Source organism: Callithrix jacchus, chromosome 2, assembly GCF_049354715.1.
Source record: "Callithrix jacchus isolate 240 chromosome 2, calJac240_pri, whole genome shotgun sequence".
NCBI classification, from domain to species: domain Eukaryota; kingdom Metazoa; phylum Chordata; class Mammalia; order Primates; family Cebidae; genus Callithrix; species Callithrix jacchus.
The window spans coordinates 108,678,161-108,822,339 of record NC_133503.1 but is presented as its reverse complement, the minus strand read 5'-3'; the positions used below and the strand labels follow the sequence as shown (position 1 = coordinate 108,822,339).

Genomic DNA, 144,179 nt, shown 5'->3' with positions numbered 1-144,179 from the left:
AATAATTTTTATTTTAATTTTGTGGGTCAAATAAGAAGATAGTTTCTATTTCCAGAAAATTTAGCTCACATATCTATTCTTTATAAAGAGAAAAAAATAAGTCAGTTTTTTCATTACAAATTAAAATGCCTTTTACTCTCAACATAAAATTACTTATTCCTCTCCCTCTGTAAGAAAATGGGTTTTAAAACTGACACTATTAATTATTTTACTCTATTCAGTCACAACAAGTTTTGTGAGCAATATATCTAGAAGTTCCCAAAAGACATTTGTACAGCATCTAGGTATGAAGTTACTTTGTCAATATCCAGCACTACCTGATGAACATCCATCTTATAGGCATATTGCCTTCTCCAAGCTCCAAGATTTTAGTACTCACCTCACATAGACTAGCTGTATATTATCTTTGCCATTTCCAAAGTCTGGAACCACTGTAAATACCAGAAACAGAAGCAAGGACCAGGATACATAGGAAATTGTGGAGGTTGTTTTGGAAAATCATCTAAGACATAATTGGTTGTAGGCTAAAGTGATACAGTGGTTTTCATTTATCTTCTTTGTAGAAGTTCTTTGTCTATTCCTCTGTTTTAGAGCCTTAACTCTTAAAGCAGTAAGAATGTCTTGCCAAATAATGACCAAATGTTTTAGATCATTAGGTATAAGATATATCTTTATCTAACTTTCAATTATTTTTTCTAGCACTTCAGTTTAAAAAATTAATAATAATTATTATTAATTAATGTAGATAAGCACCTTAAAAATAGGAAACATATTTTACAATTAAGTAGAATAGATTCTATTCAGTTAAAAATAAGTATTTGTACTTTATTTGAAATAACAAAATGTTGAATTCAGGTGCATGTGACAGATGTCATTCAGAACTATTTTACACGTACTTTATGACATTAGAAATACAAGATACACATTTAAAGATGCTATTTATTCAGGCAGAAGTAGGAGTTTACAAACAGAGTAGAAAATCTATATATTTTAGTCTTTTTTTTTTTGTTTTGATGATATTTGAAATCTTGAAATTTTAATCCTGAATGATTAAAAGAGCCTTGAGAAAATATCACCAGGGATTGTGCTCACTAATAAGATGTGCATTGTAGGAAACTTCAAGGGTTGTCTTCTAGGTAGTGGTAGTACTGGCCATTTTCCAAATATTATAATAATTCCAAGTTTTGATAAATATGAATTTTGAGTGAATAAATATAACAATGAATTTTTAAAATGCATATTAAATATAAAATCCATAATTTTTATTTAATAGCTATTATTTTAACTATCTTGATAAAGAGTACCTGTAATAAAGAGGAGATATTTCTCCTTTTGTTTCCTCAAGTATTTTTTTCTGGTAATATTTGCTGAACAGAATCAGGTACTGTCGTTCACATATTTACTTATTCACCAAACACTTATTGGACACTGGCTGAAAGTAGTACGCTATTACAGGATAGACATTAACTCAAGATATGCTCTTCCTAATAAAAATCTTACAAAGTAGTTGAGTGGAGAGACAAATAAAGCAATAATAATGCATATGAAAATGTTTTATACTTTATTCAATGATACATTAAAATGTTACAGTTTATCTACAATGTTTTATGGAAGTAGCCAGGAGACAGAAGGACTCAGATAAGGGCTTATTCTAATTTGGAAGGATGGATTTGTATGAATTAGATAAAGAACATATAAGAAGTTCACTACAGATAGAAAGGCATTGCACACATGGATATATGTTTCAACATAATGCATGGCTACTTCAAAGGATAAATGTGGAGAACTAGTAAAGGATGAGGACAGTCAGGAAATAAATGTTCAAGGTCCTTCAGTGAAATGGTGATATTCATTTTAGATTAAGGCAAAGGAAGAAAATGATCAAGTTGGATTTTTGAAAAAACATCCTGGCTTGTGATGCCAGCAACTTAGGAATCTTAGGTAATTATCCTTATCTATTCTGTATAGAAAGACAACAGGTTGAATTTCCAAGCTAGTTCTAAATATTATATTCCCAAAACTAATGGGTTTAAGGTCTCTTAAAGAGAATTTGTATGCTGTGTGTATTTATTTAGTTCAAGAAAAAGAAAACTGTTTGCGTTAGAATTTTGAATTATCTCAAATTGTACATCTGTATTACAAATAGGTAATTTTTCATGTCATTACTTAAACTAAAAACACTTTTATATTTCGTTTGAAAGAGAAAACCAATCCTTTCAATGCAAAGTTGAGAACAATTTGGAAGCAGAGCTATTAATGAAATATTAAATATATATCTTTTGTGTAATACTAACAGACAAAAACAACCAAACAAAAATCATTGGCCCCAGTGTAAACATCTGGTGCACTATCACTAGGCCTAATAGTCTACTGAAATGCAAAGGAAATCTTAGCCTTAATCAATCTGTCAATTTTGTCTAAAATTAAATGAATTAACTTGTCTTAACACACATGTAAATATTATCAAATTTTTTAAATAATTACCTTTTTTCACATTTAAAACAAATTTTCAATATGTGAGCTGGATTATAATACCTAGCAGATACATGATCTCTGTAATAATTCTCAAACATAAAGAACTGGGCATAAAATATAGTAATTTCTCATATAATAAACAAATAGGTTTAACGTGAAACAAACTAACAGGGAGGGCTAGAGTAATACCATATAATTAGATACATCAAAATAGACTGAACCCATCTTGGGCCAATAGGTCTACTCCATGAGCAGGCAATGGCACTTCTACAATTAAAGGTATCAGCAGGCAGCTCCATGTGCCATTCATTGTATGTCTTGGTGGAAATTAAGGTGAGAAATGCACTGTTAATGAATAAAAATATCAGTTTGATAAATGTGATCTCCTTTAATTGAAATGTATGGGGACCAAACATTAAGATAATTTATTTAACAGCAAAAGCAATAATATTGCTATATTTTTCAAAAATAGTTTTTAAAAATATTTTTCTTTGATGTCCTAGTAATATTCAATCACTATAAAATCATTTATTTTAAAATATTCAAATAAAATCAAATTTTTCTGATAAATTTGTTTGAAATTATAATTTCTCAGTTCCCCAAATTGGGGTTATTACCATTTCTGAATCCAAATTATGAACTCTCTCTTAGGAATTTTGTGTAATCACATCAATATAGAAAATTTTGTAATGTGTTAAAAATAAAGTAGCACTGCCAGGCACTGAGATCTTTCAGCTCCTTGGTTCTACTGTCTATTTGATCTCAAGCCTAATCAATTAACCTCTATACCAGTGGTACTCTAATTGTAGTAAAAATCAACTAAAGTGTTCTTTTAAAATAAAGATGACCAGGTTTTAACTCAGAATAGTATAATTCAATAGGCCAAGATAAGGATATAAGAAAGATCAGTATATAAGTGAGATAATAATGGCCAAAATGAGTATATAAGTGAGATAATGATGGACTAATTTTTTTTGTATTATTTCATTAACTGCTTGTTTTGTTAGTGTTGTCATTTACCAACACTTCAACAGAAAAAGTCTGCAAAGAACAAAGGAAATATATTAAAACTACTACAATTGATATGCTCCATAGTCTTATGGATATAAGAATAAACATTAATGTGATGTGGTGAGAAGCTCTTTAGTTTAATTAGATCCCATTTGTCAATTTTGGCTTTTGCTGCCATTGCATTTGGTGTTATAGTTATGAAGACTTTGCCCATGCCTATGTCTGGAATGGTATCACCTAGGTTTTCTTCTAGGCTTTTTATGGTTTTAGGACTTATGCTTAAGTTTTTAATTCATCTTCAGTTAATTTTTGTATAAGGTATAAGAAAGGGGTGCAGTTTCCAGCTAAGCATTGGAGTCTATAATTACTTTGTCTGGTCCTAGATTTTTTTTTTTTTTTTTTTTTTTTTTTTTGTTACTAGGCTATTAATTGCTGTCTCAACTTCAGAAGTTGTTATTGGTCTATCTAGGGATTTAGGGATTCTATGTCTTCCCTGTTTAGTCTTCATAGGGTGTGTATACCCAGGAATTTATTCATTTTTTCTATATTTTCTAGTTTATTTGCACAGAGGTGTTTATAGCATTCTCTGATGGTAGTTTGTATTTCTGTGGGATCAGTGGTGATATCCCCTTTATCATTTTTTATTGTGTCTATTTAAATATTCTCTCTTTTCTTCTTTATTAGTCTGGTTAGTGATCTATCTATTTTGTTAATCTTTTCCAAAAGTCTAGCTTCTGAATTTGTTGATTTTTTGAAGGATTTTCAATGTCTCTATCTGTTTCAGTTCTGCTCTGATCTTATTTATTTCTTGTATTATGCTAGCTTTTGAATTTGTTTTCCCTTGCTTCTCTAGTTCTTTTAATTGTGATGTTGGGGTGTCAATTTAAGATCTTTCCTTCTCTCTCCTGTCAGCATTCAGTGCTATAAATTTCCCCTAAACACTGCATTAGCTGTGTCCCAGAGATTCTGGTATGTGTGTCTTTGTTCTCATTGGTTTCAAACAACTTATTTATTTCTGCTTTAATTTCGTTATTTACCCAGTAGTCATTCAGTAGCAGGTTGTTCAATTTACATGTAGTTGTGTGGTTTTGGTTGAATATCTTAATCCTGAGTTCTAATTTGACTACACTGTGGTCTGAGAGATGTTTAGTATGATTTCTGTTCTTTTGCATTTGCTGAGGACTGTTTTACTTCCAATTATGTGGTCAATTTTAGAATAAATGTGATGTGGTGTTGAAAATCACATATATTCTGTTGATTTGGTGTGGAAAGTTCTGTAGATGTCTATTAGGTTCGCTTGACCCAGAGCTCAGTTCAAGTCCTGAATATCCTTGTTAATTTTCTATCTCGTTGATGTGTCTAATATAGACAGTGGGGTGTTAAAGTCTCCCACTATTATTGTGTGGGAGTCTAAGCCTCTTTATAAATCCCTAACAACTTACTTTATGAATCTGAGTGCTCCTGTATTGGGTGCATATATATTTAGAATAGTTAGCTAGCTCGATCTCTACCCAAATGGCTGCCTAGTTTTGTGCTAGAAACCCAGAGCCCGGGTGTAGATACCCGAGGAAATCTCCTGGCATGCAGGTTGTGAAGACCCTGGGGAAAGTGTAGTATCTGTGCAGGAATTCACTGTCCCTCATGGCTTCCCTTGACTAGGGGAGGGAGTGTCTTGGCCCCTTGTGCTTCCTGGGTAAAGCGATGCCCCACCCTGCTTCGGCTCAGCCTCCATGGGCTGCACCCACTGTCTAACCAGTCCCAATGAGATGAGCCAGGTACCTCAACTGGAAATGCAGAAATCACCTGCCTTCTGCATTGATCTCACTGGATGCTGCAGATCGGAGCTGTTCCCATTCAGCCATCTTTCCAGCCACTATGTGTCTTCTTAGAAGTTTCAGGAACTAATCTTAAGACAGACAGAAGTCTGAAGACACAGTGCCAAATTTCAGAGGCCAATTGAAGACAGCTAATTAACCATCCAGTCATTGTTGAGTCAAAGTCAACTTGGGGTTCAGGTGGACTGGGAGCCAAGACAGCCACCAGAACGAGACTCAAAGGCATTGTCCTCAGTCTGAGATCCAGGCAGACTGGAACCCAAGATAGCCACTAGAACAAGACACACGGATTTGTACTCAGCTCAATTGTTACATATCTTCCTCATCAAGTTTTCCATTTTTAAACCCATACTTCCCTCCCCACCTCATGGAAATTCAAGCAGTTAGTTAGAATCTGATTACTTACCCATTTACTAGCTTTAGTTAATAAATTCACTTTCTTTCTAATAGACCTTGTTTTTGTTGATTGGACTCTCCAGACGGTGAGCATCTAGACCTGTGTTCAGTTACAAGACCAGTGTTTTAGTAAAAATTACCATAAATTTTTATGGGAGCAAATTTTTTCCAGATAAGTCAGTTAGCTTGGATGATATTATTACAAAGTGTGAGTTAAAAACTCTGATGTAGCTTGTATTCCTTTCTATTTAGAGAGTAGGTGATACAGTATTCACGACATAGATGATTATTTTGATTTGTTCTAAATTGTTCTGACACTATTTTCTCTAACCACCTCTACAAGCAGGCAACTCACTTCACACAGAACCAACCATTTGATGACATCATCTTTCCCTTGGGTATGGAGGATGAAGAGGAACTTTCAGTTTATTCCTGTACTTTTTACCCTACCTCTTTTTTCCAGGCTTTGTGTTATAGTCACACTTTTTATTTCCATCTCCTAAAAGTCCCAAGATATATTGTATCCATTTTGTTTATGAACTTTTGATAAATTATAGCCAACTAGCCTACAAACAAAGTAATGTATAAACACTTCAGTAAAGAAGACATGTTGAAGATGGCGCTGTGAGAACAACCCAGGATTGGAGCCCGCGTTGAATTCGCAAACGGTGAGTCAGTGCTGCATTTCCAGACTGATCTTTGTTGCCCACAGAACGGGGAAACTCCCAAGTATAAAAAGACACGGGACGCCAGGCAGTAGGTCTGCCTGGCGAAGCCGGCAGCCGGGGCGGCGGCGGCCGGCCCTACCCAGCAATCCCCACAGGGCGCGCTTGTCCGGGTGCCTTGTTGAACCGGCAACCTGAGACTTGAGAGGGCTGGACTTGAGACTGAACTAGACTTGCACAGTAGCCCAGCCCAGGGGATTGCAGAGACAGATCGCTTGGGATACCCAGTGGGACGAACAAAACTGCGATTTCAAACTATCCCGGGCAGACGGTCCGAGACGCTCTGTGGGGGAGGGGCGTCCACCACTACGGAGGCAACCTGCCCCAACTGATATACACGCCCACTGCCGAGGCAGCCAGCCGTTGCCGAGGCAACCCGTCCCTACTGAGATACACGCCCACTGCCGACGCAGCCTGCCGTTGCTGAGGCAACACGCTACAACGAAGAGACTCCGCCGCAGGGCGTGGCGGAGACCACAGCAGAGCCGGCAGGAACAGCGCGAATCACACAACAGCAGGGCGGAGCCTCGGCAGCCACACAGTGGCTAGTCTGCCTTTGAGCTGGGCAGGACACCTGATCGGACATCCAAAAATAAAGCCCAAACCCCTCAACACAGAGCATTTGAGAAAAAAAAAAAAAAAAGGTTGTTTAATGAGCTGTGTTGCAGCAGAATCAAACATAGCAGCCTAACAGCCCTGAATGAACAACAGAGTGCACAGCTCAGCAATTAAACCCCTATAAAGTACAAACTGTCTCCTCAAGCAGCTCCCTGACCACTCTATATCCAAAAGACTGTCATTAGGCAGGCATCATCCTGGGACAAAGAGAGCAGAAAAAGAAACTGGTAGCATCCCTCGCTGTGCCACGGCTACTAGAGGTGCACCCCAGACAAGCAGGGTCTGGAGCGGACCTCAACAGTCGTACAGCGAAGGGGCTAGACTGGTAGAAGGAAAACCAAGCAACAGAAATACTTCATCATCAACATTCTGGGTGTCCACTCAGAGACCCAAACGAAAAGTCAGCAACTACGCAGACGAGCAGCGGACAAATCCACAAAGATGGGAAGAAACCAGCGCAAAAAGGAGGAAAACACCCGAAACCAGAACACATTGCCTCCTAGAAAGGACCAAAACTCCTCACCAGCAAGGGAACAAAGCTGGACGGAGAATGACTGTGACGAAATGACGGAATTAGACTTCAGAAGATGGATAATGAGAAACTTTGGTGAGCTAAAAGATCATGTATTAAATCAATGCAAAGAAACTAAGAACCTTGAAAAAAGATTTGAAAAAAGATTCGAGGAAATGATAACAAGAATGGATACCTTAGAGAGGAATATGAATGAATTAAAGGAGCTGAAAAACACAATACGAGAACTTCGCGAAGCAAACGCAAGTTTCAATAGCCGAATTGACCAAGCAGAAGAAAGAATATCTGAAGTCGAAGACCAACTCAATGAAATAAAACGAGAAACCAAGATCAGAGAAAAAAGCGCAAAAAGGAATGAACAAAGTCTCCAAGAAATGTGGGACTATGTGAAAAGACCTAACCTACGTTTGATAGGTGTACCAGAAGGAAATGAAGAGAATGAATCCCAGCTGGAAAATACTCTTCAGGACATCATCCAGGAAAATTTCCCCCACCTAGCAAGACAAGCCAACACTCAATTGCAGGAAATACAGAGAACACCACAAAGATATTCCGCAAGAAGAGCAACCCCAAGGCACATAATCGTCATATTCAACAGGGTTGAAATAAAGGAGAGAATACTAAGGGCAGCCAGAGAGAAAGGTCGGGTCACCCACAAAGGGAAGCCCATCAGACTCACAGCAGATCTCTCGGCAGAAACACTACAAGCCAGAAGAGAGTGGGGGCCAATATTCAACATTCTTAAAGAAAAGAACTTTCAACCCAGAATTTCATATCCAGCCAAACTGAGCTTCAGAAGTGAAGGAAGAATAAAATCCTTTGCGAACAAGCAAGTACTCAGAGATTTTGTCACCACCAGGCCTGCTTTACAAGAGCTCCTAAAAGAGGCACTACACATAGAAAGGATCAATCAGTACCAGCCATTCCAAAATCACACTGAATGCTAAAGAGCTTCAACATAATGAAGAATCTACAACAACTAACAGGCAAAACAGCCACTTAGCATCAAAATGGCAGTATCAAATTCACACATAACAATATTAACCCTAAATGTAAATGGACTAAATGCACCAATCAAAAGACACAGACTGGAAAATTGGATAAAAATCCAAAACCCATCAGTGTGCTGTATCCAGGAAACCCATCTCACATGCAAGGATACACAAAGGCTCAAAATAAAGGGATGGAGGAAGATTTACCAAGCTAATGGAAAGCAAAAAAAAGCAGGAGTTGCAATTCTCATCTCTGATAAAATAGACTTTAAAGCAACAAAGATCAAAAGAGACAAAGAAGGCCATTACATAATGGTAAAAGGATCGATACAACAAGAAGAGCTAACGATCCTAAACATATATGGACCCAACATCGGAGCACCCAGATACATAAGGCAAGTTCTTAATGACTTACAGAAGGACTTAGACTCCCACACAATAATAGTGGGAGACTTTAACACTCCACTGTCAATACTAGACAGATCAACCAGACAGAAAATCAACAAGGATACCCAGGGCTTGAACTCAGACCTGGAGCAAGCAAACCTGGTGGACATTTACAGAACTCTCCACCCCAAATCCACAGAATACACATTCTTCTCAGCACCACATCACACCTACTCTAAAATTGACCACATATTTGGAAGTAAAGCACTGCTCAACAAATGCAAAACAACTGAAATCATAACAAACAGCCTCTCAGACCATAGTGCAATCAAGTTAGAACTCAGAATACAGAAACCGACCCAGAACCGCACAGCTTCATGGAAACTGAACAACTGGCTCTTGAATGTTGACTGGGTAAACAACGAAATGAAGGCAGAAATAAAGAAGTTCTTCGAAACCAATGAGAATGAAGACACAACGTGCCAGAACCTCTGGGACACATTTAAAGCAGTCTCTAGAGGAAAGTATATAGCAATAAGTGCCCATATGAGGAGAATGGAGAGATCCAAAATTGACACCCTATCGTCAAAATTGAAAGAGCTAGAGGAGCAAGATCAAAAAAACTCAAAACCCAGCAGAAGACAAGAAATTACTAAGATCAGAGCTGAGCTGAAGGAGATTGAGACACGAAAAACCCTTCAAAAAATCGATAAATCCAAGAGCTGGTTTTTTGAAAAGATCAACAAAATAGACAGACCACTAGCCAGATTGATTAAAAATAAAAGAGAGAACAACCAAATAGATGCAATAAAAAATGATAAAGGGGAAATCACCACAGATTCCACAGAAATTCAAACCATCATCAGAGAATATTACAAACAACTCTATGCACATAAACTAGTAAACCTGGAAGAAATGGATAAATTCCTGGACTCCTGTGTCCTCCCAAGCCTAAACCAGGAGGAAGCTGAAACTATGAATAGACCAATAACAAGGTCTGAAGTTGAGGCAGCAATTAAGAGCCTACCTCACAAAAAAAGCCCAGGTCCAGATGGGTTCACAGCCGAATTCTACCAGACACACAAGGAGGAGCTGGTACCATTCCTTCTAAAACTATTTCAAACAATCCAAAAAGAGGGAATCCTTCCCAAATCATTTTATGAGACCAACATCATCCTGATACCAAAACCCGGCAGAGACCCAACAAGAAAAGAAAACTTCAGGCCAATATCCATGATGAACATAGATGCAAAAATCTTCAATAAAATATTGGCAAGCCGATTGCAACAGCAAATCAAAAAACTTATTCATCATGATCAAGTAGGATTCATCCCAGGGATGCAAGGCTGGTTCAACATACGCAAGTCTATCAACGTAATTCACCACATAAACAGAACCAAAAACAAAAACCACATGATTATCTCAATTGACGCAGAGAAGGCATTTGACAAAATTCAACAGCCCTTTATGCTAAAAACCCTCAATAAACTCGGTATCGATGGAACGTATCTCAAAGTAATAAAAGCTATTTATGACAAACCAACAGCCAATATCATACTGAATGGGCAAAAACTGGAAGCATTCCCTTTGAAATCTGGTACTAGACAAGGATGCCCTCTCTCACCACTCCTATTCAATATAGTACTGGAAGTTCTAGCCAGAGCAATCAGGCAAGAAAAAGAAATAAAGGGTATTCAAATAGGAAAGGTGGAAGCCAAATTGTCTCTATTTGCAGACGACATGATAGTATACCTAGAAGACCCCATCGCCTCAGCCCAAAAACTCCTGAAACTGATAAACAACTTCAGCAAAGTCTCAGGATATAAAATCAATGTGCAAAAATCACAAGCATTCGTCTACACCAATAGCAGACTTAAAGAAAGCCAAATCAAGAGCGAACTGCCATTCGCAATTGCTACAAAAAGAATAAAATACCTTGGAATACAACTCACAAGGAACGTAAGGGACCTCTTCAAGGAGAACTACAAACCACTGCTCAATGAAATCAGAGAGGACACAAACAGATGGAGAAACATTCCATGTTCATGGTTAGGAAGAATTAATATCGTGAAAATGGCTATACTGCCCAAAGTAATTTACAGAATCAACGCTATCCCCATCAAGCTACCACTGACTTTCTTCACAGAACTGGAAAAAACCACCATGAACTTCATATGGAACCAAAAGAGAGCCCGCATAGCCAAGTCAATTCTAAGCAAAAAGAACACAGCGGGGGGCATCACACTACCAGATTTCAAACTATACTACAAGGCTACAGTAATCAAAACAGCATGGTACTGGTACCAAAACAGAGATATAGACCAATGGAACAAAACAGAGGCACCGGAGGCAACACAACATACATACAACTATACAATCTTTGATAAATCCGACAAAAACAAGCAATGGGGAAAGGATTCCATGTTTAACAAATGGTGTTGGGAAAACTGGCTAGCCATGTGCAGAAAGCAGAAACTGGACCCCTTCCTGACACCTTACACTAAAATTAACTCCAGATGGATTAAAGACTTAAACATAAGACCTGGCACCATAAAAACCCTAGAAGGAAATCTAGGCAAAACTATCCAGGACATAGGAGTAGGCAAGGACTTCATGAACAATACACCAAGAGCATTGGCAACAAAAGCCAAAATAGACAAATGGGACCTAATGAAACTCCACAGCTTCTGCACGGCAAAAGAAACAGTCACTAGAGTGGATCGGCAACCAACAGAATGGGAAAAAATTTTCGCAGTCTACCCATCTGACAAAGGGCTGATATCCAGAATTTACAAACAACTCAAGCAGATTTACAGGAAAAAAACAAACAAGCCCATTCAAAAGTGGGCAAAGGATATGAACAGATACTTTACGAAAGAAGACATATATGAGGCCAACAATCATATGAAAAAATGCTCATCGTCACTGGTCATCAGAGAGATGCAAATCAAAACCACATTGAGATACCATCTCACGCCAGTTAGAATGGCGATCATTAAAAAATCTGGAGACAACAGATGCTGGAGAGGATGTGGAGAAAAAGGAACACTTTTACACTGTTGGTGGGAGTGTAAATTAGTGCAACCATTGTGGAAGACAGTGTGGCGATTCCTCAAGGCCTTAGAAATAGAAATTCCATTTGACCCAGCAATCCCATTACTGGGTATATATCCAAAAGACTATAAATCGTTCTACTATAAGGACACATGTACACGAATGTTCATTGCAGCACTGTTTACAATAGCAAAGACCTGGAACCAACCCAAATGCCCATTGATGATAGACTGGATTGGAAAAATGTGGCACATATACACCATGGAATATTATGCAGCAATCAGAAATGATGAGTTCGTGTCGTTTGTAGGGACATGGATGAATCTGGAAAACATCATCCTCAGCAAACTGACACAAGAACAGAAAATGAAACACCGCATATTCTCACTCATAGGTGGGTGATGAAAATGAGAACACATGGACACAGGGAGGGGAGTACTAAACACTGGGGTCTATTGGGGGGAAAAGGGGAGGGCCAGTGGGAGGGGGAGGTGGGGAGGGATAGCCAGGGGAGAAATGCCAAATGTGGGTGAAGGGGAGAAGAAAACAAAGCACACTGCCATGTGTGTACCTACGCAACTGTCTTGCATGCCCTGCTCATGTACCCCAAAACCTATAATCCAATAAAAAATTAAAAAAAAAAAAAAAAAAAAAAAAAAAAAAGAAGACATGTTAATTGCAAAATAGCATGTGGTCAATATCATAAGGTGTTAGAGAAATGAAATTTAAAATGAAATTAGGTACTACTACATAATTAAGAGACTGTCTTAAAACTTTGAATCATACCAATTGTTGGCAAGGATTCAGAACAATTGGATTTCTCATATACTACTGATGGCAATCTAAAATTATACAACCACTTTGGAAACCTGTATGATAGTTTCTTAAAAAGTTAAACATACACCTACTATACAACCTACTCACTTCACACTTATGTATTTGATCCAAAGAAATAAAAGCATATGTCTACACAAAGATGTGCATATAAATGTCTGTAAAAGCTCTATTGTAATAACCACAAACTTAAAAAAACCCAGATGTCACACAACCGCAGGTGAATGGATAAGCAAACTGTGGTATGTCTACACAATGGGAAAATACTCAGCAATTTAGAGGAATTGTGTAGTGAGGCATGCAACAACACGAATTGTCTCAAAACAATTATACTGAGTGAACAAAAGCAGACATAAAATAGCATGTCCTCAGTGTTACTTATAGAAATGTTTAGAAAATGCACAAAAATATTTGAAGACAGAAGACAAGTGGTTGTCTGTGGATGGAACATATAACTATAGGAAGGAAGAAGAGTTCACAAAAGAAGTTAAGGAAACAGTGACATTTTGGGGAATGATTCATATCTACATTATCTTTATTGTAGTGGGTATATTATATAGGTTTATGTATATGTGCATATGAGTGTATGAGTAAATCTATCACCTGGCCAGAAATCTTTTTTGGGAAAAAGAGAGTGAAAAAGTGAATGAAATACATGAATAACATTAGAATGAGGAAAAAAGAAAAGAATTACTCTAGTTAGCAACCATCACTTACATCTAGTAGAGACTCATAAAGTGGGAAAGCTTTACATATATAAATTAAACATAATATAAATGTAATATATAAAAATTAAACATAATATATAAATCTTGCACTTAGTGAGGCATATAAGAGAAATAAATAGTGAAAGATACAGATAAAAGTAACTCATGTTAATTTATTTTAGATTGGCATTATGCTTTAAAACTTTTTGTCATAAGATACAATTTTCCTCAAAATATTGTCTCTTAAATTACAAAATTTATTAAAGTGCCATGTTTTCTAATATTCTTCGAAGTAATCTTTTAACTCTAGGCTCTTAACTTTTAAACTCAAAATAGCATTTGACTTTCTGACAATTGTTCTGAAAGCATCCATCCATTTGCCTTTAAACCTTTTGCTGTTATTATTAAACACATTGTATTTTTAAAGTTACATTTGCTCTTTGTTTCATTTCCATGGGATACCGAAAGATATATAAGAAGGTTAATGCCTGTTTTTATGAGGTGTTAAAAAAAAGCTTATGGTGTTTAAATTTAAATGAAATTTTAAAAGGCAGTGGAAAAGATAACTGGGTTTTTAACACAAAGATTGGAGGCAATAGAGAATGATAAAAGTAAAAGTCACGGGACATTTGTACTAGGCATTTGGGAATGGGTTAGGGATTAGGAATAAACTGCTTATTCAGAGAATATTTCAAAAGATTCTTAGCTTTCATGGTTACCATTAACATGCTGATAAGTAAGATACATGTGAAGAATTTGTGTGATAGAATGACATAATATATAACAGAGTAGATCAAGAGACTCAAATCTTTCTTTTAAAAAATACATTTTTTTATGATTTCTGTACATCTGGAAAAAACAGAGTTAGATGAATAATACTACAAACAACATTTACCTTAAAAATTAAATAATGAGCAGTTAAGAATTCCTGATTTTCAAATATTTATGAATTTAACACATAAACTTTCTTTAGACAATGATATTAAGTATATGCCATTTTTTTCTATTATTAAATAAACAATGTAAAGTTTTAAAAATATATGAACCCCCAAATTAGTATAAATTTTTAAAATTTTGAGTGAAATAAAATAAATATTGATTGGCTGGAACAACAAAGGCTATTTATTTGAACAAACATTTTGTTTCACAATAGAATGAACAATATAGCTGTTTCTGAAAATCTCTATTTGGTCTATCAATGGAAGACAGTTCACCAGCAGTGAGGGAGAGCAGAAGAATCAAGAACTCTGGTTTTAAAATCATATTCATGTGTGTTAAAAATCCCAACTACATAATCTATTGTCTGTGTGCTCATGGAAACATTCTTTAAAGTAGTGCTTATTTTCTTCATCCATGAAATGCGATAATAATAACAATTATATCATTTCAAGAGCAGCATTTATAGCATTTATAAAAAGCTTACTAGGTGTTAGACCCTTAAGTATTTCATGTGACTTATCACAGTTTATTCTCACAGCTGCCCTATATGAACAGATACAATTATCATCATTCTGATTTTATGGACAAGAAAATGGAGTCACAGAAAGGTGAAGTGATTCCCTAAGAGTCACACAGCTGGTGAGTGTGAGAAAGAGGCTGTGAGCTCAGGCAATCTGCTTTTCATATCTCGGCTTGGCACTTTTGTGAAGATTATATGAGATAATGCATGTTTCATTCTTCATATAATTTACTAAATATGCACTCAGAAAAGATAATATTAGAGGTGATTATGAAAAGAAAATCTTCCACATTAGATGTGCATCCATAAACACAAAATTAAGTTTTTCACTTTTCATTAACCAACTTTTAAGGAATTGATTCAAATATAATGACAGCAAAGTAAGATTGAATTTTGCATACAGTGTCTTTCTGATTGATTGAAGTAGTATATATATTTTATTTGTAATAAACTTTAGTCATTTGAGCTTTAAATATTTAAAATGTTTGCTTTGGAATCTTTATTTGTTAATGTGATTGTTATATAATATCTGTTTAGAAGAAAAATAACTCAGAAAACATTCTGAGGGTCATATATCATTTGTCTGAACCTATCAGACCAAGTAACTTGGTAATTGCCAAATATGTACTTTGCATTGTATCAGCGTTGTTGTCACTGTAACTTTAGGGAATGCTAATAAGCTTGAAGTGAAAAAATCAAAGTTTCACGGGAACAAGAAAACCATGATTTCCTACGCAAACTGTTTCTACTTCACTTTTTGAAAAATATTGAGGACAAACGTTGATCTCTGGGAAATATCTGAAGTCTTAGAATTAAATCCTGTCAAAAATGCAGTAAAAATGGCTAGTTCCCATAGAAGAATACTAATTACATAGTAGTAAAGGAGCAGATTTTGCTAAAACTATGATCACAGATTCTAGGTGGAATTGAAAAGTTTTTCACTGATATTTGTAGTTGTAGCTTACAATTCAATAATGAATATCTTGGAAACTATAGTCCATAAGATCAGAACAAGACCCAAATGCGAGACCTTTAAAAAGTCAGTATTATTGATTGAAGCAAAGATACATTTTAAAAGCTCTCAAAACCAAATCAGTAATATTGGAGTAATGCATCCAGCTTCTTATACAATTTCTAGTGCTGATGAGAGTATACATTTTAATAAACTATTGTATAAAGACTAGAAATTTCACAAATATTTCAAAAGATGTAGAGTAATAGCCTCTATCCATTCCCTATTGTTTCCTGCTACCTTCCTCTAAGCATCTCCACAGAGACCAGGTTCAAAGAGCATTTGAAAATGAAATGAAGCTGTGGACATCAGAACACAGCTGACAACTTTTTCTGAAAATAAGAAAAAAAAGAAACACTCAAAGACTTAGAAAATTGTGCTCTTTTTTTCACTGTTATACATAAATATCACAAAAGTAAATAGATAACATAGACATATAGCAAAATTTGAGTATTGAAAGACCAAGTAAACTTCACTTTTATTGATGGTTAAAAAATTATGATAAAACTAGTGATTGTGGTCATTAATTATAGACAAATTTTCACTTAAAAATTAGTAATTTACCATAAAATAAGAGCCAAATAATCCCATGCCAATAATTTAAAAATATATAATCTGTGGGTGTAGAGGAAGACCATTATTTTGATAGCAATAAGAAGCTAAAACACCATCAATTTTAAGAGGAAAAAATAATGGTCAGAGGCCTTTGTGATGTTGTTTTGATTTGTGGGTGGGTGTGTGTGTGTGTGTGTGTGTGTGTGTGTGTGTGTGTGTATTTGTTTTTAAATCTTCGGTAACTTGATATGAAAATGTGTGGGAGGACTCAAGATGGCGCTGTGAGAACAACCCAGGATTGAAGCTCTCGCTGGAAGCACGGAGAGGCCACTACAGGTGCACCCCAGGCAAGCAGGGCCTGAAGTCGACCTCAGCGGTCGTACAGAGAAGGGGCTAGACTGGTAGAAGGAAAACCAAGTAACAGAAATACTCCATCATCAACAATCTGGGTGTCCACTCAGAGATCCAATCAAAAAGTCAGTAACTACACAGACGACAGGTGGATAAATCCACAAAGATGGGAAGAAACCAGTGCAAAAAGGAGGAAAACACCCGAATCCAGAACACCTCGCCACCTAGAAAGGACTAAAACTCCTCACCAGCAAGGGAACAAAGCTGGACGGACAATGGCTGTGACGAAATGATGGAATTAGACTTCAGAAGGTGGATAATGAGAAACTTTTGTGAGCTAAAAGAACATGTTTTAAATCAATGTAAAGAAACTAAGAACCTTGAAAAAAGATTTGAAAAAAGATTTGAGGAAATGATAGCAAGAATGGATACCTTAGAGAGGAATATGAATGAATTAAAGGAGCTGAAAAACACAATACGAGAACTTCGCGAAACATACACAAGTTTCAATAGCCGAATTGACCAAGCAGAAGAAAGAATATCAGAAGTCGAGGATCAACTCAATAAAATAAAACAAGAAACCAAGATCAGAGAAAAAAAGCACAAAAAGGAATGAAGAAAGTCTCCAAGAAATGTGGGACTATGTGAAGAGACCTAACCTACGTTTGATAGGCGTACCAGAATGTGATGAAGAGAATGAATCCAAGCTGGAAAATACTATGCAGGACATTATCCAGGAAAATTTCCCCCACCTAGCAAGACAGGCCAACACTCAAATGCAGGAAATACAGAGAACACCACAGAGATATTCCGCAAGAAGAGCAACCCCAAAGCACATAATCGTCAGATTAAACAAGGTTGAAATAAAGGAGAAAATACTAGGGGCAGCCAGAGAGAAAGGTCGGGTCACCCACAAAGGGAAGCCCATCAGACTCACAGCAGATCTCTCGGCAGAAACTCTACAAGCCAGAAGAGAGTGGGGGCCAATATTCAACATCCTTAAAGAAAAGAACTTTCAACCCAGAATTTCATATCCAGCCAAACTGAGCTTCAGAAGTGAAGGAAAAATAAAATCCTTTGCCAACAAGCAAGCACTCAGAGATTTTGTCACCACCAGGCCTGCTTTACAAGAGCTCCTGAAAGAGGCACTACACATAGAAAGGAACAACCAGTACCAGCCATTCCAAAATCACACTAAATGCTAAAGAGCATCAACATAATGAAGAATCTACAATAACTAACGGGCAAAACAGCCAGCTAGCATCAAAATGGAAGTGTCAAACTCACACATAACAATATTAACCCTAAATGTAAATGGACTAAATGCACCAATCAAAAGACACAGACTGGCAAATTGGATAAAAATCCAAAACCCATCAGTGTGCTGTATCCAGGAAACCCATCTCACATGCAAGGATACACAAAGGCTCAAAATAAAGGGATGAAGGAAGATTTACCAAGCATATGGAGAGCAAAAGAAAGCAGGAGTTACAATCCTCATCTCTGATAAAATAGATTTTAAAGCAACAAAGATCAAAAGAGACAAAGAAGGCCATTACATAATGGTAAAAGGATCAATACAACAAGAAGAGCTAACGATCCTAAACATATATGGACCCAATACAGGAGCACCCAGATACATAAGGCAAGTCCTTAATGACTTACAAAGAGACTTAGACTCCCACACAATAATAGTGGGAGACTTTAACACTCCACTGTCAATATTAGACAGATCAACCAGACAGAAAATTAACAAGGACATCCAGGGCTTGAACTCAGACCTGGAGCAAGCAAACCTGATAGACATTTACGGAACTCTCCACCCCAAATCCACAGAATATACATTCTTCTCAGCACCACATCATACCTACTCTAAAATTGACCACATAATTGGAAGTAAAGCACTGCTCAGCAAATGCAAAACAACTGAAATCATAACAAACAGCCTCTCAGACCATAGTGCAATCAAGTTAGAACTCAGAATTCAGAAACCAACCCAGAACCACACAGCTTCATGGAAACTGAACAACTGGCTCCTGAATGTTGACTGGATAAACAATGAAATGAAGGCAGAAATAAAGAAGTTCTTCGAAACCAAGGAGAACGAAGACGCAACATGCCAGAATCTCTGGGACACATTTAAAGCAGTCTCTAGAGGAAAGTATATAGCAATAAGTGCCCATATGAGAAGAATGGAGAGATCCAAAACTGACACCCTATCGTCAATATTGAAAGAGCTAGAGGAGCAAGATCAAAAAAACTCAAAACCCAGCAGAAGACAAGAAATAACTAAGATCAGAGCTGAACTGAAGGAAATTGAGACACGAAAAACCCTCCAAAAAATCAATAAATCCAAGAGCTGGTTTTTTGAAAAGATCAACAAAATAGACAGTCCACTAGCCAGATTGATTAAAAAGAAAAGAGAGAACAACCAAATAGATGCAATAAAAAATGATAAAGGGGAAATCACCACAGATTCCACAGAAATTCAAACCATCATCAGAGAATATTACAAACAACTCTATGCACACAAACTAGTAAACCTGGAAGAAATGGATAAATTCCTGGACTCCTGCGTCCTCCCAAGCCTAAACCAGAAGGAAGCTGAAACTATGAATAGACCAATAACAAGGGCAGAAGTCGAGGCAACAATTAAGAGCCTACCACACAAAAAAAGCCCAGGTCCAGATGGGTTCACAGCTGAATTCTACCAGACACACAAAGAGGAGCTGGTACTATTTCTTCTGAAACTATTCCAAATAATCCAAAAAGAAGGAATCCTACTCAAATCATTCTACGAGACCAATATCATCCTGATACCAAAACCTGGCAGAGACCCAACAAGAAAAGAAAACTTCAGGCCAATATCCATGATGAACATAGATGCAAAAATCTTCAATAAAATATTGGCAAGCCGATTGCAACAGCAAATCAAAAAACTTATTCATCATGATCAAGTAGGATTCATCCCAGGGATGCAAGGCTGGTTCAACCTACGCAAGTCTATAAACGTAATTCACCACATAAACAGATCCAAAAACAAAAGCCACATGATTATCTCAATTGATGCAGAGAAGGCATTTGGCAAAATTCAACAGCCCTTTATGCTAAAAACCCTCAATAAACTCGGTATCGATGGAATGTATCTCAAAGTAATAAAAGCTATTTATGACAAACCAACAGCCAATATCATACTGAATGGACAAAAACTGGAAGCATTCCCTTTGAAATCTGGCACTAGACAAGGATGCCCTCTGTCACCACTCCTATTCAATATAGTACTGGAAGTTCTAGCCAGAGCAATCAGGCAAGAAAAAGAAATAAAGGGTATTCAAATAGGAAAGGTGGAAGCCAAATTGTCTCTATTTGCAGACGACATGATAATATACCTAGAAGACCCCATCGCCTCAGCCCAAAAACTCCTGAAACTGATAAGCAACTTCAGCAAAGTCTCAGGATATAAAATCAATGTGCAAAAATCACAAGCATTCGTCTACACCAACAACAGACTTAAAGAAAGCCAAATCAAGAGCGAACTGCCATTCGCAATTGCTACAAAAAGAATAAAATACCTTGGAATACAACTCACAAGGAACGTAAGAGACCTCTACAATGAGAACTACAAACCACTGCTCAACGAAATCAGAGAGGACACAAACAGATGGAGAAACATTCCATGTTCATGGTTAGGAAGAATTAATATCGTGAAAATGGCTATACTGCCCAAAGTAATTTACAGAATCAACGCTATCCCCATGAAGCTATCATTGACTTTCTTCACAGAACTGGAAAAAACCACCTTGAACTTCATATGGAACCAAAAGAGAGCTCGCATAGCCAAGTCAATTCTAAGCAAAAAGAGCACAGCGGGGGGCATCACACTACCGGATTTCAAACTATATTACAAGGCTACAGTAATCAAAACAGCATGGTACTGGTACCAAAACAGAGATATAGATCAATGGAACAGAACAGAGGCATCAGAGGCAATACAACATAGCTACAACCATACAATCTTTGATAAACCTGACAAAAACAAGCAATGGGGAAAGGACTCCCTGTTCAACAAATGGTGTTGGGAAAACTGGCTAGCCATGTGTAGAAAGCAGAAACTGGACCCCTTCCTGACACCTTACACTAAAATTAACTCCAGATGGATTAAAGACTTAAACATAAGACCCGGCACTATAAAAACCCTAGAAGGAAATCTAGGCAAAACCATCCAGGACATAGGAGTAGGCAAGGACTTCATGAACAAAACACCAAAAGCATTGGCAACAAAAGCCAAAATAGACAAATGGGACCTAATGAAACTCCACAGCTTCTGCACAGCAAAAGAAACAGTCTCTAGTGTGAATCGGCAACCAACAGAATGGGAAAAAATTTTTGCAGTTTACCCATCTGACAAAGGGCTGATATCCAGAATTTACAAAGAACTCAAACAGATTTACAGGAAAAAAACAAACAAGCCCATTCAAAAGTGGTCAAAGGATATGAACAGACACTTTATGAAAGAAGACATATATGAGGCCAACAATCATATGAAAAAATGCTCATCGTCACTGGTCATCAGAGAGATGCAAATCAAAACCACATTGAGATTCCATCTCACGCCAGTTAGAATGGCGATCATTAAAAAATCTGGAGACAACAGATGCTGGAGAAGATGTGGAGAAAAAGGAACACTTTTACACTGTTGGTGGGAGTGTAAATTAGTTCAACCATTGTGGAAGACGGTGTGGCGATTCCTCAAGGCCTTAGAAATAGAAATTCCATTTGACCCAGCAATCCCATTACTGGGTATATATCCAAAGGACTATAAATCGTTCTACTACAAGGACACATGCACACAAATGTTCATTGCAGCACTGTTTACAATAGCAAAGACCTGGAATCAACCCAAATGCCCATTGATGATAGACTGGATTGGGAAAATGTGGCACATATACACCATGGAATATTATGCAGCAATCAGAAATGATGAGTTCGTGTCGTTTATAGGGACATGGATGAATCTGGAGAACATCATTCTCAGCAAACTGACACAAGAACAGAAAATGAAACATCGCATATTCTCACTCATAGGCGGGTGATGAAAAATGAGAACACATGGACACAGAGAGGGGAGTACTAAACACTGGGGTCTATAGGGGGAAAAGGGGAGGGCCAGTGGGAGGGGGAGGTGGGGAGGGATTGCCAGGGGAGAAATACCAAATGTGGGTGAAGGGGAGAAAGGAAACAAAACACACTGCCCTGTGTGTACCTATGTAACTGTATTGCATGCTCTGCACATGTACCCCAAAACCTAAAATGCAATAAAAAAAAGAAAAGAAAAAAATATATATAAATAAATAATTAATTAAATAATTTAAAAAAAAAAGAAAAGAATATGTGTGACCGCTCTTTGACTTTAAATAGGAATTATGGTTTGAGAATAGGCCAAGGTAAGTTCTTCTCTATAATGGCATCTCCATGGAGGTGGCAGACTAAACTCATGTGGCCTTTATCTCAGCTGCAGAGAGCTGCCTGGGCACTAGAGCTGAGTTTTAGAGTTACTTTAGAGTACTTCTTTCACTTTGGCTACAATTACCATGATAGCTCTTAATCATGATTAATTAAGAGTAGAAAAAAATTTTCACTTGTAGAGGGAAAGCAGTAAACAAATCTTTGGCTAAAAACTTGAATAGAGAGAGCAAAAATGAGAAAGAAGGTGGTTTGGGACATGGCCCCAGGGATATTAAACTACTCTAACTTTTTTGAGTTGAGCTGGAATGGCTAGATAGAATAAGACTGAAAAAGAAAGCTTGGAAGTTTGTCCTGTGAAGCCATTAGAACCTCCTGGCAGATGACAAAATATATTTGGATACGGATGTCTCCAGGACGTTAGTGCCAAGGCTCCAGAGAACGCGCGACTGCATCAGCTTGAATGCCTGCTTCTGACTCCTCTGGACACCATCAGAGATCTTAGAACTCATCTCTTTAACATGGGATCCATGCCCAGGACCAGATCCCTGACTTCTCTATAAACTACCAGTGCTGTGACACTGCAGCAACCCTCAGCTAACAGAAGCATGAAAGGGCTCAAGCAGAACCAAACCCAGATTTGGTAAGTAGCATGGGGATTTTTCAAAAGTCTAACTAACTAGAATAGATAAAACCACCACAGGAATCTTACATTTCACCCTATTTTTAAGGCAACATATATCAGCTTAACAGTTTATATTTTAAAAGCACTTTCCATCTATATTATGTAGTCTTTAAAACAACCGTATAAACTCTGTATTGTAAAAAAGCTTATTTTGAAAATATGAATTTACAGCATCTCAAACAAGATGACAAAAATAGTGAGGGCCAGGGCAGGGACTCAAATCCTGACCCTGATTACATATTTTATGTTTCTTCCCTAGAAATATTGTGGTTTGACTGTAAAATGTAAGCAGAAATTTAAACAAATGCTGAGCCAGAAAAAGACCAAGAATTAAAAACTATCATGAAAACAAAACATAAACAATGTATTTTGTGACACAAAAGTAAATATTTCAATGTTTATTTTTAAATTTCTTTTACTATGTCTGTTCCCAATATCATTTTGTCTTCCAGTAACTCCTCTCCACCACGAATCTGGTAACCTCTCTGGTAGGATAATCTCACCTTAGGCTTTCATCCTTCCTTTCTTCCCTGTCCTGTATCCAATCCCCTATTGATCTCAAAGGATCTTTGTTTGCCTTATCAACTGCATTTTCCCCCATTTATTCCATCTTTTGATTCAATATATCTCCCAAACTGTCCTGTGTAAAAGGGTTATATACAGATATAGAACAGGAGTGCTTTATCTGGATGTTTTAGAATTGATGGCAGTCATGGGCTCACATATTTCCCAATGGAATTTTGGCATTAGGGAGCAAAGACCTAAGACTGCTAGCATAATTCCCTTCCATTACCTTTTAGAAACACTCAGAACCTCATCCCCATCCCAGCTCACTCATTTCCATTACCCAGTTATCAGTAAGGGTATCAATAGGAAGAAAAATCTTCCCAAATGAAAACAGATAATTTTCTAGTTCTAGCATTTTGACTCACTCTCTACCAAGAAGATGTACTTCAAAAAAAGAAAAAGGGCTTTAATTTTCCTGTGCTGAACTTTCCAGGCTTTACTGAAAAGAAATGACTGCTATTTGGTAAGCAGTGGTCCTACAAGCAAAGGCAAGGAATACATATAATAAAGCAACATCACTTTTTGTGGAAATGAACAGTGGGAATTTTAGCCATCAGCACAATTACTTACTGTTATAAATACTATGTATGGAAGGGAGGCCAAGATCAGCTAGTTTTCTGGGTGTACTAGAAACACTGAATTCCTTATATATCATGAAAAGAAAATTATTAGCCCAGGAAAATGGAGCTACTGGAATGAAATCAAGTGAGATCTAATGTTGAGAATGTGATTAGAGCACATGCGGTATTCACTAAGTTGATTCTTTATGTTTTAACCTCAGAAAGCATTTTAAAGTTCTTTGTTATTTTGACTGATGTGATGTTTCTACTTATGACAACATTCATTTTATAAACGTTGATGCTTATCTTTGGTTTCTGAAACACTACTGCTAAAAGTGTATTGGGTCACTATGTTAGAACATGATTCTTGTCATTTTTATTCAACTGGATCAAAATATTGATTTGAGAATGACAGGAATAGCTAACTTTATGAATCTAGACTTAACTGTGTCTGGTTCATTCACAAACAGGTTAGTACACTAATTTCTTCCATTTGCCAAAGTACCATTTAGTTGATATCGGGAGGTGTGAGGCAGCCAGGCAGAAGGGGCAGTCCTATAATTGTTTGATTCTGCTGCCCTATTCCTTTCTTGCTGAAAATCAAGTAGTAGAATAGGTCTCCTCTCATCTCCCTCTCTCCTACAGAACCCAAGCCACTTAAAGGAGATGGGCTATGTCTTATCTCTGGATGTGGCTTTGAATATAGAAGCCATCAGTTCTTGTTACACTCACTCCTCCCATCAACATGTAATAAATTACTAAAAAAATGTGTTCCTAAGTAGTATCTGCAAGTACTAATCCTGGTTTTTACTTAAGGCAAATTAACTGTGCAGTCCCCCCATTAATAAAAATAACAACAATAGCAAAAGAAAATTTATCACATACCAGCTACTCTTCTATGCATTTTAAACATATATTACATTCTTTAATTCTCACAATATTAGACATCATCCCCTTTTCATGAATAAGAACAACTGAGAAAACGATAATTTAAATAACTACCCTAAGCTTCTCAGGACTTTCCTATGGTCTTCAGGCTCTCTAGCTCCAGAAGCAGTGGTGTTCACTGTTGCGTTAAATGACCTTAAATATTGAGCTATTAAATGTGAGGGTATATTAAGAGAGTTCTTAGGAAAATTTCTATAATGTTCTAAAATATCAATTTTATTCTGTAGTTGGTATGAATATAGATTCCATGGGGTATAAATGACTAATAAACGAGATGAATACACACACTGAGATATTTAGATTTTTAAAAAGAAACGTACTAAGCCAAATTGGTCAGTGTTTAAGCAATGTAATTAAATGAAGACTATCTCAAGCAGAAACATTTTCCTAAAAGGTTGCATTCTCTCCGTTTCTCAAGATATTCATCATGGGAAGCAGCCAATGCTAAAGATAGATTTAGATCCTACTTAGTTTAAATGTGGTTTTACTTAAAAATGAAAATCTAGTCTTTCCATAGCCCTTTCTAAATTGGATATGCCTTCCAAAATTGTTTTTAAAATATGTAGAAAGAATCATTTTAGAAGATTTTTATTTAATGTAAAAGTAGTGAAACACTTGATGATATTACCACATTACCACATGTACGGGATATGCTCCTGCGTCATGAAATCCTTTTGTTCATGACACCAGGAAATACAAAATGCTACTACAGCACTAAGTATATCAATCACATTAGTCATCTAATGGGTAGGAGAGGACAATCTATGGAAGTGCTTTATGAATTTGTTACTTTATACTGCAGCCAGATTATGTCAGTTTTCATATCTATGCAATGATACAGAAAGGGGTTAAGAACCAGATGGTTAGGAGAATTTGTGAAGTTCTATGAAAAGTGAGAATCTTTTTTTTTCCCCAAGGGATACTAAAACAAATTTTATTTACTGATGAGAAGAGCAGCAATATGACATTGCAACAGACATGAAAATAAGAGAATGGAAGCCATTACTGTAACAATCTACTTCACTGAGTCCCTGAGTTCCAGAAACAGCACCTCTCTCCTAAACACAGCTTATGCTATTCCCAATCTCTGGATTGTTCACCATTTCACCATTTGTTTCTCTTTCTCCCTTGTCACCTGTTTACCTGACTCCTTGCATTTGATTGCTTCCGGTTTCCTAGTTTTCATTTACAGTCAAACTAGAAAACAAGAATCTCGACTAGGTTCATGTTAGTCAAAGGTATATGTTAAATTATGAATGAGTAATTAGATACATGAAATGAGGCCAATTTTTTTCTGATTATACAAACATATTAGTGAGATGAAAAAGTTCTACAACAAATGTAGATGAAATACAAATTGTATATAAACAGATAATTATATTTTTTATCTCGTAAAGTAATAGTTTTATTTTAGCTACTCAACTATATTAGTAAATTTTTGGTCTATTTATATTCAAAATTCTGTGACTTCTTAGCAGAGATAGCAGATTCCCAGGCTTTGGTCAAATAAAAAAAAAATTACATTGCTTTTTGCCAGAAGCTTACAATTTGCTAATTTTTATACTGTCCAACATACCTCTTGAATGTACTTATTTGTAGGTTAAATTGAGCTGCATGATTTAGAGGGTTAGAAGATGTATAAGAGTGTTTCTCATATATGAGTTAACTGAGGGGCTTTATAAAGAAATAAAACCAAAGTTAAATTACAAACTATTGAAATCAAAATTTTAAAAGCTTCATAGAGATGGAAAGGGTACGATATATTTCCTTCCCATTATGAGGATCACAGCTAACATTCTTAAAACAAAAGACAGGTTAACAAAAAAGTGTAATACATTTATCTGATGAAAGTTTTATATGACACAGGAGCCTTAAGAAATGAAGACCTAAAGACTCAAGGGAAGACTGTGCACTTCTATGCTTGGATTCAATAATGAGTGAACAGCCATAGAGACATGTGATTAGACAAAAAGGAATTATGTAATAGTAATAGATTGACTGGGGAAACCCAGCAAGGCCTTTCTGATCAGATTCTTCTTGGCCTCTGTGTGTGACATTCCTTCTTCCAAAGTATAAGGCTTGGCCCTTTCTGGAATGAGGGCATTGAGACCAGCTCTCAGACAAGGCTACTCAATTTCTTTATGGCAATATCTTACATAGAAAAGTGAAGGAAGGTGAAGTAATATTTCCGAGGTTCATGGCTGACTTTGGAGTAGAGGGGTTCTAGTTTCTATGATCCACGTTGGAGAAGAGGAATTCTAGATTCTATAACTTGGGAGAGAAAGAGGAGCATCGAGATAGGAAGCAGGAGAAGGTCAGAAAGCCTTTGCTTCTGAGTCTTCTCTCACATCATTTAGTTCAAAGTACTTAGCATACCCAAGTGCCAAATTTTAAGGTATCATTTTAGGAGCTCCAACAGCTTCAAAGTTAATAAAATTCGAGCTAACATCTTTAATGTAATATGAGTATTGCTTTGCTACAATGTACTGGAGTTTATGACACAGGCTGTTTTGAGTTTAAATAATAGTATACTATTATTTAATGCTAACATTGATTGTTCTGCACTTGTATCCCAGAACTTAAAATATAATAATAATAAAAAATTATGATTCAGGTACTGTTTTACATGATTTGGGTTTATAGAAGTTTTTAAACATATTACAACAATCCTATAAGGAAATGTTTGTTTACATATTTATAAAAACTGTAAGTTATGATAATTTATCAAAATCAGGCAGTTAGTAAGTGATGGAGTAAGTTTAAAAACTGGCAGTCTGACAACAAAATTCTCTTCAATAGTACATGACATTGTCTCTAAAATAAAATTTCCAATGCTATTCCTCTCCACAATTGAGTACTCAAAAGAATCATATAGGGAAATAATGTTATTGGGATTTAAAATATAAAATATGATATTTCTAACATGTCTACCTTTGAGGTTATGTAGCTAGAAACTGTGAAATTAAACTAAAAAGACATTAAAAAGAGAAAGGTATACAATTTTTATTTAATGTTAATATTTAAAATTTTCATGTGCAGGGAAGTAGTCACAGAATAGAAGTCAAGATCCAAAGAGGTGATTAAATTTGTATTACGTATATATAATCTTAGCAGAGCATGACAAATTGTGAAGATGTGATTATAAAAAAAAAGAAAAAGAAAAACATCCATGCTTCTACAGGCAGTAAACCGTGGAAGGCAAGAACATAGGGGTGGAAGGTAAGAGCGAACTAGTAAGATTTTGTTTATGCAGATTCATCTTAGGACTGTCTCCATGTGCATCAATAATTGTTGCTCCTTCCTTCCTGGTGTGAAAGAGGAAGGTAGCTTAATATGGCTTGAATCTGTGTCCCCATGCAAATCTCATGCTTAATTACAATCCCCAATGTTGGAGGTGGGGCACAGAGAAAAGTGATTAGATCATGGAGGCTCTTTCTCATGAATGGATCAGCATCATCCCCCTTTGTACTGTCTTCACCATAGTCAGTGATGTTCCTGAGATCTGGTCATTTAAACAGCTGTGGCACTTCCTCCCTTTCTCTCTTTCTCTTGCTCCTGCTCTTGCAGAAAGCCACCTGCTCCTGTCACAAGTAAAATCTTCCCGATGCCTTCCCAGAAGCTGATGCCACTATGCTTCCTGTACAGCCTGAAGAACCATAAGCCAGTTAAACACTTTTTCTTTATAAATTACCCAGTTTCAGATATTTCTTTATAGCAATGTGATAACGAACTAATATGTATCTTCACAAGGAAAAGTTATGATCTGCTGTTAGGCAGACAGGAGAAAATAGAGAGCTTTTTCTCAATTGCCTTTAGCTTAAATACTTCTTACGTCACAGCAGCATATTTTGGAGTGGCATATCTGATACCCTTCAAATGGAAAAAAAAAAGAGTTGCTTATCAGTAGTTAAAAATGTCAGAGTCATTCTTAGCCATGTAGAAACCTAATGAGTCCTAGTTTCTAAGAGTCGTTTTCTGCTCTTCTGAGTATATTACATGCTTGATGCAAAGAAGAAAAGAATAGGTTACTAGATATTATTATTATTTAGGATTATGATTATATGAGTAAGACAGGATAAAGAGGAAACCATCTAGACATAATAACATACAACTGAAACATTTAAGTGCAGAAAAATTTCGTACTGAAGAGGAGTAATAAAACCCACACCAGTCACAATTATAGTTCCAACATCTGGAAGAACAGTTGGTACAGAAAATATTCCAACCCATGAGCATTAGTCAGAGCTAGCTTCACATTGTAGTCAGAATGTGGCCCATGGCATGTGCATTTGTTAGAGGTGGCAAAAGTGGTGGTATGAAAGAGAGCTATTCCAAGTCCTTTGTGAGCGGTAGCAGTCATTTCCTGGACTGTCTCTCTTAGTGCATTAAGAAGTGAATGTAAAACAAAGGTAATAAATAGTTTTACCTATTTCTAGTTAACTGACTTGCAGGTTTAATCAGTACTCCCTAGACCAATGTCCACGGAACTATCTGCCCAACAGTGGGATTGCACACCTCCAACATCAGTGATTTTTTTCCTCCAAAACCTGTTTATGCAGTTTTTGTTATTACGGTTACTTTAATTAAGTTTAATGCTGTCAACATTGCAAACAAAGTTTTAGATTAAATGTGAGATGACTGAGAGGTTGGAGAAAATGATAAAATTAAAATTTGTTGCTCAGAGTCCTTTTAAATATAAATTCATATTCTAATGTATATAAATCCAAACTGAAAACATAGATGCCTTGTGACTACAGGTTACAAAAAAAAAAAAAAAGAAAAAAAAACTTGCTAGGCATGGTGGTGTGTCCTTATACTCCCAGCTACTTGGGAGGACCATTGCTTGAGTCCAGGTGCTCTGGAATATAGGGCACTATGCTGATCCAATGTTCACACTAAGTTTAGCATCAATATGGTGACTTCCTGGGAGTGGGGAACCACCAGGTTGCTAAAGGAGGAGTGAAACTGCCCAGGTCAGAAACAGAGCAGGTTAAAACTCCCATGCTGATCAGAAGTGGGATTGTGCCTATGAACAACCACCATACCATTGCACTTCAGCCTGGGCAGTTTAGGAATACCCCAACTCTAAATATAAATATATATTCGATCCTGAGTATAAATGATTCTCCTGTCCCACCCTACAGAGTAGCTGAGATTATAGGCACCCGCTACCATGCCCAGCTATTTTTTTTATATTTTTTAGTAGAGATGGGGTTTCACTATGTTGGCCAGGCTGCTCTCAAACTCCTCACCTCCTGGTCCGCCCATCTCAGCCTCCCAAAGTGCAGGGATTACAGGCATGAGCCACTGTGCTCAGCCAAATAATTTTTTTAAGTAAATAAATATTTTTAAAAGATTGAAATTAAAGCAGTCTTGGGCTGGCATGCATTGGTATTTTAGCAAATAAACATTGTATGTGTTAGGTTAAATATGTGTCTTACAACTATATGTATATATTGAATTTAAATGTATAATATTTATACATTATAAGATAATATTGGAAAGCATTAATAGGTTAATCATTTTGAGTTACTGTTGTGTCTGTCAACTTAATTTAGTGAAATAAATGCAGTAAATATACCTATCATGTGACTTGCATGTTTTAAATTTCAAGTAACAAATCACAGAATGCCCTTCTGCACCAGCTTACAATGTTCCTTTTTTTAGAAAAATTAATATTTACTTATTTATTTATTGAGACAGAGTTTCACTCCGTCACTCTGACTTGAGTGTAGTGGCACAATTTTGGCTCACTGCAAACTCTGCCTCCCGGGTTCAAGCGATTCTTGTGTCTTTCAAAACTCATAGTGTTTTCAGAAAGCTGATGGATTTGTGTTGGGCCTCATTCAAAGCTATCCTGGGCTACCTTGCTCACAGGCTGTAGGTTGAACAAGTTTGGTTACAGGCTACCACATTTATTTTCATTTATTTTTAGACCTAGAAAAGAAAGACATAGTGATTCTGTTAGATTAAACTGTCAGAATTTGCAAAACAGATTTCTAATAAGTCCACAAATTATCCTTTATCTTTTGAAATCAAAGAAAACAAGTATTTTTCTCAAAAAATTGAGATATTTGGTATTATTTGGTGTGAGAAGTGAAAATAATAATGCCAGGACACGGAGCTCAGTGTTAAACTTCTCTTTTTAACTTTTATTTTAGGTTCGGGGATATATATGCATGTTTGTTATACAGGTAAAGTCATGTTTTGGGGACTCGTTGTACAGATTATTTTATCACTAAGCCAAGACCCATGAGTTATTTTTTTTTTAATCTTCTATTTCCTTTCAGCCTCCACCCTCACATAGACCCCGGTGTCTGTTGTTTACATTTTTGTGTGACATAAAATAGTCTTTTTCAAATATACACAGATAACACTTCCAGATGAATTATTCTTTCAAACTGGAAGATATGTGCAGGCTTTGTCATCTGAGAGCACAGGTTCAAATTCTGTGCCTTGTCTCTCACTAGCAACTCATTCCAAAAAGATTACATAACCTCTCTAGTTCTCATCATATAAATGTAATTTGTACATCTTAAAGCTTTATACGCTGAAAGTGCAATAGTATATTTGAGAGTGCCTATTCTGGTATGCAACAGATATTAACAATTCAAGAACTTGTTTTGTTTTGTTTTTTCCTTTCTCAAACACTTTATCTTCATCCTTTTGTGTAAGATTGCATTACAAATTATAGTTTTTATTCTTCAAGGCTTACTTATGTTAGTTATTATTGCTGCCATGGATTTTTTCTTTTATCTCCAGTACCCATCCATCTCATTTAAAAAGCTCAGACTATAGTTTTAAAAGAAGTTATCTATTTCAGAATTTTCTTTCTCTGTCACATCAGTGGGGTACTAATATCCACATCAGAATACAAGAGGACCAAAAGACAAGACCAAACCTGGAAAATAAAATCTTCTACCTACCCAGGTTTCCAAGTGAGAATCTGATATTTTTATTATAACCTGCAAGGGATTGTTTAGAAACATTCCCCCTTTAATTCCTTTCAATAGTTACCAAAGATAAAAAAATTTAAGTATGTATATTTTAAATATATATATTTTATTATATATATATAAACAGATGTACACATATACTTGTAGCACATATAGAGATCAAATGTTTTTAAAGATTATTTTGCATGCTAGATGTTTTCAGTGTTATATTATTCTTATTATCATATTTTTCATTTGTTATGTTTAAAGTACAGAAAACTATTTTATTGTAATTTTTAAAAACTAAGAGACTTGGTAAAGAGCCACTATTTGGTCAGTTCCCAGGATTTGTTATTCTACATAAATTTTTAACACCTTCATCTACTAAACAATGTAGCTCTCTTATACTTTTTACTCAATTGAAGTTCTCCCCTAGTTTACAATTATAAACCAACAAAATAAAATGAAATTTTAATGAGTTGTGGTTACCAAAATGTCTATAAATACTAATGACCAAATATTGAAACTAAGTTTTTACTGAACATGATGAGTGTATCTCCTCTCAAAGTGATCCTATGGTGCTGAAGATAGCAAGAGGTAGCAAAGGAATTTAAAAAAATTAAACAGGTAATTGAGAACTGACTCTGTTTCCATAGATACTGTGATTCATTACTGGGTACATTTCACTGTTCTGCTTCCCTAAATGTGGCTAAATGTGGCACATATACACCATGGAATACTATGCAGCCATAAAAAAGGATGAGTTAACACCCTTTGCAGGGACATGAATGAAGCTGGAAGCCATCATTCTCAGCAAACTGATGCAAGAACAGAAAACCAAACCCCACATGTTCTCACTCATAAGTGAGTATTGAACAATGAGAACACATGGACACAGGGAGGGGAGCATTACATACTGGGTCCTGTCAGGGTGCAGGGGCTAGGGGAGGGATAGCAGGGGATAGGGGTATAGGGGTGGGACAGCATTAGGAGAAATACCTAATGTAGATAACAGGGTGATGGAGGCAGCAAACCATCATGGCACGTGTATATCTATGTAACAAACCTGCATGTTCTACACATGTACCCCAAACTTGAAATATAATTTAAAAAGGGGAAAAAAAAAGATTTGACTGACCCACTAGATTTCAGACTTGCCTGGGCCCTGCAGACCCTTTGTTTTGGACAATTTCTCCAATTTGGAATGGTTGTATTTTTCCAATGTCTGTATCAATATTGTATCCAGGAAATAATTAGCTTGCTTTTGATTTTGCAGCAAGATGTAGAGTTTGGACTTTGTCTCAGATGAGAGTTTAAACTTTGAAGTTTTCAGTTAATGCTGAAATGAATTAAAACTTTGGGGGACTGTTGGAAGTCATGATTCATTTTGAAATGTGAGGACATGATATTTGTCAGGGGCCAGGAGTGGAATGATATGGCTTGGCTCTGTGTTCCCACCCAAATTTCATTCTGAATTGTACTCCCATAATTTCTACATTTTGTGGGAAGGACCTGCTGGGAGATAACTGAATTAGGCGGGTGGTTTCCCATGATTCTTGTGGTAGTGAATAAGTCTCACCAGATCTAATTGTTTTATCAGGGATTTCTGCTTTTGCATCTTCCTCATTCTCTCTTCGCCTGCTGCCATCCATGTAAGACATGATTGTGAGACTTCCCCAGCCACATGGACCTGTAAGTCTAATTAAACCTCTTTCTTTTATAAAATGTCCAGTCTTGGATATGTGGACTAATATTACTTCCATCATATTTCTCCATAGATATAAGGGCATACTCTCATAGAATGGTTAACAATGAGAACACATGGACACAGGGAGGGGAGCATCACACACTGAGATCTGTGGGGGGTGGGAACTAGGGGAGGTACAGCAGGGGGTGGGGAGTTGGGGAGGGATAACATGGGGAGAAATGCCAGATATGGATGATAGGGAGGAAGGCAGCAAACCACATTGCCATGTATGTACCTATGCAACAATCTTGCATGTTCTTCACATGTACCCCAAAACCTAAAACGCAATTATATATATACACACAAATATACACACACACACACACACACACACACACACACACACACATATATATATATATATGAACTATATACGTTAGCATATCATGACCTGAATGAATGTAGGCAACATCACAAGACAGTTTAAACATTGTTTTTGTTTTTTGGTTTTTTTTGAGAAGGAGTTTCGCTCTTGTTACCTAGGCTGGAGTGCAATGGCGCGACCTCAGCTCACCGCAACCTCCGCCTCCTGGGTTCAGGCAATTCTCCTGCCTCAGCCTCCTGAGTAGCTGGGATTACAGGCACGCGCCACCATGCCCAGCTAATTTTTTGTATTTTTAGTAGAGACAGGGTTTCACCATGTTGACCAGGATGGTCTCGATCTCTTGATCTCCTGATTCACCCGCCTCAGCCTCCCAAAGTGCTGGGATTACAGGTGTGAGCCAGCGCGCCCAGCTAAACATTGTTTCAAATTAAAAGAACAACAACAAAATATAGTTATGATACCAGATAGGTACTTCTGGAAATAGAAGTAATTCTTCCAAATTTACTTTTAAATGTCCTTCTCCAGAATCCTCTTGCTAAGGCCAATTAAAATCCAGTGTCATAATATATAAAACAAACATACAAGTCCCTGCAAGGTGAAGAGAAGGCAGACCAGCAAGAAACTCTGGTAACATAGGTGTGCTTTTACTGGGTTTTCATTTAGGCTCATATGTCCTAGAGTTGGAGCCAAAGAAGGCTGGAATCCAGAAACACAACAGCAAACAAAATAATTTCTGAACAAATACTGATCTCACTTCCAAAGGAACTGATCACTCTTCCAAAGTTAACAACTTAGGAAGATAGAAATTGTCTATGTCTGTTTACACATGCTGTATAGAACTGCCTGAGACTGCATAATTTATAAAGGAAAGAGGTTTAATTGACTCACAGTTCAGTGTAGGGGCTGGGAAGGCCACAGCAAACTTATAATCATGGTGTGAGTTGAAGGGGAAGCAAGGCACCTTTTTTACAAGTGGTAAGAAGAAAAATGAATGCAGGAAGAACTACCAAACACTTATAAAACCATCAAGTCTCATGAGAACTCACTCACTATCATTAGAACAGCATGGAGGAAACCACTCGATTGATTCAATTACCTCCACCCGGTCTACCCCTTGACACATAGCGATCATGGGGATTACGAAGATTACAATTCCAGATGAGATTTTGGTTGGAGGACACAGCTGAACCATATCAGAAACCATTTAGAAAATTACCACTCTACTCCTGCCAAACACAAAAGAAAATTGTGGCCCAACCCACCCCCCATGCCAAAAAAGGATGAGCAGGTTTCCATGCCCACAAGGCTTCAATGAGACTTGTAATAACAGTAGCTGGTTGACGTCCAAGAAGGAAGCTTACATTTTCATCCACAGTGGATGAAACCCCTCCTCATGGTCTCAGTGGAAATCACCTGTGGAGCTGGAACTTCCACCCCTACCTGTGGTGAAAACAATAGTGTCAAAATCGGCTATATGGAAAGTCAAAATTTTCAAAATGTCCCTGTGGTTATGAGATAATTCCTTTTCTCTGTTGTGTTCACTAAAGCCACTTGGGAAGAAATAATGAAGGAGCACTATGTATCCTAGCCAAGAAAGTATCAGAAAGGCTTATTGTAGAGCCCGAACTCTCAACCTAGCTCAACTATGAAGAGCTCCCACCTTTATCAGGTGTAAATGGAGGCCTAGTGAGAAAGCTGGACTTCTATCCTCACCTGAAAATAATTAGACAATTCCCTCCATCACATCTAAGTGAGATTGTAGTGGGGTCAGAGAGAGCCAAGTAAAATAGAAGGTTTAAGTATAATCCAGTCTCAAAACACAATACCCATAATATCTAGGTTTTAATTTTTAGTAAATTACTCCTCCTAAAAAGAATCAGGAAAATCTCAAACTGAATGAGGAGAAAAAGGTAATCACATGTCAACACAGATATGAGAGATGTTAGAATTATTTAACAAAGATTTTACCACAGCCATTATCAAAATACTTCAACATACACTTACTAACACATTTTCAGAAATGAAAAAAGCAGCAAAGACGTAGAAGATATGAATAAGAAACAAAGACAATGTTTGAACTTAAAAATTCAATAACCAGAAAGCTCAACAGAAGGGCTTAGCAGCAGGGTAGAGAGAACAGGGAAAGAATCAATGAACTAGAAGATAGAACAACAAAAATCACCAATCTAAAACCCAGTAAGTACTGAAAAAATAAAATAAGCAGAGTTGCAGGCACTTTTGGGACTATAGCAAAAAAAAAAAAAAAAAAAAAAAAAAAGTCTACCATTCACATCGTTGGAATCTTAACAGAAGAAAATAAAAGGAGCAGAACAAAAATGTACTGAAAAATGGATGAAAACTTCCCAAATTTTGCAAAAGGACTAAACCTACAGATTTAAGAAGCTAAATGAACTCAAAACAAGATAATCCTAAAGAAGTTCATGGCAAGTTATATCATATTCAAACTTCTGAAAACTAAAGAAAAAAATTTATAGAGAGAATGGCACCTTGCCCATGAGAGCAAACAATTTGAAGGACTGAATTTCTTACCAGAAATGATGAAAGCCAAAAAAAGTGTCATAGTCTTTTAAGTCCTGAAAGGAAACAACAACAACAATCATGTATATCCACAATTCTACGTCTACCGACAATATTCCTCAGGATCAAAAGGGAAAATAAGATATTCTTAGATTAAGCAAAAGTACCTTTCCTTATGGATCATAGCAAAGATCCTTTTGCCATATAAACTAACTATATTCTTAGATTTTTTTAAAAAAATAGCTAAAGGAGAATGTCTCTAAACAGAAATAAAATTGTATAATGAGAGATTAGAGAGAACAGAAGAGCATATTAGGCAAAAAATGTGGATAAATATAATTGAGTTTTATTCTTTTTGAATTTTCTTAATTATATTTGACATTTGAAGTCACAATTATAATCCTGATATAATTCAAAATGTAAATGCAAGAAATATTTAAAACAGTTATAAGTGGAAAAGTAATTTTTCTAGATGTCACCAAAACATGTAAAATGATGTGGCTAGTAGAAAAACTATATAAACATAATACAATACCTAATTAACCATTAAGATAAGTTATTAAAAGAATATATTTTAAAACATTATAGATAGTACCTACCACCTCTACAACAGTATTTCAGGAGGAGTTTCAAAGACCCTGTATTCAGAAAAAAAAATCACAATTGGTGAATATTTTTAAAAAAAAATTAAAATCTTTAAAATTGCTTTGAGTGCATACAAAAAATAATCAATTTTTTTTTAGAAAATCTAAATTATATAAAGAAAAGCAATACCTGGGCACAGTGGCTCATGCCTTTAATCCCAGTGTTTTGGAGGTTGAAACAGAAGGATTGTTTGAAACCAGAAGTTTAAAAGCAGCCTGGGCAACATAACAAGATCCCATAAAACAAAACAAAACAAAAATCCAGAAATGGTGGTACATGCTTGTAGTTCCATCTACTTAGGAGACTGAGGTGGGAAGATTGCTTGAGCCTAGGATTTTGAAGCTACAGTGAGCTTTGATCATGCCATTGCACTTCAGCCAGGGCAGCAGAGTGAGACCCTATCTCCAAAAAATAAACATACAAAAAAAAAAAGCAAAAGTCTTTGATATGAGTGTAATTACTCAATCTTTTCTACCTCTCTAGCTCTACATAATAAACATTCTAGGCCACACAGGTAGAATGAAGAAGGCATGGTTTCCTCTTTCACGTGCTACTAAGTTTAGGCAATAGTTTCCTCCCAGGAAAGCTGGTCATTAGCATTTCTCATCTACCACCAGCCCCGTCACATACACCAGCTCGGTTTTGCAGAAGTTTCATTCTACGTAGGAGTAGCTAAGAGTAACAGGTCTCTATTCCTTCCTTTGAGTATCCTCTTATACACTGGAATATAGACCCTATGTGCAACAGGTCAAAAACACTGAGCCCCATTTGTATGGTCCTCAATTGTTCAAAGGTGAAACTCGTAAGTAGAAGAGACAAGATGAGAAGACCAGTTGTCACCACGATGCTCAGTGCCCTATTCTGAAAGCAAAAGTGTTATAGTAAGAATATACTGTCTACCTAAGACCAATAAGAGGAAAACAATATTTACTCTTGCCACTTTTAAAAAACATTGTCCTAGAACCAAAATAAAACAAAAAACAGACAGTTATTACAAATCAAAATAGCCCACAGAGGGCTCAAGGGCCCATTAAAAAATCTGCAGCAACACAGTGGAGAAAAAAAAATGGAGAATATCCACATAGAAAGAATCTCTAGTGATACTGACATACCTAAGACACCAGATGATGGCTAAGTGCAAAGAAGAAAGAGGCAAGCTATTGGTATCAGCCATGTGATTTGAGTCAACATGCTCCCCAGCAACCTGCTACACAGAGGACACTGGCATCTCCTGTCACTGAGGTAACACAAAAACTAATCCTGCCAGGAAATCCCAGAGAGAAAAACATGACTGCACACCCCTGTTCCCCACAGAAAAGTATCTACTAGGGAAAGGAGCCACTATCTAGCCAGACTCTGCATGTACCCCAAGCCTTAAACATGGCTGTTCTTTGAGTCTCCAAAGTACAGATCCAGGCTCAGTGGTAACACCAGATGGGTCCACATCTCAGTTTCAGAGCCAATAGCAGAGCAAGCTAGTTTTCACTCTGGACCCTGGAGCCAAGCACTTGCTGTGGACACCAGCTCTACTGCTAGGGAGAGTTGGAACCTGCCCAATCCCAGAGTCACTCTACTCTGTGCTGTCATGCTTGGTTCCTCAGATAATTCACAAGAATCTGCACCTTGAATACTGTTATCAAAATGGCAGCAGGGGTGACTTTATCATGAGCACCAGTTCCCCAAATCTCAGAGCTACAGTCCCTTTGTGTGTTCCCATGCTTCAGGCCTTAACTCCATGGTCACTCCCTAAGCACCATCCATGAAATCCCAGTGCCACAACCACTGCAACAAGCCTACAAGCCATAACCAGTGCCAAGAAAGATTTCTTCAACAATTTTTCTGGTTGGAGATAGAGATATTGGGAAGATCTTTGCCAACAAAGAATCAATGACCATTACCACCACTGTAGGTATCCACAGCATTGAATGCTGAAGATCCATATAATCTTCATCAACATGGATCTCACCTTACAAAGCTACACAGATAATACAAAGCTGGCACTATCACTGGAATCATTATGCCCCAATAAGTAAGCAACGTTGCACTCCTTAAAGTCTTTTCACAATGAAACTAGCCAATAAAGTTGGCAAGAGGCGACTACTCTGAATGCACAAACATTAATGTAAAACAACAAGAAACATTTAAAAAGAGGACACATAGTACCACCAAAAATACAGAGTAATCTGTATTAACAGCAAAGCAATGGAGACATATAAATTACCTGTCAAAGAATTCAAAATACGTGTTTTAAGGAAGCTCAGTGAAATTGAAGAAAATACAGAGAATTTCATTGAATTCTCCTTTCAATGCATGAAAAAGGAGAAATATATCAGAGATATTGGAAATTAAAAAAAATTCTTCAGTTGAAAAATATTACGAATGAAATGGAAAATAAAATAGAGGACATCAACAGCAGAATTGATTAATCATTCAGCTTGAAGACAGGTTATTTGAAAATACATAGGAGAGACAAAAGAAATAAGAATAAAAAGGAATGAAGGAAGCTCAGAGAATTAACAACATAGTATCAAAAGAGCGAATATTTGAGCTACAGAAAGTAAAAAAAGAGAAAAGAGAGACAATGGAATAGCAAGTTTAGTTAAAGAAGTTAATAGCAGAATCCTTTTCAAATCTGAGAAAACATAAATGTCCACATACATGAAGGTTAAAGGTGTCTAACCAAATTCAATCCAAACACTACTACATTGCCATAATCAAACTGTCAAAAAGTAAAATACAAAGTGAGGATCATGAAGGCAGCAATAAAATAAAAGACATCATATATAAGGGAATTTCAGAAGGCTATCATAAGATTTCTCAGCAGAAAGCTTACAGGCCAAGAAACAGTGAGTTGATATATTCAACATGCTGAAAAACAAACTAGCAACCAATAATTTTGTAACCAGAAAGGCTATCCCTCAGAAATTAAAGATAAAACAAAAGCTGACGGAGTTTATTAACAGCAGACTTGTCTTCCAAAAAACACTAACAGATATTATTCAAGCTAAAAGAAAAGGTGGCTAATTAGTAATAGAAAAACATTCAGAAACAAAACTTACTGGTAAAAGAAAGTACACTATCAAATTTAAAACACCGTTAACACTGTAACAATGGTGTGAAAATCATCTATCTCTTTAGTATAAAGGTTAAAAGACAAACTATTAAAAATAATAATTTGTAATTTCCCAATACAAAGATAAGATAAATGTTTGAGGGGATGGATATACTGAAGAAAGAGATAGAGATAGACTGTGATAAAATAATAGTATGGGGCTTCAAAACTTCACTTTCAATAGTGGACAGATAATGCAACGAAAAAATTAACAAGAAAACATTTGAACTGAACTGCACTCCAGGCCAAATGGCTTAATAGAAATATACAGAACATTTCTTTCAATAGCAGCAAAATAAACATTCTTCTCAAGCAAAGATGGAACAATCTCCAAGGCAGATCATATGTTAGGCCACAAAATAAATATTAACAACTTTAAGAAGACTAATGTCATATTAAGTAGTTTTTGATAACCGATATGAAACTAGAAATCAATAATAGAAGAAAATTTTTAAAATTCACAAATGTAGAAATTAAGCATGCCTTTAAACAACCAATAGGTCAAAAAGGAAATTAAAGAGAAATTTTAAAATACCTCAAGATAAATGAAAATGGACACAGCAACACTTACGGAATGCTGCAAAGGCAGTCTAAAGACAGAACTTTACAACAATAAATTTCTAAATAAAAAGAAAGGTCACAAATAAAATCCTAATATTATTCCTCAAGAAGCTAGAAACTAGAAAAAATGATATAGTAAACTAAAAGTTAATAGAAGAAAAGAAATAATAAAGATCAGAGTGCTGAAAAATAAAACAGACACAGAATAACAATACAGAAAATTAAGACAATGAGAAGTCGAGGTTTTCCTGAAAAGGTAAGTAAAATCCCCCTAACTTTAGCTAGATTAAGAAAAAAAGAGAAAATGCTCCAATAAAACAAAGGAAAGAGAACACATTATAACATAATAGAAATAAAGTAACAAGAGACTACTACAAATAATTGCATGCCAATGAACTGCTTAACCTGGAATAAATAGTTAAAAATTTTAATGCACACAATCTAACAAGACTAAATCAAGTATACATTTAAAAAATCTGAACAGACCAATAAACAATAAAGACATTGAAGCACTAATCAAACATCTCCAAGCAAAGAAAATCCTAGTACTAGATAGTTTCACTGCTGAATTTTTCCAAACATTTAAAATTAATTAAAGACAATTATTTTCACTCTTCCAAAAAAAATTAGAGGAGAGAACATTTCCAAATTCATATTATGAGGCCAGCATTACTCTAATATCAAAACCATAAAAGGATGCTACAAGAAAAGTACAGGCAAATATTCCCAATGAACAAAAATGAAAAAATCCTCAACAACAACAATAACAAAATTAGCAAACTGAATTCAACAGCTCAGTAAAAACGTCATACATAACGATCAAGTGGAATTTATCCCTGTGATAGAGGATTTTTTAAGTTACACAAATCTATAAAATATATGCCATATTAACAGAATCAAAGATAAACATCATGACAATCTCAATATATGCAGAAAATTCAACATTATTTTATTAAAAACTCACAACCAATTAGAACTAGAAGAATGGACTTGAATATGATAAAGTCTATATACATCCATCCCATAGCTTCCATATTCATCAGTGAAAAATAAAGTTTTTTATTCAAGATCAATAAGATAAAGATGCCAACTCACTACTTCTATTCACCATAGTACTTGAATTGCTAGCCAGAGTAATTGAGAAAGAGAAAGAAAAGAAAGAAAGAAAGAAAGAAAGAAAGAAAGAAAGAAAGAAAGAAAGAAAGAAAGAAAGAAAGAAAGAAAGACATCTAAATTATAAAAACAAAAGAAGTTAAATTATATCTGTTTGGCAGAGGTAAAAATCGCATTTGTAGAAACGCTAAAGACTCTGTCAAAACTCATTAAAATTAACAGACAAATTCAGTAAATTTGCAGAATACAAAATTAAGAGGAAAATCAGTAAAATTATAATAAATTAACAATGAACTGACCAAAAGAATCAGTAATCCATTCTCAAAATGTACAAAAATATAAAATACTTAGAAATATGCTCACTTAAAGGAGTGAAACTTATATACATGGAAAATGATAAAACATTGATAAAAGAAATTGAAGACACAAATAAATGGAAAGCTATTCCACATCCATAGATTCGAAAAATTGTGTTGTTAAAATGTCCATACTACCCAAGGCAGTTCGTAGGTTCAGTGCAGTCCTTACCAAAATGCCAATGACAATTTTCACTGAAACAGAAAACAAAAACAAAAACAAAACTAAAATGCATGTGGGACCACAAAAGGCCTAGAATAGATAAAGCAATCTTCTGCCAAAGAACAAGACTGGGGGTAACACATTAAATGACTTGATGACCTACTTATGAAACTATAGTCATCAAAATCCAGGTGTAGCATAAAAATGGACATTAAGACCAATACAAAAGAATAGAGGTCCAGAAATAAATCCATGCATTTGTGGTCCATAATTTTTGACAGAGACACCAAGAATATACTAGGGGGAAAGGAAAATCTCTTTAATAAGAGTGCTGGGAAAAGTGAATGTAGAAGGACAAAATTAGATGCTAATATCAGACTATATGCCAAAATCAAAACAAGTGAATTAAAACCTTAAACATAAGGCCTGAAACTCTGAAATTACAGAAAGAAAACATAGGGGAGGAGCTCCATGACATTGTTCTGGGCATTAAGCTTGTTTTTAGAGAGAAATTCGAAAGCACAGACAATAAAATCAAAAATAAACAAACGGGGTTTCTTCAAATTAAAAAGATTTTGCATAGCAGAGGAAACAGTCAATGGAATAAAGAGGCAATATATAGAATAGTACAATGTAGTTGCAAACCATACATCTGATAATGGGTTAATATCCAAAATATATAAAGATTTCAAACAAGTCAATACTTAGAAACCAAGTAACCTAATTAAAAAATGGTCAAAAACCTGTACACGGCCGGGCACAGTAGGTCACACCTATAATCACAGCACTTTGAGAGGCCGAGGCAGGTGGATCACTTTAGGTCAGGAGTTGAAAAAACCTGTATAGACATTTCTCAAAAGAAGACATGCAAATTACCAGCAAGCATTTGCCAACAAGTATTTGACAAGTATGCACACCAAAACCACAAGGAGATATTTCTCATACATATTAGAATGTCTATTTTCAAAAAGAAAAAATGATAGCAAATGTGGAAAGAAATGTTCAGAAAGGGTAACACTTATACACTGTTGGAGGGAAAATAAATTAGTATAGCCATTATGAAAAACAGTATGTAGCTTCCTCAGAAAATTAAAAATAGAACTGCTATATGATTCAGCAATCCTACTACTAAGTACATATTCAAAGGAAATGAATTCTGTATATCAAAGCGACATCTGCACTTGTGAAACATGCAGATGTTCACTGTAGCATTATTCATAACAGTAAAAACATAAAATCAACTTCAGTCTCCAGCAATGGATGAAGATAAAGAGAAAATGTCATATATATAAACAGTGGAAAACTAGTCAGTCTGAAAAAAAAGAGAAAATCTTTTCATTTGTAAAACATAGATAAACCTGGAGAAAATTATGCTAAGAAAAATAATCAGGCACAGAAAGACAAATACTATATAATCTCATTTATATAGAAAACGTAAAAAATTCAAACTCATAAGAACAGAGAGTAAGATTAAATTACCAGAGTCTATCTTGTGGAGAAAATAAGAAGATGTTGGTTAAAAGACACAAATTCGGGTTAAACAGGAAGAATTAGTTTAAGAGATGTATAAGAGGTGATAGTAACTATAGTTGATAGTATACTGTACATTAGAAAATTGCTTACAGAGTAGATTTTATTTTATTATTATTTATTTACTTATTTATTTAGAGACAGGGCCTCTTTCTGTCACCCAGGCTGAAACACAGTGTGGTGATCACAGCTCAAGTGATCCTCACTTCAGCCTGAGTAGCTGGGACTGCAAGCACATGCCGCCACCACACCCAATTAATTAAAAAAAAAAATTCTTTTTTACAGATGGGGTCTTGCTCTGCTGCTCAGTCTGGTCTCAAACTCCTGGGCTCAAGCAATCCTCCTGCCTCAATCCCCCAAAGTGTTGGAATTACAGACATAAGCCACTACACCCTGCTCAGAGTGAATTTTAAATGTTCTCACCACATACAAAAATGATAAGTACCTAATGATAGGTAATACATATCTTTAATGTCTTGATTTAGTCATTCCAGTTTTAGTTATATTTCGAAACAATATCTTGTACATGATAAATATATATATATAGCCTTTACCTATCAAAAATAAGAAAAAAATCATAAAAATCTAAATTTATAGATTAATACTTTCTGATTTCAAAACATAACACAATTTTCTGCAATCAATATAGTGTGATATTGGCAATAGAAAAAATCTAAAGATTAATAGGGCAAACATTCAAGGTTTGTAAATAAACGGTTACATTTATGTTCAATTGACTTTTTATAAATAGTGCTGAAACGATTTGATATCTATATGCAAAATAATACATTGTCACTTTTCTCACTCTCTACATAAACATGGATTCTAAATAAATCTAAACCAAAATACCAAAGCAAAATCTATAAAAATTTAAAAGTAAATATACTGTCTCTGTGACATATAAAGCAAACACCTCCTTGGTAACAAATCCAAAGCACAAGTAGCAAAAAGTGAAAACAGATAAATTTGGCTTAATTGAAATTAAAAAATTTTGTGCTACAAACAATTCCATCAACAATTTGAAAATATAATTCACAACATTTGCAATTCATATCAGAGATTTATTTCCAGAATGTATAAAGAATACTTACAATGAATTTTAAGAATTCAAATAATGCAATTACAAAATGGACCAGGGATCTTCATAGAATTCTTAACAAGTGTGTATATATATATAAAACCAGTAAACACATATAAAGGTGCTGAACACTATTATTCATTAGGGAAATGCAAATCAAAACCACCATTAGATGCAATTCTGGTTCATTATTCAAAATCAATTAATACACTTCATCATATAAACAATAAAAACCCAAATGATCATATAAAAAGAGAAAAACCATTTAACAACATTCAACATTGATTCTTGATACATTTTTTCAAAAATATAAACAGAGGTGTCTAATAAAGGAAATCTACCAAGAAAACCCTATCGCTAACATATTTTCTCGAGAAAGCCTGTATGCGTTCACTTAAGTTTGGAAATAAAGCAATCTGTTCTCTCACTCTTATTCAATATAGCATTGGAATTTCTAACCAGTGCAATATGGAGAGAAAAAGTAAAAACTACCATAAACCTCAGAAAGAACTGTAACCATCCTTACTTGCATATGACATGATAATCTACATAAAAAAGGCCAAAGAATCAAACAAAACATCCTAAAAGTATTAAGTGAGCTCAGCACATTTGAAGGATAAGAGATAACAAAAAAATCAATTTTTTATACTAACAATGAACAACCAAGGAATAAAATTTAAAATACATCATTTATAATTCCACAAAAGATGGAGTACTTAAGTTTAAAGCTAAAAAAGAAGATTCAGGTTTGCATGCTGAGAAATATAAAATAAATCAAGAATTATTTTAATGAAGAGTCATAAAATGGACTGCAAATCCCAACACAGTAAATAATTCCATTCTCCTCAACTGATATACAGACTAAGCCAGATTCACAACTCAACAAAAATATTTGCAAATATAGAAAATATTATTCTAAAATTTGTATGAAAAGGCAATAGAGCTAAAATAGCTAAAGCAATGCTTTTACAAATGAAGAATAATGTGAAAGAATCATTCCAGTTTTCAAGACTTAACATAGAGCCATATCAATCAAGTCTGTGTGGTATTAGCAGAGGAATAAATATATAGAACAATACAGGAAATAGATAATCAAGAAACCAACCCACACAAATAACGTGGAACTGATATTTGGCAAAGTTGACAAAGCAGTGCAGTGAAAAAAAAGATACGTTTTCCAAAAATGGTTATGGAGCAATTAGACTCCCATAACAAATTAAAAAATATAAAAATTAACCAAAACTTAAATTTCACACCGCAAAATTCAACTCAAAATAGATTATACAGACTTAAATGTAAATAGTAAAGTAATAATTTTTTAAATAAATTACACATAGAATGAAATATTTAGGATCTATGATTAAGCCAAAAAATATGATTCATAAAAGGAAAGAGTGATAAACTGGATTTCACAAAAATAAAAGAAAATATTCTCTGAAATATCTTGTTAACAATGAATTAGAAGGAAAACTACACATTGGGTAAAAATTTTTACAATTGTATAGGCATAGAACTGGTATCTGAAATATATAAAAAAATTTCAGAACTCAACAATATAAAACAAACAAACAACTAAAAAATCCAATTGGAAAATCTCAAGAAGACATGAGCAGATGTTTCACTGGAGAGGATATATAGATGGCAAATAAATACATAAAAAATGTTCAACATCATTAGGACATCATTAGCCAAAAAGTAAATAGAAATTCAAACCACAATACAATATCACTACATACCTATCAGAATGACTAAACAGACGGATTGATAATAAATAGATAATTGAGAGACAGATGTAGATACAGATAGTGATAATATTTGTAATACTATGTGATAATATTTGTAATACTATGATACAATAATATACACGTATTTGTTCTTTATCCTTAGTTCCTGGCACAGAGCTTCTAAAAATCCTTGGAATTTCTGAGTAAGAGGTATAAGAAAAACATATATTGTTATTCACCATAACCCCTTTTCAGACATTCTTGACCTTATGCAAATAAAATGACTCTTGAGAGGCCTCTAGATAGCTTCAGGATGAGGCCTGGTTGCCAGAGGAAGAAACCACGTGATAGAGAGTTGGAAATTTCAGCTCCATTCCTCTAACATCTGAGGAGAGAAGGACTGGAGATTGAACTAATATCCAATAGTCAATGATTGAATCAGTAATGCCTACATAAAATAATCTTCATTAAAACTTTAAATGACAAGATTTACAAAGCTTCCATATTGGTGAATGCATCCATTTGCCTGGTAAATTTAGTAGTAAATCCTAACTCCACGGGGACAGAAGCTTCTGTGCTCAAGACCCTCTGATACCCCATCCTATGTATTTCTTCATTTGGATGCTCATTAGTATTTCTTATTATGTTCTTTATAATAAACAACTAAACATGAATAAATGTTTCCTGAGTTTTGCAAGCTATTCTAGGAAATTATCAAGCCTGTGGAAGGGATTTTGTAACTACCCAAATATATGCTTGGTTGGTCAGACATGTAGATGAACCAGGCTTGCAATTGGAATGTTCACTTAGGGAAGTCTTGAGGGTCTGAGTCCTTGACCTGTGGAGTCTGTGATAATTCTATGCAGGCAGTTTAAAATTGAATTGAATTATTGTACTCAATTGAATCACTCAGTTAATATCTCAAAAGTTGGAGAATTTGTTGCAGTTGAGGAAAAAACAGACTTTTGATTCAGAAGTATTGGAAATAGAGGTAGAGGAACTGTTTTTCTTTAACACCAAATGTTGGCAAGGATGCAGAGAAGCTTGCTCATTCCTACTTTTCTAGTGGCAAATAAAATGGCATGGCCAATCTGGAAAATAGTTTGTAATTAAAAAAAAAAACTAAACTAAATATGAAATGATTCAGCAGTTGCAACCTTGTGCATTTAACCCAAAGAAAGGAACGTGTATCTTTACATGCACACAAACACACGAATTCTCACAAACTATATGGGAATATTCACAGCAGCTGTATTTGTAATAGCAAAAACAAAAAATGGTGAGAAAAAGATGCCTTTCAATGGCTGAATGATTAAACTGTGATGATTTACATTTATACCACAGGATACCAGTAAGAAATTTTAAAAAGTCGAACTAGAGCTATATGCAACAATCTGCTTGAAACTTCAGAGAATTTTGGTGAATGAAATTAATTCCACTGGCTATATACTATATGATCACATTTATATGACATTCAGTTCATTGATATTTATAAGAATAGATTGGAAGAGCACAATATTTTTCTGTTCATTTTATCATGATCTCTGTTTAGAGATTATACTGTCTTGAGGGGAACATGGTTACCTAGCCATCCTCCAAATCACTGAGGGTCTGATGTTGTTCGGGAAAAAATGATCATAGAGACGTAAGTAAAACAGTAGTCAGCTCAGTCATTTAGATCAGACAGAACAGGAGTTTAAGTTTCTGCTTTTCACTGGTCTCCACTATTTCCAACACCCCCATTTCGCACGAGCACACATACACACACACACACACACACACGCCCCTTTCATATCTATTATGCTTAATAGGAGATACCCTTCTGGTTGATATAACTCATATAGGAAAAGGTGCTTGTAGTGAATTTTTATAATTTTATGTTGTCTTGCTTCAATTTAAATATATTTGGCCTTCACATGCCAGAAGCAAGTTCAGTCATGCTTCACATGGTGTTCAGTTCTACACTCCCTCCACGTCCTCAGAGTGGTCAATCCAGATATCTACCTTATACAACTTCCTCCTGGTGACCAATTGACTGCAGACCAACTGCATATAGCCAACTTCACTGGTTCCAGGGGCTCTCAGACTCTGTATAGACTATATAGATAGCCACAGAAACTAAATCTCAGTAATAACATGATCTACTGGAACTCATGACTGCTTGCTTTAAACTACTAATTAAAACTCCCTATGGGAAATCTTTTTGGATAACACCCTGGACCCAATAAAGGGTCCCTTTCTTTCTCTGCATGTTCCCTGACCTCTGTGTGTTTGTGGCCTCCTGAGATGGTGTGCAGCTATCAGAATTTGGAAGTAATAAAATCTTTATTTCCATCTTGTGTTTCTTCTATTCATAGGAGGGATGTTCTCCATCTTAAAAATCCTAAATCAAAACTATATAATCGAACAAGCTGTTCACTTAAAAATTCAATTATCAAAATGGCTCAAAAACCAAGAGCATGTTTCTTCAAGGTAAAGTCTTCTCTTTAACTTAGAATATTTTTTCCTGAAGTCCACTTAATGTAAGCCTATTTAATACAGTGTTTGTGTTAAAAAGTTTATTGAAGAAAATACTGGCATAGAACTTAATATGTTTCTGTCAATCTGCTAAGCACTTTAAAAATGTTATTCTCATACCAACTCCATGAGATAGGCCCTATTTTTATCCTCATTTTGTAAATGAGAAAATTGATGCAGAGAGAAGTTAAGTAACCTATCCAAGTCATTTAAGTAGTATGATGTAGAAATGAGATTTTATCCAGGTTTTCAGGCTTCATTCTCTGTGCCTTAAACCACTTTATTAAATTGATTAGAAATTCACTGTGGGTAATGAGGAGACTAATATTAATACATCTGTCCTTTTTAATATTTGGCTGCTTTAAATTTTAAAATTCTAAAAACAATATCCACCAAAAAAAAAATTATTAGATTCCAAAATACTGTTACATGTTACACACAATGGCTCACATTTTGAGATTGTCCTCCTTATAATTTTATATCAATAATAACAGCACAGTAACAGCTCAAGTTCAGCATTGGGTATCTATTATATGCAAAACATGTTCTAGACACATCACATACATTATCTCTTTAATCTCCATCATAAATGCTTGAGATAATTATTAATATCTCTAGTTTATCTTTTAGTACATTGAGAGGAAATAAGGGTATCTGGAAATTAAACTCAATTCTACTCAATTTCAAATCTCATGTGCTTTCCTTTACAACACATGCATTCAACCTTCTACAAGCAATGGTTCTGATGATTCTACTTTGATATTTGAAAAACTAGAAGCAGAAAATATCCACATGCATTTTTCATTTTTGAATAATCTCTTAATTTCATATGTTGAATAAGGCTTACCATTAGTTCTTGTGCTGAAATCTATGTACTTCTGATCAGAAAAAATATATATATTTCATTTGTTACCATGTGGAAGCAAAAGTAACTCCATCTTGTATGTTAATCTACCATATTTATTTCTGATGAATCTTAGTCCTGGGATTGCTTCCTAATTGCCCCTAGTGTAACCACATGTAGTTACCATGAATCTTGCCCTTAGATTATAGCAACTGTGATGTTATCACACAAATTAAAGTGACATGCATAGCATTCTTGCCTCTTCTGGAGAGTTGCCTTGAATTGCCTCTTTAATAAAATACACACTCTTTCCCTATGGTATATAAGTCCTGGGTCTAGATAACAATAGTGCAGAAATCTATCTGTCTAACTGCCACCTAAGACTATATGTCTTTCTATGAGTTCCCCAATAAATCAGCATCTACTGAAAAGCTAAATTTGTCTGCCTCATTCTGTGATTTCGCAGCTCCTTCTGTGTTTGGGTGTCATTTTGTATATACTGCCTTTTCATGGGAGAGTGGATGAGCCAGTCAGAAGGAGTCTAAGAACCGAAATATGGGCAAGAGGAAGGACACATTAGCAGGGAAAGTCCTGAGGTGGCCCTCCTTATCCATGTGGGGTGGTCCTTTCTACCTGCTACATGCCTGTGGATCACCACACGAGTATAGTGGAAAGTTGTGTGACCCACTGAGGTAAGGAAGGTCACCAGGTTGTGGCAACGGTGGGTTGGCCACTGTTATGTGCTGTTGGAGTGACTGCAGAAGCACAGTTTGTTGCTCAGTCAATAATATGAAGCTAGTAGAAGAATTACAGTTAGAAAAGGATATAAGGCCCTCTATGTCTGTATTGGTATCTAGTCTGAGGCAAAACTCCTGAGGCAAAACTCAGGAGATGCAATTGGAAACCCTTGCCTGCTACTCCACTTTGTATATCTGGGAGAAAGGAAACTGCTGGCTGAAAGTGTGATCTATCCTTGCTCAACTGACCTGGGATGCTGAGATGCGAAATATTTGGAAATCAATTGTGAGTCGAATGAAGAAGTTATCTTGCAGGAGCAGGATAATTATCCTCCCCTTTTGAGAGTAAGACCACTCATAGTGGAAAATAAAAGCCCAGCACATGCAGCTGGGCGATAATAAATGGCCTTTTCAGGAAACCTTAAGTATTCACGAGAACCTCAGTAGAATTTTTATCGGACATAGCAAAAACTTTTCAATAACTGCTGAGAGAAAGCTTAGCCACACTGTTGGTGGTCTGTGTGACACTGAGGAGAATGACATTTCCCCAGCAACGAGTGAAGCTGATTAAAGTGAGTAATATGACCACTCATTCTGCTTTGAGATAGTATTTGCATCATTCTAAAACTCTCTAGGAAAATCATAGTCTTATGGACTTGATTTTACTGGCAATGGGAAAAGTTTGGCCTAAGAAAGGGAAATTATTCCGTCAGATGGTGGCATGACAATCTGTGGAGGAAGCACAGAGTAATTTAGGGAGTTGGATATGTTTCAGGCCATTGATGCCCAATAAGTTGCAGGATGAGATAAGGCTGTGCTTATCATGGGCATGGAAAATAAATTGTTGCAAGGTACTCACTGCCAGTGGCATGGCCCTCTCCTATTTCACCTGAGCCCTTTTCTGGGATGAGATGTGTAGGACATGGGAGAAACTATAGCTAATCTTGGAGAAACTAAAAAGGGAAGAGTTAAAGTCTGATGGGTTACTAAAGGAATAGGAACAAAGGGAGCCATGTCTGCCAGACTAAGGAAAGAAAGCCTAAATGTCCCAGGTAGGACTTCCAGGAAACAAATGTATTATCTGATCTCAGCTAGGGCAGACAAAAAAAAGATTGGGAACCCCATGCTTTATTAGTGGGCCTTTGAAAGACCTTATTCCAGATCATTGGTTCCGATCCCTTCCCAGAACCCTGCCCTATGAGGGGGAAAAAAAAAAAAAGAAACTCCACATAAAAGAATCCCAATTGCTATGCCTTAGGAGTTGATGGCTCCCCAGCCTAGAGACTAGAAGTGTGATCAAGATTGCCTTCCATATGAATAATAGGGAGTTACCAGAGGCCCTGTATAGAGCTCATAATCTATTAGCATCCAAAAAACCAAGCAGAGAACCTTAGTTTTAGTGGACACAGGAGCAGAATGTACTTTAATTCACAGAAATTCAGAAAGACGCCCTGGTAAGTAAGCAGCTATAGATGATCCAGAGTCAGAAATCCAAGTGAAACAAACTCCTCTCCTCCTTAGTACTGCACAGAGTGCCCCTCTAGTTCCCACCCTGCTTACTATATTGTCTTTATATAACCTATTCAGGAAAATATTGTGGGTATGTACGTCCTTTAGGATGCACAACACAAACGTCTGTGGGGAAATTCTACCTATAAGATTGTGCTGTGAAATGTGTTTTAAGAAGGGAAGCAAAATGGAACCTGTACAACTCCCTCCTCCACAACATTTTATTAGTGTGAAACAATTCCATCTTTCTGGTGGGAGAGAAGAAATTACAATCATTAAATAGTAACTGACCAAAGTAAATTTTATTTGGCCAGCCCAGAGCCATTTCAATAGCCTTTTATGGAGAGAAGAAAAATCAAGTGGTACTTGGGACATGACAATGAACTACTGAGAACTAAATAATGTGGTTCCTGAGCTAGAGCACATTGTGCCTAAAAGAACTCAAGTGATACAACAAATAATAGAGGTTATAGGAACTTACCACGCAGTGTTAGATTTGCCTAATGCCTCCCTCACTATTCCTTTACACCTTGATTGACAAAGGGAATTTGCTTGTATTTGGAATGGCCAATAATGAGCATTCCAAGTGTTGTCCCAGGATTATCTACATAGTCCCACTATTTGTCATGAAATGATTGCTAAAGATTTAATTTTATGTCCAATGCCACCTGCTGATAAACAGTTTCATAACATTGATGATACTGTCCTAACCTCTGAAGGCTTGTCATTGCTGCAGCAACAGCTCAATGCATTGTGAACCCTATTTTAATCTAGAAAATGGGCCATCAACCCACGAAAGATACAAGGACAATACCTGGCTATAAATTTCCTATGGGTTACTTGGTTGGATAAGACAGACTGACACAGGATTCTTTGGTGCTGTTTCTCCAGCTGGAAATTACCACGGCTGGCAATGCCTCTGTTTGGGTTTCCTTCAGCTCTGGGCTTGCCACTGGGCTTGCTCGGCCCACTTGGCCCAGGAGGCTGCACTCAGCTTGTGCTATCAGCACAGATCCTACATGTATTAGCCCATTCTCATGCTGCTAATAAAAACATACACAAGACTGAGTAATTTATAAAGGAAAGAAGTTTAACTGACTCACAGTTTAGCGTGGCTGGAGAAACCTCAGGAAACATAATCATGGTGGACAGGGAAGCAAACATGTTTTTCACATGGTGGCAGCATGGAGAAATGCTGAGCAAAGTGAAGAAAAAGCTCATTATAAAACCATCAGATCTTGTGAGAACTTACTCACTATCACAAGAACAGCATGGAATTAACCACCCCCATGATTGAGTTACCTCCCATTGGGTCTCTCCCATATGTTGGGATTATGGAAACTACAATTCACAATGAGATTAGGGTGCTGGTGCAGCCAAACCATATCACCACTCATGCACAGGGACTCCGCACTCAGCATGGCTGAGCCTGGAGTGCCACAGTTTTTGCATTGCGTGCTGAAGTCTGGACAAGTAGGAAGCAGCAGTGCCCCAAAACTTGGAGATGGCAGCAGCCAAGGAGCCCCAGGGGGTGTTACGACTCTTGCACTCTTGCCTGGGGATTCAAAGTTTTGAGCCCCCAGCAAGCATTACAGTTCATTTGTGTTACAGTTCATTCATGTTACAGCTCATTTGTGTTACACCTTGTTCACTCCTGCTGTCCGCATGCCTTGGCAAACAATGGCATGTCACAGCTTGTTTGTTCCTTTCATCCTGTTCTGGGCTATGGCTTCTGGGCTGGCCTGGCCCTGTTGCTGCTTTTCATCATGTGGGGTAGCAGCCCAGCTCAAGCAGAAGGTGGAAAGGTTACAGTGTTATAACTCTTTTCACCATCCCTCCCCATTTGCTGGTTCTATGTTCTTGTCCTGCATGCAAGAGGAATGAGGCACATGGACACTGGAGAGTGAGCAAGGCAAAGAAGTGTTTTACTGAGCAACAGAAAAGCTCTCAATATAAGAGGGGACCTAAAGTGGGTAGCCCTCTGTGTGAGAGGGGGCCCTAAAGAAGGTAGTCCAAACGTGTGGCTGAGTCCAGGATTTTTATGGCCTCAAAATTTAGATCCTGGGGAATGGTGGCAAAAGGCATCATTAATTATGTGTTTTATACTTGGCATAAGTATCATTGCCTGCTGTTTGTTGTCTGTACTGTTGCTGTCACCTCTGCTTTTAATTAGAAGGCAAATTGGAGCAGCTTGTCACCCACATTGGCCCCCTCACTAGAGGCTCAGGGAACACTGCAGAAGAGGTGGGTGCGTGAGATTTTCAGAATCAAATTAGAGGAGTAGAATGTGGAGGCCAGACAGTTTTGATTAATTTCAGTCCTGGGAATGCCTTCCAATTTCTACTTTATTTATGATCCTCAGTGTAAGAACACGTACATACCACAAATCTTGTCCTTATATCAAAGTAACCTTGATGTTATTGCAAATTATGGGCTCTAACAACACATACAGCATTCTTGCCTGTTCTGGAGGCTTGCTTTTAATTGTCTCCATAGGACATGTACCTTATTTCTCTATGGTATGCAAGCCCTGGGTCTGGGGAATAATAGTACAGAGATCTACCTGTTTTGCTGCCACCCAAGACTATGCTACTGTCTGTACGTTCCCCAGGGAATTACCCTCTATCACCAAAATAGATTTGTCTATCTCACTCTTTGGTTTCATGCTCCTTGTGCATTTGGGGTTCATTTTGCATATAGGATCCTTTCACAAAACATGTTAGTAAGCATACTGCTAGTAAAACCTGTTTATATAAGTTAGTAAATGCACAATAAATTACAGCACCAGGAGCAAGAGTTGGAAGAAAATTTTTAAAAATCTAACCTTCCAAACACAGAAATTATCAGATGTAGAGTAAAAACTACATATATTTCATTATTTCTTGAAATAATGTATTTCAAGAAAAAAGACCTTAAATATGAAAGAAAAAACTATTTGAAAAAGGAAAATCAAGCAAAACTACTAGAAATAAAAATACAGCAATAGAAATTTAAACTTTCTGTATGCCTTTTAAAAAGTATTGTAATTATTTACTCTTGAAGAGAAAATTAATGAGAAGATAGACTGAAAAAACAGTTATCTCAAAGTTACTCTAGAGAGATAAATACATATGCATACAATGAGAGGGTAAAAGATATAGAGGATAAAGTGAGAAAATCTGATTGACATTTCAAAAAAAAAAGGTTAAGGCAAAGTAGTAAGAGATCATAAAAAGGCTTTCCCAGTACCAGTTAAGACACTGTCCACGTTTTATAGAAACCCATAAACAGCAAAGCAAGACTGGACATAGTGAAAGTGCAGAACACCATCCTGGGTGGGACGCCTTGTATACTGATTGTTCAGTCCTTGTATTATTTCATTGACAAATGTTTTAAATATCATCCCTGAGCATAATGGTAATAATGTTATGATGAAACAGGCGCAGGAAACATTCTAGTCATTGCAATGAATTTGTGCTATCTTGAAGGTTATTCAGCCTCAGCACTAAATGTGGCAGTCTTAAAATATGTCCACTAATTCTTTGACACTGTTATTTTCAAAATGTAAAGCCAAATTTCCTATCCCTTAACTATTGGTTGTTAGATGTCAGAGCTAAAAATAATTCATGGCCAAGGTAATTTTATGTGACCTCTGTGACTAGTTCATAAATTAGGTATACATTTTGCTTGGCACTTTCTGGCTCAAATTGCTTGTTCTGAAGAAGACAGGCTGTTGTGTTGTGAAGATATCCAAATAGCCCTGTGAAAAGTGTGGGAAGTGAAATTGAGACATTTTGCCAACTTGCTAACACCAACTTGCCTGTCAGGGAATGAGCCACCTTGGAAGTGGATCTGCTATCCCCAGTCCAGTATTCAAACTGACATCCCTGTGGACGTTTTAATTGCAACCTCATCAGAGGGGATTAGACATGACTTCTCAGCAAATTACTCTCCACAGAGACTGTGAGAGATGATAAATATTTATTATTGTTTTGATGAAACATTAGGTGTAAGTTGTTACATAGCAATAGCTAATTAATATAATAAAGTATATGACTCTATGAAAGAAGCTGGTTAAAAAGAATGTCGTAGTCTATCCAAGAAAACAGAGTGGAGGGTTGAGGAAAAGGGTTTTAAAAGAAAGGGAAAAATAATAATTATTAACACTATGAGTAAAATATTAATAGAAAACTTTGTTTTAAAAATTTTTAGAGATCCCTAGGAGCTGAGAAAAGAGAAGAAGTTCTGATCGACTGTCATGATTAGATACAAATTATTGTCCAGGTTAATATAATCACAGTTCATACAGAACCTATTTTAGGAAACAAGGTTATTAATTAGTTGCCTTGTATCTATTTAATCTCTTTAACCGAAGAATAAACAAAGAAAGAAGATAACCCAATCTAGCCTCCTACTCATGAAGAGATCAGTGATATTTTCTAGGAGCAACAATCTTTACTTCTGAAATGGTCTTAGCAAGATGTATTTGGCTAAACATTATGTATAATAAGTAAAATATATGGCTTCTGAGGCACAGCTCCCTGAAAAATGTCAGATGATCTGGAGGATACAATGAGAAATTTTCATAACTGAATCCCCTCCTTTGAAGTTTTTAGCAGTTTCTCACTTTGTAATCTCACCTATTGTTCTGGACCAGATTGCTGGTGCACAATAAGAGAAAAAAACAAAACAAAACCTGAATCACTATGTGTGATATTTTAGCTGTTCTTTGTATCAGTAGCTTGATTATCTGTATTTTGAAATTATTAGCAAAGATTAATATTGACTAATATTTATAATTTTTGTGAGTCTGAATCTAGAGTGCATTTCTTTATTTTTTTTTTCTTTTTTTTTATCAGTAATTTATTCCTTTGGCTAAGTAGTATTCCACTGTATAGATATATTTGTTTTTTATCTATAATTTGTCCAGTCACCTGTTGACATTTGGGTTATTGCCAGTTTAGGGCTGTAACAAAGCTATGTAAAAGTTTTGTGTGGATATATGTATTCATTTTTCTTGGAGTGGCTGGTGATATGATAGGTGTATATTTCTGGCTTTTGTTTTGTTTTGTTTTGAGACAGAGTTTCACTGTTGTTACCCAGACTGGAGTGCAATGGCATGATCTTGGCTCACTGCAACCTCCGCCTTCTGGGTTCAAGCAATTCTCCTGTCTCAGCCTCCCGAGTAGCTGGGAATACAGGCGCGCACCACCATGCCCAGCTAATTTTTGTATTTTTTTTTTTTTATTTTTGGAAAGGAGGAAGGGAGGAAGGCAGGAAGGAAGGAAAGGAGGAAGGCAGGGAGGAAGGAAGGGGGGGAGGGAGGGAGAGAAGGGAAGGAAGGAAATCGAGCAATGAGAGAGACATTGCCGACCTGGATCTAGAGGTCTACAAGTTGATTTCTTTTTTTTCTTTTTTTTTGAGAGAAGAAAAGAAAAAAAAGGAGTGAAGGAGAGGAAGAAAGAGGAAGAAAAAGAGGGAGAAAGAAGGGAAATGTTGCTTTATTCTAAAAAAAATGGGTATTAATAATGGCCAATCAATGTTTCATTTAAACCTATGAGTAGGTGTGATGTGGTATTGACAAGAATGTATATTTTGTATATTTAAAGTGGAGAGCTCTATAAATGTTTATTAAGTTTATTTGTTCCTGATCTGAGTTCGAGTCCTTGATATCCTTAGTAATTTTCTCTTTCATTGAGTCTAAGTCTCTTTATAGGTCTTATGTATCTGGGTGTTAGGATCATTAGCTCTTCTTGTTGCATTGATTTTTTTAGCACTATATCTTTGTTGCTTTAAGATCTATTTTATCCAATACGAGAATTGCAACGCCTGCTTTTTATTTATTCATTTATTTTTGCTCTCCATTTGGTTGTTGAATCTTTTCCATCCCTTTGTTTTGAGTCTTTGTGTATCCTTGCAAGTGAAATGGGTCTGGATGTAGCATACTGCTGGGTTTTGGCTGTATCTTTTGATTGGGAGATTTAGAAAATTTAAATTTAGGATTACTGCCATTTGATGTTAACTGGCTGTTTTATCCATTGGTTGATGTAAATTCTTCTTTATGTTGATGCTCTTTACTTTTTGGTATATTTTTAGAAAGGCTAATACTGGTTGTTTCTTTCTGTGTGTAATGCTTCTTTCAGAAGCTCTTGTAAAGCAGGCCTGGTGGTAATAAAATCTCTGAGTACTTGCTTGTTCATAAAAGGTATTATTTTTCCTCCAGTTGTGAAGCTTAGTTTGGCTGGATATGAAATTCTGGGCTGTAAGTTCTGTTCTTTAAGGAAGTTGAATATTGGCCCCCACTCTCTTCTGGCTTGTAGAGTTTCTGCTGAGAGATCTGCTGTAAGTCTGAGAGGCTTCCCTTTGTAATTAACCTGACCTTTCTCTCTGGCTGCCCTTAGTAATTTCTCCTTCATTTCAACCCTGGTGAATCTAACGATTATGTGTCTTGGGGTTGCTCTTCTTGAGGAATATCTTTGTGGTGTTCTCTGTATTACCTGGGGTTGAATATTGTCCTGCTTTGCTAGTTTAGGAAAATTTTCCTGAATAATATTCTGAAGAATATTTTCCAGCTTGGATTCATTCTCTCCGTCGCATTCAGGTACACCTATCAAACGTAAATTTTGTCTTTTCACATAGTCCCACATTTCTTGGAGACTTTGCTCATTCCTTTTTATCCTTTTTTCTCTAATCTAGTTTTTTCATTTTATTTCATTAAGTTGGATTTCTACCTCTGATATCCCTTCTTCTGCTTGAACAATTCGAGTGTTTAAACCTGTGCATACTTCTTGGAGTTCCTGTATTGTATTCTTCAGTTCCATTAATTCATTTACATTCCTCTCTAAGTCATCTATTCTCATTAGGATTTTGTCAAATTTTTTTTCAAAGTTCTTAGCTTCTTTACATTGGGCAGCAACATGTTCTTTTAACTCACAGAAGTTTCTTATTATCCATCTTTGGAAGCCTGATTCTGTCAATGACATGCGCTCCTTCTCAATCAAGTCTCGTTCCCTTGTTGATGAGGAACTGTTATCCTCTTTAGAGGGAGAGGCGTTCTGATTTTGAGTATTCTCAGCCTTTTTATGCTGGTTTCTTCCCATCATTGTAAATTTATCCACCTGTCGTCTTTGTAATTACCAACTTTCAAATTAGGTCTCTGAGTGGACGTCCAAGTTGTTAATTCCCAGGGCCGAAATATGAGCAACGCACTGCGCCGGCCAAAACAGCAGCGTTAAGACCGATGGTGCTTTTCTGCCCAGGATTCTCCTGTCTGGCTTCCTTCTTGAGTCTGTAATAGGCAACTCTGCCTTCCCAGAGCTCCAAACCTCAGTCAGAAGGGGAACCAGTCCGGTTTACTCTGCACCGAGAGCTGCCACGCCGAGGTGCCAGCGAAACCACTGCGCCAGCCACAAGAGTCACGCTGGCGACCGATGGAGCTCCTCCAATGGGAATCTTCTGCTCCATGAGTGACAAATTTGTCTGAAAGTGTGGCGTCCTCTCGTTGTCTGAGCTTTCGCTGGGAGCTGCAATCCCGAGATGTTAGTGATCAGCCATCTTGGATCTTTCCTAGAGTGCATTTCTTTATGCTGGTTCAGCCTAGCAACAAATTATCATATGTCCTGTGTGTTTTGGGGTCTCCAAGGCCACCCTCAGTTCATTGACATGCTAGAAGAATTCTCTGAACTAAGAAAATTGTTAAAATCACAATTATGTTTCATTACAGTGAAAAGATACAGACTAAAATCAGCAATGGGAAAGTCACATAGGGCAGGAAAGAGCAGACACAAGATTCCAATTATCTTCACACAATGAAATCATGTAGAAAATGTCTCATCCTCTCATCAAACAAAGATGACAACATGAAAGGAGTATTGCCAATCAGGGATATTTGAGGCTCAGTGTCCAGGGATTTTTATTGGGGGTTTGTCACATAGGCGTGGCTGACCAGAAGAGTGGCTGACCTTTAGTCTCCATCTTTCTAGAGGGAAAGCTGATATCACATGGCCCAAGGACAATCCCATAAATCACATGGTTAGCATAAGCTATATGGTGTGGCTTGAGGACTCAGGTAAACAAACACATTCTTCACAGGCAGAATATTCCAAGGGCTTACTGGTTCCCTCTCTATGTTTGGAATGTGCAATTTTAGACAAACCAGACCTACTGAGTTTAATTCCTTACTCTATACCATGTATGTAATATAATCATTGTTTCTTATTTACTGAGCTGGAAATATTATAATTGATAAAATAATATGTACATAGACAGATAAATAGATAGATAGTGTTAAAGAAGAGAGAGATATGTATATAGAGGGAATCTAAAATCAACAGAGCAGAACATCAATAGAGAAATTCCTAAATGTTTTTCTTCTAAGAGAAAAAAAAATCACATCTGGAAGATTTATAATACAAAAAAGGAAAAGACAAAAATATACTCAGATATATTTAAACAAGTGACTATAGCAAATAAGAATTATAAATATTTTGGAGTTAAATGAGTAAGAACCAAAATATATGAAAATAATAGTTTAAGGGTTTGAGATCATAGAAATGTGAGTGTTCTATGCCCTAAATTTTTTTTTTTTTTTGAGGAAACAAGAATATCCATCATTTTTTATTTTAAAAATATCTGGGATTAAAAAAATTGTAAACATCTCAATTAAAATGCACCCTAATATAAAGGAATCAATCAATTTCAAAGAAATAAAAAAGAAGGAAAGATAATAGAATAGACAGATCTCTTACTCTAATTCTCTTATTCTCCTTCTTTCTCTTCAGACAGCTGAGGTGCAAAATTGGATTAATCATTATTATTTGTTTTGACACATCATTTTCATTACAGATTTCTAAATTCTTCACTTTTAATCATTCACAGAGCCATCTTAAACTCTAAAAGTGCCAAAATCTGAGACACACACAGCAATCAATGAATAATAGCATGATTCTCACCTCACCTCCACCCCCTTACCTGAAACGAAAGAACTACTTTCCTAAACTTCTTAATATTTTCTTGTTTTCTTTCCTATTTTCCCTTATACTGCTTAAAAACAATCTCCATAATTTGTTTGTAAACTTATTTATGCTCCAACATAATCTCTTTATAAAAAAGAAATCTGTCAATCTTGTTCACTTCTGATGAGTTAGCACCTACAGCAACACCAGGTATATCATGAATTTATTCTTTTTATTGCTAAACAAATGATGGATAAATGTATACTTCATTTTTTAATTTCCAGCATTTAACTCAATGCTTATTTGACATATTGTAAATGTTTGCTAAAATAAACATGAACATATGCATTAAATCATGAACCTTTATCCTATAGTATATTAAAACTCCTACATGCCAGTGAGTAAATACTGCATTTTTTTCTGTTAGCCCATCGTATTGTACAGATAGATCAATACTCTATATAGAGTAGTTGTTGAATAATAAAAATAATAAGAGGGAAAATGGCTCATTTTGAAAACAAGAGTGATGTTGGTATTTTAAAAACATCAAATATCTTTAAAATACACATAAAGAAGTGGCCTATTTAGAGCACTGCTTATAGATTTATTTCATTGTAAACTGCTCATTTCTGTTCCACTCTCTAGTAAGAGCCAATCAGTTGTTTCCATCTTCCTATTGCTTTCTAAAGCAAGTGGCACAGTCGGTATAGCTGCAAAAAAAGATAATAACTTGTATTCTATTATTTAGCTTTGTTGTATACAAATGTGCTATACAATTGCATCTTAGCTAGTCCGTGCAGAAGTCATTTTCACCTATTTACCTCTAGGTACTTATTATTACTGAATCTAAAATGCATATATGCTATTCACATTTTGTAGATAGAATCTCTAGAAAATATCTGATGATACAATACACCTTCCTTTAGAAGGAATCCATGTAACGGTCTTTTGGGCTATTTTTATACACAGACTTCTAAAGAATTTTTGAAAACACTTACTAGGAAGTTTTGTCGTGTGAATGAACAAAAATTAATAATCTTAGTAGGTTGTTAATGTAAGCCACCACTCATAAATACTTCAGAACATAAGGCACGCCAAAGACTCAGTATCAGGCCTCAAGGAGGTTTTAGGAAGACTGTACTGTACATACAGAAGGATTATAGCAAAGTTGCTAATTTTCACAGGTTCAACAGTCAGCAGATGGGAATTAACCTCAGGACCCAGCCTCATCCTATTATTTGTTGAGTAGGATAATCTTTTCACTGCCAATACCCTTAATTTCACATTACCCTCACTAACCACCTTAAGTTCTGCCGTCCATCATTATCACTCTTCTCTTGCATACAACCTGAACTGCCAGGCCTATTTTTTTTTGTTTGTGATACTAGCATGGCAAACCCCATTCTGCATTAAGCCAATTCTCCCCCATAACACAAATCTACAACTTGTCCTTGATTGAGAAAAACACACGACTGCTAATGTAGTCTTGTATCTTCATCTCCTAAATACATCTCTTCTCACTTCAAGTGTGATTTCAGTACTATATAGAAATCACATCTCCTTTCTATGGTCCATTCTTACTTCTTCCCAATTCAACTCCAACACATTTACCCTGGCCCTCACCCTTAACTGATCTCCTTGCTTTCTATTTCATAGAAAAAACAAAAATGGAAGCAATCAGAAGATTGCTTTCATACCTCCACATATACCTATATCCCACAAATTTAGTGCATACAGCATACATTTACCAGGAATAATTCTTTTCATACAGTGGTTATGCAGCTAATTTGTAATTCACTTGGGTTCTGTAGCTTTAGTTTGTTCTCAACATTTAAGAACTCTATTGCATGTTTTATAAAGTTTTTTCAATACATATTTATTTTTGAACAGAGTAATTGTGGATTCATATGCAATTGTAAAAAATACTACAAAAACATCCCAAAAACATATCACCTAGTTTCCCACAATGCTAACAGCTTACAAATCTATACAATTTTATGGATATTAATAGAGTAAAGATTCAAACCATTTCTTGACTAGTTTCTTGTGTTGGTATTTTGTAACCACACACACCCTTCCCTGATAACAAAGAGTTTATTCTACATTTCAATCAGCATAATTTCCCAGTGATTCATTCAATTTGCTTGTGTACAGTAATGTGTTCCTCTTGATTCCTTGCTGTAGATGTATCAGTTTTTTTCAGTAATCAAATGCATTATTTGCAAGAAAATATCCAAAAAGATATTTTTAAAAAATAGCTAGATTTTAATGTGCTTTTAAAATGGGAAAATAGATCCTTTTAAAATAAACTTAGAAACTTAAGAAAATTAGATTAGTTTAGATTTATAGAAAGCTTAAAAAATAGACTGAGAATAACTATATATTGTACATCTAGTTTCCCCTACTAGTAATGTGAATTAATATGATGTATTTGTCACAGTTAAGGAAACAATATTAATCTATTACTATTAACTAAAATCTATACTTTGTTCATATTGCTTTAGTTTTTATCTCATTCTTTTATGGTTCCAGGATTCCATCCAAGATGCTACATTACATTTAGTTGTGATATCTCCTGATGTTTCTCTAGACTGACAGTTTCTTAGACCTCCTTGTTTTGATGTCCTTGGCAATTTTGAAGAGTGTTGGTTAGATGGAACATTGACCACTATCTGCAGAAGTCTGGTCTGCAGACCCTGACTCAATGAGGATGAATAAATGCACTCTTACACCATTACAGTGATTCAAGTAGGTTAGGGATCATCATCAGCTTCTTTCAGAGGGTGAAATGCAGCCAATCAACTAAGACTCTCTTTCCATCATTACATTTATTCAGTCAGATTTTACAGCAAAGGTTCTAACTTAATACATTTGTGGATAAGTAACATCATTAAAAGTGTGGTTTTACAAATGATAAAAGCTTTAGGTTCTGGGCCTAGAGTAAACACTATTAACAGGTAATTCTCCTTTGATCTACCCCTGAGAGGACCATCCAGCACACAGTTTACATAAGTAAACAGTTAGAGACAAAGGGTTGTGGGGTAAACAGACTTAAACTAGGAAAGCATTTTATCATCTCTAACTCCCTCCTATGCTAATGTAAATGAGGTGAGGCGACTGCCTTCAGCCCGTCCCAATAAAACCTTTTGACCTTCCAAAAGGTTTGAGACTAATCTATAACTTTCCCTAATATTTCTTTAATATTTTGCCAGCCACTCTGAGTGAATCTCAACAGTTTGATATTTTGTAGAATGTCTCTCTCTTTTTTTTTTTTTTCTATCTCTGCCTCTTCAGGTTCCTTGCCTTACCCCCTGTCCTCCCTTGCCTGCCAAGCTCGGTCCTCCTCATTCAAGTGACCTCTAAAGGAGGGAGTAACCATGGCTCTCCCCTCATTGATTCCTCCAGCCCCACAGCACTGCATAACCCCAAACCTCAGCATCATGCAATAAACCCTTGTAACGAGCCTACACATGTACTCCCTAAATCTAAAATAAAATTTGAAATTATTTTTTAAAAAGAAGATGACTCTCAAATATGTTTCTTTTTTTTCCTTGCCCCAGTGATATATATATATATATATTGTTTTGTTTTTTTTTTTTTTTTTTTTAGTGGATTGGAGGTTTCAGTGGGATGGGAGAATCACAAGGAATCAGGTGTTCAGAGGAATGTATTGAGTAGAGGTGAGGAACTAGGATGTTGAAAAGTAAAAAAAGGAGAGAAGGAGAGGAAGAAAGAGGAAGAAAAAGAGGGAGAAAAGGAATATTGCTTCATTCTAAAAATGGGTATTAATAATGGCCAATCAATATTTTGTGTATTTAAAATGGATAACTCTATAAATATTTATTGAGTTTACTTGTTCCGGATCTGAGTTGAAGTCCTGGATATCCTTATTAATTTGCTGTCTTGTTGAGTCTAAATCTCGTTATGGGTCTTATGTATCTGGGTATTAAGATCTCTTATTGTTGCATTGATCCTTTTACCACTGTATCTTCGTTGCTTTGAAATCTATTTTATCAAATGTGAGAATTTCAACTCCTGCTTTTTGTTTATTTATTTATTTTTGCTCTCCATTTGGTTGGTAAATTTTTCTCCAACTCTTTGTTTTGAGTCTTTGTGTATCTTTGGATATACCATTAGGTTCTGGCTGTATCTTTTGATTGGGGGATTTAGTTGATTTAAATTTAGGATTACTGCCATTTGATGATAACTAGCTATTTTATCCATTCATTGATGTAAATTCTTCTTTACGTTGATGCTCTTTACTTTTTGGTATATTTTTAGAAAGGCTCATACTGGTTGTTCCTTTCTATGTATAATGCTTCTTTCAGAAGTTCTTGTAAAGTAGGCCTGGTGGTAATAAAATCTCTGAGTACTTGCTTGTTCATAAAAGGATTTTATTTTTCCTTCAATTGTGAAGCTTAGTTTGGCAGGATATGAGATTCTAGGCTGAAAGTTCTGTTCTTTAAGTATGTTGAATATTGGCCCCCACTCTCTTCTGGCTTGTAGGGTTTCCACTGAGAGATCTGCTGTAAGTCTAATAGGCTTCCCTTTATGGGTAACCTGGCCTTTCTCTCTGGCTGCCCTTAGTATTTTCTCCTTTGTTTTGATAACAATTATGTGCCTTGGGGTTGCTCTTCTTGAGGAATATCTTTGTAGTGTTCTCTGTATTACCTGGGGTTGAATAGTGTCCTGCTTTGCTAGATTGGGAAAGTTTTCCTGGATAATATCCTGAAAAGTATTTTCCAGCTTGGATTCATTCTCTCCATCACATTCAGGTACACCAATCGAACGTAGATTGGGTCTTTTCACATAGTCCCATATTTCTTGGAGACTTTTCTCATTCCTTTTCATCCTTTTTTCTCTATTCTTGTCTTGTCATTTTATTTCATGAAGTTGGTCTTCGGCCTCTGATATCCTTTCTTCTGCTTGATCCATTCTGCTATTTAAACTTGTGCATATTTCACTAAGTTCTCGTGTCGTATTTTTCAACTCCGCTAGTTCATTTATATTCCTCTCTATATTGTCTATTCTTTTCAGCATTTCGTCAAACCTTTTTTTCAAAGTTCTTAGTTTCTTTACATTGGGTTAGAACAAGTTCTTTTAATTCCCAGAAGTTTCTTATCATACACCTTCTGAAGCCTACTTCAGATAATGAAACACAGTCCTTTTCCATCAGGGCTTGTTCCATTGCTGATGAGGAACTGCAATCCCCTGTAGAGGGAGAGGGTTTCTGATTTTGGGTATGCTCGGCCTTCTTAGGCTGTTTTTTTCCCTTTATTATAAATTTATCCATCTGTCATCTTTACAATTACCACCTTTCTAATTAGGTTTCTGAGTTGACGTCCAATTTATTGATTCCCAGTGCTGGGATTCAAGCAACCCACTGGCTTCTTAAGAATGTCTCTTAATCAAAATTTGCCTGATGCTTTCCTCATGATCCCACCAGAGATATGTGCTTTTAGGAGGAAGACGACAGAACATGCCATTCTTACCAGATCATGTCTAGGGTACATACAATCAGTATGATTTACCACTATTGATGCTTATGTTGATCACCCAGTTGAGAATATTCTCCACTGTAAAATTATTCATTCACTGAATCTCTCAACCCTGTTTAATAATGTACTCTTTGAAAAGAAGTCTATATGAGCAGTTTACACTTAAAGAGTGACAAATGAGAGTCTACCTACTTGAGAGGGGAATAGCTACACAAATTGCTTCAATTTTGTGGGGAAAATTTGTCTTTTTTCTCTATTCACTTATTTTCCAGTTATTTATTTCAGTATAGGCTTTTGGATATGGATTATACAATTTGGGTTATAAACCAGTATTTCTTTTGTGGTTCAAAATGTTCCAGCATTGGGTTTTTCTGGTTGTTTTTGCATACAAACTTGTTAACTCAGTCCTTTTTATCACTGAATGGTATTCCATAACAGATCAATCATGTGTTGACCTTTTGAAGGGCATCTTCTTGTCTGGCAATTGTTAATAAACCTTCTTTAAATACATTCTTGTGCAAGATTGTGTTTAAACATAGCTTATCTAATAAGCTTGGAAAATTTTTAAGGATTGTGATTACTGGATTGTATGGTGAGATTACATTTAGTTTTGTAAGAAACTAAGTTTTGAAGTGGTTACACCTTTTGTATTCCTTCTAGCAACAAACAAAACCTTTCTGTTGCTCCACATTCTCACCATCTATTAGTTTTTTAGGTTTTTGTTTATTTAATTCTAATCTTTGTACTACCTAGGTAGTAGTATCTCGTTGTTTTTCTAATTTGCCTTTCTCTAATAATAAACAAGGCTGAGCATTTTTTCATTTGTTTGCCATATGAAAAACCTTCCTTGGTGAGGTATGTGCTTATATACTTGACTCATTTTTAAATTACATTGTTTGTTTTGTGATTAAGTGTACTTTGTTCATTTTGGATATAAGTCTTTTATCAAATATGTAATTTGAAAATATTTCCTCCAGGTCTGAGGCTTTTGTTTCTATTCACTTAACATTGTCAGAGCAAAGAGTATTAATTCTAATAGAGCACAGCTTATCATTTTTATTGAAGGATACTACTGTTAGTTGCATCTAACAATCTAATCCACAAAATCAAAGGCATGTAGGTTTTACCCCCATGCTTCTTTTCTTTTAGATGTTTTAGTTTTGCATTTTACATTTAGGTATATAATGTGCTTTTGAGTTAACATTTGCATAATATGCACAATCATTATCTAGGTTCATTTGTTTGCATGTAAACATCCAATTGCTTCAATTCCGTTTGTTGAACCAAAAACTATCCATTTTCCATTGAAGTGTATTTGCACCTATGTTAAAAAATCAGTAGATTATATTCCTGTTAGTTTTGGATCTCTATGTTTCACTGATCTATATATATATTCTTACAGCAATATCAAACTGTCTTAATTACTGAAGTATTTACCAAGTCTTGAAATAATATTTCTGTTGGTTTTGGCTATCTGTGTTTCACTGATCTATGTATCTATTCTTACATCAATATCAAACTGTCTTAATTACTGAAGTATTTACCAAGTCTTGAAATAATATAGCACAATTCCTTCTACTTTGTTGTTGTCTTTGTTTTTACTCTTCTTCAATATTTTGTTGGATAATATATTTTCTTTGCTTTTACATTTAAACTATAGAATCTCTAAGTTACTAAATATAAAATATCTTGCTGGAGGTTTGTTTAAGATTGTATTAAATCTATCAATTAGGTTAGAAACCACTGAAATCTTTACAATACTAAGTCTTCCAATCCATGAATATAAATTATCTCTTCATTTACTTATATCTTTTTTGATTTATTCATCACTTATTTAGTTATTCCCATACAGATCTTGTATATATATATCATAAAATTTATATTTAATTATCTAAATTTCTGGTATACATTAAGTAATATTTTAAGTAATATCAAATTCTAAATTTGTATTGTTCACATACATAAAAGCAACTGATTTTTGTCTAATAACCTTGTGTTCTGTGATGTTGTTCTACTTGATTATAAGTTTCAGTATTTCTTTCTGTGTGTGGGGGGGGTGGTTCTTTGAAGTTTTGTACTAAGAATAGCATGTCATTTGTGAATAAAAACAGTTTTATTTCTTTTTTCCAGTCTTTACCTTTTTGTTAATTTTTCTTATTAGAAAGGACATGTTTGCTTTCTTCATAATCTTAGAAAGTGACTGCATTTAGTCACTTTCCATTAAGTATGATGTTAGCTGGAGAATTTCCATATTAATGATTTATTAGATTAAGAATATTCCCTTTTATTTCGCAGGGCTCTTTGGTGAGTTTTATCATATATAGGTTTTAAATTTTGTAACATTTTTCTGAATCCATTGATATTATACATACATATGTATTCTTATTCAGTCTATTAATATGATAAAACGCATTTGCTGTTGAATGTTGAATCAGCCTTGCATTCATCTTGTGAAACCCAATTGGTCAGCATGTATTTTTGTTTTTATATATTGCCAAATTGATTTTTAAATATTTGCCAACTATTTTTGCAATTATGGTCATAAGATATATTTATCTAGTTTTTTTTAATAATAACTATATGAGGTTTTCATATTATGGTAATTTTGGCCTCATAAAATAAGGGCATCTTCTTTCTATTTCCATACGATAGATAGAATCTATCTATATGATAAAATATACTATTTGGGACTGGTTCTTTCTTGTTCAGAAGATTAAATACTGATTCAGTTTGTTTAACAGACACAAGACTATTGAGGTTACTCTATTTCTTATTGAGTCAGTTGGCAGCTTGCATCTTTCAAAGATCTGGACGATTTCATCTACATTATGGAATTTATGAGTTTAGAGTTGTTTGTATTATTTACTTATTATCTGTTTCCATGTCTATTGATGACATTAGTGATGATTCCTCTTTCATTACAATTACTGGTAATCTGTGTAGTCTCTCTTTTTATTTGGTTAGCCTTGATATAGGTTGATCAATTATATTGACCTTTTTGAAGAACTAGCTTTTGATTTAGTTGACTTTCTCTATTATTTTCGTGCTTTACTCTGTCAATATCTGGTTCAGTTTTTTTCTTTCTACTAGCACTATTTCTCTTTTTTCTCTATTTTCCTAAGGTAGAAGCTAAGATTACTAATTTTAGATCTTCTTTATGTTAAATCATATAAATTTAATGGTATAAATCTCCATCTAACCACAGTTTTAGCTAGATAACAAAATTTTTGATGAGCTCTATTTTCATACTGATCAAATTCAAAATACTTAAAATTACTCAACATATTTCAGACGAGGCATGGTGGTTTATGCCTGTAATCCCAGTACTTCAGAAGGCAGAGGCAGCAGAGTAATTTGAAACCAGGAATTTGAGACCTGACTGGACAATATAGCAAGTCCCCATTCTTCACAAAAAGAGAGGAAAAAAAAAAGTGTAACTGCAGATTTCTTCTTTAAACCATAGTCATTTAGAAATGTTTTGTTTAATGTCTAAATACCAATTTTCTGTTACTAATATGTCTAGCTTAATGTTACTTTGGTCTGAGAATATACTTTGTGTGATTTCTAGTCATTTTGTCAAACTGTGTTTTATGGTAAAGAACATAGTACTTCACCATAAATTTTTCTTGTGGTTTAGATGAGAATATGGTTTCTGTTGTTGTTAGAATCAGTATTCTAGCAATATCAATTAAATTCAGCTTGAGCAACAGTGCTGTTACTGATTTTTTTGCCTGCTTTCTCTAATAGTTGCTGACAACGTGATGTTGAAATATCCAAATTGAATAGCATATTTTTCTCTTTTTCTCATCCTCCTGGTGGACCACAAGAAAAACTTGAAGGACATCTGAAAAGGGGCTCTGGAAAGTGTAGATACACCCAGCAGTCCATCACAATAACAAGGAAGTGGTTTTTTTCTTTTTCTTTTTTTCAATTTGTGTCTCCAGCAACTTTTGTTCTAAATAAGCAGATCTTGGTTCCTGTGTCCCTCTGTGTCTTCTTCCAGATTTTCAGGTGGTTGTTTGTTCTTAGACTTTCTTTTTAGTTCACTGATTTTCCATTTTCCAGCCTTTCTTAGTTTTAAGAAAATGAATGGTGACAAGTTGTTTACATATTAGATCTGAATATACTTTATGTTTGAACTTCCAGATAGTTTAGTATTACGCAAAGTGTCACACCACACCAAAAACTTGCCATAGGTTTTCCCTATATGAATATTCTACAGTTCCCATTGTACTTGCCTCCAGCAAGTTTCTACACAAAAAGAGAGAAAATTTTTAAAAAGTCATGACTTCACTATTTGTTATTTATGGATGGGAATAATGTCAAATATTAACTTTTAGAATCATGCAATTTTATAATCAAAAACTGATTTGAAGGTAAACTAATCTAACTACCTTGCTTTATAAATAAATTTTAACCCATAAAGAAAATGCCTGTGTCCTTAGTACAATTTTCCATATCTTGGAAAATAAATTATTAAATTGGTTATGGTGGCAGATTAATTGCTTTATCTTCAAAAATAAACAAATATGCTTCCCTAAATTTACCTGTACAATGAAACTCAACCCTATCTGTTAAATTCTGCAGAAAAAAAAAACCTCTGATAACTTTCTACATATATTGTCACTATTACAACATGTTTTTCAAGAAGCACTTCAAGTAGTATAATTTATCAGAAAACTACATGCACATAAACAACAGAAACCTTAGCACTCTTAGGTAAGTGTGTCTGGAAATTATAGGACATTTTAGAATGTTTTGGGTTCTGAAATCCTGTTATACTTGGTCTCCAGCTGTGTCATGCAAGAGCCTGCTTTTCATAGTAAGTTGTTCACAGCAGGAAGGCTGGCCAAAGAAGGAATTAATGAGCAAAAATGGCCTAACATTTAAGGAAGTAATGTTCTGCAAGCATTACAAACAATCACTGCTTCTACTCTAGGTTTTCTGTTTATTTTTAGAATTTTAAACATTTGTTAAATGACAATTGAGCCATTGATGACTATTTCTAGTCAATCAGAAAGCACACAAGTCTAGCCTGTAAAGCAAGCCTTTTCTCACACAAGCTCCAGCTTTTGCCTACCTTGAGAGTAGTGATAGATATTCAGATTAACATTAACTGTGTACACTGTGACAAATGGTTTTAGATATTAGCATTTTTGTTTCTTACCCTGCTTACTTGTTTAGTCTATAATTTTAAAAAATACCTTTTTTTGACCTGTTATTTAACATATCTGAAAGGATCTTTGCGTAGAAAAAGAAATGTGAGTGCCATCTCTATGCCTATAAAATGCATTAAGAAAAAAATTCAAAATTAAATACATTTTACATTACAAATAAGAATATATTTTGAAGTTTTGGAAAAATCTAGGAATCTGATATTTTCAAAATCCAGAAATATTATTTTTAAAACAATAATACAAAGTAAATTCAGAGAGAAAATAGACATAAAATGTCAAAAAACATATGCAACTCACTATTTTTCAAAAAAAGAAGAAAAAGAAACATAAATATGAACTGTTTACGCATGCTGAACTTTGAAAGAAGACTATGGAATTCTGAGCTAAAGAATAATGACCCTTGGTTGCAATTAGAAAACAATGAAAAAACAACAATCGTTATAAATAGTGGATGTAAAATTTTCAAGTCTTTAAGTAAACAAACAAACAAGAACATCTAATGCCATGAATGTTAGAAAAATATTTTAAACTATTTGATTTCAACTGCAAACTTAGTTAATTAAATACTGTGATATCTCTACCAGTTGAAGGTCCACACTCTGTATAAATTACTTCTTTAAGGGGAATCTCACTATTAATTAAGCATACCAATAGAGGGTCTCACATCTTGCTGAAATTCAGAACCACCTGAGATTGGGTAATTTATGTAGAAAAGAGGTGTAAGTGACTTACAGCTTTGCAGACATAACAGGAAGCATGACTGGGAGGTCTTGGGAAACTTAATCATGGCAGAAGGTGGAGAAGAAGCAAGCAAGTCTTACCATGGTGGAAAAAGAGGAAGAGAGAAAGAGAGAAGGGGGAAGTGCCACACACTTTTAAACTATCAGATCTCATGAGAACTCACTCACTGTCATGAGAACAGCATTAGGGAAGTGCCTCCACAGTCCAGTCACCTCAGACCAGGCCCCTTCTCCAACTTGACATGGATTTGGGCAGGGATACAAATTCAACCATATCAAGTATTTTGACTCTATCAAACCGTCTTTCAGACCTTTGGGTTTATCTTTAAAGTTTAAGGATATTTTGCATTGTACCACAGAATGTGTCTATATTTGGTTTTGTAGTATCTCTCAATGAGTGAAATGCCCCTATAACATTTTTTAAAAAAACAAAACCAACAAAATTGCATTGTGTAACACCAGATCACGTTGTTTGGTTCAGTTTCCTAAGAAATACTCTCTTTTGTCTACAGATCAGAGTATTCTCATAAATAAGCTCATGTAAATAACATGGATTTAAAGGGTTACTGTACTTGTACTATATAATGGGCTACCACAAGATAATCTTTAAGGAGAAGCTCTGAAAATGCTATTAAATAGGTGATCGTTGAATATATTTTTAAAAATGCATTAAGTATAATATACCACAATTACTGTATATGGAAATTTTGTGAGTTTTTCTTCCTGGTGAGAAGGCAAATTGTTTGTGTCAGATAAAGGACTAAAAAAGTCTCTGATCCATTGGTAAGTCATTTTTTTAAAAAAAAAGTGTTAAATAAATTCTTGTTTAAAGAGAGTAAAAAAAAGATAGTTCTTTTATTTTTAAACCATGAATTATCTAATTTTTATAATGTAATTATCTAAATTCTAAAGGGATACAGAATCTTCACTTACTTCATCCAACTCTAAGTTCTTATTTACTCTGCATCAATTTTGTCATAGTTTTCCTATGGCATTGCTGCTTCAGAATGAGACAGGCAGGCTGCTGAGTTTCCAGTTCTGATGTGATTTAGAGAAAAATAGAAAAAGTTCCTTGTTCAAGCTGTAGCTTTCCTAACTTCCAGCCATTCAGCAACAAAATAAAAAGGAAACTGTTAACCTCAAATTATGGCTAGGGGGCTAGTGACTTCCTCAGGGCCACATATGGGCAGTTAGACTTAAACTTCAACCTATAATCACCCCTTCCCAAGGGTGGAGATTTAAAATGTTACAAGTGATGCACCAAGAGGCATGTAAAGCTACTGTATAAGCACTAGAGAACTCCCTTCCATAAATGCCCTGATGAAACAAACCCTTACCTATAGAAGGGCACTATAAAACTAATCTACGTACTACCCTTGGGGAGCAGCCCACCATTTTCCTTTCAAGGTGCTGACTTCCTTTGTGCACAAGCTAAACTAAACTTTCTCTTTGCTGCTATGTCTGGTGATCTGTCTTTACTTCTACCCTGGGAAATTAGAACCTAGGGTGCCAATTTCAGGAGTGCCCAGGCTTGAATGAAAAACTTCTGCTAAACGAGTAACTTTGGTAAGTCATTCTTTATTACCAAGAGGATGACCGCATTTATTTACCATATTTGGCTTTTTATTCTTTGTCCTAACATTTTTCTACCCCATGAAAATAAAAAGTAAATACTTATTTTCTGTGTTCATAAGAATTTGATCAATAGTTTACCCTACAGAAACCAGAATACTTCCATTTAATAAGGTAATATAATAAGATGAAGTGCAAAAGCACTTCTATATCATTAAAGGTTTGTACATTAAAAATGCACTTGAAGCAAAATCAAAACAAAACTATGTGTACCCAAGTAAAGGACGATAAGAGGATCACACTTGCATGCATGAAAATAAGTGGCTATATGATGACAACTGGTTCTCAATGTCCTTAATCCTCAATGTGTGTGTTCACCTACCATTTTGCCTAGAACAGGCTGGCCCCATCTCTAGTCTGTCTGTACAAGTATTGTACCCAGTGAATTTTGTACATAGACATACATATGTAGCACACACTCATACTTTTAAAAAACTCTTTCCAAAAAATGTTATTAGGCTCTTGATTAAGATGAATGCAAAATTATTAATATAAACACATATAAAGTAACCATATCCTTAATGGTTATGTTATATACACCCCTAGAAGTATACAGATTCACTTTAGCCTTTTAACCAAATTTTCAAATGTTTTCTTAGTATTTTCATATGCTTTGTAGAATGGTATTGTTTAATGTTCTCTCTCTCTCTCTCTCTCTCTCTCTCTGTCTGTCTCTGTGTGTGTGTGTGTGTGTGTGTATGTGTTGAGTGTGTGTGTTGTCTCTTAAAGAGACTCAGATATATATATATCTATTGCCATTCAGGACTTAAAAAGCTGTCTTCTTTTATGTAATATTTATGTTCCATGAATTTTCAGGTCTTAATTTGTAGACTGCTTTAAGTAATTTTTATTTGTTTGTTTATTCTGTCAACTTCTAAACAAGTATTTGATAAACCTCTATTTTTGAATATGAGTATTTGTGTGTGTGTGTGTGCACACTCACAAAGGCATATGCATGAATGTGTATGTGTGCTTTCCTTCCAAAGAGAACATTTGCCTTTTAAATAAGTTAACAGAAATGCTTGTTTTATGAGTCAAAATGTTCTCACACAAAGACTATCAAGGAGAAGATTCATTTATAGAGCCAATAATAGCATGTACATTTTAAATAATAATTTAAGAATACCCTTATGATGGTAGATTCTTTGCAGTTTCTCACTACTGACTTCACTGAGGAGGATCTCAGGGTAAAATCTACATTAAGGCAAACTTAAGCTTTTCAAGTTGTGTTAAAAATATTTTCTCAGTCCCTTTTCTTATTTTTTCCACTCCACCAAAACTCTGTACTTAGTGTGCCACAGTGCTCCCCCATGGTTAATTTTCCCTGAAAATGCAGTCTTCTTAAGCCAGTGGCCTGCACATTTTTGATCTACAAAAAGGTAGATAGTACATATTTTAAGGTTTATGCAGCATAAGGTCTCTTGCAACTACTGCAGTCTGCTGTTGTAGTGCTACTGTAGCCATAGACAACAGTTAAATGACTGTGACCAATACAAGTTTATTTATAAAAGCTTTATTTACAAAAATACTAGGCCAAATTTCAGATGTGGCTTATAAGTCTTAGTTTGCCTAACCATATACTAGGTGATTCTCTTTTAATACCATGGCAATATTTACTTATTTATTTTTACCAATATAAAAACCATGACATATGTATGTAATTATATTACACATTACTATGCAATTGCAAAGTGTAGCTTTGTGTGTATGTGTATGTGTGTGTGTGTATTTTCTCTCTTCCCTCTTCTCTCTGTCTAATTTATATACGTAGTATAGATACATCATATTAGTCCATTCTACAATCTATAAGGAAACATAATCATGGCAAAAGGCAAAGAAGAAGCCAGCATCTTCTTTACATGGTGGCAGGAGAAAGAGCAAAGTGGGAGTTGACACACACATTCAAACAGCAGGTACCATAAGAACTCACTCACTACGGTGAGAAAAGTATATGAGGGAAGTCCAACCCATGATTCAGTCACCTCCTACCTGACTCTTCCCTTGATATATGGAGATTACAATTCAAGATGAGATTCAGATGGGGACAGAGAGCTAAACCATTTCATTCCACCTCTGGCCATTCCTGAAACTTATGAACTTATGAACTTACTGAACTCTTCTCACAGTTCAAACAGCTATGTCTTCCCAACAATTTCCCAAAGTCTTTACTCATTCCAGCACTAACCTAAACATTCAACTCCAAAGTCTCATCTGAGACAAGGCAAGTCCCTTCCATATTTGAGCCTGTAAAATCATAAGCAAGTTAGTGTTACTTCCAAGATACAATGTGGATATAGGCATTGGGTAAATGCTCCCATTGCAAAAAGGATAAAGTGGCCAAAACCAAGGTGCTAAAGACCCCATACAAGTCCAAAACCCAGCAGCCATTAAATCCTACAGCTCCAAAATAATCTCCTTTGACTCTATGTCCCATGTGTAGGGCATGCAGGTGCAAAGAGTGGGCTCCAGGCCTTGGGAAGCTCCACCCCTGTGGCTCTTCAGCATACAGCCTTGGATCTGCTTTCACAAGCAGGCATTTAGGGTCTGCAGCTTTCCTAAGAGCATGGTGCAAACTGTCAGTGGATCCACCATTCTGGGGTCTGGAGGATGGTGGCCTCCTTCTCACAGCTCCACTAGGCAGTGCCCCAGTGGGGACTTGGTGTGGGGGCTCCAACACCCTATTTTTATTTTATACTGCCCTAGCAGAGGTTCTCTATGAGGGTTCTGCCCTTGCAGCAGACTTCTGCCTTGACATCCATTCATTTACATACATCCTGTGAAACATAGGCAGAGGCTCCCAAACCTTAACTCTTGTATTCTGTGCATGTGCAGGCTGAAGACCATGTAGAAACCACCAAGGTTTTGGGCCTGCACCCTCTGAAACAATGGTCTGAGCTATACCTTTGGCCGTTTTAGCCACAGCTGAAGCTGGAGGGGCTGGAACACAGGGTGTCATGTCCCAAGGTTGCACAGAGAATGGGAGACCCTGAGCCTATCCCATGAAACCATTTTTCTTTCCTAGGCCTCCAGGCCTGTGACTGGAGGGGCTGCTGTGAAAGTCTCTGGCATGCCCTAGAGACATTTTCTTTATTATCGCTATTAACACTTGGTTCCTCTTTACTTACATAAATTTTTGCAGCCAGCCAACTTGAGTTTCTCCATAGCAAATTATTTTTTTCTTTTTTACCACATTGTCAGTCTACAAATTTTCCAAATTGCCATGCTCTGCTTCCCTTTTAACATAAATTCCAATTTCAGAGCATATTCTTGTGAATGCATATTACTGTAAGCAGGCAGGGTAAATCTCGAATGTTCTTCTGGTTAGAAATTTCTTCTGACAGATACCCTAAATCACTTCTCTCATGTTCAAAGTTCCACAGATCCCTAGAGCAAGGGCACAATGCTGCCAGTCTTTTTGCTAAAGCATAGTAAGAGTGATGTGTGCTCCAGTTCCCAAGAAGTTCCTCATCTCCATCTGAAACCTCCTCAGCCTGGACTTCACTGTCATATTACTATCAGAATTTTGGTCAAAACCATTCAACAACTCTTTAGGAAGTGTCCAACTTTCCCACATCTTACTGTTTTCTGAGCCCTACAACTGTTCTAACCTCTGCCCATTACCCAGTTCCAAAGTCGCTTCCACATTTTCAGGTATCTTTATAGCAGTGCCCCATTCTTCTGGTACCACATTTCTATATTAGTCTGTTCTCACTGTTATAAAGAACTACTTGAGACTGACTAATTTATAAAGAAAAGAGGTTTAATTGATTCTCAGTTCCACAGGCTTAATGGGAGGCAAGACTGGGAGGCCTCAGGAAACTTACAATCATGGCAGAAGGTCAAGGGAAGCAACACACCTTCACATAGCAGCAGGAGAGAAAGTGTGAAGTGACAAGTGCCACACATTTTTAAACAACCAGATCTCATGAGAACTCACTCATTATCATAGAACAGCAAGAGGAAAGTCTGTCCTATAATGCAATTACCTCCCACCAGGACCTCCTTTGAAACAAGGGGATTACAATTTGACAGGAGATTTCATTGGGGACACAGACCAAAACCATATCATATAATAAAAATACACACACACACACACACACACACACACACACACACACACGAGATGTATACTGTATTAGAGACATCCAGATGCATCTATGTTTATATATAAAGAGATCTATATGCATTTATGTGCATATGTATATGTATGTATACAGAGAGAAAGGAAAACACAATGAAAGAGAAAGAGACAGTCCTTTTTAATAACTTCATTTAATTTTATGGTATGGGTGAATCACAATTTAGGTGATACTTGAAAGATTGCTCCACTGTAAAGTTAGTATAATCCTTTGGCAAATCAGTATCTAAGAGAGGTGTTTAGAGAACATTTAAATATCCTGTACTCTTGCAATTTTGACTCATGAATTTTATTTTCCATTAATTATCTTTGCCTGTATTAATTATTATTATGGGAGATGCTACCCTGAAAAGCTTTTATGCTATATTTATCATTTAAACATTGTTTTTCTACTCCATGAAAGACATTTTCTTTGTAATTACTTATGAGTTAATTATATCAGTATAGATTCATAGGTCTTATATTACACTCAATGAGATTTCTCATATGTTCACCTATTTTACAGGTTTCATCTTGTTTTGTATTTTTAAACTCATGTATATAGTGGTTTCAAACTCCTTGTTTAATCATCCAGCATCTGGCTTATCTTGGAATATATTGATATTTGTTTTTTCTTTTTGTCATGACTCACATGTTTTTGTTTTTTTACCCATTTGGTGTTTTTTGTTGCATGTTGGCCCTGTGAATACTATATTGTTGAGTTTCTGGATTTTGCTATCTCTCTCTAAAGCAGGGCAAATTTTGCTCATTAAAACAATTAGTCTATGGTAAGCAGATTTATCCTCATAGGGTTTGTTTTTAGGCTTTATTGGATACCTCTAGGGGTAGTCAAAAGCATCTTTGCATTCTCAATGGCCAGATTCTAAAGTCCCATTGCACTGTGTTATCACTGGAATTCTTATTTGGGTCATAGGCTCCAAGAACCTCATCTCTGCAAAACTTTGTATCTTGCTCTGTGCGTGTGCAGTTTAGTACCTGGCCAAAGTCTCAAGGATAAACCTGTGAATACTATGGGCTCTCTTTCTCTGCTCTCTCCTTCTCTCCTTCTTTGGCATTCATTTTCCCTGCCTCTCAAATTTCAATTTAATAGCTTCAAACTACAATCTTTTTTTTTTTTCTTTGCTCATCATGTGATGTATTTCGGAGAATGACCAAAGCAGAAACTTTACATGAGCATGTTATTTACCATGTCTGTTTCTCTTCTCTAAAGATACCAATCCTGTGTTCTCTGTTGTCCAATCATAAAATCATTTATTATATAATGTCTGTTTATTTGTTTCAATCAAAAACACATTACTTTATTATAAATAGACTTGGAAGTCAGCCCATCTTAAGAGTTGAGTACAATTTAGAAATAATTTTATGAAAATAAATGAAACCTGGATCTGAATATAAAGATAAAGGAAGAAAAGTTAAAAGAAAAATATATATTACAAGAAGAAAGTCAGGAAAAGACAGAGTTCTTTTTAGTTGTAAAACATCTTAGGCAATACAATTTTTGCCTAAATGAGAAAATAGTCTCAGAGTAGAGATTTTTAAAATTGCAAAAGTCATTAAATAGCACTGAAAAACAAGGTGAATTAGGAAGAGCTTAAGAAAAACTAAACAGAGAAAACTGTTACAAATTGCAAGGGTCACTCACATTTGAAACAAACAATTAAAAATGGATTAAACATGCCTGAACAAAAGAATAAAAGCAAAATAAAGGAAAAATAAGAGATTCTCAAAATGTACTTTATTATATTTATTTCATGTTACATGCAAAACAAATGGGAAAACATTAAAAAGGAAAATACAATGCAATGATACATTTTCTGGAATAAAATATAAAATGTAGAAATTATAAAGCCTATAGTTTGATATGGGCTAAGAATTAAGAGAAATAGGCTAGGCATGGTGGCTCAAGCCTGTAATCCTAGCACTTTGGGAGGCTGATGCAGGTGGATCACCTGAGGTCAGAGTTAGACTAGCCTGGCCAACATGGTGAACCCTGTCTCTACTAAAAATATAAAAATTAGGCTGGCATTGTGGCAGGCACCTGTAATCCCAGCTACTCAGGAGGCTGAAGCAGGAGAATCACTTGGACCTGGGAGGCAAAGTTTGCAGTGAGCCGAGATAATGCCATTGCACTCCAGCTTGGGCAAAAAGAGCAAAACTCTGTCTTGAAAAAAAAAAAAGAAAGAAAGGAAGGAATTAAAAGAAATACCACCAGAAATCAAAGATAAGACAGCTAACATAGAGGAATGCAGAAAGAAACAACTATCTACGAATATCTGATTTGAAGACAACTTAATCCAAAAACTTCAACTTATCTTATTTTCCTTTCAGAAACACATACTCCACATAGATTTATATTGAAGCATATAAGAAATAAAAGCCTATAATTCCCTTGAGTGCATTTCAGATACACTATTACATAATAAAGCTTATCTCCCAAGTCAAGAATTCCAGAAGGCAGAAGTATTCATAAAATTAAAAGTTTTGAGCACATAATCTATTTTGTACAATGAGGAGAAAACATTTGGAACTTTAATTACATAATAGACTAGATATAATAAGCTTTGAAAACATAAATGGAAAATATTTTATGTGAATATACAATGTAAAATTTATGACATATTTTACCTATTCATTGTGGTAAAATTATTTTTGACTAGTGTACAATCAAATAATGAAATACTAGGCAAATTAATAAGTATTGATAGTGAACAATGCCCATACATTATTAAACAAAAATAACAATTTGTAATACAGCATATACAATTCAAATGCAGCTCAGTAAATATGGTTGTGTGTGTGAGTGTGTGTGTGTTTGTGTGTGTGATATGAATATGAACATGTAGAATTATGTCTAGAAATATATAAAACAGAACATTAAGGTGATCGCTTGCTGATAAGATTATGTATGTTTTTCAGTATTGCTTATTTAGGATGTGCATAGATTAACTTTTATAAACATGGAATAAAATATGTATATATTTATATTTTAAAGGTAAGTCAACATTGCTGGACAGTTCTCCAGGTAGCCTTGGACCAACTCAATTCTCTTCCCTTTCCTGCTTGTAGCTCCCAAGAATAACCGCAGAAAATACTGGGAATGCAATATCCTGAGATAAGGGAGTAACTGGCCAGAACAGCACAGTTTCTGTTCTAGTCTTTCTTAGAAAAGGATGTCCTTTAATGATTTTGCCCAGAGATTCACATGACCCAGGACTGCATAACTCAAGGTGAGCTGATTTTTAGGGTCCCTCAGCTAGGATGCAAGTGGGGCACATGCAATCAAGACTCTGTCTCCACTCTGGGCAGTTTTCCTGAGCCCTAGGAGACCAGCTTACAGTGAATCCTACGTGTTTGTTGTCCCTCAGTGCTATCTGTAATAAACTCAATTTGTGAAACTTGTGCACATGGGTGTTCTGTCTTACCACACTCAGATAAGTTGATAACTAGTGCACAGTGAACCTGCTTCACAAATATTGCACACACACTTTATACACAGAAATAGATTAACTGTAAGATATAGATCATCTAACAGAGTCAAAACAACAAACATTTAATATTTCATGAATGATAAATTTGGAAATGGAACACAGTAACAAGAAAAATCATGATAGAGCAAATCATAAAGAACAGTTTGGAGGATGTTGTATGGAATAAACAATTTCAAAATAATATGATCCAGGTAATTTGAGAGAACACTGTGTGTTTGTGGTGCAACTCTTTCAACAATAACATTTCTGTGCATGTTTCATGCTGAGGGAAACTTTCAACAAATGGTTCAATGCAGTCTATCTAAGCCTATTTTCTTGGATTTAAGAGATAAATAGCCTTAAAGAAAATAAATTATTGTCATTTAAGCTTATGCTTCAAAATAAAAACATACATAATTGTGACAATTTGCCCAATTCTGTGATGCTGGCATAGCTTCAATAGCAAATAGAGATTTACAAGTGCAACTGGGGAGATTCTGAGTGCTTCTTTAGGTATAAAGATTATTTGATTTGATATCTCTGCGGTGGTATGTGTCAAGAGAGAAAAACAGATTCTATTTCCACATCTGCGCTAACTTCTGATGTTGAGAGAAGTAAGTTATAGGAAGAATTTTGGAGATCATAGTTTAAGGACTGTCCTGTCCCTAAATAATTCACATTTTTTAGTTCTATGTGTTTACTTCTTTATCATAAACAACTAAACACATATTTAGGAGGAAGGAAATTGTAATAGGTTATTACACATATCCGAAGTGGGTGAAAAAGTAATATATAAGTAATGACACCAATGAAAGCAATGAACTTTCACACTTCAGTTAATATCCTGCATTTCCAGCAACGTGTCCTGACACCTCAATGTGTTTTCCACAGCAGCCAGAGGGTGGTTTTGCTTCTGTGGCCCACTTGAGTACTGTACTGGATGGGCCTGGGGATGCTGTTCATTGCCTTGGGCCTGATGCTGCATCTCAGGCCTAGGCCAGGCCACCTTTCTTAAATCTCTTTCCTGGAATCAGCACAAGGGCTGTCACACTTCTTAAGACTGTCTTTCTTATTAGCCCCTTTATTTCCCACCCCACTTTTTTTTTTTTTGAGATGAAGTTTCGCTCTTGTTACCCAGGCTGGAGTGCAATGACGTGATCTGGGCTCCCCGCAACCTCTGCCTCCTGGGTTCAGGCAATTCTCCTGTCTCAGCCTCCTGAGTAGCTGGGATTACAGGCACGCGCCACCATGCCCAGCTAATTTTTTGTATTTTTAGTAGAGACGGGGTTTCACCATGTTGACCAGGATGGTCTCGATCTCTTGACCTCGTGATCCATCTGCCTTGGCCTCCCAAAGTGCTGGGATTACAGGTGTGATTTTTTCACTTTTTAACAAACACATTAAGTGCAAGCCAAAATATACTTTTGTGAGATTGATAAAATGGGGACAGGAGACCTAATGTCCTTATCTGTGTAGATAAAATTCTTATACTGAACATTCCTCTTAAGTGAGGAAAACACTTTAAAAAAGTTAGATATGGCATAATTCATATGGGAAAAAGGGAATATTTTATAAGTAAAGCATATAGGAACTCTGTTGATTAATGAAAACGTTATCCCAAATTCACCTGGGTAAAATAATTTTGCTAAAATATTATCCATTGTAAGGTTTAAATACCTTTCCTTCTCTCCCCGGCCACTGCCTGACAAAGTCTGTTAGAACAACTTTTGGGGACTTTTGGCCTATGGCCTTGATAGTTTAATGAGGCAGGAACTCAAAACTTCCTTCTGTTGAAGATGCCTGTGAGCTGAGGTACAAGGGAAGCTCAGGGAAGTGCAGATATGGTGGGGAAACTCACACTATATTATACTTACACTTCCAGAAGGAAGTAGCCTTTAAAATACTTAGTCTTATTACTCCCATCCTACATGGGAGAACTAAGGTGAGACATGTTTAAAACAAATAGTATATATTAGACACACATGACAAAATGAATGCTTTGCTAGCAAACACGGAAGAAGATAGACTCAAGAAGTACAGGCCAAACAATAAAAAAGAAGTTCTTCTTTATGGACTTTTCTTTTTAAATGAATGTAAGTAATTATATTTTAAAACCCTATCATAAAAGCAATAAAGTCAATACAGTAAATGGGAAAGAGTGAATGCATGAAAAGTTATCAGCACCAAATTAGATTTCAATTTTATTGAGCTAATCATGCATAAGACAAATTTATAAGTGGCAACTGACATTTTTTTTCTCCAAATTTACGTACCTCCAAATTTTCATGGCTGAGAAACAGTATTTTAACACTAACCTTTCATTAGCAAAATGCATCTTAAATATATTATAGCTTTCTATATTTACCTTAGCTTTTTAAAACTTTAAGGCCAGGAGTGATGGCTCAAGCCTGTAATCCCAGCACTTTGGAAGGCCGAGGCAGGTGGATCACGAGGTCATGAGATTGAGACCATCCTGGTCAACATGGTGAAACCCCGTCCTTACTAAAAAATACAAAAAATTAGCTGGGCATGGTGGCACGTGCCTGTAATCCCAGCTACTCAGGAGGCTGAGGCAGGAGAATTGCCTGAACCCAGGAGGCGGAGGTTGCAGGGAGCCGAGATCGCACCATTGCACTTCAGCCTAGGTAACAAGAGCGAAAACTCCATCTCAAAAACAAAACAAACAAACAAAAAACTTTAAATCAATGTAGTTTTCCCCTTGATCGATATGCTCTTAATAAAAAGTAAGCATTTGCATTAAAAACAATAAATATCTTCACAGAACATTCCATAGTAGAATGCAAGAATGTTGGTGCTACACTTTTTATTATTAAATAGCTAATAACATTATTTTTTAACTAAGATTTGGAAACTTTAAAAAATGCTAAACACCAATTGATACCTATATAACTCAAAATGTCTAACCATACAGCAAAACAAAGTCTCTAAATAGAAGCACATGTTCAAATAAAAACAAACCATTTCCTGATTTAAAAATATAAGGTTAACATTGCCCTCTTCTGGCTTCTTACTCAAATAAGAATACCTACCATGATGTCAAATATCACATTTCATGCCATAAAGGAGCAAGTACAAAATTGGAAAACAGTCTATAATACTATATTCAGGCAGGTATAGGACGATGACATATTTCACCTGAGGGAGCTGCTGGATTAGTTAGACAGAACTTGACTAGTATTTGGCTCACAAAAACAAGTTAATGAAGGCCTAATGCTCGAGAAGAATATATAATAGTAAGATTATGAACACAAAATTTATTTCTAGTTACTTTCTCTTTATCTCCCTCTCTGACAACCCTTCTCTCTTCCATAAACACATATCTTCTTAAGGAACTCAAGAAAAGAGCAAATTTAACCATGTTCTTTGGAAAAATTAACTCTCACCATGCAGAGTAGAAGAAAGGTTTTTCAGAAATGTTCTACCGCTGCTGCTTCCCTACACCTGGTCATGGTCCCTAGAACATTCAGCCAAGGCCAGGTCATGCAGATGAACCAAATGACCAAGTCATAAGTTCATCTTTGGATGTTCCAAGGCTTGACACGATGTTAGCTTTCATGTACTGCTCATCAAACAGTAGAAAACACACACACTGGTGGATCACACCTGTAATCCCAGCATTTTGGGAAGCCAAGGCAGGTGGATGGCTTGAGGTCAGGAGTTCGAGTCCAGCCTGCACAACATGGTGAAGCCCTGTCTCTACTAAATACACAAAAAATTAGTTGGGCATGGTGATACATGCCTGTAGTCCTAGCTCTTCAGGAGGCGGAGGCAGGACACTCACTTGAACCTGGGAGGCAGGCCGAGGTTGCAGTGAGTGGAGATCACATTACTGCACTCCAGCCTGGGAGATGATAGAGTGAGACTCTGTCTCAAAAAATAATAATAATAAAATTAAAAATAAAAACAACAAAAAAGAACACACACACACACACAGAGACACACACACACTTGTTTGGGTAAATCTTACAAATTTTAACAGACTTATAACATTCTAATCCTGCGGTCCCTCCATTCCTGGAAGATAACTCAGAATTGTTCTCGCTTTTTAAATTTCTCTCTCTATATATATATGTATTTATAAACAAATTATAGGTTCATCATTGAATACTATTTCTGGGACTAGTTCTAGTAGGGCTGAGGTATAACAATCACAATATAAATATGTCAGTCTAGTCCTTCTTCATACTGTAAGATAGATATGGTCAATCTGAACATTGTATATGTATGTTTTATTTATTGCTAATCTAGCATCTTGGAACAGCATAAGTTTTGCCACTGGAGAGTCTCTCTTCACCCCAAAGAAGAGAACTTGCTGCAGGATTGTATTCCTGTAACAACTACATCAGTATCTGAAAGTGGCTTCTATCCTGGAATAACACTGGTGAGCCTCTGTTAGGGTCATGAGACCATCACATCCTGTGTGAGGAGAGCTTATTGCCCATGTGGTTCTCAAAATAGTCAACAGGGAGGTATTTAGAAATTAGTGAGATACCAATCATTGTTTTTGCTCTCTCTCCTTCTCCTACCCCATGTTCTCTCTCTCCCCTCTTTTAGTAAAAGAAACTTGACCCCAATACTCCTCAAAAATAAATAGAATTTATCCAACTATAGGTAAGGTTAATTTGTGGCAACCAGACATTTTGGAGGTTACTGGATGGTACACTGTCAAATTTTAAAGGCTAACTTAAGTTACTGGCTGACACACTATGAAAAGTTCATTCTCTCTTTTTATCTCTTTGAGACATTAAAATAATTTAAAAAGTCATTCAGCCAGGAGCAGTGGCTCACCCCTGTAATCCCAGTACTTTGGAAGGCCAAGGCTTGAGGATCACTTGAGGTCAGGAGTTTGAGACCAGCCTGGCCAACATGGTGAAACCCCGTTTCTGGTAAAATACAAAATTAGCTGGGCCTGGTGGCACGTGCCTGTAATCCCAACTACTCAAGAGGCTGAGGCACATGAATTGCGTGAACCCAGGAGGCAGCGGCTGCAGTTAGTGAGATCGCACCACTGCACTCCAGCCTGGGTGACAGAGCAAGACTCTGTCTCAAACAAGCAAACAAACAGAAACTCAAACAAGGAAACAAACAAAAGACTATCTTGCACATATTCTAATCATGTTTTACTAGAACATACCTTCCACCTTACAGTTCACATGCAGTGAACTATCATAACTGGTAGTTTCATTATAACCCCTTGGCCTTGAAGGTATAAGCTGCTTCTAGAAGGTAAAATTTATCTTTGCTTTGCTGCTGTTAGGGAAAGGGAGCAGTGCTAGACTCCCCTTGTCTTGATCAGCATTCCGTATCATCAGTCTTGACAGTAGGAAATGCACCACTCTCTCTGATTTCCTGGTATGCGTTTCACTAAAGGCTCAGCATGAGGGTTCCTGGAACTCTTAAAATACATTTAGAATTCCCTAACCAGGCAGGCATGGACAGGACTCATTCTGCAAGCTTCAAGATAAGAAGAGAAATAATAAAAAGCAAGCGATAGTTACTATTTAGAATGTATACTCAAACCTGTAAAACACATTTCCCTTTTCTAACACCTGATACATTTAACATTAGGGGGGTTCCTGGGCATAAAGTCCGGGAACATATCACTTAGAGTGATACCTTATATGTAAACACAAGCTTTTTTAAAAGAGGATTCTGATAAAGTGTTCACTCTGATGAGCAGTAAATCTAGCCTGTATATAGACTGACAGACGACAATTAGCTTCCAAGAATTCTAGAGAGTTTGCTGAATGAGAAATTATTTGGAGTTTCTTGACAATCTCTGTGCAATAAAATCCTTATGAAAAGGGAGACAGACAACAGAATCACCTCCGTTTCACAAACTCAGAGCAATAGAAACTGATGGCTTTAGGGAAAGAAGAACAGCAGTGTGTCATCAATCACAATATTGCTCTGAAGCAAAGGGCTTGAGAATTAAATAGAATATCATGCTTTCTTTTTGCTAAGAAAATACATTTTCTTATACAATGTCTTATATAAAAAAATAGATAGAATGATTCAGAAACTGTAAATGCTGCACTTCTTTTCACCCAGTAGAGAGACACTGAAATACCTAATTGCAATGTGAATTAAATTTCTATCTGAGAGCTTCAGTTTTCTGTATGCAATTTCATTTGTCATAAAGCAATCAGAAATACCAGCTGATCTCTGTGATAACCAGTAAATCCCATGACATCATCATCTTTTCCTCATGAAATAATTAAGAAAATAGAACACATGCAGGAAAATTTCCTTGATATAACAGCTACTACGTGTTTATGACAGTTATTCATATATTTTGTATCACAGATTTCTTTAAAATATTCATAAACAAAACTAGTTTCCAAAGTATCACTTTCTGTAATAGCAATAAGAAAATAGAAGGATACTTTATAGATGACAATTAAAATGCCTTTACATCTCTGAAAAGTATAAATATAAAATAAAATAAGAAGGTAATAACTTCATTTTATTTCTTATCGATATAGTCCAAGAACAAATATTATCACCTATGTGGAATATTTCTAGAGAGTCAAACGTATAGGTCCCTGGGATTAACTCAACTTGTACCCTCTAAACCTAAGCTTTAGAGTTCTTGGATTTCCAAATGAGGAGAATGGGCTCAGGTACATTATGTACAACATTCCGATTTGTGTAGTTTTGGTTCCTCCTCATAAGTTTGCTCATTATTGTAATGGTTTAAATTTGTACCATTCAAAGTTCTTTCAAAGATGGGATACTATGCATATTTAAAGAAACAATCACAGAATATGCCAAAGATCCATGTCCCCTGATCCCAGTGCTATCACAAAAGTGGCATTACATGCAATTACAAGAATTGGGACCTGACCAGAGGTCAGAACATCTAGGAGCTGTCACTAATTCTAGTGAGCTATCTAATGGTCTTAGCAAAATAACTTAATCTGGGTTTTATTTATCTATAGTGGAGAGATTAGACAGATTACTCTTTGAGTTTCTCATCGATTGTTTTTGATTATCATTTTTATTATTTGATAATTGTCTCTTTTGTGGTGGGAGAAACCATCTTTCCCCCATCCTTATTTCATATAGGGTTGGCAGGGACAGTGCAAACATCCTCAACCCTCTCAACACAATCCCCACCTTGTAGTAGACACAGAACTCTGGTCTGACCAGACAGTATCTTCCACACTTTGGGTTGAAACAATTATCCCAGGGATGGAAAACATAACCCAAGTCATCCCGGTAAGAGTCAATCTCAAGAATTTGGTAATATTATTCAATATAAGTCACTCACTTTCTGTGAGTTGTTAGACAGTGGAATGCTAAAACAAAACTTCTGATGACAGTATGAGACGCCAAATGATGTGAACAATATGGAACAGAAGGAGAGTAAAAGAAAAGTAGAGCTACGAAATGATAAGAGATCATATTGTTATTTGAAATACTGAATCCAGATTGACTGAAGCTAGCTAGACTGAATATTATGAACTCTGTAGTTACATAAGCTGCCCAAATTCCAACTGAAAATTTGTATTTTTATATGTAGTATACTAGCCCTAAATAAAATAATCAAAGAAGTACAAACACAGGAATAATATTATTCATATAATGTGGATAATTCAATTCCATTTATGTATTTGCTTAATTATTTGACAAAAAATACTACTACTAACTTGTAATTCAAATGTTTTATAAAAGGGCTTATGATAAACATGAAATTTTATTCATATTCTAAAGGCATACTTGTTAAATTGAGTTTGTTTATATTTACATTTGATCTTGCAATAATTCTCTTCATCTAAATCGTTCTACTATATTTAGTAATGATTATCATACAACTACGTTTTTAAATACCAGTTTTTCAGAAACTAAAAGAATTTAGCATCTTTCTCTTAATTTCTAACTTTCTCAATTAACTTATATGCAAACTGTTCTCACTTATTAATATTTGTTCTAATTATTTGTTGGAGATTTTTTTATGAATTCAAAAAGTTAGTACTGTGCACTAAGTTCAAATCCTAGTTCAAGATCTACATCTAAGAGAACTCACATTCATTAGACAAAGAATTATAAACCATTTTTTAAATTTGTTCTGAATGGGCTAAACATAAAAAGGTTTCTAAGAGAAAGGAATATAACTTAAATGAGCTGAAGATATAAAAAGCAGATTTGGTGAGGTAAAAGTTTTGGGACAGTAAAATAAAGCATATAAGAGTACCTGCAGGAAGTGGAAAAAATATTTAAACAGGAAAAAACTAAAAGAATGTTTCATTCACTTTGAGGAACATCAAACTATCTATTCAAATATCTTTAAACTACTTTCATCACCTTAGTTAGAATCGAATAAGAGTGCTTTCAAAATATCTGTGGGGAAGCACATACTGCATTTTTAAAGTCAGCTTCAAGATAATACAGCATGGAACCATTTTTCCCCAGCATTGGGTTCGTAAATTAAAGTTTCCAATAGAAGACAGAAGAATAATGTTCTTATGTATGCCCATTCTGAAATCAAGAAGAGCTGAGCCATTTACTACAATTTCTAGAAATAAAACTTTACAATTAACCTTAACTTTTAAAAAAATCTGAAGTCTACAACTCCGTTTTGTCTAGATTAGTGTTTTTCCCAATATTTCAAAGAAATTACTTAGAAAATGTGAAAATAATGAATTTGGACAGGACATTTTCTACTGTCTAAAGGATTTTTGCCTGAGGACCCAATGCTCCACACAATGGGGGATGACTTTTTTCACACATAAAAGTGTACCCCTTCAAGGCTTACTAAGAGGTATCACAAAGTAGTCCCAACACCAATATACAGTCTAAATAAAAGGCTGTAGATTCACTCAGGAGAACAAAATAATCATTTAAGGGAATTTGAAAGAGTAGATAGAACCGGGGAATATTGCTTCATCCACGTCCAGCCAAGTAAAATGAGCAGCAAGTGAATTCCTTGGAGAGACTATGGCAGTGATGGTGGAATAGGATTGGTTTCTAGAGAGGAGACCAAAACTTTGTTTCTAGCTAGATTGTTGCTAATCTGTAAAACGGATATGGCCCTGCTCTAATACTATCACTGAGCATGATGAAAGAATATTGACAAAACTTGGCATAGTGCTCTGGAGTTATGGTAGGACATAATGATTTGAACTTGACTGTCCCCTGAATTCTCAAGCAGAGCAGTTGACTGTAGCTGCAAATGGATTAGGACAAGGAAAGGGGATAATGATGAGTGTGGTCTATGGCTCCAGTTTGTTGCAACAACACACTGCATGAATCCTAATGGCTTTATGCTCTCTGACATTTGAATTTACCTTAAAGAGATTTGGCCCAGGATTTCTGCCTTCCAGCTGCAGCTATTCTAGTGTAGCAGCTCCAAACCATTTTGGTACCAGTGACTGGTTTAGTGGAAGATGGGGAATAATCTGGGGATGAAACTGCAGCACTTCTTATCATCAGACATTAGGTTCTCATAAGGACTGCGTAACCTGGATCCTCACATGCGCAGTTCTCAATAGGGTTCAGGATCTTAAGAGAATCTAATGTGCCATGGCTGATCTGACCAGAGGCAGAGCTCAGCCCGCCACTCACCTCCTATTGTGCAGCCCAGTTCCCAACAGGCAATGAACAGGTACCAGTCGTGGATTTCAGGGTTGGGACCCATTGTTCTAGCAGAAATGCTGAAGCCATAACACTAATGGGCAGGAATTTAGGAGGCCATGAAAGAAGACATTTAGATAGAGGATTACCTAAAACGGGTAATGGTTCAGTGCAGCAGCCCTCAGAGGAAGCATTTCAAAAAATAAATAAGAGTTTCATGCAGGAGATAGACAGAATTTGATCATATGTCATACAGTGCCAAATTACACTAGCTGGAAACAAAGAGGAATTTAATTCACCCTGACTCTAGCCTCTCTGCCTTTTATCGCTTTCTGGAGGTGCCAGAAACAGCAGAGCAAATGGGGAAGTAAGAATAGTAAGAACAAAAATTACAGAGCATGGTCCCTCTCCTATTGCTGTTATGAAAATTCTAAAGGTGGTCTGAGTTGCTAAGTGTGGTAAGTTTGAATTGAATGAGAGTTTAATGTATTGATTCAAATTTATTAGGACTTTATAATAACTGAAATAAAGCTGTTCTAATAGCCAAAAATAGATAGAAAACTTTGGGAATGTGCTTGATGTTGAGAAAGAATAGAGAAGAGGAATTTGGAAAAATGGGTTTGAAGTAACAGAGGAAAGAAACAAAGCTATTTCCATATTGTATCCTACTGAGAGTAGCAAAATAGATATTTCCTGATCACTCAGGCTGTAACGTGATTTTTTTAAACCATTAATCTGAGTGAGGTGATTCCAGTCCCATCTACAGACCAGAGTCAGTCACTAATAACATTTTGCTTGTCCGTAAGAGTATAATAAAAATAAGAAAAATGTAGTAAGTATATTTGATTTACTTTATTCAACTTAGTAACAACTCTTTGTTGTAAGATTGTATACTTCCTACTTTACATTTAAATATTCTGAATGCTAAAAGAAAATGAGAAGATATAGTGGCAGTATTTTCTTTTATTACATATCCTTCCTTGGAAAACATTAAAGATTGCCAACCTTATGTCCACATCCATATTATTTCTTAGCATTCATGGACTGCATTGATATAGAACATGTTATTTAATATGAAATTATCTAGATAATTTTTTTTTCTATTCGACTTCACTGACTCAAAAACAACTGAAAAAATTTGGTTTCACATTTGTCAAAAAGGAGGCATAGATCTATTTAGGAATATATGTGGTACAGTAAAAAGCTAATGCTTAAAGATGAACCTGAGGTTTTAATCTCACCTTGAGTATAGACCTCTTCTATACTGAATTGATTCTCGTGTCTCATTATACTGTCTAATGTTGCTTTCTTTACCTCTGAAGAAGCAACTGAAGTAGACACGTTATTGTACCATATTTGGAGTGGTCACTCCAGAAAAAAGCATTTTGCATTATGGAAAAATTCTCACTGAAAATGCCCACATCATTGTTCTAGGGCCCATTGCATTTTGTCGTTATTTCCCATATATAAAGATTTTTTATTCTTTGAATGTGCAGAAGTATTCAAGCCATGCAAACAATCACTGGAGAATAAGGAAACAAAATCATACAGAGTTGAATGAGTCATTTTCAAGAATAAACTCCAAATAGCTACTTTCTTTATTTTGTTTCCACCAGCAATTTACTTCACAATACAGTGATTTTTTTTTTTTTTTTTTTTTTTTTTTGTCAAAATACCTTCTTGGGTTGTGCTATGTAAGAGGGTGAGGGGATTCAAAAAGCAATTTTGAATTGAATTAAATTCTGCCAAAGTGTACTCTTTATTCAAATTTTGTCTTATGAGCACATTGTGTTCCCCGCTGTGTTTCATGTATTTTCCTAAATGAGAATTCTTTCTCCACCATCCCCACCACCTTTAAAAACAATAATGAAATGCTGTCCCATCTTCAATGGTCAGCTCAAACTACCTACCAGAAAAGCTTTTACTGATCAGTCTAGTGTTCACCGACCTCCTTCTTCTTTATGACCTCCTTCTTCCATAAAGATCTGTACTTATCATTTACTGTTGTGTATTTTGAGGTTATTATCACAAGGGATCTAAGATTTACATTTTACTTAATCTCACTGATACACTTTAGAATATGGATTAGAACATAGGTTTTTAAATTCAGTCGGCCTCCATTTGGGACCATGGCACCACATATTGGGACAAATGACTCAACTTTTCTCTCTTCAATTTTTTCTAAAAATTAAATTGGGGATAAACCTGGTTTCTATTTCATATGTTAGTGAGAGATTTAAACGTGGTAAGTGGTATTTAACAGAGAGCTTTGCAAATAGAAAGCAACAATAAATGCTGCTTGTTGCTGCTGCTGTGGTTGTCAAATGGTTTCCATGTCTAAATAATATTATTTGCCATAAACTTAATAGACAATTGTCAGTTTTATTAAAATTTTAAAGATTCTTTCATTTATTCAATCTCTGTTCCCCTATCAGAACTACTAACATTTTTACATAGCCATATATTTGAAAATATTCATTTATTAATGCAACCCTGTTAGTACAGAGCTCTGAGGACTTTGTTCACTCTTTCAAACACTTTTATAAAATCACATTTAACATTTTTATCTGGTTACATATTTTAAATCTATATCTGTGCTTTTACAATAAAATAAACTCATTAAGAATAGGCATTAGAAGACCACATTGACTGTGCTGGGTAAATTAACAGATTTCAAAAATGTTTGCATAACAGCCATAATGCCAAATCTTAAAAAGAAAATGATAGACAACACATAATTGAATTTTTATATTTGTATAGCCTATTCAGTCTTAGGATGCAGGCATCCCTCTTCTCCTATTTTTTTCTATCAGAGTTTATTTATCTTTTTAACAGTAAGATGAACTCAAATAAATAACTCTAATTAATAGGTTTTTTTATACAGCATTTTAAAATAAAAAGATGTTAAAGTTGAACATTCTGAACAATCAGAAGTAGCAAAAGCAGTTCATGTTAAACAAGGACATTATCTCTCAAGGGCAAAACAGGTTTTTTTCTTTTCTAAGGATTCATAGTCCTAGAGATGGAGAACACAGACAAAACAAGAAAATCGAGTCTCATTTTCTCAGCAAGATAACTTCTACCTGGTGTTCAGAGACTCTCTTTTATCTGGCTTCCTTGCATGTCTTTCTTCTTCTCCAATTTGTTTGAACACACTTTCAAATAGTTTTTCTCACCCTAACAGGGATAATGCAACCAACTTTTCTGAAGCTCATACTCCTGCTCTGAAATAAGAATAAAAGAAAACAATGTGTACATATTTATTTCTTTCTCTTTTTGTGCATGTGGATTAAAAGAACAGAAGGCTTATAGTGTGGGAGATATTTTCCTTCTACTTCCATGCATCATTTGCCACATGAGCTCTGCTAGATGGTTTCCAGGATGAGCATGGCACCCACTGGCCCTTTCACAATGCAGTCATCCTTCTTCTGCAGCACACTCCCCCTAAGTCCCATGAAACTGCCAAGCACCTGCTGTCAGGGGCAGATGCTCCTAAGGTTAGTAAACATAAGGCTAAAGTACAAACTGGCTAGTCCTGTCTTCCTTAGAGGAAGTGCATTTCTTATTTATTTTATTTTCAGAAACAGAACAAATCCAGTGAATACATAATAAGCAATCTAGTCTTTGAGTATAAGGGCACATGAAGTCCTATTTTTGAAGACAAAGTCACCAATTGATTTCATTGTAACATCTGTACAAATTATTCTCAGTGATTACTTTGTGTTTCTACATAGTTTTAAATATTTGCAGATGACTTTTTTATTGAAATGGTAAGATATTTCTTTTGTCTCATTTTTAAGGGAGAAAACACACACACAGACACACAAAGTGGGAAATATCAGCAGCATATGACCATTAATAATAAATCTGTTCACATATTATCAGCTTCAAACTTTAAATCTTTTTTATTATCTGTGAACATAGGAAAGTATGACTTTAAACATCCTCCCTGTTTTAATGACTCACAAGAAAACAGGAACATAAGCACTGCACTGATATTAAAAACAAAGAGAATAAAAAACACTGAAGAAGACTTTCTGACTACTGCAAACAAAAGCTTTCAGTGAAGTGAATAATAACAGAAATGTACCTGATAAAAACCATCATCATAAGTATATGGTTCCCACTCCTCTTCAGGATATGGTAACTGCCAGAGCAAAAACTTTATCCAACGAGCCTAAAAACAATTTACCATATCCTCTAGCATGGTTAGTGCTAAAAACTCTGAAATAAATATTGAAAACATTAATGAAACTATAGGCACTAAGTCAGTTGTGAAACCGATGTGTAATTTAACAATGAGACTATTATATTAAAAATATACCATAGGTAGAATTCAGTTTCCTCAACTACAAAACAGCCTTCACATACATCTGACATTGCAGTACCGGAAAATCCTCCCAACCTACAAGCCACGCCCACAGATTATATACACTTTTTATTTTAATAGACTAATTCAAATATATTATACAATCCTCTATTTCATACAGATACTAATGCCAAGCTCAAAATACAAATAGTACTTGCATTTGAAGAACACAGATGTCCTTAATGAATATTTTTGCCAGAAAACATGAAATTAAATTTGAACAGTAGCCTAAATTCATAAACATCAGCTGAATAACACAAACTGTACATTATCAAATTCTAGTATACTGAGCTTTTATTTTTATTTCTTCTCTTTCTTGCATTTTGAAAGCAGAGCTCTTACTGTGAATATTCATTCATTAAAAACTTTTCTGGACTATTAAATGTCCTCATTGAATCCTGCCAAAAAATACAATTTTAGTTCAGGTTTCTTATTATTCAGGCTTAAAGTAAATGTGATGGCTACAAATGTGATGGCTGTGAGTGAGCCATTCATCAGAACTAAATGCTGTTTCAGCAACATTCATTTATTTACTAAACTTTTAAGAAGCATCTACTGTGTGCCAGGTTGCATGACTATGCAGTCATGACACAGAAATAAACACACCACTCTTTATCCTTAAGGAACCACAGACTAGTGGAGTCAATAGAAATGTAAAGAGATAATTGTAATAAATCATAGTAATGCTACTACAGAGAGGCACATGTTTGCAAAGATGACTCAAAGAAGGTGCAGCAAATCAATGGAGGAGAAAAAACTGGGCTTCAGTGCATAATCAAAATATTACCAAATAAAAGCGTCCTAGGCACAGGAGTCAACAAATATAAAAGATATGACAATGTGTACATCTTAGGAAACTGCCAAAAATGTGGCATGTCGGGGATGTAGTAGGAGAGGTGAGAAGACAGATATTTAGAAAAGCCGAAGCAGGTAGGGTCCAGATTGTGGAGATTAAAAAGAAAACAAAGAATAATAAAGAAGTGTCCCTTTTTTACAGGCACCAAAAGTAGTGGCATAATCAGATGCAGAGAGGGGACATAATCAGATGATCTCATCAGCATTTTAGAAAGATATTTTAGATGAGATATTTTTAGTAGCATGAGGAGGACAAGGAAGCCACTTAGGAAATCACTGTGATAATGCATGTGCAAGATGTTGAATGCTTAAAGTAGGAAAGTTAGAGCTGATATCAAAAGTAATTCAACTAATTCAAGACTCACTGGCCTGAACTAAACTTGAACTTTTTTCTAAACCCAGGCCTTTAATTACATGGAATAAAATTTTAGGATATATTAATTCATAGTGTATCCTAAAAACATTAGATGTATGACCTAGAGGAAAGTAAGGGTAAAACAAACAAACAAAAAAAACCACTTCCTGATAATTCATATATTCAATATTTTAAGTACACAGTAATCTATTGTCTCATAAAGTTTGTGAAGGCTTATAATGCAATATAAAATTAGGAGAGTAATGTAATCTTGTTCCCATGACAATTTGAGTTAAGTTCCTTGAATAGTAATAACAGAATTATAAATAAAAATCTCTTGTGTACATGAAGTAAGATAACTTCCACTGGGTAAACTCTGTTGTCAATTTGTTGGTAGGAAAAAGAAGAATACAATGCAGACGTAAATGTTATTAATTTTTTAAGTCATTTCGAGTAATAATGATTATTAATCTGTGTTTCTGAAAGTGTTACTCTTTGAACAAATGTTTTGATAAAGAGCAAAACAGATACTATAAATACTTTGCCTGTGTATTGTGTGATAAATACATGTTGCATATCAATTTGAGCATCATCTTATATTTTTTAAAAAGTCAACCTTTGAAATGTTTATATTATCATAATTGTTTTTAGTGGCTAAGCTGCTTAAAGTTTTTATATGTGCAGATATTTCAAAATCCTCTACTGTTATGTTAAAACAATTGCGTTTTAATTTTTAAATAATTAAAATATTCTTCTCCCATTTCCACTGCTTACCACCACCATCATCAGCAAGCACCATCATGTTTCTCTTACAGTGGTAAGAATGCTGTTGATATTTTGAGGTAGGCAGTTGAGTCTGATTGAAAATACTAGGGGTGATCCTAAATTATCTTTTAAATGCAACTCATGAAGTCGAATTTTGAGTTTTTTTCAATTCAATTAGCATGTAAGTGAGCATTTCATAAGTTAGACTGGGTATCCTTTACTTTTAACATATAGTCTATATTATCAAATATTCACATACATTTAGTTTTTAAAGAGCTACATTTGGCACTTTTCTGAATTATTATCAAGGCTTTGTGAAAGTTCTGGCATGTGTCCTCTATATATTTAATCTGTCCCAGTACACAAGAACTAATAATCAGCTTTTAATCTTCATACAGTTGTACAGAGTAGTCAATTTTCAGGTTTCTCTAGTGTGGCAAAATGGAGATTTCCATCCCTTTTATATCAAGATAAAATTTGTAGTTGGCGACATATGTCATCTACTGCAAATTACTAAAAAGCATTTGCATCTAATGTGGAGACCTATGTAGTGAGAATATTCTAATCAAAGTATCAGCTCATTCTCAGTACAATGATACCAGGCTTGATTTTTCACAAGGAACAAGTATAAGCTATGTTAATAAAATGAATCTATTTACGTTGTTGTAACTCAGCTGGCCTTATTCCTGAAGAACAGTAATCTGTTCAAAGTGAATGTTTTTGTTTGCCCTTGGAGAATGAGGAAAGCAGCTTGTCATGTCAGAATTTTCAAGATGGAAAGAGGGACAAAGAGTAGGAGGTTCTTTGTCTTGGGATAAGGAGGAAAGTCTCCTGAGAAAGACTAGTGAGACATAAAAAGGCTGTTGGGAGTAGAACAAGACAAATTAAAGTGATTAGAATGGTTAGAATCAAATGGTAGCAGGAATCAAATGATATACCCCTCAAAAGTAGGAATCCTGAGGCCTTCTGCCTGCTCTTCTCTGCCCCTATATTTCTTACAAGGAAACACTTGTTGGTTAAAGTTTCAGTTCTCAGTCTACCTACTCTTAATTCTTTAGGTTGCTTGATGACCGTTTAATAAAGAACTTTCTGACTCTAAAGAAGGAAAGAATCCAAATGAATGGAGCCCAAGACACTAAATGACTATCTGAAGGGTAGCTGCTCAACTAGGAATATCTGTGATGGATAATTAAATAAGAAAATAAAATAAAATTTTATTGTTAGGTTTCTTAATTTATGGAATAGATTATTATGGGAATTAGCCTACTTTAACAAAAACAGTGGTTAAAATTATATATATTTAAATTGTATGTATATGAGTATATATTATATTCTATATAAAATATATCATATGTAATATATCGATTTTTTAAAATAAAAGTTAATCTTATAGTTAATAGCATCCATATTATTGGCTTCCAATGATTCAATTTAATTCTTATTGTATCTAACATTGATATTATCTTGTAGACTGCTAAAGTGAAAATAAGAATACTGCCCATTGTTGAAGTTTTAATATTAAGTCACAAAACTCAGGATTCTAGAAAAACGCTGAAACAAAATGGTAAATACCTTCAACTATTTTTTGCCAAACATAGGATAGGTGATGATGAAATAAAATATTTCCAAAGTCTTGGAAATCAGGCGCCTTTATTTATTATATTTTAATGTCTGACGTAGAATACCAAGAGCTATTATATAATTTATCTCTACAAGTACTGCTTTACCTTTGCTTGTTTATTTTTTAAATTATTTTTGAGAATCATTTGAAATGCACAAGGAGAAGTTGATGCCAAATACCAAAACTGTATAATTTTCAAAACTAGAAAGTTGGCTTGCCTCCCAAAATTGTGGAATTCAAAAAACACTGTTGTATCCTTGAAGCATAGCTGCTGAATGGTACGTGGACATATTTGATGTGTTCTTGAATATTTGTTTGTTTCATTTTATATTGACTTTATAATCAAAGCAGTTTGACTTAAAAATTTAAAGCATACATTTAATTTAGCAAAACTGAGTTGTTATATTTCATTTTTATAGAATCCATATTGCAGCACAAGTTGTAACAAAGTTTAAGAGAATCTGTTCATAAGCTTTATCACAGATCTTAGAAATAAATGTTGCAATTATTTTCTGTTGGGGTATGTGATATTGTTCACCCCCCTTGGGCTTATTCATTCCCGATTGCTGCTCAACTGTCATAAGTCTCTTGAAAGAGGAAATAGTGAGTTGTTCCTTATGAGCAATTACCAGTCACATCTGAAAAAGCAAATCTTAGAAATCAAACTCATTTGCAATGTATTTCTAACTTTGCATTAATGTGGATTTGTTTATACAAATAACCCATCAATTATGTTGTTTTCCAAATCCACAGTATTACACTAAATCTTTTAAAATATCAAAGATGCACAGAGAAAAAGGAAATAGGAAATCGAAAGGGTATAATTTGTTTAAGAAAAATTCAATGGCTCAACCCCAAGGAGTATCCATACCCATGATTTATTCCTTATCCTTGATCCTCAATTTCTATCTGTAGGAATCTCATTATGGTAAAATCATATTTTTCTAACTTCAGAAAATGTTGCATTTTGCTCTTGCATCTATTTATGTTTTCAAAAATAATTTTAGCTTTTCAAAATGAAGAAGCAGATTTGAGAGGGAGCAATATATCTAAAAATAGTACTGACAAGGGTTTGTAATGCAAGCATTGAGAAGAATTTTATTTATATTGTGGCCAAGTGTTGCAAAGCAAAATCTGAGTAACTTTAGAAGCTGAGTGTGATAGGATACAGAAAACTGATGAGTGGAATGGAAAGGGTGGGGTGGTCGGCAATGGGAAAGGAAGCCTCTGTCCTTGAGGCTGACTCAGAGGACATGCGCTCTCTTACTTTTCCTGACTATGCCACTAACAGGCTGAGTCATTGCTCACCAGGACACCGCTGCATTTTTTTGTGCACTACCCCCACATAAACACAGATGTACCCAAACAACTTTTCGAGTGGGGGGGGGAAGGAAAGCTCACTCTGTTACTCAGGCTGGAGTGCAGCGGCTCAATCTCGGCTCACTGCAACCTCCACCTCCTGGGTTCAAGCGATTCTATTGCCTCAGACTCTCAAGTAGCTGGGTTACAGGCCTCTGCCACCATGCTCCACTAATTTCTTTCTTTTTTTTTTTATTAGTATATATTTATTTTTTTAAAAAATTTAAATAATAAGCAGTACAGCTCAATAAACCTCTCAAGTATGTAGTTAAAATAAGAAATAACATTTAAAATAAGCCTGATCAAAGTCTTCTTGTAAATTCATCAACTGAAGTCTTGTATGATTTCGATATTTTTAGTAGAGATGGGGTTTTGCCATGCTGGCCAGGCTAGTCTCTAACTCCTGACCTCAGGTGATCTGCCCGCTTCGATCTCCCAAAATCTGGGATTACAGGCATGAGACACTGCCCCTGGCCTCACACAATGTTTTGCTAAACATGCAATACATCACCAGGTTCCATCTCTCCCCTAAGGAGCACATTTTTTCAACTTTCAGAAATTGGACATATCATGAGAAGAGGCTGTGAGACTAGTTAAGTGACCCTGGAACCACTCCTGTTTTAAAATTCTAGGTTTGGCATGCGCACAGTGTGAGTGTGATGGATGGGCTGTGCAGCAAAAATGTGAGGAACACTGAAACTGGTTACTAGATATGAATTCTAGATTCAGTGCTACCACTCACTAGCCAATCTGGACATGAGCCTCCCCAGCTACAATACAGAGATGCTGCTCTTTTACCAGGCACAAGGGTGGTTGTGCACCTAAAATGGGGAGATGTTACTGCTTTATAATGTGGAAAATACAAGAGACAGGTGGACCAATTGTAATGGTTGTTACCATACAAGAGGAAAGAATGGTTAACTTGGAAGAGTAAAACTAGACTTTTCTTGGTAATTAAATATTTATACCAAGATAATTTTAAAAAGGGGGTGAGGACTGAAAAAAAAAGCTTTAGCTTTGTACATCTCCCAAGCCTCATATTGCCAATTTTGTAACTGTGTCTAAAGAATTTTTGCTGGAGAAAAAGGCTTAGGCTAAATAAAAAAGTCTTACAATTTTTTTTTTACTTATTCATACATTAAATTTACGTATTCAAGAGAAAGAAAAAGGCAGAGAGAGACAGAGAGCAGCAGAGAACAACTTAAACCACAAATATGGAAGGTTTTTTTTCAACAAGCCTTTTGTACTTTAACACCCTAAACCATTTGATAATCTCAGAATATCAATATCTCACACAGTTTTATTTCATAATTCACACTTAAAGTAGAGATACTTTAAAATAACACCATTTAAAACATACTTACAATACATTGAACCGAAAAATCATTTTGTTAATGGAGCTACTTTTTTTCTTTTAATTGACTGTTCCAATTGCCTCTTTGATTAGAACACATATTATGGTTTTGATCCAATAGTTGTCTATCTACAATACATGAAACAAGGAAACTAGAATTTAAATTGGGTATATATTTAATAATCATGTTACATGAGAGAAGTTCTAAAGTTACCATGGTAAGAAAAATTCAGTGATGAGGAAAATAATAAACTGTAAGCTATATTATTGTTCAACAGCAATGACATTAAGCATGTGTCAGTATTGCATTACTGTGCCTCTGAATCAGTCTACTATAGACAGTCATTTACCATTCCTTATTATTTGTCCTTACAAACTAAATGCCTAAAGGCCGTGGAAGCAGAAGAGACTGAGACACAGTCACAAATTAATAGTGACTCTTCTAACCTTTAAGTCAGTGTTTTTTTAATTAAAAGCTCTGTAGGACATGCTTATAGAATATGCAAAAAGCATTTAGGATCTTTTCAAAGCAAAAAAGCATGCATATCTTCAAGGTATAAAGAATATTCAAACAACCCAATTTCAAATGAGAACATGCCCATGCATAACATAGCTACAGTAGTACATCATAAAAATGATTTATGTGACAACAAGTTATTTTATGTTCTAATTGTCCCCATTTAAATGCTGATTGTTTCCCTAAATCACAGCTGTTAGCAACAATTCTAAAAACCGCTGTAAGTATGTTTACTGGCTTTATGATATTACATGAAAAATGTAAATTCTCACTGGTTTGGAAGATATTTTTGTAGGAATGAAATAAGTAACAGAACTACTAAATAAGTTATCCAAGCATAGCTATGTTCCTGAGATTGCTCATTCTTACCTTTATCTCACATTCTTGATCATTTCTCAGTGGATTACTCTAAGTCCCAACCACCAAAATTGTATTTCAAACACCTCCATAGATACCAAATCATAAATAAGTACATAAATAAGTAAATTCTAATCACCAAGTCTTAATGATATCTAAGGGTTTCACCAGTGTCTTTGGTCATATATTACTTATAATTCCTACAGAAAACTGAAATATTATAGACATGTTGCTCAAGTCTCCTATATAAGAGGATCAATATAGTTTATTAGCCATGGTTCTGATATGGTTCTTACATGCAGAGATTGCCACATCACTGATTCAACCATCAAAAGAGCTTGGAATTTCAAATATTCTGTCTTTTGGTCCTTCATAAAAAAGAGATAAGCCATGTTCCACAGAGAATTTACTTTTGAGAAATCATCATCTGTCACTCCCTCTAATAAAAATATCATGATTTAATTTTTATAAAGGCCATAACTATAGGATTTAAATAAATTCACAAAATGTTTTCAGTCTATATGCTATTAATCCAAGAAAGTGAGCCCATGAAAAAACAAACCACAAAACCTGAAATTCGAGGGTTATTTGTTTTGTTATTGTTTTTAAATTTTAGTTTCATGTTTGCTTGTTTTTTAACAAATAATTAGAATGTGATTTTTTGTTGTCCACAGACTGACAGGATAAAGCTAGCACAGAGATTCTCTCTACATAATTGTATACATATCAATTTCACACAAATAAACAAACCAATGATGCCCTCCAATATCAAATCTACCTTGAAGGCTAACAGACATGTCAGGGATCAGGGCATCTGATTGACTAAACACCTATATCCCTGCATATATAGGTGTTTAGTCAATAATCTTCTCTTCTATGAACTAGTCTGAAAGAAGAGAAGGAAATGTGGATTATTCTTTAGTATGTTCGGATGTTTATTTTAAACTTAAAGGCATACTTTTCCTTTTTGTTAAGTGCATATAGAGCACTTCAGAGTATTATCAGGATACAATCAGGAATTAAAATGGTGAATTTAATCACACAAAGAAAAAATTTGTTATAAAACTTTTTAAACATAATGTATCAAATTAACAAGGTGATTATAAATTAAACATTAATACTAATATGTAATTATTAGCATATCATTAACAGTTAATTTTTTAATGTTGAAAAATTAACAATAACAAAATAAATATTAATATTTAATTTATAATCACCAAAAATATACACAGCATGGTCTAATTTGTGCCATTCCCACAGCTCCTTAGAATTAGAAAAAATGCCTAATGGAATACATATTAAAATAATACAAAAAGTTAGAAAAAATGGTGACTTATGTTTACTCTGCTACCATGAATAGAATTTATATTTTTCCTAGACCTTTTAAACTAGGCACATTTTAGAAATTTAGAATTTACCTTTGTCCTAGACCTTTTAAACATTTTAGAAATTAAATTATCAACTTCATTTCATAAAGTATTTTCTAATTCTCTGTTTAAAAGTAGTCATTTCTCCTTATTATCTATAATACCACTTAGTCTATCACAACTATTTCTGAACATTTTTATTATAATACAGGCACTTTTTTCCCCACTTTTTGTACATATGGCACTAAGCGTATTGCTTAGAATGAAGTAAGAGTTTGATAGATGTTTACTGAACAGAACAGACCATCTTTCCTCATCTTATTCTCTCTAAAACATGACTAAATGTAATTACCCCAAATTGCTGATAACTGAGAAATATAATGAGTTTTGGGAATAAAGACTGGGCAGAAATGGGAAAACATCTATTTCTAGACATTACATATAAATATTTATTTTTTAATTATATTAGAAATTAAATACTCAAGATGTGTTCTGTATGTTTATTTCCAAGGACAGTTTTTATTCTTAGCCACTTAGCCAAATTCACATAAGCAGTTTTTCTTCTTTCTTTACTGAAGTTTAGATGAAGAAAGAAAATATGTTTGTTGCCCATAGGAAAAAGCTAATGCTTCTAAAAATATTGAATATTGGTACTAAAATACCTTAAACTCAAATTTGCAATATATGCAGCATTTCTTAATGATGCTAACCCATATGTATGTGGATATGTTTAAGAATTTTCCATATATATAAGGAAAAAATATATATATATACACACACACACACGGATCTGTATAAGAATTTGCTTCTATTGCAATGAAGGCAGAATCTCAACATGCAAAGCTACAGCTTATAGTAAATTCTAAAACAAGATCTCCCAACTATAAACAAAACCTAAGAGTTTTTCATGTCTTCATATATACTGACAAAATTGTTTTCCAAAAGGAAAGGCATATAAATAATTTCTGCTGTATCTCAAAATGCTAATACTTTCAATCGAATATTTCATGAAGTATTTATAGAGCACTGCTACAGACTTTAGTGAATTGTAAATCATGATACACTTCAGTACAAGATTCAAAAATAAGCTCCATGATTTCAGAAACACATCTAATAGATCACCTTTAGGTTTCTCTGCCTTGAATTTGTCACTTGTTTGTATATACATGTACAGGAATAAATATACACCTAAGATCTTGTGGTTCATGCTAAATTTTTTCCAATATGTCCTATATAAAATATATGATAGTATTTTGCAACTATTAAATTACTATCACACTGTAAAAAGAGCTAAAATAACTAATCTCATTAAAAAAAGAAATGAACTTAGTATTTTCTCTCCAGATCATCCTTGCAAATTTTTAAATGATTCCTGCTGTACTTCCCTGCTAGAGGTTGAAGACATATGTGGAACTGTTTCTGACATGTTCCTGGAGAAAGAAGTTTGAAAAGAATGAGAGAGAAAGAGCTAAAAGAAGGGAGAGAGAATATATAAATACACAGAAACTAAAAACAGTGAGCTTATAATGACCTTTCCCTTTAAGAGCTCATAGCAGTAGACTTCAAGCATTTATCAAGTCAGGAAAAGGTAATCAAAGATCTGTGTGTGTGTGAAGATCCAATGAAGGAAGTCCTTGCTAAGTAAGATCAAATAAAATTTACTTAGTTCCTAAATATGTCGACTTTTTAGATGAGTATCTGAATGACTGAGTCAAGCAGGCAGAGTTAATTTTCTGAATAAAATTTCCACCCTCCTTCATCTCAATCTACTGGATTATAAACCCTGTGGTAAAATACTGTAGAATTTGATTTGTTTCCACTTTTTAAAATATACAACATTTCTGACTTGTAGGAAGTTTAACATTAATATAAATGTGTTTTGACTTTACACATAAACTGTTACCTATTATTGAAAGTAATATTGTAAATTTGTCTAAATATTATTTAATTTAGGAATCATTCATATTGTGTCAGCTTTCAAATATGATGTATTTTTTAAATATTAAGAAAACAACTATGAGAAGTGAGAAATTTGCAACAATAATCTTTAATAATTCTGGTGCAGTGAATTAACAATATCTGAGAAATAAACCTTGGGAAACATTTTTCCTGGATAAAGGCTGAACTTTACTTATCACAGGGTGGTGGCTCAAAGCACAGTCTCAAGACTGTAATCTTTAGAAAATCGTGCAACCACTTTTTTACTCTTTCCTCTATTAAAAGAAAAACTTCAGTTGAATTACATTTAAAGAAGTTCAATTGAGCAATGAACGATTTGCAAATTGGGCAGCCTCCAGAATCACAGCAGATTCAGAGACACCAGCGCAGACACATCGTGGAAGACAATTTATAGACAAAAAATGAGAAGTGACATACAGAAATCGGAACTGAGGTACAGAAAAAAACTGAATTGGTTACAACTCAATGTTTGCCTTATTTGAACACAGTTTGAATACTCAACAGTGTACAAGTATGTGGTTGAAGTGTGGCTGCTGGGATTGGCCAAGACCCAGCCACTGTTATAGGCACACACTCCCAGTTAGGTTCTCATTCTTGTCTACCCATTAAGTTAGGTTGCAGTTCATCCACAAGGACTCAAATATACAAGTACTGAGTCTTCAAGCCATATTTAATTTGCTTTAACACCTCATATAGGCAACAATACTATTTGACCTATATGTGTATTGTGAACATTGTATTAATATATAACAATTTATACTGCTATACTGTCTTTTCATTCAACCAACTAAAGTGATGATGCTTTAGTATTTTTTGATGGGATAATATAAGTCTACTCCAACATTTTCTTTCTGCATATTTAGATTAATGACAGGAAAAGAGGAAGACACAACTACAAATTTAATGCTATGGCTAAATAGATCTATGCAAATATCTGTATAGCTTTATTATGGAAGATGAAGAGTGAAGTGTTTTTGAAACAAAAAAGGAAAAATAATTACTTGACAGATGTAGAGCTGAAAAGTGTTGCAAGAACAGAAACGGTTATAGGAAAAACCATAATATATGAAAACGGCAGGGAAATTGCCTTAGATTAAATAAAAATGTTTATATGAGTAAATTTTTTAAATCAACACAATTCTTGATATATAACTTAAAATTATATCAACCTACAATCAAAATATCTGTCAGAAGCACTCTTAACTATAACCCAATCCAATTCAATCTCGTAAAATTTAATTAGCAAGCAACAAGTAAAAAATGGACCAACGTATACTAATGAAAAAAATACTGAAAGTCTTTTAAATGAAAACTTGTGCTATTCAGTCTCATGTATAAAATCAGGCACTAACCTTGAAAAATAGCTTTATATAATAAAATTCAGTGAGTCTGTTGCTTTTAGAAGTGATGGTGAAGCAATTATAGTTACTGAAATCAGAAACAAATCTGAATAATAATTAAGAAATATCACACTGTTCTTTTGTAAAAGAATACTTCAAGATTAAAAATGTAACTAGAACTATAGATATATCAACATCATACAGTCTGATAATATCAATTAAAACTACACCCACTTCATTGCATTCAGGTAACCACTGAAGGATTTGTGATTCTAACAGGACCTACAAAAATAGATGTGATTATCAAGAGGCCTTCAGTATAACACCTTACTATTTTTTTAAGCTTCATCTGGTACTGATAAGACTTCCATTAGGGAACAATTATTGAGTAAATTAATGAATATTGGTAAATACTAAACTTATAAGACTCATTGATGGATACAGAGAAACATTATTTGAAACTGGAGTTATTTTTTTTTAATCTAGGATAGATAGTACTCACATTTATTGAAAGCATCTATATGCACATATTCCTATGAAATAAAATATTATTCTTTTATAAATTCATAAAGAACTTAAATATAAAATCATATGTTTAACTTATATGATTAAGGTGCATAAGATTAAGTATGCTTCTACTCAAAATAGCTATACAATTAATGTACCTGTAGAAATGTTGCTTTAACTAAATGTTCTGATTTTATTGACATAGGAACATGCCACCTTGTTTCTCTTCACTTTTTAGCACAAAAAAATTGCTGCATATTATATTATTTTTGTTGACTAAGAAAAAAATTTTGGTTAAAAATTAAATTATTTCAAACTTCCCTGGTTTGTGCTTTTATTATATATTTTATATTTTATTTTATTTAATTTATATATTTTATTATAAAATATATAATATAAAATATTATAAATTTTAATATTTAATATATAATATTAAATATTATATATTTTAACTTTTAAAAAGCAATAAGCAGGGCTGGGCATGGTAGCTCACACCTGTAATCTCAACACTTTGAGAGGCCAAGGCGGGTGGATCACCTCAGGTCAGGAGTTCAAGATCAGCCTGATCAATATGATGAAACCTTGTCTCTACTAAAATACAAAAATTAGCCAGGTATAAGGGTGGATGCCTGTAATCTCAGCTACTCAGGAGGCTGAGGCAGGAGAATTGCTTGAATCCTGGAGGCAGAGGTTGCAGTGAGCCAAGATCGCACCATTGCACTCCAGCCTGGGCAACAGGAGCAAAACTTCATCTCAAAAAAAAAAAAAAAAATGCAAATCTTGTTATAATGGGTAATGCGTACACAACTCTATTACTCACACCATTCTGGCTCATTTCCCATCACAACTCTATTACTCACACCATTCTGGCTCATTTCCCATTTTCCAAGGCACTTCAAGTCAGGGTAGATTTGGGTATATGTCAAACAATTCTTAGTCTGAAGAAGACATCTGCCACACTCTTCATCATTTCCTCAAATTTTCAAGAGTCCTAATAGAGATACCCATTTTCTATAATACTATGCAGTACTATCTCATTAATAGTAATATCTAGTTGATGTGTGGTAATTCATTCAAAGACAGAGATTTAAATAGCAGCTATTTATATGTTAATTTAAAAGTGACATGAAGAGCCCTGTGATTAGAACATGCACATAGGCTATTGAGCATATTGCTATTTTCAATTTTTCTCACACATGAAGAGGAAGAGCTACTCTCTTTAGCTCCCTTTTACTATAGTTATGCAAATGAGGTCTGTCTCTATAATCTCATTAATGAGCATCCTCATCATTAAGAATAATTTTTAAGAAAAAAATAGCATCTGCTTGTATATCATCATATTGAGCTTTTTTTGTGAAGATTTTGACAGGGTTTGCTACAATCTTCCTTTACCACAGAGCCACCCTTAGAATTAGATTTGGAATTAGATTGCAAGAAAAGGAGAGAATCAATAATTTAAAATTAATAGAGGACCAATCTAAAGGTGAAATATTTTCCCAAGTCATCAAAGAAGACAATCTGGTAGCTGGAAACACAGCTCCACTATCAAACCAAGTACTTGGGGCTAATTACAACTGATTTTTTTCCACTAAATACATATTGAAGAGCTACTATAAGTAGGCATTTTGCATGTAATAAATAGTAAAATAAAGATGATATGAAAATGTGACAGTTTGCAGCATTTTTAATATGAATTACAACCAGCAACAGATTACCTGGGAATACTTATTTGATGATTATATTACAAACCACTCAACAGTTTAGTGCTCAATACAACAACTATTTATTTAGATCAAAATTGTGTCTCTAGGTCACTAATTTCACTTGGACATAGCTATGCTAATCTGCTGATATTAGCTAAATTCACTTATGCTTCTGTGTTCAGCTGATGCTTCTGTTTCTAGGTTGCTTTTGTTTCTGAGGTTTGACTGCTTGTCAAGTGAAATGATGACGGTGATTTGGTCCCGCGTCTCCCTCATCTAGTAGGCTCTCTCAGACATCTCTACAAGGTGGAAATTTAGAGAGTCAAAAAATCCCAGTGGGAAAACTCTTTTCACTTATTTGTTAATATGAAGCAGAATAGCTATTGTTCTATTGGACGAATAAATTATATGGCTAAGTCAAGATTCATTGTTGAAAGACACCACATAAGGCCATAAATATGCAAAGCGTGAATAAGTGAGGAGCCATAACTTTAACAATATTCATCACAATGTGCCCTGAGACCCAATGACTCACTTCCTTGATGCTAAAAAGCACATTCATTTCTTAGCAAGATCTCCAGAAATCTCATGAATAACCTCAGTGCGAACCTCAAAATCTAAGACTATGTAATCCACAATCAAATTTAATGGGGATCTTTTCACATACTTATTCTTCTTTAAGAAACCTATAAAATAAAACCTCAAGTTTATCTGTCCTTTTCACATTCAACACTCAATAGTGATATTGGACGAGGATAATCACAAAAGAGTCTCCAATTCAAAAGGGAGAAAAACAGGAGACATACGAAGTCCATTGCCATAGAAATTTTCTGAGGTCTAGAATGGTGTCTGCTGCCAAGCCCTTTACACTGGGGACAGGAAAAGTTTTCCATAAAGTTTAAGGAGCAGAATTTAACCAATTTTTTAAGGTTGTGACTCCCCAAACCATTACTTTCCATTGCTCTCTGCTTTTCCCTCCGCTCTTCCCTCTCCACTCATTTTGGATTCACTTACTCACGTATTTTTCCTTCTATGAAAAAGATGGTCTGTGTTTGTAGCATGATGGCTTTCTTAATCCAGAAGTCTGTTTGCAACTGAGGCAATCACTATCCCTAATTTGGTGTGGCCATTTGTTAAATACAACCTTCTTAAAAATGTGTTGAATTTCTGTGTGTCAGATTATGGTCCATTCTATTAAAAAAAAAAATACGCCAACAGTTTTTTTTTTGTTTGTTTGTTTTTTTTTGAAGTTGAGCTTCTGGGGGCAATGTCTTAAAGCTCTTTAGAATTTATTTTAATGGACTCAGTGGTTCTCATCTGAGGGTGACTTTGCCTTTCAGAAGACACTCACAATGTCTGAAGACATTTTGAGTTATCACAGTGGAATGGGTGCAGTGTTTGGTGTCTCATGGGTGAAAGATAAGGATGCCGCTAAACATCTTTCAACACACAAGACACTCCCCACAGCTAGGAATTCTCTGGTTCCCAATGGTAACAAACCCCAGTCTCATTTATAATGTCTACTAGACACGGCCTTAAATATTTTAGATGTTTTTACTGAAGTTTATGGCACTCAGAGTTATCCTGCACCTAGAAATGTCTCTTCAAATCTCATTTTCTTAGAAATCATTTACAGGCTGGGGAGAATGAAATTGAGAGCCAGTTTTTCTTTTTAACCCAGTAAGTCCTGTTCCTTTGTCTACCTGCTAAATTTCTTGCAAACATTAAATGTTTCCCTCTTTAACTCAACTACCTGGTGTAGTATCTTATTTTATGTGGTTAGAATTACCTGATAAATGTTTTCAACATTCTTTCTAGCCATATCCAAAAAGCTTCAGGCACAATTTCAAAATACCACAGGTGACAGTTTTGCCAATTCTTTGTGACAGCTTAATACAAGTAGCCACTTCCTATCCTCCAATAACAATTTCCTCCACAAATTTTTTCAGCCTTTACTAAGTTTTGCAACTACTTTTTTGGATTTTGTGAACAATTTCCTCATTGCCACTACCTGCCAGATGGTCCCAAAGCCAATGTTATATTTTTTTTGTAGCAGGGCTTCATTTCTGGCACCAATTTCTACATGAGTTAGATATGTTTCTTCTGCATAATAAACCATATTATAACTTTTAGTGGCAGAAAAAAGCCCAAACATATTTAGCTCACAATTCTATGAGTCATGAATTTGGCTGGACTCCAGAAGGTGATCTTTCTGCTGGTATTGGATGTGCTGTCTCATGCATCTGTAGTCAGATGCTGGTCATCTGGGCAGCTCTTCTTCTCAGGGATGGTTGCCTGTCAGCTTGGGCAAGGGACCTGACTGGGCCATATGTCTCTCTTTATGCAGCAGGCTATACAGGGAGCAGCATTAGAGAAGTGCTTTTCAAATCTCTTCTCCTTTGTCATGTTTGATATCAACTCACTGTCCAAAATGCTAAAACAAACTACACAGCCAAGTCCAGATACAATTAAGGAAGGGAATATCCAAGGTAATGGTCACAGGAATGCATAAGTAAATTTGGTTCATTACATCATATTCAACCACAGGGATTTAAAAATTTTACTTTTTAATATAGGTCCTTGGTAGTAACAAAACAAAGACAATAAGACATTACATTGATTACTGTAGTGGAGAAGACAATTATTTCTATATACTGCACAAAGTCCCTTATGTTTATTCAATAAATTATCATACCAGCTATGAAAATGCTAGGCACATTAAATAGTACACCAATATATTATCTATGACACCATGGTACAATCAATTTATATTATAAATAAAAACTCTATATCATCTCTAAATGTAATTTTGAAAACAGACTTGAATCAGAATTATTTCGCTTATTTCCTGAATTCTGGTCCTAGTCCTTAACGATTATGCATTGGGGTAGTGACCTCTCTGGAGTAGTGAAACTGAAATTAGGATTCTCAACTGATATGTATCCTAGAAAGAGACACCAAGAGCTGCGACAGCTTCCTTCACTTCAGAAGACACACCTTTAAAAAAAAATTCTTGTTTCAAGAGAATATCTTGGATTTTAACTTTTTTATTCTCTTTTAATCTTTTAGCACTTTAAGATTCACACAACAAGTATTTTCCTAATAAACAGCCTATGTGTGGTTTCTTTTTTTTCAATTTTTTATTGCATTTTAGGTTTTGGGGTACATGTGCAGAACATGCAAGACAGTTGCATAGGTACACACATAACAGTGTGTTTTGCTTCCTTTCTCCCCTTCACCCACATTTGGCATTTCTCCCCAGGCTATCCCTCCCCAGCTCCCCCTCCCGCTGGCCCTCCCCTTTTCCCGCCAATAGCCCCCAGTGTTTAGTACTCCCCTCCCTGTTTCCATGTGTCCTCATTTTTCATCACCCGCCTATGAGTGAGAATATGCGGTATTTCATTTTCTGTTCTTGTGTCAGTGTGCTGAGAATGATGTTCTCCCGATTCATCCATGTCCCTACAAACAACACGAACTCATCATTTCTGATTGCTGCATAATATTCCATGGTGTATATGTGCCACATTTTCCCAGTCCAGTCTATCATCAATGGGCATTTGGGTTGATTCCAGGTCTTTGCTATTTTAAACAGTGCTGCAATGAACATTCGTGTGCCTGTGTCCTTAAAGTAGAACGATTTATAGTCCTTTGGATATATACCCAGTAATGGGATTGCTGGGTCAAATGGAATTTCTATTTCTAAGGCCTTGAGGAATCGCCACACTGTCTTCCACAATAGTTGAACTAATTTACACTCCCACCAACAGTGTAAAAGTGTTCCTTTTTTTCCACATCCTCTCCAGCATCTGTTGACTCCAGATTTCTTAATGATCGCCATTCTAACTGGCATGAGATGGTATCTCAGTGTGGTTTTGATTTGCATCTCTCTGATGACCAGTGATGATGAGCATTTTTTCATATGATTGTTGGCCTCATATATGTCTTCTTTCGTAAAGTGTCTGTTCACATCCTTTGCCCAATTTTGAATGGGCTTGTTTGTTTTTTCCCTGTAAATCTGTTTTAGTTATTTGTAAATTCTGGATATCAGCCCTTTGTCAGATGAGTAAACTGCAAAAGTTTTTTCCCATTCTGTTGGTTGCTGATTCCCTCTAGTGACTGTTTCTTTTGCCGTGCAGAAGCTGTGGAGTTTCATTAGGTCCCATTTGTCTATTTTGGCTTTTGTTGCCAATGCTTTTGGTGTTTTGGTCATGAAGTCCTTGCCTACTCCTACGTCCTGGATAGTTTTGCCTAGATTTCCTTCTAGGGTTTTTATGGTGCCACGTCTTATGTTTAAGTCTTTAATCCATCTGGAGTTAATTTTAGTGTAAGGTGTCAGGAAGGGGTCCAGTTTCTGCTTTCTGCACCTGGCTAGCCAGTTTTCCCAACACCATTTGTTAAACAGGGAATCCTTTCCCCATTGCTGGTTTTTGTCAGGTTTATCAAAGATTGTATGGTTGTAGATATGTTGTGTTGCCTCCGATACCTCTGTTTTCTTCCATTGGTCTATATCTCTGTTTTGGTAACAGTACCATGCTGTTTTGATTACTGTAGCCTTGTAGTATAGTTTGAAATCCAATAGTGTGATGCCCCCCGCTGTGTTCTTTTTGCTTAGAATCGACTTGGCTGTGCGAGCTCTTTTTGGTTCCATATGAAGTTCATGGTGGTTTTTTCCAGTTCATGGTGTGAAGAAAGTCAATGGTATCTTGATAGAAATAGCATTGATTCTGTAAATTACTTTGGGCAGTATAGCCATTTTCACGATATTAATTCTTCCTAACCATGAACATGGAATGTTTCTCCATCTGTTTGTGTCCTCTCTTATTTTGTTGAGCAGTGGTTTGTAGTTTTCCTTGAAGAGGCCCCTTATGTTCCTTGTGAGTTGTATTCCTAGGTATTTTATTCTTTTTGTAGCAATTGTGAATGGCAGTTCGTTCTTGATTTGGCTTTCTTTAAGTCTGTTATTCGTGTAGAGGAATGCTTGTGATTTCTGTACATTGATTTTATATCCTGAGACTTTGCTGAAGTTGCTTATCAGTTTCAGGAGTTTTTGGGCTAAGGCAATGGGGTCTTGAGACATGATAGGTATACTATCATGTCGTCTGCAAATAGAGACAATTTGGCTTCCACCTTTCCTATTTGAATACCCTTTATTTCTTTTTCTTGCCTGATTGATCTGGCTAGAACTTCCAGTACTATATTGCATAGGAGTGGTGAAAGAGGGCATCCTTGTCTAGTGCCGGATTTCAAAGGGAATGCTTCCAGTTTTTGCCCATTCAGTATGATATTGGCTGTTGGTTTGTCATAAATAGCTTTTATTATTTTGAGATACGTTCCATCGATACCGAGTTTATTGAGGGTTTTTAGCATAAAGGGCTGTTGAATTTTGTCAAATGCCTTCTCTTCATCAATTGAGATAATCATGTGGTTTTTGTTTTGGTTCTGTTTACGTGGTGAATTACGTTTATAGACTTGCGTATGTTGAGCCAGCCTTGCATCCCCAGGATGAATCCTACTTGATCATGATGGATAAGCTTTTTGATTTGCTGTTGCAATCGGCTTGACAATATTTTATCAAAGATTTTTGCATCTATGTTCATCATGGGTATTGGCCTGAAGTTTTCTTTTCTTGTTGGGTCTCTGTCGGGTTTTGGTATCAGGATGATGTTGGTCTCATAAAATGATTTGGGAAGGATTCCCTCTTTTTGGATTTTTTGGAATAGTTTCAGAGGGAATGGTACCAGCTCCTCTTTGTGTCTGGTAGAATTCCGCTGTGAACCCGTCTGGACCTGGGCTTTTTTTGTGTGGTAGGCTCTTAATTGCTGCTTCGACTTCTGTCCTTGTTATTGGTCTATTCATAGTTTCAGCTTCCTCCTGGTATAGGCTTGGGAGGACACAGGAGTCCAGGAATTTATCCATTTCTTCCAGGTTTACTAGTTTATGTGCATAGAGTTGTTTGTAATATTCTCTGATGATGGTTTGAATTTCTGTGGAATCTGTGGTGATTTCCCCTTTATCATTCTTATTGCATCTATTTGGTTGTTCTCTCTTTTAATTTTTATCAGTCTGGCTAGTGGTCTGTCTATTTTGTTGATCTTTTCAAAAAACCAGCTCTTGGATTTATTGATTTTTTGAAGGGTTTTTCGTGTCTCTATCTCCTTCAGTTCAACTCTGTTCTTAGTTATTTCTTGTCTTCTGCTGGGTTTTGAGTTTTTTGATCTTGCTCCTCTAGCTCTTTCAATTTTGACATAGGGTGCCAATTTTGGATCTCTCCATTCTCCTCATATGAGCACTTATTGCTATATATTTTCCTCTAGAGACTGCTTTAAATGTGTCCCAGAGATTCTGGCATGTTGTGTCTTTGTTCTCATTGGTTTCGAAGAACTTCTTTATTTCTGCCTTCATTTTGTTGTTTATCCAGTCAACATTCAAGAGCCAGTTGTTCAGTTTCCATGAAGCTGTGCGGTTCTGGGTTGGTTTCTGAAATCTGAATTCTAACTTAATTGCACTATGGTCTGAGAGACTGTTTGTTATGATTTCAGTTGTTTTGCATTTGCTGAGCAGTGCTTTACTTCCAAATATGTGGTCAATTTTCGAGTAGGTGTGATGTGGTGCCAAGAAAAATGTATATTCTGTGGATTTGGGGTGGAGAGTTCTGTAAATGTCTATCAGGTTTGCTTGCTCCAGGTCTGAGTTCAAGCCCTGGATATCCTTGTTGATTTTCTGTCTGGTTGATCTGTCTAATACTGACAGTGGAGTGTTAGAGTCTCCCACTATGATTGTGTGGGAGTCTAAGTCTCTTTGTAAGTCATTAAGAACTTGCCTTATGTATCTGAGTGCTCCTGTATTGGGTCCATATATGTTTAGGATTGTTAGCTCTTCTTGTTGTATCTATCATTTTACCATTATGTAATGGCCTTCTTTGTCTCTTTTGATCTTTGTTGCTTTAAAGTCTATTTTATCAGAAATGAGAATTGTAAATCCTCCTTTTTTTTGCTCTCCATTTTCTTGATAAATCTCCCTCCATCCCTTTATTTTGAGCCTTTGTGTATCCTTGCATGTGAGATGGGTTTCCTGGATACAGCACACTGATGGGTTTTGGATTTTTATCCAATTTGCCAGTCTGTGTCTTTTGATTGGTGCATTTAGTCCATTTACATTTAGGGTTAATATTGTTATGTGTGAATTTGATATTGCCATTTTGATGCTAGCTGGCTGATTTGCCAGTTAGTTGTTGTAGATTCTTCATTATGTTGATGCTCTTTAGCATTTAGTGTGATTTTGGAATGGCTGGTACTGGTTGTTCCTTTCTATGTGTAGTGCCTCTTTCAGGAGCTCTTGTAAAGCAGGCCTGGTGGTGACAAAAGCTCTGAGTACTTGCTTGTTCACAAAGGATTTTATTTTTCCTTCACTTCTGAAGCTCAGTTTGGCTGGATATGACATTCTGGGTTGAAAGTTCTTTTCTTTAAGGATGTTGAATATTGGCCCCCACTCTCTTCTGGCTTGTAGTGTTTCTGCTGAGAGATCTGCTGTGAGTTTGATGGGTTTCCCTTTGTTGGTGACCCGACCTTTCTCTCTGGCTGCCCTTAGTATTTTCTCCTTTATTTCAACCTTGTTGGATCTGTTGATTATGTGCCTTGGGGTTGCTCTTCTTGTGGAATATCTTTGTGGTGTTCTCTGTATTTCCTGCATTTGAGTGTTGGCTTGTCTTGCTAGGTGGGGGAAATTTTCCTGGATAACGTCCTGAAGAGTATTTTCCAGCTTGGATTCATTCTCTTCGTCACATTCCAGTACACCTATCAAACGTAGGTTAGGTCTCTTCACATAGTCCCACATTTCTTGGAGACTTTGTTCATTCCTTTTTGTGCTTTTTTCTCTGATCTTGGTTTCCCATTTTATTTCATTGAGTTGATCTTCTACTTCTGATATTCTTTCTTCTTCTTGGTCAATTCGGCTGTTGAAACTTGTGCATGCTTCGCGAAGTTCTCATATTGTGTTTTTCAGCTCCTTCAATTCATTCATATTCCTTTCTAAGTTATCCATTCTTGTTATCATTTCCTCGAATCTTTTTTCAAGTCTTTTTTCAAGGTTCTTAGTTTCTTTGCATTGATATAAAATGTTTTCTTTTAGCTCACAAAAGTTTCTCAGTATCCACCTTATGAAGTCTAATTCTGTCATTTCGTCACATTCATTCTCCGTCCAGCTTTGTTCCCTTGCTGGTGAGGAGTTTTGGTCCTTTCTAGGAGGCGAGGTATTCTGGTTTCGGGTGTTTTCCTCCTTTTTGCGCTGGTTTCTTCCCATCTTTGTCGATTTATCCACCTGTCATCTGAGTAGTTGCTGACTTTTCGATTGGGTCTCTGAGTGGACGCCCAGATTGTTGATGATGAAGTATTTCTGTTACTTGGTTTTCCTTCTACCAGTCTAGCCCCTCCACTGTATGACTGCTGAGGTCCACTCCAGGCCCTGCTTGTCTGGGGTGCACCTATAGCAGCTGCGGAACAGTGAGGGATGCTACCAGTTTCTTTTTCTGCTATCTTTGTCCCAGAACGATGCCTGCCAAATGTCAGTCTTTTGGATATAGAGGGGTCAGGGAGCTGCTTGAGGAGACAGCCTGTACTTTATAGTAGCTCAAGTGCTGATCTGTGAGCTCTGTTGTTCATTCAGGGCTGTTAGGCTGCTACGTTTAATTCTGCTGCAGCAGAACTCATAGAAAAACCCTTTTTTTCTCAGATGCTCTGTCTCGGGGGGGGTTGGGGCTTTCTTTGTGAGTGTCCGTTGTGCTGTCCTGCCCAGTTAGGAGGCAGTCTAGTCACTATTTGCCTGCCGAGGCTCAGCCCTGCTGGTGTGAGGTTTGCCCTGTTTCTGCACACTCTGCCATGCTGCTGCAGTCTCCGCCCTGCTGCCACAGGCTACACCCTGCAGTGGAGTCTCTCTGTTGTAGCGGGTTGCCTCGGCAATGGCAGGCTGTGTCAGCAATGGGTGTGTACCTCAGTAGGCGCAGATTGCCTCGGTAATGGCAGATCCCCCCCGCCACAGAGCTGCACCATCCTGGGTTCAGCTGTGCCCTCAGGGAACCTCTCCACCCAGAGCGTTTGGAATTGCCGTTTTGTTGGTCCCACTGCACTACCCCAAACGCTGTTTCCCTGAAATTTCCCTGCCTGGCTCACTGTCCAAGTCCCGTTCAGTCTCAAGTTCAGCCCTCTCAAGTCAGATTGCCAGTTCAAAAGGGCACCCGGACCAGTGTGCTTTGTGCGGAGTGCTGTGTAGTGCCACTGTGCTACAGCGCCGGCCGCCGGCTGCACCAGTTGCTGGCTGCACCAGCCAAAACCTCTGCCTGGTGTCCCACGTCTCTTTTATACCTTGGAATTTCCCCGTTCTGTGGGCAAGAAACATCCGTCTGGAAACGTGGCCCTGACTCACCCTCTCTGCACATTCACCAAGAGCTTCAATCCTGGGTTGTTCTCACCATGCCCTCTTGAGTCTCCTCCCAGCCTATGTGTTTTGAAGTGGTCTTTATTCTACAGATGGTGAAAAAAGACTCCCAAGAGGCTTATTTTTCAATTGGATTGGATATCAAAACTCAGGAAAAAAGTAGACACTTAACTACTCACTGTACTGTAATAAATAACCAAGTCAGTCATCATGGAAAAAACAAATAATTTAGCTCTATTTAAATATTGAATTCTAATAATATTGGACAAGATAAGAAATAATAAAAACCTTAAATTTGGCTTCCATAATTAGTAAAGCAAAACCAACTCAGTAAAACCTAACAAATTTGATTTTAAAAGATGTTGTTTTGACCACCACATCAAATCTGCATGTGTCTATTTCCAAAGTTTTTGTAATATGATGCAGGTAAGGAGAGAGAGAAAGAAAGAAAGAGAGAGACAAAAAGAGAGAGACTCTCCAAACCAACACTCTTGATCATAGAGAAATGAACACAAAAATCCCTTCAGCAGATTGCAGTTGTTCTAGGTGTAGTGATGTCTTGAAACATGTACATACTGTGTAATTCACTTGTATAGCTTTGTGGCACACAGATACTAAATGTTAAGGTTCATTCACATTGTTTAATGACAATTATAATGATTAAGAAACTTTACGCCATGGATTACTATGCAGCCATAAAAAACAATGAGTTTGTATTCTTCATAGGGACATGGATGAACCTGGAAACCATCATTCTCAGCAAACTGACACAAGAACAGAAAATCAAACACCACCTTCTCACTCATAGGTGAGTGTTGAACAATGAGAACACTTGGACACAAAAAGGGGAGCATCACACACCGGGGTCCATTGAGAGGGGCTACAGGAGGGAGGCTGGGGGAGAAATAACATGGAGAAAAATGTCAAGTATAGGTGATGGGGGAATGGTGGCAACAAACCACCTTGCTGTGATTGTACCTATGCAACAATCTTGCATGATCTGCACACGTACCCCAGAATCTAAAGTACAGTAAATTAAAAAAAACTTTTATCTTTAGTCCTTCATTTTGTAGCTTTTGCTTTTGACTAATTCATATTTAAAAATAATAAACACAAAAGTCATGTACTGATAATGTTTACTTATTTCTTTTCTGATGATTAACAAGTTAAGATTCATAGATTTATATAATATTTGGTGAGGAAACGGGAAATTAATATTATAGTAAATTCTTAAGTATATTTAAAATCTATGACCATTACTTTTGATCTGCATAAATATCAAAAGTTCTTTAATTCTTTTTCTTATAATTGAAATAAAAGAAAAATATCCTGAGCCTTCAAAACTAGATCACTCTTCTACATTTCTTTGGCAGCTGAAGTATTAAGATTTATTGAAGTTAGAGTTCTTACCTTATTAATAAATATGTTAATTTTGTTACTAAACTTACAGGTGAAATACAAATCGAGTCAATAGTTGAACATGTGAAGTAATAGATTTAGCCCCCACATAATACAACAAATAAGTACTGAGTGCATAATTTTAGAACTCATAATGACAGCACAATTACATAATGATCACATCATTAAATAAGCAAAGATGCAAATATAATAAATACTTTTCTAAACACATATCAGCAATCTTAGCCAAAATTGGTATATAATTGTAGTAAATACATTAATTAATCATCCCTATGTAAAAAATCCACAGAATAGCAGATACACTAAATAAGTCAGGTAAGAAATTTTTAGTGATTCATAGAACTCATGGTTTAATGTGGTACAGCTAAGGTGAAAATCAACTCTGAATGTGATGTTTAAATCATAAAATGCTGGTTTATAAAACAATAATATAAATATCTAACGATATATACTGTTCTCCCAGATACAGTCATGATGCAAATGTAAGTCAATATAGTATAATATGTCATCTCTTTTTATGTTCTAGCCCACTAAACAGACAATTGTTGAAGTATCTATTTAACATTTAAAACATTACTGTGTATTCGAAGCCTATAAAGTCTTTTTACTTAGGAAAATTTATCTTTAAACTTCATCTGTCTCTTTTATTTTGTAGCTTTAACTGTGCCATTTACTTACCCAGATTCAGTCTGACACAGATGTTTTCAACAGCGCTTTGTGCCTTATTTACTTTATTCAGTAGAGAATTCACAGGTAATTATTTTGCATAATAATTAATATCCCCCTCAACTAGCTTTGTGTCAACTCCTTTTCTCAGAATTTATCTTCATCCAGATTAAACAGAAGCTGTTATTTGTTACTTTGTAGGTTATTGTGACATATTCCAGAAGTTCCTCAAATTAGAGTAGTAGATTTGTCATATTCAAAACTGTGGCAAGTGCACTGAGGTAAACCATGGCTAATAAAACATATCGCAGTTATTTAAACACTCTTTAGGAGGAGATGTGGATGATATTATGACACTTAATTGTAATTTTATTAATTTATTTTAATTTAATATATATCAATTTTAAACTTTTTTATATTTTCTCTTGACTCTTTGGAACTTACTGCCCCCTATTCCCTAGTTAATGCACAAAAACACCACATGTACAAACTGATTGCAAGGAACCAAAAGCACAAGCAATTCAAGCCAATCACCCTTATTTTCACTTCTTGTGCTTCTATCCTGTGGGTGTTTATGAATGAGTATGTAGATTGGGAACTTATGTTGATGATTTTTATGAAGCATACATAGAACTTACTCTTATTTACAAACAATTGCAAATATCTAGTTGCCATATCTATATTCAAGTAATAAGCCTTTCATGATGTTGGACACAGACCTTCTTGACTTCCAGAAAATCTCATCTGAACAAACCTGCAAGCTTCGACCAGGTGCTGCATAATCATACAGTTCAAAATCTGTCAATTCCTCAAGTAAGAGAAAACATTCTCAGAGTAGAATCAGAGAAAAAAAAAGAGACAAAGCACCAGTGCAAATCCATTGCCAAAATGCTGAGTTAAAGACACTCAAAAATGGGGTATTTACCAAATATGATATGGAAAAGCAAGCACATTTATGACCTGTTATATTTCAAAAGTCACTTCATTGAAAAGGAAACTATTGATGAGGAATTAATATGACCTCCTGCTAGGATTAATATACAGGAGACTACCATCGCAGCTATATCTAAGAAGGCACTGATTGTAACTCATTATCTCATATATATGTCCATGCCAGCTCCACATTCATTGCATTTTTATGGAAATTTCAATATTTACCAATGGTGGAATGCTTCCAATAATGAGCATGGATATGCAAACATATTTTTCATTATCATCAAATGCTGAAGACCAGGCGTGCTTCTTGGGTGTTAAAGAACTGTACAAATGATCACTAGATTCTTAAAATGATACCAGTTCAGCAAAATCCCTTTAAAGGTGCTATATTTACAGTATGTGTGTATTCATCTATGTGTCTGTCTAATACATTATTTTCTTCTCAGTCTATGCCAAGCGATCTTATCTCATTATGAGCAGTTCTGGTCAGAAAGCATCCTTGAAAATTTTATTCAGTAATGCATTTTCCCTACATAGGAAATGTTTCATCAACAAAACTCCTAGAGCAGCATAGGAAGGGAAAATTATACTATCATTATTTTTTTAAATTCTCACTTCATAATGTGTTAAACGCAAAAGGCTTCTGATTCCAGATTATGGAAGTCAAGAAGATAATAAATTATGGTAGTTATACTTGAGAAATAATATCAGAAATAACATCACAAGGGGAACTTTAATGACTTCAGAAATCAGCCTCCAAATTTTATGGGCATCGTTTGCAGCATGCACCAAGAAGTTACATCACACTAAGACTCTGAGGTAAGAGAGATTATGAAAACCGTCAGTGTAAACTGCTTCATGGTGCCGATATTAAGGTAACAAACTACCTTGTTGCTTGAACAGTGATTTCACATTATTTAATTTTTTGGTAGAGGGGCCGGAGTTTCACTTTTGTTGCCCAGGCAGTAGTGCAATGGGGCAATCTCCACTCACTGCCTCCTGTGTTCAAGCGATTCTCCTGCCTCAGCCTCTTGAGTAACTTGAATCACAGGCATGCACCACTACACCCAGCTAATTTTGTATTTTTAGTAGGGACAGGTTTCACTATGTTGGTCAGGCTGATCTCGAACTCCTGACCTCAGGTGATCCACCCTCCGGGGCCTCTCAAAGTGCTGGGATTACAGACATGAGCCATCGCACCCGGCTCTCGATTTCACATTCTTTTCTACAGCATAGATACATTGATATATCCCTGCCAATGCTTTCAGAACTCTACCATCTTAATTGTACATTTGGATTATCATCAGAAAAAAAAATTAATAGATTGAATTCAAAAGTTTAAAAAGCTAAAGAAATCAGGAGTTTTAGTTTTTTAACCATTATCACATTAAGAAGTTCTGTGTACAATAACAAAACTTTTCTCTGTTATCAGATAAAACTGGCCAGTCATTTCATTAAGATCTGAATGGGTGTCAGGTGTGAAGGTTCTACACAAACAAGTCCCTTTACCTCCCATTCCCATTCCCATTCACATCCGATTACCAGCCCACTTCCTGCTCCAGCCAGAGCAAAAGAATTTCTGTTCCTGACTGCTTCTCATTATTTCTTGCACAGTTGCTTGCATTCATTCTTTCATGTATTCAGGTCATATTAAAAGCTGACTTAGCCAATGAAAAGTGCTAAGTGCTAGGACAAAAGTGATAGAGCCAGAAATGGATCCACCCTCATTGAGCCTAAAGCCTATTTCAATGTTTCGATGTCCCTGCATATCTTTTTTTCTCTTTCCAGAATATCTTCCTGACTTCTTTTCTGTGTGATAATCTCATTTGCATATCTTGAGATGCAGGACAGGAATATCTTTTCTTTGAACCTTTTATATCATCCTTTAAAAAATAAATATATATATATATGTATTCTTATTAACTTTTGCACATGCTTCTTTTATAGTTTTCCCCCTATTATAGAGAAAATATTTATCTATGTTCGAACTGTAGCTGCACCAGACTACAACCTCTCAAACACAAGAATGGTGGCTTATTCATCATGTGCTTTGTATACAGTTGATGTTGAGATCAATAGTTTTTCTTAATGAATAATTGAAAGAATAAATTAATTAATCAATTGGAAACATAGAGCTCATTTAATTGACCTATTTTCTAGTGAATATTCAGCATTCAATCTGAACTTGAACACATGTCATTATTAGAAAACTATTTAATGATCTTGATATGGGCAGAGTATCCCTATGGAATTTAAACAGTGGAAAAGTCACATGAAAATAGATCTGACCAGATGAAAACTGTATTAGTTATCTATTGCTGTATAACAAATCATCACCAGCAGCTTAGTACAATATCCATTTATTATCTCAGTTTTCACTGTTTAGGGGTCCAGGCATAAAGCAACTCCTCTGTTCAGAGTCTTACAAGGCTGCAATCAGCTTGTCATATTGGCTGTGTTCTGGAGCTCACAATCCTCTTCCAAGACCACACAGTTGCTAGCTGAATTTAGTTCCAGTTGATTATAGGACAAAAGTTCCCATTTTCTTGGGGGCTGTTAGGCAGAGTTCACTCTCAGCTTCCACATGCCAGTAGAAATTCCTTCCCAACTGTTCCTCTACGAGGCTCTCTTACAACATGGCAGCTTACTTCAAAGCGACAGAGACGCTCTCGCTCCAATTTGCAAAGGGGATGTCTTATATAATGCAATATATTTCCACTACCTTTGTCATATTCTATTAGGAGGGAATTTTATAGAGCCTGATTCAGTAAAGTTCACCTTAAGGTATGCCACTGCAAAATTTTTAAATCAAACGTTATAAGTAAAAATCATCACAAATAAAAGAAAAAAAATAACGATTGAAGAAAATACCAATATGATACTCAAAATATCTGACTTGACCTCATTACCAATCTTTAACAAAAGAATGACAGCTCAATCAATCACTCTTTCTTCTGAACTGGTAAATTTTATTTAATTTTAATCCTAATGTAGTTCTCAGTACTTTTGAGAGAATAACAAGATGGGCACTTCCATATACCATTTGTAGAAGTGCTTGCTTTATAGAAAACGGGGGCGAAAATATCAGTCACTATTTGTCTTCTCCATTGCCCTATCAGAGCTGTCACTGCAATCTGCAATGTACTTGTAGTAGGAAAACCATGTGGAAATTCTTAGGTCTAAAAATTGGTGTTACAGTCTGTTAAGCTTTTGAACAATCTGCAAGGCTATTATTATAACCAGTAATTATTAAAAGGGAGCTTTCTATCTCCAAGAAATTGAAAGTAAATGCTTTTCCTGAATTTGTAAGTGTGACAGAATCTGAGCTCTGCCTTTGCCAGCTTCAGTGAGCTAGAGGGAAACATTGTAGTTCCACATGCAGGGCCTTGGAACACTCAAGTCACCTTGAATTAGGACCTGATGGCTACATCCCGGAGTAGGAGAGACTCAGAAACAGTCCTCATCCAATGATCACCAAGTCTTGAAGATTCCATTTGCTATGTATTTCTTGAAACCTTCTGTTATTTCTTGCACACCACCAGATTTTCATGACCTCATTTTTGGATTACAGCGGCCACCACGTTAGTTTTCTCATCTCCAATTTTATCCATTTCCAGAATGCCAGCAGAATAACCCCTGGGTGTCCTTCCCACCTGATCTCACCACCTGAATTCTTCATGTACCTATAATAATTTAGTCCTATGAATAATTCTTCAGATCTTCTTCCACCACTCTCCTTCCTTCACTTCCTTTCCTATGTAACTTTACATTTATTATTCTTGGAATAGAAAATTGTTTTTTGCCACTAGGCTTTTGACATGCTCGGCCATCCACATGGCATTGTCTCTTCTCTCCACTCATGACCTCGATATCTCTTGTTCTTCCTTCTCATCTAGCTTTGACGTGCCTCTCTCATGACTTCCACCAAGTCTCTCCCAACCAGACTATTTGTATCCATTATACTTGCCTCAATATATTATTAACGTTCTTTCTTGTAGGCTGTCCTGAGAGCTCTGTGTGAAACATTGTGTTTTCATTGACTTCATTTTTCCAACCGAATGTTTAGCACTTAGCATATTTTAATAAATATCCAGTAAATGAATAAAAGGGATCTAAATATTTAGATGTGATGCTTTATATCTTAGCATTCCAAGGGCCAGCCTCTAATTGTTCATAAAATAAGTTCAGATCTCAGATGCGGAATAGATGTCCCCTCTCAAGCCAATCACTGGCTACTCAGGTTGACAGATTTGAAGTAGGCACTAAAACTTCTAGGGCATCCTCAACTAGAGAGCTGGGAAGAAAAAGAAAAACCTGGGACATATCTCGCCTTGATTTTATAGCTCATTCCATCACAGATGGCCTGGGAAGGCACATCCTAATGTGCTCCTGCTGTAGTTCTTTTCATCTATAAAATCATCATCCTACCTTTGGGGCTATCTCCCCAGGGAAGGCCCTGTAAGGATTCACATGCTCATTTTTGCAGACTATGCACTGGTATTCTTTGAACGAAGATATTCTATGAATACAAAACGTTTTTTGTCATTAATCCATATGCCCTATCACAGTCCAACATATTTGATTCTGTGCTACTAAACAGCTGCTGGCACCCACCAAGAGCATCTGGTTCCATTTCCTGTTGGCAAGGGCTTTATTAGCAGTAAAATAGCTAATGCCTTTTAGATGGCCTCATGATTACAGCTTTTATTGGTACCGTAGGTAATTGAGTTACTAAATTTAATTGCCAGTGCTGACACTTCTTCCCACCTGCCTCCACTCCTTTCCTAGCTCCTGTTTGTCTCCTCTCAAAAAAAAAATAAAAGCAAAGAAACCATTAATAAGAATATGCATCAAATAAGACAGATGACCTCACAAAACACTTCTGAATGACTTCAAAATGTCACTGGGCCCACCCCAGTTTGTTTATAGCAGCATGCCGTACCATGACTCACATTTACTACCCTTTTCCTTTCAAGCTAATTTATAGAACTGTCCACACTACATCGGGCAATACCCAGAGTATATAGTGAATTGTCACAGAGATTTCCAAGGCAGTATTTATAGTTGCAGAGGAGAATATGGGTACAGGTTTCTGGATCTCTCAACTAATAATTCACATACTACATTGTAAATCATGATGAAATACTACATATTATACAATAAAACAACAACAGAGAAGAGACAATTGAAAACTGAAATCTTCTCTTGAGAGACATTTTTAAGATCTTGCTGAAAGACTAACAGATCCTGAATTGCAAAATGTATTTCTCTCAGGACGACAGTCTCCTGGATGGCTCTGGGTATTTCGTTGTTGTTGTTAGTACTCTTAGACATTTGCCAGGATTACCACTGGCTAATCTTATATGCCCAAATTGTTCTTTGTGTTCCTAAATTAAGTATTTTGCCCCCTTATATAAAAATACATTACCCTCATGTCTGCCTAATTAAGAGAGGTTGATGGAGACATTAGGGATTCAGATGTTCAGTGTCACACTATAATACACGCCACCAAACATACATTATTCAAATTGCTTTCCTGCCTAACTCCTGCTCAATGACCCCTTTAAATCCCTTCTAATGATCATCAAAGCTTTTGGATCCTGTCTTATTTCTCTGTGTAGTTTAATTTTCAGCATTCAAAATACAAATTCAAATCGGAGGTGGATACAATATCCAAGAGAGCATAAGTAATTAGTTATTTCCATATATTGAGTACTTCACAAATATCATCATATTTAATACATCCTGTAAAGTAGGGGTTGTCGACCAGGGTGAATTTTACCTCCAAGGGCATATTTGGCAATGTCTGGAGACAGGTTTGTTCATCATAACTGGAGAAGAGCTACCGGCATCCAGTGGGGAGAGGCTAGTGATGCTGCCAAAACGTTGTAAACTACAGAACAGTCCCCATGATAAAGAAAAGTATCCAGGTTAAAATGTCAATAGTGGTTAAGAAACCCTATTTTAAGGTATTGTTTTCAATTAATAGAAGAGGGAACAAAGGTTTAGAAGCAATAAAGAGCTTGCCTAGCATTGCTCAGATTATAAAGGGCAGAGCACAAATTCAATCCTAGATTTAGCTAACTTGTCCAATCTCTTTCCACAGGAAAATGTAGCTTCCTGTAGCTTCTGGAAACCAGTATGGAAACATGGAAGCTAAAGCAAGTATTTCTTTAACTGCTGAACACCCAAAACCACATTATGTCAAGAGGATGGTTTTCCTAATCATCATCCAATATGAAAATAACATTACCGTAACACAACCCACATAGGTGGGTGTGTGCTGCTTCTGGCTACAGATTTCTACGTGGAGATGCCATGGAGGCCGATCTACAAAATGCAGATGTGTCAACAGAAGGCATAAATGATGGATACAAATGACTCTTCAATGGAAATTTTATGTCATAAAAATGGCAAAAATGAAAGTGATGCATCAGGGTATAAGCTGAAAGCACAATAGAAGATGCCAAGCCAAAACAAGAACCAGAAGATGTCGAGGGAATGATTCCAAAGAACTTGCCATGGGTTTCAATAGAGAATCCTGGTGATGACTGATTTTGTTTGTATCATCAAGGCTTCCCAGTAAATTCACATTACATATATATTTTATTATTTCTTAATGATTTTTGCCATTCTTTAAAAAAAGAGAATGCATTGCAAAACCTAATTTAGGACATAAAAGTTAATAAATTGTTTGTTTAAATTCAAATATTTGTTTTATGCATTGTTTTGTTTTCTCTTTCAGTTAAACCCAGATGTTTTCAATGCACGCCAAATGCTTCTTCATGCTTTCTTTAACTAATTTGCATAATTTATGTTAAACAAAAAGACTTTCCAGAGTTCTTATGTTTTTCATTTTTTCCCATGATTTGTATTCTATAGCCGCTCCGTGTACCTACAACTAAAAAACAAACAAGCAATTTTTGTCTGCATTGTTCTCCTTTAGAGTTAAGATAACTATACTCTGGTAATTTGCTTGGATTGGGAAGAGCATTGTGGAAGTGGAAGAAGGACAAGATTAAACCAGTCCTGAGACAGTTCTGCATCCGGGAACAAAGGAAAAGAGATAACAAACCAAAGCACACCTGGATCAAACACCAAGGACAATCCAGAGGCTGGTGTAGTAAGGTGAGGGCCAGGAAACAAGCCAGATGAAAACCTCAAACCTGAAACGGAGGCTGAGGACCAAATCCACAAAATCAGGTGAATGCAGCTAAAGACAGAGGAAGATTTAACATCCAGGGGTAGTCAGGACTGGGAGAACTGTAAAATACCGGAGCTTGAAAAACCTTTGAGCTGCCTTCATTCTAAATTCGAAAACTGAGGCCCAGGTTTTCCCCATGTTGCATAGTGAGTGGCAAAGGTAGAGCTTGAATCCAGATCTCCTTTCCTGTCCAGTGTCTTAAAAATGGAAGAAATTTGCTCTGAAACATTCAAGCTTTCTAAGCTACCTACCCAGAGACCTGTGTTGGTCCCTTAATTGCTCATGATGGCTAAAAGATTCTGCATTCCAACCCCCTTCAGTTCCATAGTTGTGTGCAAGTCACGATTTGGGGCTCGAGTGTCTTCTGCCAGATTCGGGATTAGTGTCAGTTCCTCAGAATCCTTAGCTGTCCTCTTGGCTTCCACAGATTATGGCTGTGGTTTCAGACCCTTTCGTTGAAATCCGGAATTCCCTCCTGGTCGCAAGCCACAGACCTCCACCAATCCTGGAGTGCTCTGCTGCCACCTAGGGTCAAAATGCAGTACTACCTTAGCTACTCTGGGATGCTCTACTGCACTGTAATTAATACTGTAGATATTTATGAAATCTTTTACTTCCGAACCAATTTTTCCTTATATTTAAAGCAAAAAAAAAAGTCCATCACTTTTCATTGACACTATTGGCCGTCATTAAAGATGGACTTTGACCCTCTATCAAACTTTCAGTTCTCAAAGAATCCTGGGATTTCTGTTTTATCACAGGTATTGTCAAAACCATAAAACCTCCAAATTTCATATAATATACGTGCAAAATAGTTTTGCATGTTCTCTGTTTATAGCCAGAATTAAAGTGGATTTGAAAGAAAAGAAAGCTACAATGCCAAAGCTTGCTTGTTAATAAAATAATAAAGAGAAGAGAAAATGGCACCAGATTTAACACTGTCACCTTTATACTAATGCAAAATGTTACAAATATTACCTTCTAGGTAATTAAAGCAGGTAGTTAAGGTTGTAGGTAAAAACACGAAGCGCATCTTTCTCATTCTCTCCGTGCATGTACATATACATAAAAATCTGCATAAATATATTTTTTAAAGCAGTGCGTATATGGTTGGTGAGAGAACATAATTCAATTGCTCTGACATATATATCCACATATCTACTTCTATTTTTGGAACTATGGCAGTGGCAATAGTAGAAAAAAATATGAGGTTTTCAAATACTCATATTTTTTTCTACTATTGCCACTGCCATAGTAGAAAATAATGGTATCATTTTTTAAGAGCTACCCTATCTAAAAATCAAATATGTGAATCAGATAAGAGCTTAGATTAATTTCTAACTTCCACTCTATCCAGACCTCTGAGGAGTTCTCTGGAGCTATGGGAATATCTCAAAGCACAGATGGCAGCCACTGATGGGGTGGAAAGCCCAGGCTCTAAAGAAAGGCAGACCTGGGGATGAGTCCAAGTCATTACGTGACTTTGTGGAGGTTGTCTCTGTTTGTGAGAATCATCCGTTAGAAACAGCTAGAAAGACCCAGTCTTCATGTTACAGCTTACATTAAGCTCTTGTTGAGACACACTTCCCTTGACAGAGTTCCCAATGCCTATATATCTCAGTCCTGTGACTTTCCAAAACTCATATACCCAGGAAACATGAAGAGTCTGGTATGTAAGACCACCTGTCTAGACCAATCCCATATCTTAGGGAGAGTTAGAGAATATGCCATAGGCAGATGGCTTAAACAGTTGTTTGTAATCCAGCCTCAAGATTTTGGCCCTGAGTACAGTTTCTGAGGCATTACTCCCTTTGTCACTACCATTCTTTTGCAGCATTCTTAACAAACCCAAGAACCTCACTCACACTTGGTTGAAAACCCCATGTGTTTTCTGCTGATAACTGTATCACAATATCAGGCAGTGTAGAATCTATCAATCAGGTGGCCAAAGGAAAGAGTCCAAGAACCCCAAATAAGCCAAGACACAGACTTTCTAACAAAGACTTCAGACTCTGTGAGCTCTACTGTTCTGCAAGTGCAATACTATGCAATGCTAACATAATAACTTCTCAGTAAGAATGGGAAGAAAAGGTATTTTTATGTGTCTACCAGTAACAACTCCTCAGGCTGGAGTGCAGTGGGACGATCTGCACTCACTGCAACCCCCACCTTTCAGGCTCCAGCAATTCTCCTGCCTCAGCCTCCCAAGTATTTGGGACTACAGGCATGCTCCACCACAACCAGCTGATTTTTAAAATATTTTTGGTATAAACAGCATTTCGCCATGTTGGCCAGGCTTGAACTCTGGATCTCAAGTGATCTGCCTGCCTTGGCCTCCCAAGTGCTGGGATTACAGGCATGAACCACTGTGCGAGGACTATTCATAGGTAGTTATTTGGCTAGTTCCCATTCTTGTCTTTAGAGGGTCTTGATAATATATTCAGTTTTGATTTGAAATCTTGTCTGTGTACTCCACAAACAAGCCAAGCTTTAAAGAGAGAAGTAGAGGAGAAATATGTTGGCTCATTTTAATTTCTGACTTCTTGGCCAGCTCCTCACTGAGTCACTGATATAGAAAGATATGTGTATTGCTACTTAGAGAAAAACATATTTTTCTTTGACTAAAATATAAGTTATTTCCATGGATGGTTCCAAATGTCTTTCTAACTAGCTGGATTCTAAGAAAATATAGCAATTATATTTGTGTGTGTGTGTGGAAGGGCATAATAAAGATGATAACAGGTGCCTTTCCCCACTTTTACTCTTAGTAGGTATCTATAGTACTTTATAGGCTAACAAATAAAACAGTACCAACTTTATGGAAGACTTGGTTTAGGATCGGATTGGTATGATACAGAGCTTTTGGATATTCATTAAACAAATCAATTCTACTCAAATATATTACTGAGGATTGTTAATGTTTGCATTCCTTCTGCTAGTGGAAATTATAGTGTGTTCAAATGTGCATATATATATACACACACACACACACACACACACACGTATATGCACACACTTCTACAACCTTTAAGCACTTCTCTCTTTTACCAGCAGAAATACAATTTCTGTCACTACAAGCAACATTTAACTACCCCCACCCCATATCAATCTTTTTTTCACATACAAAATACTAGAAGGTACAGAAAACTCAATTTCATTTAAAAAGTCCAAATATACTCTAAGATGTTGAGTACAACCTCAGTATTGGCATATGCAGCTGAAAATACAACCCTATGACAACATAAAATATGTCAAGAGTTACCAAGTGGATCATCCCTTTGATTTATTATACCCTCTAGGTATAAAACTATCAAGTTACTTGATATAAAGCCCAGTGGTTACCAAAAACTACACATATATTCTTCCTCATTTTTTAAAAAATGAAATAGCACAATATATATTAGAGTAAGTAAAATGCAAAGAAACAGTATGTAGCTCGGGTTTGAAGCCTCCAGAAAAACAACAGATCCATATGGACAGCTGGAGAGTTATGCCATGTTTTAGTGAAAAGACCTGGTGTTATAAATATCGCATTTTACAGATGAATAAACAAAGACCCCGAAGGTCATAATGCTAGTAAATGGCAGAACTGGGCATGAATTAAAATCTGACTTCTACCCCAATGTCTTCCTCTGATCTTTCAACAATTACTTGTGCCCATAGAGATTACTTTTTTCTTGCCATGAATTTAGATTACAGATTATGAAATTATAACTCATTTTCCTTAGGTTATTGAGTGAGTTAGATTGAAGTTAAAACCCCTGCAGAAGAGAAAAAACAAGTGATTCTGAATATTCATCAAGGAAATTGTAAACACCACATACCTTATCAACCTTCCCAGTTCCCAGACATGGCTATATCTAACAGAGCACTTGAAGAAGGGGAAAGGAAGAAGGGAAAGGCACAGGCAGAATGTAAAGAGCCATCATCTCATGCCATCTATGCAACCTGTGTTGTTCCATTTGTCCTGTCCATAGAGATGTTTTGGGGCCAGTACACCAAACGCCAGTGCTGAGGACATAGGCATGCCAGCGGAAGTAGCTTTATCAGATCATTTATCAGGCCATCTGTAGCCAGAGCCAAGACCATCCTACTGACCTTGTAATATACTTTGAATGTCCACATGCCAGGGCCCCTGAGATTCCAGGAGAGGCTAATGGGTATGGGCAATTGCCTTAGATTCCCAAATTAAGAATTTCATCAGCAAGACAAGGCTTTGACACTGATCAAATCATAAGGCAATCATTGGTTACTTAAGACACTATTGAGATGTGGGAGACCCCAAGGTATTTTCAGAACCAAGACTATTTGGTTCTTTTTCACTGTTCCTCTTACTGGTGATGAACTATCTTTCATCTCATCATGGAAAGAGGGGAGCTCAGGTGAAAGCATCATGACTTCACATCACAGCATCTACACCAGGAACTGAGAACATTATCTTGGAACATCTCTCCCTTAATAGGAAAGAAAATATTTTCCGGAAGTTTTTGAGAAGACATCTTTTTGCCACTTCATTAACCCCTTGCCAAATGCTGCTGGATCCATCCTGGGCAATCATAAAAAATAGTAACATGAATTAACATGATACACTTTGACCAATTAGGTTTACCTCAGGAAGTGGGACCTTGGCTATCTGAAGAAAAGTGGTGTTTGGTTAGTAAGGAAGAAGGGGAATGAATTGTTTCCCAGATTGGGTTATTCCTTCATCACTGCCAGTAGCAGGCAGCATCCCTCAGGAATACTCTATCTACCCTTAGTCTAGGTTTAGCATGAGCAGCTGACGGTCATTAAAGATACCAGATTCTCACAGTGCCAAGAGGAGTCCACTATGAACTTCTTTTACCTAGGAGTGTTCTTCACCTGCAGGTACCCCAGAAGTCCCACAGAACCACCATCTTGTTCTGGGAGTCACTACGCTACCAGCGTTTCAGCAGCTGCTACTCACAGAGCATCCATCAGCAAGTCCCTGATCCCACCTTCATTGTGTGTGCAAATCTCACTATCTCAGGAAAACCGAAATTGATGAATTCCATGTTTCCAGATAAAAAATGGGTCATATTTTTTGTTTTTGTGCTTGTTTGAGAGCTGCTGAGCCACTTCTTGACAACCCCCCATTCCTTCTAGGAGGTATAGAAAAAGTATTTTGGGGTCCCACCTATAAGATATGTTGGAAAAACGCCATTAAAAAACCTCAGCAAGAGGGCAATGCAGTGGCTTACACCCAGTAATCCCAGTGCTTTAGCACGCCAAGGCAGAAGGATCATTTGAGCCAGGGAGTTCAAAGTTACAGTGAGCTATCATCATGCACTGCACCCCAGCCTGAATGACAGGGCGGGACCCTGTTTCTAAAAAAAAAAAAAAAGCAAAACAAAATTTGAAAAGCCTCAGGAGAAGCAGAGCTCATAGCCATGGAGTTCTCATTTCTCACTCAGTGATGTTTAGATCCAGGAAAACAATAAGGCACAGCCTGATGAACTAGCCTATACTACTTAACCCTTCCACTTATTAAAAGTGAAAAAGTACTATCTTCACCAAAATAAAAGACACACACAGAATGACCACCCATTCAAACCTCTTCATTACTTTTCCAGTGTGTCCCCACAACAACTAGGGAAGCAGGGAAAACTTCCTGTTGCTGTACATATTGCTGTAGCGAATGGAAATACTCTATCAATGGATGCCTGTTTTCACAGATGTTATCCCCTCTACAAGGATACATCCTAGCTCTGCCACCACAGGGACACTCTCCTTTTATGTCTTGGAAAGGGTACAGAATTCCATATTCCAAATATATGGTAAGGAGCAGGAACAAATCTTCTCATCAATGGTTTTCAGGTCATCATATACCTAATCCTTACAGAGTTCATCATATTTGCCAATGTAAATCTGTTATAAAAACAAATTTAATTTGTTTTCAATTCTATTTTTTATTTTGGATTTAGGGGTGGTCATGTGGGGTTGTTACACTGGTATATTGCATGAAGCTGGTTTGGAATATGAATGGTCCTGTCAGCCAGGAGGTGAGCATAGTACCCAAGCAGGTTTTTGGCCCACATCCCCCTACCTGCCTCTCCCTCATCTAGTACTACTCAGTGTCTATTTTTCCCTTTTCATATGTATGTGGTTTCAATGTTAACTCCTACTTGTAAATGAGAAGTGAGAAACTGTGGCATTTGGTTTTCCGTTCTTGCATGAATTCACTTAGGATAATGGCCTCCAGCTGCATCCATGCTGCTGTGTAGTATTCCATGGTGTATATGTACCATACTTTCTTTATCCAGTCCACAATTGCTGGACACCTAGGTTAATTCCATGTGTTTGCTATTGTGAATAGTGTTGCAATGAACATACAAGTGCATGTGCCTTATTGACAGAATGAATTATGGAGGTGTTTAGCACAATAAATTTTCCTGTTGACACTGCTTTAACTGCATTCCAGAGATTTTTGTAAATAGTGTCTCTATTTTCATTAATTTTAAAGAATGTTCTTTTATTCTGCTTTAATTTTATTCTTCACCCAAGAGTTATTCAGGAGCAAGTTTATTTTTGCATTTTTGTGTAGTTCTGTGAGATCATTTAGATATTGATATCTATTACTATTGCTCTCTGCTTTGAGAGTGTGTTTGATATGATTATGATTTTTTTTAATTTATTGAGACTTTATGGCTGAGCATGTGACCTATCTTAAAGCATGTTCTTTGTGTGGCTAAGAACAATGTGCATTCTGTGATTGTTGGGTGTAGTATTCTGCAGGCGCCTATTAGATTCAATTGATTAGGTGTGCAGTTTAATCCAGAATTTTTTAGTTTTCTCCCCGAACAATCTGTCTATGGCTGTCAGTTTGCTATTGAAGTTCCCAAATATTATTTTGTGGCCGTCTCATCATTTTATAGGTATAGAATAATTTGTTTTGTAGATCTTGGTGCTCAGTGTTGGGTCTGTATTTTTTTGGGAGAGTTAATCCTTCTCGTTGAATTGAACCCTTTGTCATTACTAATGGTCTTCTTTGTCCTTCCTAATTGTTGTTGGTTTAAAGTCTGTTTTATCTGATATAACAATAGCAACTCCTGCGAATTTTTTGTTTACCATTTGCGTGGTAGATATTTCTGCATTCTTTTACTTAGAGCCCATGGGTGTTATTACATGTAAAATGCTAGTCTATTGAAGATAGCCGACAGTGTGTCTTGCCTATTTTTTAAATCCAGTTAACCACTCTATGCCTTTTAAATGGGGCAATTAGATGATTTACATTCAGGGTTAGTATTGATACGTGAGATTTTGATCCTGTCATTTTGTTGTTAGCTGTCTTTTTTGTAGACTTGATGATGTAATTGCTGGAAGTTGGCTGTGGGCTATGTGCTTGAGTGTGTTTTTGTGGCAGCAGGTTTTGATCTTTCATTTCCATGGTTAGCACTGTCTTAAGCAACACTTATGATGCTGGTTTGGTGATAATGAACTGCTCTCATGCTTGCCTGTCTGACAAGAATTTTATTTCTTTACTTATAAAGCTTAGTTTTGCAGGTTATGAATTCTTGGTTGGAATTTCCTTGTTTTAAGCATGCTGAAAATAGATGCCCAATCTCTTCTGGCTTATAAGCTTTTTTCCAATAGGTCTGCTGCTAGCCTAATGGAGTTCCCTTTGTAGGTAACCTGATCTTTTTCTCTAGCTGCCTTTTTTATTTTGTGTTGACCCTGGTGAATCTGATGACTATGTACTTTGGGGATGGTAATCTTGCATATTATCTTGCAGGGGTTCTCTGTGTTTCATGAATTTGCATATCCAACACTCTAGCAAAATTGAGAAAATGTTCATGGATTATATCCTTAATTATGTTTTCCAAGTTGTTTACTCTCTCCCTCTCTCTCAGGAATGCCAGTGAGCTGTAGATTTGGTCTCTTTATATCATTCCATATTTCTCATAAATTGTCTTCATTTTTTTTAAATTCTTTTTTCTTTGTTTTTATCTGAGTTAATGCAAATAACCTGTCTTCAACCTGTGATATGCTTTCCTCTGTCTATTCTGCTATTATCTTTACCAAATGTATTTTGAAATTTTTGAAATAAATTATTCAATTCCAGAAGTTCAGTTTGGTTCTTTCTTTAAATAGCTACTTTGTCATTCAGTTCCTGGATTGTTTTACTGGATTACTTGGATTAGTTGTATTAGGTTTCAATTTCCACATGGATTTTGATGAGCTTCCTTGCCATCCAGATTCTGAATTCTATGCCTGTCATTTCAGTCATTTCAATCTGGCTAAGAACCATTGCTCAGGGACTAGTGTGTTTGTTTGGAAGTAAGGGGGCACTCTGGCTTTTTGAATTGTCAGAGTCCTTGTGATGATTCTTTCTCATGTGTGAGGACTGGTGTTCCTTTAACTAATGTAAGTTCAGTGTAGTCACCTGGCTTTGTTTCTGGGTGCTTTCAGAGGGCCAAGTCTCTGTATAGAATCTTTATTTTTGGTGTCGTAATCTGCCACTTAGTAGATGGTGCTTAAGAGTTGTGGCTGGCAGATAGGCTTTTATTTCCCTCCATGGCTTTTTAATATTTTGGCACATTTGCAATAGTGTTCTGTGGTGGAGGACGGATAAAGATGACATTATCACCAGGTCTGTTTCTAGGAACACACTCTGAACACTCAGTGTTCTTGAAATCAGATCTGGTTGGAATGAGAGCCCTCATTTCCTCTGTTAGGTGTTCTGGGTCACAGAGCTCCCTCAGGCAGAGGCTGTGGCTGGCAGACAGGTCGTACCCTTCCTGGACTGGCCCTGTGGAGGCAGGCATGCCCACTCTCTCCACCGGCCCATAAACTTGGACATCTCATCTCTCTCAGTGTTCTGAGAGTGGCGGCTCCCCTCTCCTGCTTGGGTGCAGTCCAAGCCAATGAGTCCTATTTGGCTGGGAGCAGTAGGAGTGGGTAAAATTACCAAATCTTCTGTCCGGATGCTTCCCAGGAGATCATGAGGCTATGTCCACTCACAGCGTTCAGGAAGAGATGAGCTGCTGTGCTGGGAGCCCTAGCCTATGAGGCCTGCTTGTATATAAGCAGCAGGGGTTGGGTAGAGTGATTTGATCTTCCATCCAGGTGCTCCCCAAGGGAGCACAGAGCTGCACCCAACCACAGAGTTCAGACAAAAGCAAGTCTACTGTTCTGGAGCCCCAGCTGACCCCTCCAGGCTCTGAGCAGCAGGGGGAGGGTAGAATCATCCAGTCCACTGTCTAGGTGTTTTCTGTGGGAAAACAACTCCCAGTCTACTACTCTCCATGGTTGATCCCAAAGACCAGGCCTGCTGGAATAAACTGAGTCCAATACTTGAACACAGATGTGTTCAACCGGGCCTTCTGACACCAGAGGCAAAGTGGCAGGCTTTAAGGTGTTGCAGACCTCAGTGGTGATGTGGGGATTTTCACTTAGCAGGCTCAGGTATTTGGTTAACCTAGCATTTAGCAACCAGTGATGTCCTTTGGTATTCATTAGAGTCAACTACTGCTATGGGGTGTTTTGATATTTAAATTTTGCCCCAGAGTTAGGTCATTAGCCTCTTGTGCTAGAAGAGCAGTTGCTTCCAGGGCCCTTAAACATGGGGTCATCCCTTGGAAACTCTGTTCAGCTGCTTGGAAAGATAAGCTACAGGCCTGGGCCAAGGTCCCACTGTTTGTGTTAGAACTCCAACTGCCCTTTTTTTTCTCTGAAGGGCTTTGTTAAATCAGGTAAACCCAAAGCCGGGGCTAACATAAGTTTTGCTTTCAGTTTCTGATAGGCCTGCCGCTGCTGGATCCCCACTGAAAGGGTTCCCTGTCTCCCCTCTTCGTCACTTCGTATAAGGGTTTGGGCAGTACTGTGAAGTTTGAAATGCACAGTCTACAGAAATCCATGGCTCCCAGGAGCTCTCTCACCTGCCTCCTAGTCTCAGGTTCTGGCATTTGCAAATGACTTGTTTCCTCTCTGCTCCTTGGCTGCACTCTCCCTGCCAGATAGTGAACTCCAGATATGGCACCTGCTGTAGGCAAATTTGGGCTTTCTTTTAGACACTTTATACCCAGTCCTCCAGATGCCTAAGTAAAGCATCTGTTCCTTTAGCACACCTGACTGCTGTGGGGTGTCCCAATAAAAGGTCACCAGCATATTGGAGCAGCATTCAGCCTAACTCCTTAGCAGGAAACTTCTGGAGGTCATGGGCTAGTACTCCATCCAAGATGGTGGGAGGGTTCTTGAACCCCTGGGGTAGCCGGGTCCAGGTGTGCTGAGTGGTTACACCTGTTTCTGGATTTTCCCATTGGAAAGCAAATAGTTTCTGACCCTCCGAGGTCAGTCCAATGCTAAAGAAAGCATTCTTCAAGTCCAAGCGGGTGAACCAACTATTCTCCACTGGCAATAATCCCAAAAGCATGTACAGGTTGGGTGCAGGTGGGTGCAAAGTCACTGTAGTGTGATTAACCAAATGCAAATCCTGCACTGGCCTGTAGTCTTCAGTCCCTGGTTTCGGAACAGGCAAGGGGTGGGTGTTCCATGGAGACTGGCAAGGAACTGTAATTCCATAGTCCTTCTAGTGTTTTAGGTGGACCTGAATACCCTCTAGGGCCTCTCGGGGAGCTGGATATTGCTTTTGCCTAACCCGAGGCTTGACTTCAATGAGCACAGGGGCCTGGTTGATTTCCAGTCCTGGTGGATTGTCCTTTGCTCCAATCTGTAGCCATCACTTGGATAGAGCAGGGATTAATTCTCATTCTGGTTCAGTCCAGAGAACTTTCCACTCCTCCACCAGAGGGACTGTGACAGCCATGATATTCCCTGCCTGAGGCAATTTTAGCTGTGGGGAGCCCCTATCAGTGAAGGTGATAGTAGTAGTTTTTAGTTTGCTTAGCAAATCTCTCCCCAAGAGGGGTAGGGGCAGTTCAGCATGTACAACAACTGATGTATAACCTCATGGCCTCCCACCGAACAGGTCTGAGGCAGAAAGACTTTCTGACACCCCAGTAGCTCCAACAATATTGGTTGTTTCCTTTGATAGGGGGGTTACAGAACTGTCCTCCTGACCATGGGCTCTTTGGGGGCAACTGAGCCCAGTCCCCATCAGTCCAGTGGCCCTTCCATTGGATTGAACAGAGCTCCTTCACTTTCATCTGAAGCCTCATGCTTAAGATATCCCTGTTTTTCTGTTAACTGGGGGCACTTCTCCTTCCAGTGTCCCACTTCCTTACAGTAAATACAGTGGTCATGCTACAAGAGCAGGTGATTAGACTGATTAGCCTTTCAGCAGCCCCCCTTTTCCTCCCTTTGGGGGTGCTCCTCTAATAGCAGCAGCTATCAAGTTGGTGCTTTGTCGATCTTGATGCTCATTTTTTTTTCTAGTAAGGCCTCTCTGAACCGGATTAACATTTGCATACCCTCTGGTGTGTTATTTTTCCAGTTGATAAGATCAGCTGAGGTGAATGACAAGTACATGAAAACCCACCCTTCCACTATGTGGTCATCCTCATTCACTCCTGTTTACCTCTGCTCTCTTAAAGGCATCTGTATCCATGCCTTGCGTGGCAGACAGGCTGCTATGGGAGGGGTTCCTCCCTGGTAGTGGGTGTCTATGGGAGGAGTCCTTCCAAATTCTCTCTTGACTACCCTGAGCAGTTTAGGGGTGTGCAATTTCAGGTCCGGGGCAAGGAGTCTTTCCTCCAGAACAGGAGGAGCGGGTATCATAGGTAAAAGCTCTTCTGCCACTGCATTTGCCAGGATCTTGGGAGTCTGCGTCCCTCGGCAGGTGGAGCAGGATTTTTCTCTAGTTGCCTGTCTGTTTGCCATAGGTATGGATGCTGCCTATCCTCTCAGCCACTGTGTGGGGGGGGAGTGTTAGAACGAGCTGCAGCCACGAATCTGTGTACGGAAATTGATCAGGGTATCCTGGCTAGCATGCAAGCTTCTTTGGAGACAAGAGACCTGTCTAGGCTCCCCTCTGAAGGCCGATTCATCCCAAATGCTGGCTAGTCTACCTCACATAAGGTCCTCAGCTTTCCTGTTGCCATAGTTACTACGTAATTCCCCACTATTAAATTTTCTTGAAAATTTTCAGCATAGTCCCTAGAGGAGTAGGCTTGCTATGAGTGTGACCCATGTTTTTGCACAGAAAAACAGTATTCGCAGGTAGTAAAAAGTCTTACTCCACCCTGAGTTTTTCCTGCGCTGCACGGCGTGACACACCCTCTCTCTCACTTTCACTTCAGGTTGGTAGGATCGTCCCTCTCGAAGGTGTTTGAGACATGGCTTGGCTTTGGAGTGTTCATTAATCTCCTCACAATGCCTAGATTGCGATGGCACCTCTGTCTAGCCATATGCAGATTGTCCCTAATCCAAGCTGGCTCCATAATTCTCTCGGAGCTTGGGGTCCCCTCTAACAGACCTGTGGCCCCCACATTTCACAGCTGATGAGTCCAGTTGGACCCCTCCAATCACTCACACAATCACACTCCTCCCTCCACCCAAATTGAAACCAAAAGCAAAACTTCCAAAGTTAGTTTCAGAAAGAGAAAGAGCCAAGTTCAAGAGTGTCATATCCAGCATACATGGGTGACCAGGCCATGCTTCCTCCTAAATGAGGTGGGCAAGTTTCCCAGGATCAATCCCACCATGTTTCTGTTGTCCAGACACTCCAAGTACCTGTTCCTTCTCAGTGTTCAGCCACTGGGTGGATCCACATGGCAGGGGCCTTCTTTGCTCTGGTGAGGCTTTTCACTGGGGCCAATACCTGCCCGGGAGCGCTCTCAGGACTCACATCAACCAAGTGGGCTAAAGTCACCCACAGGGATGCTCCTCAGAGCAAGGCAAACAAACCTGCCTGAGAGGCTGTCACAGCCGACTGACAACCGAAGCTCACTTCCCTATCAGGAAAATCCTTGCCCTTTTAAAGGCTTACAGCTCTATAAATTCCATGTGAAAGGCTCTTGGGCTTACACCTCTAGAAATTACATGTGAAAGGGTCTTGATCCATGAAGTAGGAGTGGGGTAAGTGACTCAAGTGGGGGTTTAATCCTGTTTAAGTAAAAACAATGCCTTCTGAAAAGATTCCTCCATACCATGCCTGCAAACAATAGGAGTGTGATTAAGGTGGCACCTGGGTCTGCCAGCCTTTGCTTCTCCTATTGAAATGCAATATAGAAGTCTAGGTCGAAGGGCTCTAAGAAGCTTAAGAGGATTAAGGGGCCTCCTTCCTCAGCAGGAAGGTTAGTTCCTGCCTGCCAGCTAAGGTCATGATGGTCTTGAGGACACTGCATCACTTCACAGGCCACGCTCTGGTCAGTTGGCCCATGGAGTCAAGGTTGTACTGATAACTGCCTATGCATGCCCCTTACTATGTGACCAATGGTATCTGAGACTTATAGTTTTTGGGAACAGGATGGAAATTTATATGTACATACTGTTAAGATGCTTTTGTTTTAATTATCTACCCAGTCTAATCTGAAAATTCATTACCCAGTAATCTCTCAGGAAACCCAAACACTTTGATCATATCAGCCTGCTGCTACTAGCACTGCTTATCTCACAGAGTAAACTAATAATCACTTTTTCTCAGTATACTGAATGATTTTCCTGAAATCGAGAGGTAAAAATCTCATTGCCTTTTCCTCGAATATGGCCTGCCTTGAATATGTGACTTGTTTTTCATATAAAACATGGCAGAAGTGACTTTATAGGATATGTAAGATTCTTAAGTGACTTTATAAAAATTTTCACAATTTATGCCTATATCTTTTATGCCTTTTGCTTTTGCAAAACTTATTCTAGGATAAGCAGACCAGTGCTAAGAAATTTGACATCCCTAGGATTGCCATACTGTTAAGAAGTCTGAAGTAGACATGTAGAGAAACTGTAGAGAGTTAGATATCCAACCACCCTCCCCTTGTTACAGCCAATCCCGCAGAGATGCCAAATATAGAAATGAAGAGGTCGTCTTTGGCTTTTAGCTAGTTGAACCTCCAGATTATTCCTGTTTTAGCCATTATCCAACTATAAAAGCATGAGAGACCCCAAATGAGAATTGCCCAGCTGAGCCTGGCTGACCCACAATACTGAGAGATAATAAACAGTCACTTAAAGCCACAAAGTTTTGGGGTGGTCACTTATGCAACCTTAGTTAACACAAAGCACCAAACAAAAGTATTACTTTAAAGAATTTATTTTCAACACAAGGCGTAGAATCTGCTCTATCATGACCAATCTAACTATATACAACTAGGATTTGTTTCCTAGGAACCATGTGCTTCAAAGCGGATCTATAAACTCTCCATGTCTGACATAAGATCCACACTAGTCCAGAGAGATCAACT

General features: G+C 36.2%; 1 long non-coding RNA gene across 2 annotated transcripts; it reads left to right on the top strand.

Moving 5' to 3' along the window:
• The first annotated feature begins 22,825 nt into the window (after positions 1-22,825).
• LOC128931343 (uncharacterized) lies at positions 22,826-131,017 on the top strand. 2 transcript variants are annotated; one of them, XR_008479613.2, is made up of 5 exons: positions 22,826-23,049; positions 32,758-32,965; positions 33,702-33,793; positions 120,366-120,447; positions 128,767-131,017. It is a non-coding gene; the product is annotated as an uncharacterized LOC128931343 (long non-coding RNA). The 2 variants fall into 2 exon arrangements; XR_008479612.2 differs by lacking the exons at positions 32,758-32,965; positions 33,702-33,793.
• Positions 131,018-144,179: the final 13,162 nt, after the last annotated feature.